General features: G+C 46.8%; 2 protein-coding genes and 1 long non-coding RNA gene across 7 annotated transcripts; 1 reads left to right on the top strand and 2 right to left on the bottom strand.

The window, feature by feature from the left end:
• Positions 1-29,166: 29,166 nt before the first annotated feature.
• LOC144943291 (uncharacterized) lies at positions 29,167-33,871 on the bottom strand. Of its 2 annotated transcripts, none has more exons than XR_013639476.1 (4): positions 33,782-33,871; positions 31,588-31,670; positions 30,503-30,650; positions 29,167-29,655 (listed from the first exon to the last, which is right to left on the bottom strand). It is a non-coding gene; the product is annotated as an uncharacterized LOC144943291 (long non-coding RNA). The 2 variants fall into 2 exon arrangements; XR_013639477.1 differs by lacking the exon at positions 33,782-33,871 and adding an exon at positions 33,250-33,659.
• A 243-nt stretch (positions 33,872-34,114) lies between these two features.
• SIVA1 (SIVA1 apoptosis inducing factor) lies at positions 34,115-37,659 on the top strand. The gene is made up of 4 exons (XM_078870660.1): positions 34,115-34,317; positions 34,892-35,119; positions 35,978-36,125; positions 37,261-37,659. The coding sequence occupies exons 1-4, from the start codon at positions 34,200-34,202 to the stop codon at positions 37,307-37,309; spliced, it is 543 nt and encodes a 180-aa protein (XP_078726786.1). The 5' UTR covers positions 34,115-34,199; the 3' UTR covers positions 37,310-37,659.
• Positions 37,660-40,490: 2,831 nt separating this feature from the next.
• LOC144943108 (neuroblast differentiation-associated protein AHNAK-like) lies at positions 40,491-112,948 on the bottom strand. Of its 4 annotated transcripts, none has more exons than XM_078870292.1 (9): positions 112,858-112,948; positions 112,278-112,413; positions 110,227-110,359; positions 67,724-67,800; positions 65,117-65,332; positions 64,057-64,427; positions 62,905-63,021; positions 60,898-61,594; positions 40,491-60,794 (listed from the first exon to the last, which is right to left on the bottom strand). In XM_078870292.1, the coding sequence occupies exons 5-9, from the start codon at positions 65,283-65,285 to the stop codon at positions 42,373-42,375; spliced, it is 19,776 nt and encodes a 6,591-aa protein (XP_078726418.1). In that variant the 5' UTR covers positions 65,286-65,332; positions 67,724-67,800; positions 110,227-110,359; positions 112,278-112,413; positions 112,858-112,948; the 3' UTR covers positions 40,491-42,372. The 4 variants fall into 4 exon arrangements, with proteins under 4 accessions (XP_078726418.1, XP_078726417.1, XP_078726419.1 ...); XM_078870291.1 differs by having other exon boundaries at positions 112,756-112,887; XM_078870293.1 differs by having other exon boundaries at positions 112,278-112,408; positions 112,858-112,881.
• Between the last annotated feature and the right edge of the window lie 31,231 nt (positions 112,949-144,179).

Below are 144,179 nucleotides of genomic sequence, written 5' to 3'. Positions count from 1 at the left end.
CAGCTATGAGAATGAGACCCAATTCGACTACAGCTGGGCATTCAAATGAGAAGAGGTATTCGCTCAGACACTTCCATTTTACGCAGTATTGCGTCAGCGTTTTATATCAGTCGATCTCAACCTTTTTGGGATGGTGGGCACCAATCGAGAGCCCTTGTCCCCCCCGCCGCCCCCCAAAACCTCCACATGACTACATCACATGTCCACGCATGCCCACGCCTGTTGCCAGAGGTGTTTCTAAGACATTTGCTTCAAGTTGTACGTTCGTGTGTTTTGTCGTGGCAACGTTCCCAGTGGATATTAAACATTTATCCTGCACTGTAGCCACGTCGCAGCCTGTGGGGCCGTCCTCCCACGGGCTGAAAACCGCCGTTTTATATTTTATTCACTGCCTCTGGATAAATCAATTCAAATCTCCCATTCCTGGCACGTAATTCACAACCTGAGCTGCAATCCTTCATCGTTGTTCGGGACTGGAGACTCGGTAAAGCTGTCAATAAGGATCACAATTGTCATGCATCTCGCCGCGGTCATACACTTGCCCTTCCGACAACATTCCAAGTTTGTTTTGTTCAACCTGGTAAAATATTACACACAAAAAACAAGGATCGTCTCGTTTGTAAGAGTGACCTTAGGTCGCCAAAATGGCAAAAGCCATAACGTGCAAAACACAACTACAGCAATGAGGCAAATATAAATCGGCGTAAAAAACAACCGCCTGACAGAAGAAATTGAAAACAGTGCCCAAACATAAGTCGGACAAATGTGTTCTGACAGTATTTACTTTGGAGAAGACCAAGTGGCGAACGAGCAGGTGCGGCACCTCACGTATATGAAGCGATTGGAGAGACCTCCGACGGACAACTTGTAAACACGTGCCAGATTTGCCTCCTCCTCTGATGATCTCAATCAGAGCGGCAATGGGTGGTTGGCATGCACCTTAGCAGTTACGTGATTTGTTTTTTAACACATAGGCTTAACACGTAGGTTTTCTGTGATGTCATCTTAAGGGGTCTATGTGAGTCTATGGGTATCTGTGAGAGTATACGGGTCTCGCTGTGAGTCTACGGGGTCTTTCTGTGAGTCTATGCATCTTTATGCGAGTCTATGGGTCTCCATGTAAGACTGAGTGTCCGTGTGAATCTATAGGTCTGGATAATGTGGAGGATAATGCTGCACACATGCTAGATTTCTGCTTTATCCACTGCTGGATGACCTCAAGCTTAGCACTGCTGAATCAGACACCACTGAAGGATTTTTGGTCTCATCTGTTTTATCCTGCTCACATGCTAGCGCTGTATATATCTTGTGGAGGCTGTTTTATAACAGTGGGAAACTGGGTAAAATGACACAGATCAGAATGGAAATTTCCACATCGCACGACATGGAGACATCTACTGCACAATTAGAATATAATTAGGAATAATGATATTATATAAATATGAGCAACACTTTGAAGACTACAACCTTCAAAAAAACGTTAATGACATTTCTAGATGTGTACAATTACTGCTGTTATTATTTAGCACTTTTGTTTGCTTTGAAAGATATTTGAATAAGCATGCGAAATAACCCTTATTAAATATACTTGAGCGATTTCTGCACTCATGAGGATGTCTTGTATTGTTGCGCAGGAGTGTACTTTCCTCTAAATGAACACAACATTGCCTATTATTTTCTAGTAAAACATTTTCTTTGCAAAAATAATTCTAGGACAAGAAGTACAATTTGACAACGAACAAAATGGAAAATAAATGCAACCTGAAACGTCGAATGCTTTTTTTAAACATCGCAACTCCTCTTTAAAGTTAGTGGCAAGTCTGCTTCATTGAAAACGCAATTGTAAATCCCAATAACATTTCATTTCATTTTTTAAATCACAAACTATAGACAGAAGCTATAAATCACATTAACCTACCAGGCACAAATTTCATGTTATTTCTCACGTTTGATGAAGGGCATTTCAACTCAAGCATTGATCCGTGTATACTTTTATTCTACGACATGCTACGATCCTATATATTTTTTGCTTGTAGGACATATATTTTTGTCGAGTGGAATTTATATTGGTTCTCTGTCCAATATTGACATACAATGGGCTTCCCACAGTGAGTGCTTGTCTGAAAACGGAGGTCACTTAAGCCAAAGCCACGTGGCTTGAACGCAGCACCATGTGTTGATTGACAAAACGGAGAGGGGTTTGACGCTTGGACGTCCGTCACAAGATTAGCTAAACCCCACTGTAAATCAATCATCAACGGGAATTAATGCACGGTCCAACCAGTGCGCACTGCATGGGAAATAATTCACAATTTCTCAAAACCGGTTACGTTGTATTTTATTTTAGTTTTGATAATTTATAATATCAGCCAACTATGAACAAATATGAACCGTACAAATGTATCTGGTATTGGCCAAACATCCCAGTGCTGAAAGATTACCTGAAAATGACCCAACCTGGAACTGCACGTGGCAACGTTGCCCCATACTGCGACATGTTGGCAGGACCCTCTTAAAAAAGAGTCTTGAGACTCAGTGAGGCATTACAGGGTAAACACGTGTAAGTACATAAAATGAAAATAATGCTGAATTTTGTTGACATCTTGTTTGTAATTATTCAAATTTTGCGTGTATCTTTTGCGACCAATGTTACTCGCTGCATTGGCGTTTGTGTAACATGAATTTACTTTGAATTTAGTGTGCATTCGGTGTACGTAATGGATTATCACATGCACAATTCCAGACGTACATTGAGCTGAGAAAAAAATGTTAATCAAGGAACTGACGCATTGTTACATGGCCAAATCATGCTCACTCACGCACACCCATCCACACACATTTCAGGCGAAGGTCTAATATATGTACATTGCTCACTCCACTCCACGCGACCTCCCTCTTTGAACGTGTAATACATTCCAGAAAGCTTCATCAACAAAAAATCATCCCAACAGGAAGAGAAAACAAACACATACATCCATTCCCTCTATCTCGGCAAAGGTGCAGCCTTGCAATTTCTTGCTTATGCCACTGATGGCAGGGGGGCCTCCACTGGAGGGAGCTCTAGGGAGCCCTGCCTTCGAGGGTGCCGAGGTGGCGAGGTGTCATCTTCCTCGCCAGGTGTGAAAAAGTTGGGGGGCTCGGCCCAGATCCCGACGCTGACGCCTGCTGCTGTATATTTGGAGTTTGCGTGTTTCTCCCCGTGGTCGTGTAGATTTTATCTCCGCATCCTCCGGTTTTTATTGGGATATTACAAATTACCACGTGATAAGCCACTTCGTCGAGCTAAGATTTGTGGCCAGGTTGCTTCAGAAAAATGGGCTAATAGGTCAGCGGGCTTTACATGGTAAAATTAAAAGTTTATCTTATGGGTTTTTGTGATTTGCTCACCTTTCCTATACTTTTCACACCTGTAGTGCCTTTGTTTTGTTTGTTTTTTGTAACTTTCTGACCCGCCCCTACTGGACATCTGTGAAAAGGAGCTTTATAGCTCATCGGATTCCTCCAGTGTGAGTAAATATTCTGACTATTACCCTTGCACGCTGGCCAGAAGTCTCGACATCGGCGAGAGCATCCACACCGCATCTCACCGCGGGCGATTGGCCAATCAACCAACTGCGATGCCCCAGTTCATACTGCTGGGTGGACAGATGCAGGAGGGAGGGCGTTTAAGAAACCTGCACCGTTGTTTGAACTCCCGCACCGGGAGATGGAACTGGAGATCTCTCGATTGGAAGTCCTGCCGTGCGCCGCTAAGTTCCGCTAATCATCACAACATGGCAGCATCCATCCCCTCACTGCCTACACTGTCTAGGAGAGGGCACACAAATATACCCTGACATAAAAAAAAAACGAACGCATTCCACCGCTAATTCTCCACCAACCGGCATGGCCTTATAAGGTGCACGCGACGATTCTGAAGCGTTCCATCCCGTGCCGTTTCTGTACGCGTCCTCCCATTACCCTCAACCCCACCGCCCCTGCCTGCATCACACTCCAGGGGTGGCCTTCGGGGAGGGAGGAGGAGGGGGCCTTCGCTGGGAGTTGCTGAAAGGGGACCCCATCCTTGTTCAGCCCGGCAGTGGCTATCGCACGCGGACGTTACCACGCCACGAAAAGTGGCGACAATGGGTCTGAGTCACGTTGGGGAGCGGTGGTGCAGCGGTTAGCGCTACGCTGCGCAACGAACCCGGCGACCCGGGTTCGATTCCCGCTCACGGCCAACACCGGCGACGGTCATTTGGACTGGTCCTGGGGCTCCCTTAGGTCGACTAGTACCTGGTGGCAATGTGTAAACATCTGGGGAGACAAAGGCGGCCGGGCGTGGTGTTGGCCACCCACCGCCTCGCGTGCCGTGCCGGCCTTCATAGGTGCTCGCTCACAGCACCTGCCCCAACAGTCTGTTAAGGCTACATGGGGGATCTTTGTCTTTTGTCACATTGTGGGGGGTGGGTGCCCTTGAAATTGTTTGAGGTGAGATTTGATGTGGCATTTAAGCAAGCGCTGTCCAAGGATCATCACCATTCTTTATTATGATCATGAACAGCAGCAATGCTATGCATTGCAATCGGGGCAAATCGTTACACCACTGATATCAACTGCCATTATAGCAAACTCAAATAAGCTAACTGCCTTCGGGTTCATTCACATTACTTTATTACACTGTACAGTATAATGTTAAGTAATTCACTATACGGTCCATAAACTATCTCATCGTTCTACCTGCAGAAGGGACTCTGTAGGGCTCCCTGAAGAGAAGGCCCATCTGCCTGCACATTCACCTAGATCACGTAACTGTCAATATGTAATGGCGACGGCTTGGGGAGGGAGGTCTTCATACAGCAGTGGATTGACCACGGCCCGTAAAGGGGATGGCGACGATGGTTAACATATCCTCGCTCGTCGCTTAGGGGCCCTCTCAGCCGCAGGGACCCCAGGGTTCATAGACACCATGCCCCTATCACCCTCCCCCCAGCCCTCCACTTGTGTCACCCCACTCACAGTCCTCGGCTCACTCGCCAGCTTCTCGTCCCGAGTGCCGACTGAGTGGCAGGGGACACGACCTGCATTGTGGGAGCCACTTGAGGCCGGCCAATAATGACGGGGCGACCGCTGACAGCTGCGTAATGAAGCAATCAGAGACCCCATTACTAACCCAGGCTCGCTCTCTTTTGAGCTAATCAAGCTCATAGATACTTAGAGTGGCAGGTCAGGCGTGCAGGACAGGCACGGTTATTGATCTATTTACTAGCTCGTTAATTTCGGTCACGCTAACAAAAAAGACTTGGGAGAAAGCAGCACGCAAACCAAACATCGTATTAAGATGAAATTAGGCTTAGTAACGATGTGTATATGTTAATATGGGAACACAAATACATATTAAATGCTTAACATTATTGATTTTACAAATAAATGTTATGCAGAGGCTGAAGGTCCCATTCGTGGTCCTTAATCGATGCCCCAAAACCATCAGTTCCTGTTAAAAAAATAATGGCTAGAGAGGCCACTGGGTTGCTCAGAGTTCAGAGCGATGAGCTCATAACCATTGGGATCATGGGTTTATATCCAGACAGCCGCCGTGATTAAACCGAATTCTCAAGTGTAACCAATGAGTGCACCCAAAAAAATATGCTCAATTCAATTTGGGTTTTCACTTTGGTTTGGCTAAATTCCAGCTCTGCAAAATGAAAAATATCAGTTTGAATGTCATGCCAAAATCTCTTTGCAGAGCACTTGGGAAAGTGCGGTACCGACTGATTAAAAATAATAAAAAGGCCACCTGAATAATGTCAGGAGTTCTCTGAAAAATCTCTTCTGCGGTCATTCTCTGAGGGATTGTCGACTGGATTCAAATGAATGTCACGTGCATGATATGAAATGTATTAAAACTATCTCAAGCCCCGCAAATTGTGACGTGATTTTGATATTGACTCACATCTGAAGCCATCCTAGTCGATGTCACTGAACTGGGATGGTTCACACAGAACTAACGTGGAAGTAACGCCTTCGCACGGCTCTCTGAACGTAGGGGACACGCGCGCGTTACCGATGCCGAGTCAGCCAGACCGTTTGGCTTTAGGGATGATTGCACACAGCACTTTGTGTGCACGCAAGTGTGTGCTCAGGGTTCCCTTAGGGACACATTCGTCCGTGACATAATACTTTCGTGCTATTGCGTGCTGTGAATCCCATGAAGACTAAAGCTGTTAGAGGGTTTTAAAAGTTAAGCTTATTTGAGCAAAAGAAGATCACGGGCGCCCCTCAGGCAAGCAAGTGCATGTTGATATCCCGACCTATATATATTCTCTATTGCGTTCGGTGGGTGGTGCTCGTGGGAATTAAGTAAGATGATTTTTTTTCTGATCCGGATTTACTGGAAAGAACATTTTAAGAGGTAGGCTACATCCTGTCCTGTTTTAACAACGTGGCATGGTATAACGTGCAATGTTAATGCCATTCATCCTCGTGGCTGTACGTTTATTCAAAGGAGGAAACAACCTTGAAAGGGAATTGTGACCGCAGCACTGTGTCAATGACGGGATCGAAAGTTCTCGATGTAAATTCCACAAACGATGCGTTGTAGCTTGGAGGCGACACGCGCGTGGATTGTGGTGGAATGGGTGGTCACGTGCTCCCAGCACTCTCTATCGCAAGACATGCCCCCCAAAGAGCACGGTTTGACTTGATTTGGCCCAACGGTGGTACGTTTATGAATACAGTAAGAGAATAAACTTTTCACAATCGTTGGCTCCACCCCTCCTCACATTAACGCCTCTCTCACCCTGTTAAATTTGGACCATTTTGCAACTTTGGTATATTGGAGCGTTTTTGTGTGGAAAATTGGCGACGTACAAAATGATTTTTTTTAATGAAAAACTGCCCATTTTGCTTCCATAAAATTGGTGGAATGACAACCAAAATGGCTCTTTGCATATGGTCACCAATGTATATTATACTTCACGCTGCCAGGCTAAACACATAGCACCTTTACTTGGTAAACATTTCTTGTGATGAAACTGCAGGAGAAAAAGTGGCATGGATACAAATGGAAACAATATGGATGCTGTATGGCTTTAACGTGTTTTTTTGTTGTTCCTGCCTGTCATTCAGAACAATGCCGAACACCAGCTCTAAACACACTTAGTTCTTCAGTGATGTTAAAACAAAAACATGTGGCCATCACAAATCAGTCCACAGGTCATGGAAACCCATATATTTTATGGGGCATTTCCTCATTATAATAAACCTTTCCCTCCCTAAATCTGGTGTGGATTTCGTATTTTATAGCATCTTGAGATGTGGTTCAATTTAGTTGCTACATTAACCCAAACTGTAAATATATATTTATAAATATAGTCTGGAATATATGAAAAGTCAATATTCAAAACATACAGAATGCACCAGTTATATTGCCAGACCTCAGAGGCTAAAGCAGGCTTTGGGCCTGGGATGGTGCCTCGGCTATCGGAGCGCTGTGGGTTTGGAGTCGAGGGGAGTGCAGCAAAACTCTTTGGTGGACTCTACGTCTGTGTTTTCCATCTTCCCCAACGAGCAATTGACCAGCATGGTGAAGTATGGTCAAACAACTCACGTGACACTAATCCAGCAGAGGATGCATTAGAAAAAGGCTGTAAATGTGCATTGTATGAAATGAATACAAACATTTTACAAGAGCTGTCCAATAATGCTAGTTTTTTGTGCAAACTGTATTTTTACTTTATGATTCTAGATCATATCAGCATATTATTGTTATTGGATTTATATCGTCAAGATAGATTACTTTACGTGCCCCTGTATATTCACGTAGAATCTAAAAAAATCCTACTGGCTGAAAAAATACAATTCAAAATTTCATACTACGACGGTTTATCCGGAAAATACAATAAATAACCAAGCCCCGATAATGGTGTTGTGATGACTACACATAGGAAGCACTTACATAGCTCAACTGCAAGCATCAGTTTTAATTGGAGGAGTGTGTGACTGCATTACGACCCCTTAATTCACCTCCTGGCCACAAAGATTATTCTAAATCAAATATGTTCTTTGTTTAAGTGGCTCAATTGGCAATGCCTTCCTCAAAATTACATATGCAGCACAATTAAATTATGTCCTGGGGAGGTGTTAATGATGTGAGTTTGCAGGTCAATAATGTAGCTGTTAGACAAATACAATAACATACATATTGTAAAAACAGCATACCTGAATTGCCCTTTATTTGCCATTGGACAAATTAAAATATATGCATGTAGAGATAAAAGCAAGGCGAGGAAGGCTGTGGCTATGGTTAAAGGCCTTGTTATAAGACTAACCATTTACCGTGTTTCCATGGGGGGTCACTCCTCAAGCCTACTCCTGCTATCTTGAATTATTTTCCATTCTAACTTCGTGTGGCTGCGACTCTGTTGCCCTAGTTTGGGTTAAGACTTTAGACTTATTTTTTGTCATTTGCAAAGAGCTCAAATGTTTTTTGCCTTGTTTTTTTTTAAAAGCGTTGTGTTTCCTGTAAACTGTCTGAAGATGCAATTGGACGCTACATAAATGTTAATTGTATTGTACCTAAGATGTGATCTGAGTGTTAATTAAATTGGCTGTTTGTCTCGATTGCGTATAGCTTCCATTGTGCTGAGTCACAGAAGCTTGGCCCAACGTTTCGCAGTGCACGAGTTAGCATTGCGGCAGAGAAGTTAACTAACGATTGACACCTCCGTTCTAGATACCTTAAAGTATTTTCTTTAGGAACGTATAATTTCTAATTTATACTATTTAAATAATATGCTGTTCACGAATACATGACTTTCAGTTTTGTGGGGGCTACTAAAAACACCAATGCATCGTGACTATTGAGTAAGAATTAAGCCACACGAATTGTGTCCATTCATTCTCATACAGCTGATGATTACGGCACCTCAACATCTAAATCCTGCCTGTGAATCAACTGCTGGATAAGGGCCTCCCCACGCTTTGCTGGCCGTGAGTGGTTTTTAGTTGTTTTTTTTGGGAGGTGAAGGGAGGACAGAACACTGCGTTTTCCTGCACTGCCCCCTACTGCTCACAGCACCTATTTCACCTGTCTTCTGTGCTTTGGTGATCACCCATCTGAGTGCAATTCAGGATCGACCCTGGTCAACTTCAGAGCTCTGACAGGACTTTGTCATAGGCAATTTTGTCGTAATTTGAACTAGTTTAGCCAGTTTAACGCGTATTTTGGCAAATCGCCCGAAGATACTGGATGTAATTACCAGCGAAACGTCGTACTCAAATTCCAAATGTTGTGGATTCACTCTTCAAACCCACCGGTGGGCTGAAGAAGTAACTAATTGGCGTTTTGTTAACGTGACACATTTTTTACTGATTGGCCGTGTCGGGTGGTGGACGGTTGCAACACATTTATACTTACGCGCTCTAACCCAAAAGCCTTTATTATGAATAATTTAGCCAGGTCAGTTATCCGCTGCCAAAATCACGCCAGCTATAACTAACTGTGCATATGGGTGAAATTCGTGGTTTATCTTGCACAAAGTAAATGCTCCGATTGGCTGCTTGAGACCCTGGTCACAATGAGGAGACTTTGTCTTGTCTGCTCACCGAGTCACATTTGATGCTTTGGAAATGAGGAAGAGTTCACACATCCATCCGTCCGCCATCTATTGGCTCTTCCTGGTCACATTTACACCCTCTCTAGATTGGAAATAACACCCCCCCCCCTCCTAAAAAATTGTACTGCAGTAAGTTTCAGCATCAATTACTCAGAGCCTTGGTTTCCTGACAACTCTTGAACCGTACCTCAGACCAAAATCCGGCATCCTCCTCTACAACGATAGTCGTGAGGTCAAGTCGGAGCCCTCGAATTTCGTGTTCACGTCACTGCTGGCAGAATGGCCTCCACTCGTGAAAGCTCTGGTGGGCTCCTCTCGAGGCTAATTTGGCCTACGTGTACCCACGTCTTGCAAGAGGTGAGAGCAACCTACGCTTTAGACCACCGCTTGCGACCTGCAGATCAACTCGCTGTTGTGGGTGCACGCAACAATTCCGCCGGATGGACAGAGGCGCCAGGACAGATTTAAGAAACTTCCCCCATTGTTTCCACTGCTACGTAGAGGGGTCGAATTGTAAGTCCATTGTGATGACCATTACACCAGGACAGCAATACACAGGGCAGCCAAGCACTGTACTTAAAAGGACATAACACTTTAAGAGTCCATACACTTTCTGAGTTGCTTTTTTTTTACCCTCCGCTTTTTTTTTGTTGCTCCCTGAAATCAATTTCCACTTGGATGCTCTTTAGTAAATCCCTTGGTGCCTCGGAGCTGCATTTGAATGGACATTTAATGAACCAGTGGGGAGCACAGAGGTGGCGGCTGGACGGGGCTACTCGAGGTATGGATTCGCGGAGAGCGCCCGTCAATCCCGACCGGCCCTCGTCCTCAATTCTGGGCGTCAATTCTGCCAATTCTAATTGCCTCTGTAGCACATTGGGCTAACAGATCAATTGCTGCTTTGAGAATAATGGCACGCGGTGGTAGTGGTGGAGGGGACTAGGAAAAATATCTTGTAACGCGTAAACCGCCATTGCAGTGCGCCGTACAGACTCTTAATTTACAAATGCTATCTTTCACTTACACACTGTACCACTCAATTGCCAGTTTTAAAACGGCGTCTTCGTACGTGCAATACGAACGCCCCCTACAAGAACTCTGTCTAAGCAGTGGTCTCTCAGCGAGAAAAGGAAGGCAATGTTTAGCAAGAGCTCGGAATGATTTAGCCAAGAGAACCAGCGTCGTTAATCTGGCTTTACCCGTACCTGCTCGCGTACCGCTTGTGTTAGCCCAAGTCCATTGCTGCGCCGAATACTGTACGAGAATTCGTTTCACTTTGAAAAATGTGTAAATCGTGGGTTAAATTATGGGAATTTGCCACTTAGGTTATCCGGGCATCTTCGTCCAGATCGGCCAACGGCCTGTATTTAATCGGCAGGCTTTGCAAGAATTACCACGACAGAATGTTGCTGCTGGCAAATTCATTCTTGGATGCACCCGGAGGAAATTATTGTTAATAAACGTAGAGGCTGCTCGAATGTGGCACGCATTGCTCAGCCATGAAATCTGCAATGCAATCTGTTCACCGACTCAGGGTAGATCATGCATTCTCAACACTGAGCAGCCATGGCACTGAAGAATGTGAAACACATTCCTGCGGAGGGAGCTGGTAGGAACGTTGGGTTGCTCGGTCAATGGCCAGGGTCAACGGCGGCGTGGTGTATTCCGCAAATATGCCCGACTGTGAGGGCGGGCACAAGCCGGCGTGAGTAGGTTAAACGTTGAGTTTTATACGGGCACCACGGGGTGACCAGCCCCTCCCCACCCAGCCCCCCACCCAGCCCCACCCAGCCCCTCCCCACCCAGTCCCTCCCCACCCTCCCCTCCCCACCCAGCCCCACCCTCCCCACCCAGCCCCTCCCCACCCTCCCCTCCCCACCCAGCCCCTCCATGCATGACAGACGGACACCAGCCCTGTGGGCTGTGGGCTGGTGTAACCAGGAGGTTCCTACCAGTAAAAGTGTTTCTTTCCGAAAGAAAAATTATGCTGAGGGTCACATCTTTTATTTAACGAGTGGGGTTTTCAGGCATTGGTGTTGCACTCACATTTGCATACAGTCTACATTCTCTCCGTAAGCATATTTAGCATAACTCATTATTATTTTTTGACATTTTAAATGTAATGTTTATTGTTCAAGGAAAGCAACATGGGTCAAATAATACAATTCGTGTTAAGGAATAATGCAATTCGTGTTAAGAGCTCTTCCAGTGCCTGTTTCAATGTGTAGAATGTAAATTTGGATTACTGTTATTATTTGAAACTGAAATGTTAAAATACCGCAGATAAAATGAACACAGTGATGAAGTTCATTACCACCCACGTAGGTTTTCACGGTTGTGCTGTAGAGCATTTGCGGTTTGTTCCGCGTGTTGGTTCGGCGTGATGTCCGACGTTTCGCCCCAGGTGCTTGGAGCTTCTTCGTGTGCTGGGAAGAAGCTCTCAGCACGTGGAACGAACTGTCGAAACAACGTGGCGAGCAACCCGCGGTAACAACCCGAAAACACATCGGAGAGCACTGAAGGTCAAGGTTTAAATGCGATGCCCTTCACTGACGTGATGCTGCTTTCTGCACGTTGTCCGTTATACATAAAGCAATATATTGTTAAACATTAAATATGTTTTACATTGCTGTAACGGGTGGGGGGGGGGGACAGGGGAACGGAAGCAATAAGAGTAAATAGTGATAATACAACTCCACCGTCAGCGAATTCCAATGACAGGAGCGATTAACGCAACGACAACAAAACATGTGTCATCGGGCAGGGGGACAGTTGCCCATGTTACACGCATGAGTGCACACATTCATGTTCAACAACACTGAGATGATTCAATTACAGACATCGCCACGCAAACGGCTCGCTTTTTTTTAACAACCTCTCACCGAATGGTGCCAATAATTAATTCAGCAAATTACAGATTCAGTCCAAAATTAATTACCTGCAATGTAAATCAATGAGTAACACAAAAATAAAACTGTTTTAGAGTATCAACGAATGTAGCGACATAGTTGCAACACGGGTGATTTATATGCCCCTGTGGCAAAGGCATTTCTCGATTGTGAAATGTCAAAATTATGTTTCTAAATGTGAGTGCAATAAAACGAATTGTATGCGAAATGCAAATTGCATTACGTTTAAATATTTAACTTCCATTATTATTTAGAGGACATAACTTTACAAGTTAATACCGTTGCAAGTTAATACGTCATAGCAGTCACTTTCGCTGTTCAATTGCATTCATATTTACGTGCCTTCCAATGCTACGCGTTTCAAAAAACATAACGCAACTTGAGATTATTACACATTGTGGAGGTGGAGCGATGAGATCATTTTACGTGCAGGAGTGAGACGGATGGCAGCAGCGCTGCACCACGAGGCATGGCGGCATCATGGGGAGGCCTTCACCCAGCAGTGGATATACAATGGTTGATGATGATGATGCGCCATGCAGGAAAGTAAGTGGGCTTCGCTGGAAGGGATGATGCCCAGTTGACGAGACTGGTGATGGTACGGCAACCAAAGGAGAGAGCGTGCCTGGGACGATAACAACAATGGAGATCTCACGATGAGATACGCTCACGTGCGGGTACACGATGGATTTGTGGCATCACAAAGACCAGCGGTGTGAAGAGGCCTTCATTCAGCTGTGGATAGATCATGCCTGACGATGATGATTATAAGCAGAGCAGGGCGGTTAGGACGCACATCGCGCAATTACACATATAGAGGGTTGACACGAGATATATAAGACTGCCGATATAAAGTGCTGACGGCATCAAACCAAGCAGAGACACAGTTTTGCAGGGTCAGCATTGAGAGGGTGAGAGATCACATGCATCACGGCCGAGCGCAGTCCTGTGCAGCACAGCCTAAGTCTGGCGTCACTCGCATATTAAGCGTGGCAATTTTAGATACAGCATCTTACGAGCTAACGGTGAATATTATTGGTACATGGACGCGTTACACGCTCTCTGCGGCGTTACACGAGATTGACACAAGAAGCAAGGGACAAAGCAGAGCCAACAACGGTCAATATTTACAGTAACTCAAATGGCCAACAACTTGAAAAGCAATGTGTCAGCCAAAGCCATCCCCATGGGAAATCAATTAATTCTGCATTTAATGAGGACTTTAATCCACTGTCGCTTGTATGCAGAAGGACCTCTTAAACCGTCTAAGTGTTTTGATGCAAATATGTAAGAAGTCTGTAAACGAAATGTAATTTAACGTGTCCTAATGGCGTTGAAATGCGACGGCAACGCTGTGGCTTTATGAATTGAATCGTTGCCCTCTCTTTGTGCACACAAAAACACACACACACATCGTTATTGCACGAGCAGAGTGTGTGTAAATAATTGGCAGAGACATTACATTGGCAGAACAAACTCGAATAATTAGTCACCATTCCAGTAAGGGCCTTCCACAATACATTATTATCTTACAATTTCATACATTTATTATTTTACCGAATGTCACTTTAATTTCCATATATATGGTTCTGCACATCATTTTTACATAGAAATAAAGGGCAGGCAAAAATCAGCATGGGTGGCCGAGCATTACAAAATGCAAATGTAAGCAGCCCGCGATTGCGCCGAGCGGGGCCGTGATCAGTCTGCATCATCGTTGCCACTCAGCTGGGGACGACGCCGCGTTGGAAGCCACCTCGGGCTGCACGCTCGCTCGTGCCGATTGCATCGGCGGAGGAAGAGCCCTGTTGAACATCGAGCGGAGCGTTGCTCGCCGCTGATCCACGGCAACGTCTCGTGCAGTGAGGATCAGAGCCTTTGGCGGGCGCGCGTATGCGCACCTCCAGATTTTCAACGGATGAAGTCGTCCTCCCCACGAGTGCACGCGCGTATGTTGAACTTCTTCCGCGCCGTGCGTAGCCAACCGTGCTAATCCGAGATGCGGGAGAAGGAAAACGCACTAAACACAAAAAAGGAGTTTGAAAGAAATGAGTGTGTCAATCTAGGTGATTTCACAGTGTAAAGCTTCGGTGGCTTCCTAATATCGGAAGGAAGAGCGTTCCAGACGGACGCAGAAGTGCATCTGAAAGAGTGCGATGCAATGACCATGTCGCCAGTAGGGGTTGTCTGGCCATACTTCACCGTGCTGTTTCATCAGGGGCTTGTGAAGCAGGACCTGGTACCGGATCAGATATTGTCCTCCACTGTTTCTGCACATTGCTGGTGATCAAACGCAGGTGGCCACATTCCGGTTCATAGCACAATGCATTCTAATTCCCTGCCACACCGCAGCACCGCTCCACCAAAGAGAATGTGGCAATCACTCGTTAAGAAGGTGGGGTGGGTGGCGTAGTGGTTCGCACACGTGTGGCTTGACAAAGTGGCCTGTTCACACACGAAGGAATTGGTCAAAAATTCCAAATGCAGGACCTTCCTCCAAACGTCTTGAGGTTTCCCTGGATACGTAATTGACATTATTATTGCAACAAGATTTGTAGCAGAGTTCAAATAAACAAAATCAATTATGGAGGCAACACATCATCTCTGAAGTCCAGCGTCTCTGGAGACTCCTGATATTGTGTCTGCTCCTCCATCACCTTGACGGGATAGTTCACCGGAGCCCTCTGCCCGTTCTGGTGTTGGAAACCTTTCAATGCCGAATATGACCACCCACCCACACCTGTGCCGCCCAGATTCAGTCTGCGCTGGCTGCCGGCTCACTGCATCATTCATGCAGCATGCTCATAATGAGGCGGCTACCCAGGATGTGCTTCCTTTTAAGTTTGAAATTGCAATGCTGTGATAACACCACTACTACTGCATTGTAATGTGCAATTCTTACACAACCTGCGATGAATAATCATCGTCATCAGCCAATGTTGTCTGAAGGCCTCCCCAAGCCTTTACCATCTCTTACAATCCTGCACTGTAAAATAACCCACCTAGCACCTGCATACAACATAATTTCATTGCTCTATTTTCCTGGTGGACCTTCTCCCAGATGCATTCCATTCCTTCGCTACCGCACCGTTACTATTCTTGCTCAACAGCCACCACCATCCCTTCTAGCCGTGTGATGCGTCCTTCACAAGGGCACTTACTTTTTTTTTACATTTCGAATTACGTCATTAACCTGCATATGTTCGCTGATCCGTGTCTCCCTCTTTCTGTCTCTTAATGTCCTTGCACGTCTAAAAATCATATGAAAGGAATGCGGCGCTTTGCAGAGGTGTGGACTCGAGTCATGTGACTTGGACTCGAGTCAGACTCGAGTCATGAATTTGATGACTTGCGACTCGACTTGGACTTGCATAACAATGACTTTGTCCCACCTATGAGATGTGGACTCGAGTCATGTGACTTGGACTCGAGTCAGACTCGAGTCATGAATTTGATGACTTGCGACTCGACTTGGACTTGCATAACAATGACTTTGTCCCACCTCTGGCGCTTTGTACAGGACGCTTAACCCTGTGGGTTTAAAATTGCTTACAATTAGTTCTCTATAATGCCTTCCCCTTGCTGCGTACGGGCAAAAAATGTCTGGATTGCTACCCCAGATGATAAATTGGACCGCGCTCATTTCAAGCCATGGGGATGTCAGGCTTCTGGATTCTACATTCGACTTGTTGGTGCTGCTTTTCGGTCGAGTGCTCCCACAAAATCCCAGCGTCATGGATTTTAAATTTAGTATTTTACCACCAGCAGCAATTTCTAAACACCTGGGGTTTCTTTAACCTTATTTTTCGTCCCTTGTTGCTGTCCTCTCTCTCTCTCATTAAAACAGAAGGCACCGTGAACATCCTGCGTGTGCAGCTCAGCCCAGACACGGCTATGATTCCTATCTCGCACTCACCACCAGGTTTGAACAGATTCATCCTCCTGTGATAATGAATACAAGCTCTGGGTTAACACCGTAAATCAAGATCAAGAAGTCACCAAGGCCTAAGCCGTAGGAGTTGCCACCGCACATCGCCAACGCTTTTTGCCCTCCTCCGGAACCTGCGGCTGGAGCACAGTAAACACGCGACCTCCCTGGTCTGCCCTGAAAGTCTCCCACTATCTGCCCTAAGGTCGCCGGACTTGTGGAGATCATTCCAATGCCTGTCTCGGTAGCTGGCCCTCATAAACCCCTGTGCACATGGCAGGAGTTTATGAGGGTAGTAAGCACAACAGCATATCTAATAGTTGTACAGTGATTCACAACCAATTATAATTTACAGCCCCATGTCAAGCCACTTCTGGATGAAGGTCTCTCCACACCGCATTAGACACGGGGGTTGTGTTACCATACTTCACCACCCTGGTCAGTACAACTTGGTGAAGGATACAGATATCACTCTTCACTGATGTTAGCCGTGTTTGAGACTTAAACTCAGTTTACCGGGTTCATAGCACAGTGAGATTTTTTTGTTACTATAAAATAAACTGTATTTCTTTTCACATACAGCACGTGTTTGCTTTTGCGTGTGTCAAATTTACCACGTATTTGTTTGTAGATTAAGCAAACAAATTGCACCTTTGCAGGTCCCTGCTGGAATGGTTCTCTGGCTTAAAACGACAATTAACATGTGCGTCCAGCGAGAATGCTCGCCAATGTATGTATTCACCTGTTTTAATCCCACCTCGCGCCATAACACGGACATAATTGCAGGGGTGGCGGTGCGGGTGGTGCCGGCGTGCGGTCAAGCTGCTTGCTTTGGCAGGGCAGAGACAGCGAGAGTGAGGAACAGCCTTGATATCAGGTGGTTTGTGGCTGGCGGCGAAGCGTGAAACAGCTGTCAGAGCAGATAGCCAATGATATGCATCACACCAACCCCGTAGCGTAGCACCATCGCCCTCCTTTCCCTCCAAAGCATGGGCGCACACGCGGGCGCGCACTGCAACACGGAGCGTGCCGCATAATCAACTACATGAGCGATACAAGCACCGAGGGTTCAAGATGAGCCCGCGGATGGACAGCGATACAAGGACGAGCTCGATATCTGTGCGCTGCGTGAGCACGCGCTACTGCGGCGGGCGTCTTGACGTGTTGTTAGGAATTCTAATCGGGTTACAAGGAAACGAGAGGTTATCTCGCGGGTGGCTGGCTGCACGGGGCCTACTTTGCCAGGTTTAATAGTGAGCGCGTGCCATCCAGTGGTTTACAGGAAGACATCTTTGCTGGATTACATTTGGCGAAACTCCGAGGCATGGCTTCCGGGCTGCAAATCGCCGAGGAGATGCGTCCTACTGCGGGGATGGTTGGGTTGTACCGCATGGACCCCGCAGCACTGCCCAAAAGCACATCGGAGAGATAGCAGATGTCAGTACCGTACAGCAAAGGGGTTTATCAACCCATCTGTGTGGACTGTTGGGCGTTTGGTTGTGTGTAGTTGTGGAACGTATCTGGGCTCTGCAATTGTCCTTCCAAAAGCGTAACACGCTTTCAAAATAAATAGACCAAACATTCCAATATAGGTCCCTCCTGAAAGAGTTTTGAATCACAATTAACGTTTCCTAGAAAAATGGAAATTAAGTATTATTATCGGGAGTAGTATGATATCAATACAAATTGTCTGAAAACATATTAACATATAGAGGATCGCAGAGCCTGGCTGCCTTGCCACTTGCCTGCGATTCCTCAGCGTTGTGAGATGCAATTTGCGTGAGCAACGCGTTATAAAACTCAAGCATTATTATCATTGTCAAAATAACAAGGTCAACGTCTTATTTGTTCGATCACACTTAATGCAGTCGCCATCATCAAACGTGATCAATCCACTGATGAATTAAGGCCTCGCCAGGCAGTCGCCATCTCTCACGGCGCTGCGATGTAGCAATCCACCTGGCACCTGTGCACGGGCTGCAAATAGCCTAGGAGATGCATCCTATACTGCGGGGATGGTTGGCTTGTACCGCATGCACGGGCTGATTGCATCGCTCCGTCTACTTAGGGGCTGTCCATAAATGACGTCACGAGATTTTGGACGATTTTTGACCGCCCCCCCCCCCTTCGTCAATAGGCGTCACAAAAAGTCAGACCCCCCATCAAATATGACGTCACAAAGCTCTGCCCCCCCGCCCCCCACAAAAAAACTTGCTTCAAATCGCTTTAAACTATTGCCATTGTAGTGCGTATTTAATGTGGCACTCTGATGTTGTAGGAGAAAACATTTATTAAAAAGTCTATTTAATTAAGTAGAACGTGTTGTCTATACAGTATTTATTTCAAGTTGCGCATTTTGATGTGACGTCACATTTCTCACCCCCCCCCCCGTCACACATCGTCACAAATGTCTGACCCCCCCCCCTAGGTGCGTGACGTCATTTATGGACGGCCCCTTAGTCAACGGAGCGATCAGAGACGTTGTATCCCTTGGCTGTCACTCCATCATTACGATGGACCACCGGCCATCATCCATTTTAACGATTCGTCTTGCCAAAGCCTAATTAACATTAGAATTACTTCCTCATGCAGCACCGTTTCAATTTCAGTTACAGTCATTTAAAAAGGGAAATACAATGCTTTTGTTTTCCTCATTCAAATGTTTGAAAGTCAGAGAAAATCTAATTTAAAATATCTATATTGATGTTGCTTACATATTGTATTACTTTGCTCCAATTCTGCTTGCAATATTTAATATATTCTGCTCAGTGGCATGACATGGCTTTTTCAATTTCTGGGTCACTGGCCAATTTTTTAACGGAATCATTTTCTCTTTAACCCACAAATGCGCATGCACAGCCCTTTGCCAATCCACTGCTGGAAAACGGGCCTCCAAAATCCCATACGGGTCGTGCGGGTTATTTGACCATATTTCACCATGCTGGGCAGTGTTAGTTCATGAAAGAGTAACAACAAAGATGTGCGCACATATAAGAAGAGTACAACAATGTATTTGCTGCACTGACCTGGTCACATTGAATGAAGTACTAACAGTACTTGTACTCACACTCTACTCCAAAGCAACATACCTTCTCATCGATTGCTTTTTAAATATATATATTTTCTGTGATGGGACCCTAATCAATTCTGGGAAAACATAGGCAATGTTGTACGATGACATTTGCAACCGCCTAAGAACCAAGAGAAAATTGATAGAGTCTAGGCAGTGCGTTAAGGCATAAGCCAGCTCCTTCAGAGTGTTGCTGAATGAACGCCTGCAACTCACTACGCTGATTATGTTGTCCGATATCGAGGCTGCATTGACAAATACATAAATAATTCATCCATTCCTGCACAAAGGGCACGCAATGCACAATCCACGTTCTGTGCTGTGAACTTGGTGACTTGAGTTAAATTCCTGCCGATGATTAATAACAGTGGGGTGTGGTATAATTTCCCCTAGGTTGACTCGGCAATGAGTACGTGGTGCAACGTGTAAACATTCACACCAGGCTCAGGGTGATTCTGGCCACACCACCCCCTTGCACTCGTTAATAGTCTCTATAGGCTGCTGGGGGACTTTTGCCTTTGTTTAGGTGAGTCTATGCGTATGCTAATGTGTGTGCGTGCGTAGATCTGTGGGGGTCAAATGTTGTCTTTGGTGGGGTGTAAGCCGTGACATTTTAAAGGCGTATTTAACATTTCAAAAATAAAGGATGCCTATTAGCTTGAAATAATTCGGGCTGGATAAGGCCAATACTTAAAAAAATGCCTAACCTGGTAAATATTTGTGTTAATCTTCACATGGTCTTCTTAAACATCCACTCAAAATATGATGTTTCTACTCAGCCAACTGTCGCACATCCGCTTTAAATAGCGTGACTTCATGAAACCTAATACAGAAAAAATAAAACGAAAATCATTTCCAATACCCATTCGCCTGCACGGGGAGCATTCTATAAACACCTCTACAACGCTCGGCTACGATCGGAGAATATGGAAAAATGCCACGACACAATTCGCACGTGCTACCGTGGGTGTGCATCACTACGCTCTCAAGACGGCGCACAGCCGATGAGCGGTCGCTTTTCTGCGAGGCGCTTCGGCTATTATGGGGGCAAACACAAAGGTTATGAATTGTTTTCATTAAAAACATAACAGAAATGCCCCGCAACTATACATGGCTCCCCGGTGGTGCATTGTGAACCTGCTGAGCGCAAGCAACTGCACGTGGACATACATTTGAAAGGTACAGTGTGCAATAAGGTTATTTTTTTCGGTTGACATAAACAAACCTGTCCAATATGCCTCAAGCTAATGCACTGCTGTTGTAAGATATATCCGTACACAAGTAAGCGGCCGATATTTCAGGCGCATGCAATGCATATTAACACAACTAACTATATATAGGAACACACACATATACATATATATTGCATGAACATGTAAGGCCCATTTTGTCAATCCACTACGAGATGAGTGCATTCCCACATTTTTCCAGGTCGTGGGGACTGTTCAACCACACTTCTGGTTAGTGGGAGTCAGCGAAGGTGGGGAGCAGAGATGTTGGAGTAAAATCATCGTTCGTCCGTTCGTTTCTCAGTCTGCTTGTCCTGGTGAGGGTCGTGGCAGCAGCGTGTTGAGTAGGGCAGTCCAAACCTCCCTTTCCCTGGCGACAGACTCTAGCTCTACATTACTATACAGTATACACTACTACACTATACACTGAACTGCTATACACTCCACCACTATACACTACACTACTATAGTACTATATAGAGACTCCAGCTCTTGCTGGAGAATTCCGAAGCGTTCCCAGGCCAGCCGAGTGACAAAGTCCCGCCAGCGTGCCCTGGGCCGGCGCCGGGGTCTTCGCCCAGTGGGACGTGCTGCTACTGCCCGGTAGAGTTCCAGGGGGAATCTACCGGGGGGCATCCTTACCAGGTGCCCGAACCACCTCAACTGGCTCCTCTCGATCCGCAGCAGCATCGGCTCGACTCTGAGGCTCTCCCGGATTCCCGAGCTCCTCGCCCGATCACGGAGGACCCTCATGTTGGTTCCTTGTACCCGTGACGTCATCCTTTCAGTGGTTACCAAAAGCTCATGGCCATAGGTGCGGGAGGGAACATAGATGGACCTGTAAACCGCGAGCTTTGTTCGAGAGCTCAGCTCCCGCTTCACTACCACGGGGCGTTACAGCGCCCGCAACACTGCGGACGCCGCACCGATCCGCTGGCCGATCTCCCGCTCCCACTGACCGTCACTCGCGAAAGAGACCCCGAGCTACTTAAACTCCTCGACGAAGGGCAGCCGATCCCCCTCACCTGGAGAGCACACTCCACCGTGTCCCGAGAGTGAACCATGACCTCAGATTCGGAGGTGCTGATCCTCATCCCATCCGCTTCACACTCGGCATCAAACCGCTCAAGCGCACGCTGAGATCGCAGGCTGACGAGGCAAACAGGAGGACATCGTCGTCTTCAAAAAACAGCGACGCCACCTCCATGCCCTCGTGCTGGATATTCTCCACACCTCGGCTGCACCTTGATATCCTGTCCATGAACATCACAAACAGGAGTGGAGACAAGGCGCACCCTTCGTGCAGTCCAACACCACAATAAACACAATTTATAACGCGCACATATGTCGCAAATCCCACTCATTGTTTCGATCGAGAACTCAGAGGCAGAACTTGTACTCTAACTGGTCCCTCACATGCCAGTCTCAACAGGTGAACCTTTGGCATAATACGGCAGCACAACGATGGATGGATATTGCTGCAATGCTGCCACCTGCGATCAAGGTAGCTTTGCAGTAGCCGACAGCACCCATTCTATGCATGGCGGTCACCCATCCTAGCACGATCCAGGCCCAGGTCTCCTTAGCTTCTAAGATCTAACAGGATCGGGCGAAGTCTATGTGATTTGGTCCTGGGCACGTATGTGAGTATATCACATCGTAAACATACACATCATCATTGTGGCCACCTCATTACACACATAATGAACAGCGGTAATTAATGTTTTCAACATAATATAGAAAAATATATCTAATACAGAACTGCATTACAATTATTTGAAGCTACATCATTGTGTACTTTATATATAAGTGTAAATTAATGTTATTGAAGACTTACTATATATTTACGTACTATGTTGAAAATAAATACAAATAAATACAGTACCTTGATGAGTATAATTGGGACACAATTGGAAGAAAAAAAATCTCACAAAACTGGAATAAGCGGAACTGCATGTCAACTGCATTGTCTTGAGTAGCGTACTATTACACAACTCACAAAAAAGTGGACTTTTATTGTCCCAGGAATACTTGCACATTTTACAAGATGGCTGCCGCTCCGGGATAGGCAGGACAATTGGAAACCTCTCGGTACCACGGGAACCACAGCTGACTCCTTCCACTTATATACATTTACGTACGTTGTTGAGACGTGTCAAATGTAAATCGATATTCAATGCAGAATCCTCATAAAAAGCATCTTAACACGTTAAGAGAACCATTCCCGTATTAAAATATATTATCGTTATTATTGTCAAACAATAACACACCGACCCATATGGCTGTATCAGGGCAGATGGCAACCCAAAGAGTGTGTCTTTATTTTACCATAATTTCTCACGATAGCTGTGTATACTAAATAAGAGTGGGCTAGTGGGCTCTACATTGGACCGCTCATCAACACTGCATCTACAATACATCATTGCGCTTAGCCTAACCTCACGTGCATATCGCTATGGCAGCTGCTAGAAGGCCCCTGGGCAGCAAAAGTAGATGGGACATGTCAGCGGTGGGTCAATCTTGATACGCGGTGGATACATTTTATGAGACTTAGTGGGAGAGTAAGCAGTTTATGCATTTTAAATGCTTTCTGCACCTCTTGGCTTGGAGCAAATCTGTGTTATTATTGTGACAAGGCAGTCAGACGGGACGGCTTGGGACGTTTCTCCCGCTGCTTATAAGATTTTCTGTAAGTTGCTTTCATTTTGGCTGTTGGAGCCTTTGGGATTTACTGTTATCATCGTAAGAATCTTGAACAGGTTCGGTGTGATTTAGGGTAAATTCTAGCGGAGCAGAGTCATTTAAACACACTGGCTGCGAAGGTGTTTAATTCGTTTTCTTGAACGAATTATTATTGGCGGTATTATAACTCGGGTGTGGCGTGAAATGCATTGAGCACAAAGCGCTAGACGTGCCATCGCTCGCCACCATCATGTAATCGGAAGATTCTCGTGTTTTTGTTGATGTCGCATAAATATGGGGGGTATCCACGCTTTACCCCACCAAACGCGACCTGTCGATCAACTAACTGTGGGAACTCGTTTACAATGCCGAATGGACAGAGGCGGGTGGGGGTGGGCATTTAATCTGTCAAACCATTGATTCGATTGCCGCGCCAGGAGATTGGAGAGACGTTGAGAGGAGACGTTGAGAGGAGGCGTTGAAACGTTGGGATTGCAAGTTCAGTGCGCTGACCACTAAACAACAGCAGCATCCCCGATATATTAACAGCTGCTGTTCATGTCTCTCGTTACATTGCGTAAACATCAGTAGTAATTACATTTAAAACTTATCGATAGACTCCCTATGATTTGACTTATATCATATATACGGGAAGGAAAGACATTTTAATTTAATGTTAATCCCATAAAGACCTCTTGTCGTTTTCCAAATTGAGCTGAAAATGTAACTTTAATGTGTTTTTCTCTTTGGTTGGCAATGCGTTTCAGGATTAAAGCACTCTTCTCTGTAATCCGATTATATTGATGAGATGAAGCAAGCTTTTACATCTTAACATGACATGCTAACTTGTGTACAACCTATAATTGGCTAAGAATAGTAGCCACAGGCAAAAAAAAAATCATTCGTGTGGTGCAGCCAGACTAGTTAAACTAAAGCTCCCTTCCATCCAAGGAATTAATTTATATTATAAAAGAGGTTTATGACCAATAATTCGTTGAGCTATCATTTGTGGTCAAGCCGCTCCTGAAAAGGGGATTTTTACCTCATTGGGCCTTACCTGGTAAAATATAGATAATTAAATAGTTAGCTTGTTATAATTATTCCTGGCTCTATACTCAGCAGTGATGCAATCGCCACCTATTCATTTCAATACAACTCGACCTGTCGGAGGGGCCACATCAGTTTCAGTTCAGATACGAGTCAAGTAGCAGGTCGCATTTGGCAAAGTAAGGAAAGTTGTAGGCGTGAAAGAGTAGGCCAAAATCACCTCTAGGGGAGCTCTTCACTCAAGGGACTATTCAGAGCGCTCTCGATTGGAGGTCTGTCTGCTAGCAGTGGCGTGAGAAATACGTTTCGGGGCTGCACCTTTAACTGTATCCACTGAAAACAGTGTCCAGAAATTGCACTCCGCCTGCAGAAATTGTAGGACATTGCACTCACCACACACTAGGTTCTTACATACACGTGCACCTTGAAAGAGACATCACTGTTCTTTTGTGACCAATTATATTCAGAATCACGGGCAAATCCAGCTAGAAATCCCACACTTTATTTCTCTTTTGTATGGTTGCAGTTCCATGTAATGTGTCGGTGAAGTCGTGACTTCCGCTATGATGAATATGCATTAGGGTGTATCGCAGCGTGCCTGAGTCGTATAAACAATTCCATGTGATCACAAATACTCACGTATAAGTGCCAGTATGTCCTTACCTGTCCTCTAAAAGCAATGACATTGTTCTCACTCCTCTATTTTGTGACCGTGTCTGGATCAATAAGCCATGGTATGGAACATATTTTATTTACAGGGTTATTTCATTGTCACCCAGCAAAATAGGCCAATGTTTCTCTTGCTTGGTGCTTATTGAGTGTGTCTCTTGTGTGCCTATGGCTGCCATTAGGACCCACGTGAGCTTTCACAGTGACCCCCAAAGGTCATATTATAAAGGCTCAGCTGTGACACCACTGATTTAGTTTGCAAAAATGAAACCTGTAAATTTAACATGCTTTTTCTCCATCATAAAAAAAACTAAATAAAATATTGCCATGAATTTTTAAACGGAAGGCAATGCAAGGGGGGATAACAGTCCTTTTGATATGAATGCAAGACCGCTAAATGTCATTGCTTATTAGCTCATTCACATGTAGTGGACTGCAACTTGTGCATTGTATTGCCTCGGTGACCTCATTTAAAAACAAAGAATGGAGCAGTTTATTTTGGGACTGCTAAACAAATATTTCACTCTCGTCAATGTCATTCTACACAAAGACAAGGATTCCTTTTTTAGGATGGCGAATTAACACCGGGAATGCAGTCACGTGAATGCAGTCACGTGACTACAGTCACGTGAATGCAGTCACGGTGTCATGGTTAGCACAACTTGACTTGCAATCCAGAGGTCATTGATTCAATCTGCCAGCACGGCAGTTGAAATGTGCAGGTTTCTTAAACCTCCCCACCGTCTCTGTGCCCACCCAGCAGCAATTATGGGTACACTGCAGTTCGTGAATCGGCAGGTCGCGTGTGGTGGGGTAAAGTGTGGGTACTATTCTCTCAAAGTGTCTGGCCAGGGTCCAAGAGGAGGTCGAATGCTCTCTAGAAGGGTTCTCTAGAGCTCCCTTTAGTGGAGGCCCTTCTGCCAGCAATGGTGTTGGCCAGCAATTACAGGCTGCACACTTGCCACCTCTATCTTGTCAGGTGACCAATGTGTGACACGTGCACACACACACAAAGGCAATGTCTCCATGCAAACAAGGTGGTGTCCATGACAATTAGTGTTGCTCATTTATGAAAATCCCATCTATATTTTTGAATGTTTGCACCTTATATTCAACACAATTTAATTCAACTGTTGAATGCTAAGTCATTGTTTGGATCGTTTTCCGTTTATTTTATTACCACGATAAACATGAGAATTCTAGCAATATATGCGAAGCGCCGAGCGAATTTTCTTACAATCAGATTCACACAGGCATGTTTAATTACACATGTAATCGGTTAATGGTGGAATTATCTGTGCAGCATGTACAATAATATATTGGTGCATTAAACAACGTTCAGATACGAATCTCTTATCATTCCAGATATATGAGCAGACATAAATAATGGACATGATTACTGCTAAAAACATACATAAAAACCTGATGCACTCATTTCTCATTTCATATGGATTTGTAATATTTAATATCAATGGATATATTAATGATGCATTGAAAGATTAGCCATTTCTCAGTCCAAAATGCGGATTTATTATTCCATGCTGTGTGCAGAATTGTGCATTAACGTATTAACATAAATAATGATAATGTACCGCCCTGTGTCAATTTATCACTGGATAAATGCCTTCCTATGCCATGTCAGTAATTATTTGACCATATCTTACCAAAACAGTGAGTGTGGGCTGGTGAAGGTATATACATATTTAGTGATTAATAGCATTTTGAGCAAACTTTTTCTTCATGTAATGAATTAAACACGATTATTAACAATTACAAATACAATGCAAACTAAACTATGTATACCACATTCGCCGAATAAGGCGATTCATCGGTTAAAATAAATTATGATGCTCACTCTACGTAGAATGTTGCAGTTAAGAATCAAGTTATGATTCATGAGAATTCTATGCAAATGTTAACTTTAGTATAATAAAACGAATGAAGCAGAACAAGACAGATAATACAAACAGGGCATGCAAATATAAAAAAAAATCTATATTTGAATTGAATTGGGACCCTGAATAGTGACAATCCATTGAATTGAAAGAGAATGTAATCATTATCCAGCTAATATTAACTATCACCTAATGTGTATGTGCATATATACGCACTAAATAAACAGTGTATACAAATACCATGCATAATTTACATGTGCAGCACTTTCACAAAAGACACTGCTGATATACAAAAAATAGATTACAATGAGGCCCCGATGATGGCAGTGTCACCCTGCATATGCAAGCTACACAATACAGATTTTAATCAAGTTCACCAGCATTTCTACACACGTATGCCATACAATACTAGGCAAATAAACATGCATATGATATACCCAAACATATATGTTCATTCCTTAAAATGAACACGGTAATATAATTAATGGAATAGTGCCAGAGTGTGAGCTGTTGAATGGAACGGTTCTGAAAAGAAGTTTACCAAGGAGATGGAGTGATAAAATCAGCTCGTATGCAGAAGTTGACACGATTGTGGGAGATGGTGGATGGCTTTGGGAGACCTTCATCTGGCAGTTGATTGATCATGGCTGCTGCTGATTATCAGTAAATGGCTCGGCACCCCATGTCACATCTAAAACATATGCCAACATCCTGCCAAATTGACTGAGCCTCCTGCAGGTCATGACCTTTAGTGTGGGATGCATTGTTATAAAGGCATGCCCGCAGGTCCATCCAAGCTGTCCGAACGATCCCAATAACATGGAACGATTCGTCATGGCTGTTCACGCATTAAATGGGGAACCCGAAAAAAGAAATATTTGAAAGAACTGTTCATTGCCACCTTCTTGTTCATGAAGGGAGTAACCTATTAGCATTGGTAAAGCCTTGTGTGTTTGTCTGTACACGTTGGGATGAGTTCATTTCAGTGTTTCCATCATGGTGCTTGGGATAATGTGCCAGGTCGAGGGGTTACCAGCCCCTCGCACACACTAACGAGTGGACTTGCCAAATACTGTTACCAGCTGTGTCAAGATTGGCCTCTATGGAGAAGGCTCGTGAAAAATGCTACTGGGCAGTTGGAGGCAGTCGTCCTCCAACAAGAACGGAGGGCAGAGTAGCGACGCTGACAATGAGCGGAGTTAACATTCAGCAAGGTGGCACAACAGGGGCCACAGCTGGAGCATCTGCCAGTCATTTTAGTCAGTCAACCGATGGCACTTTGGTCTGTCCCGTGATCTCCTGTCAGAGAGCCTTTGACACTTCACGTAGCCTTAAAGTGCACCTGGCCTGGCACAGGCGCCGTGGTGATGTCACCGCCACTTCGTGGAAAATGGCAGCTGTTGTTGTTAGGGTGAGTTCTGAAATCAAATTAATCTCTGGTGTTTTGTCTTCGATGGTCAAAGTCATGTAAATTTTGAATGATTTAAGGCACAAAGGTGGCATTGAAAATATCCTATATTTTTGTCGTGAAAAAAAAAAGAATTTTTAGATGGAATATTTAGCATTTTAAATATTCTTCTTCAGCATTGCTGTCAGTGCCTCTTCAATTTGGACCTGTAGCTACACATCTTTGACCTGTGACATTGTGGAGCCAGTGCTCACAGCAGATGCTCCAGCCTCCAGGATGGTTTGATATATGGGACAGCGGCTAGACAGCAGGGATTTCATCTCACTCGCCGGCTTCCAGAATTAACTTTTAGGATGTCTCATGCATGGAACAGTGGTAGGTTTTCATCTTTCAGCAGCTCAAAAAAGGTGAATATGTTACTACTGCAATGGGATAGCATGTGACAGATACGGGGATATCAATACCGCCCCACGATGTTGAGAGCTTGAGTGTCACACCACTGCCACCTCCTGACAGATATCAAAAAATGCATGACAAAGCACACCAGCAACTGTTGTGTATGCACCAAATAAAACACTGAACATGTTGTAGTCTTTAGGCATGCAACATCTTTGTGAATGTAACATTTCATAATTATGTATACACTCATATTCGGGGAAACATGAGCAATGTGACTCATTTATAATAAACAAATTTACAAATGCGATTGAAGATTATCAAGGGATTGTTTTAATGCGCTTTTTCAAACATATTGCAGTGTAAAAATCAACAACTGTTATTTACCATGTATGACTGCTGATGAGAATCAGAGAGGTGAAACTGGTTCAGAGTTTCACAAAAATGCTGCTGTAAAACATCCAGAAGGCCCGTAATCATCCAGAAGGCCGATCGTATGCTATTCAAAGTGAAAATGCCCCTTTACAAGTATCAAGTTGCTTAGATTTCTGTGGCGTACCAACAGCTTCATAAAATAATGCATGTGACTTTCCTCATCTCTTATTGCATCTGTATTTGAAATTGTTGCTCATTAAGTTGCTCCACGATTAACTAAATACCTCTACAGCTAAAGTAAACGGAATAGTGTATGTATAGCAATGAGAGCTTTCACTTTAATAGTATCCTAAATTGGTTATGAATTATATTTAGGTTTGACAGCCAAATATCTCCTCGGTGAACTTATTATGATGGGGCCAAGAAGATAAGTGCTTCGGTTTTAATGTCCCTGCAAACAAACAAAACAAAGAGGTTTTTAAATGTTTACATCAATTACACTGCATAACAAAAGCATGCAGATATCGCGACACAACACAGACATTTCACCAAGTCATATTAAGTTATATCATCATCAGTAATTGACCATCCATTGCTGGATGTCCTGAGTGACAGTGTAGAGATGAAGGCCTCCATAGGCTGTCATCACCCCTCATAGTTTTGCGATGCCACAATCCGGCTTGAGCCATTCAATCACTCTACCATCCCAGGCTCTCTCTCTCTCTCTTTTGGCTGCGATTGTTACCAGGTTCATCAAGGCATCACAGCTGCTCGCCATGTGTTCTGCCAAAGTCCACGTATTTAAGAGCTTAATGACATTTCTGATTAGTTTGTTCCTTTATCCATTTGTTCCTATTTTGGTCTCAATATATTTCACGATTTGCATCTCTCCAATCGTCTAAGCAGACTTTTTTTTTTACTTTAGTTCCATTTTATTTGTCAAGTATCTCAGATTGCGGTGTGCACTAAGACACATTAAGGCACAATTGCATGCCCTCTTTTCATTATAAAACTCCCGTTTTACAAAACTCCTAATTGCTCTTTCACGTGTATTTCACTATTTCAACCCCTATATACTTTCATTAAATGTCTTAGATACGTATCATATATTTCCCAATGTTGTCTTCCCAATAATTATAAACTTGTATGTGACCAAGATGTAACTTTTTATACTCAAAACATGCACACGTATGAACATTGAGTAACGTCATCACGAACATTTGTTACACATTAGCAGTGGTCAAATCGGCAAAACTAACATCAGCATTATGCCTGTATTGTGGGAAAAGACTCCACACCTCTGTGTGTGGCATGTAGGCTTCTCGGTAGGTGGTGATCCAGCGATAAGTGTCCAGGATTCCGTACACATCTGGCTGGGGGGCACTGCGTGGCTCAGCACGTCCCAACACGCTTGGGGTTTTGGGCCCCCCATTCACCTGAGCAAACCTACAGCACAATACACACCACTCATGTTTTGCTACTGCATTTCTACAATTATCTATTAAATTATTAACATTATGTTAATACATGTTAAAACCTTGTAAAACTCTTTAGCATGCACTATAAACAATACATCATGTATGCAAGCCACAATCTGTGAACACATTTTAACATTGGTCACTGATGTAACTGATGCCTATGCATGTTGGGCAGTATATGGGAAACCCAGACGAGTTGGTGGGCCACACAAGCGGCCCTCCATCACTTCAGTGGGCCGCGAGCTTGACACTGTGCTTGTGCACTCATCGTGACCCCACGCATCTCCCCGGAGACACACCGAGACCAGGCCACCACGAGGGGCCCCAGAGCCTGCATGCAGCCCACGGGCCACAACTGATGTAGGGTATTATCCACAGCATGCCCTATATACCTTACAGGTGTTTATTGACGCCCAATTAAAGCCATTACAAGTTATTGGTCAGCGACCAAGGGGAAATATCATAGTTGGGATTTAAAGAATGTGTTGTGATACATCACATTGTAAATACTTGGGGTATAATTATTCATAATCATCATTCTCACACAAGCAATTTTATGCAAGGATCGTGAAGAACCTAATAATAAGAACAAATTCATTAATTCATGCATTATTACCCCTACTACTAAAGAATTACAAAAATATAAGTGTATGAACTTTCTGGCTGCCATATGCTCTAGTTGTCCTCTAGATAAACAGGCCCTGACCATGGAAAGTTGACATCTCACCACTGACTGAGGACTACCAACAGACATGGGCACCAACTTATATTCATTGAGAATGTGCAAAATATTCAACGTCTTCGATTCCCACTGTTGTACAGGAGGGCTGCAGCAATTACAAATGAGTGGAATGGCTTGTGTGCAGAATGAATGACGAGGGTTTTGAAGTATTGCATGTCGGTACCGGTTGGGAAGCATGTACGAGGGGTGGGTCGCCACAAATTTGTTCGGAATGCACTTTCCAGGCTCCATGCTCCACTGCTCTGTCTGTCAGAGGGCAACAGGTCTGCTGCAAGATTAATATTTCACACGTGAAGCGTGGCCGCTAGGTCCTCGCACTGGTGCGAGGTTAACAGCACTTGTTGTTTTGCACAAATGTATTTTATTTATTCTTCAGTGGTATTTCTTTGGGATTTATGAAAATAAATAAATGTTTCAATGAAAGCACAAGCATGCTTGGTAATTCACTATGCAATACTGCAGTGCAGTGGATAATTTGGAATTTAAATTTGTACATGAATCACAGCATGACATGCAGAGAATGCAAGCTTGTTCTAAAGTATAATTACGATATTTCTGAGCAATAACACACTCGTACATGTGTTCATTTATTCACCACGGTTGTAGTTCAAACAGCGTTGGAAACCCTCATATTATGTTCTGACATTGCCCTTACAATGTGCTGCTTGCTTATTTACGAACTCTGTATTATATTTACATACTGTACAATAAATACTTCGGATGTATAGTGTATGTGCAAAAGAGTGCATGCATTACTATATTACTGGTAGGAACCTCCTGGTTACACCAGCCCACAGGGGATTATTGTGTCCGTCCGTTGTGCAGGGAGGGGCTGGTTGGGGAGGGAGGGGACCCTGGCCATTGACCGAGCAACCCAACGTTCCTACCAGCTCCCTCCGCAGGAATGTGTTAATACAATAACAAAATCTAAATCGTAAGCCTGGACATCTAGAAATCAGTTTTTATTACAATATATTGTATATTCTTGATTCTTTCTTGGTTATTTCGGTAAAGTCACGTAACTTTACCAAAAGAACCAAGAATATGAATCCCTGCAGTCACGAAAGCTTTAAATCGAAATATATTGTATAGTATGCAAATACTGTACAGGGTGGTCCAGACGTCCTGTGGCCCCCATTTAATTATCTAAAACGTAATATATTTGTTTAAAGTATTGTATATTCAAAACTGAAATGAATATACCAAACATTGTTGGAGGTCAATTAATTGCGGGTCACAAGACATCTGGACCATGCTGTACAATGTCAAGATGTAGTGAGATGCCCATAATCGAGGTTTGTGGGTTAGATCGCGTAAGTATAAATGTTGTGTCGAAACCCTCCACCACCCGACAGCCAATTAGTAAGGGATTTGCCACGTAAACAAAACGCCAAATAGTTACTACTTCAGCCCACCGGTGTGTTGGAGAGTAAATCCACAACATTTACGTAATATTGGTCGCGAAAGCCTACGTGTAGTGAGATGTATTGATAGTTTATTCTGTTCAAATTAAAGCAACGCTATAAAATACATTTTAATATTGAGCCATTCCAATTTTAATATACACCACAAAGTCAACCTTTGCTGATGACGGCAGGACGAATTCTTTAAGTATTGTAATTACGTGATGAAGTACTGCACTGAACTCGAAACACCACCTAAGTGCCATGGGGCAGCAGCCCATGACGAACAACGACTGTGCATTGAATATGACACCACTGATTTCCTGCACATTAGCACTAGTTAATTATATAATTGCAATATAAATCATAATAAGTCAAAATCAACGACGGACACCTTGACCCATGTTCAGGACTGGGTCTACCTGTTCCGTCTAACCCACAGTACTCATCTTCTTGGTTCTTTCGGTAAAGTCACATAGAAGGGAAGTAACAAAATAATAAAAATAAAACATAATAAAATAATTCTCACGACGTTTCGGCCACAACGCAAGCAGCCGTCCTCAGGTGAAGAATGAAACACCACCAAGCTTGGAGCGTATATTTAAGCTGGGTTGGAGGGGGGAAGAAGAGCGCCTTGACAAAATAATTTGCATATCAAGAGGAATTTAGCATATTTATGGGAAATGCGTAGGAGGTGGGCGAGGGGTTTCAAAGTCATATTATGCCCGTGCATTATGCAGGATTAGCAGCATCAAAAGTACTCAACCACACTACACTGCAGGTCACAACTCTTACCAACACTGATGACGAACTTACCCCGAAGTCAATAATCATATTAACCAGCAGTGGATCGATCACGGCTGGCAACACAGCTTGTGAAACTCGATCAATATTAATGACAGTGACACACAAACAAGCCACGTAACAGAAACACGCGCACAGAACCGTACTTACAAACCAGCTGTCGTTAATAAACCAGAGTCAAAAAATTGGGTTTTAAAAAGAGACAACCATCGATGACGTGCACACACGTGGAGACCAGCGTACAACAAACGCACGTGGTTGCCTGGGCAACGGGCGACCAATCAGAAACACAACTTATTTTCAGCATCTGTCTTCAAATGACTTCCGTGTCTTGGTGCCTCCTCCGACGCTGAATTGCGGTTGGGCAACTCGGAGCGGTCATTCAAACGCTGTGGTCTACCGGTAGCTAGCAAATAAATAAATAAAGCGCCCACAAGCGTGGGCGGGGCGACGGTGACGTCACGACGTTAAAGTTATTTTTCGCAGGAGCCGTGGGGCCACGCGCGTCCCTGACTCAAGTTTACAACAACCACCGACGATCATCGCGGCTCAGCAGCGACACGACGCGATGCCAAAGCGGCCCAATCCCTTCGGAGACTGCGCGCCGCTCCAGTGGAAGACGCACGTGTCGCAGAAGCAGCTGAACGAGGGCGCGCAGTCCCGCCAGCGAATGCAGGCCGTGTATGGTACGCGCACTGTACGCACACTGTACTAATGTAGTGCTAAATCTGATGTGATTGTTGTTTTCTCGCGGCTTCCTTTCAGTATCCCCTTTCTAATTAATATGAGTTCGCGCGTTAAATGCTGCCGTGGTGTGAATACCCAGCACATCCATAGGTCGGCGGTTCTACCTCTGGTAGCGGAAGTTTAAATAATCGGCAATTATTTTCAATCTCCCCCACACCGTCTCTAACCAGCCAGCAGTATAAAAGTTGTCTTAGTTCTTTCGGTAAAGTCACGTAGAAGGGAAATAATAAAATAAAACAAAAAAATAATTCTCACGACGTTTCGGCCACAACGCAAGCAGCCGTCCTCAGGTGAAGAACAGTCGTTCACCACAGTCGATCGGCAGATCAATGTGGGTACTCCCACCTGTTTGGAGACGTTTGGCCGGCGTGGAAGACTCAAGCCTCGACAGCTCCCTGTATACGTGACACTTGCCGGCAAGCTACGTGACACTTGCCGGCAAAGCGACGCGACGAGTGAGCTACAGATCGCAATGCCGCCTTCACACCCCCCCCCCCCAATCACTTGTTGCAGAGCGCACCAAGAGCCTCCTCTTCGCCGGGGCACAGGCGGCGAGTACGGATCCTCCCCTGGCATCCGCCGGGGGGGTGCCAGCGTCCCCGAGGGAGAAGGGACACTGCGGCCCGCCTGATGAGAGTGGTGCCACTATGCCGCGACCCGGGGATGCCGCGACCCGGGGCCAGATGTACCTGGGCAGCAGGGGGCAGCTTCTGCTCAAGCCGCCGGTCGACGCCCAACAGAGTGAGTTTGGGTTGTTGGGATTGTGCGAACGATGAAAACGTCGTGCAGAGAAGCTGCGTTGAGTCGCATGGCTTTTGAAAATTCGATCACAGTTCCCTATGATCACTGTTTCATTGCTTTCATGGCTTTATTTTGGTGATTTTCGGAAAGTTTTTTTTGGTTTGGCCATGTTTGTTTGTTGTAGTACAGAGTTAGACTGATGGCCTTAATCTAAGTTGTCTTGTGGTTGTTGTTGTTGTTTGACTTGCATCCCACTGGGATTTTTGCACAGTGTTGGTGTACGGTGATTTTTTCTGCAATATTTAGCTGTCTTTTCTTGGATTTTCTGTTTGCACTTAGTCACTTTAAAATGTTTTATTGTTCATGTTTTTTGTTTGTTGCGGTTGCACCCGATTTAAGAGCCGAATGGCTCACAGGGCTATACCTAATAAATACACTTGAACTTGTTTACGAGGGTGCTACGTCGGGGATGTTTTGGCTAATGACCGAGATTACTGCCCCTGCTGATGCTGGACAAGCAGAGCGGCCCTGCTGAGGCATTGCTGTTCCGAACTCAAAATCCTAAGCCCTCAGCCCTCGTACACAAAAGAAAGCGAGTTCCTTCATATTTCATCAGCTGAAATCTCGCTAAGTTTGAATTGGAAGGACTGCTTTTGGGTCGGCACAATGCAAAGAATGTCTGTTATGGGGACAAAAACTATTTTGGAATTCAGTAGTAGTGCCAGAGACTGGAGGATGATGAAAAGTGGCTTGTCATTGTGACAACATTGTTACAAAGAGTGTGTGTTTTTCAAATGGACCTGTACCATGCTCACCTGCATGTTGCACGCATCTCTGACCCCTTGTTTGCGGACACAGCAAGCACGCACCTCGTGTGCAGCACGTGCACGCGGACCGACGGGGTTCACGGCCGGTGCAGCCGATGCGACCGCCGTGTGTGCCGGAACTGCTCTCAACTGTGCATCGGCTGCGCATCGACCTTCTGCACAGTGTGCTCCGCCGTCGAGTCAGTTGCTACGTAACATTTTCTTTATTTCTGTGTCTTTTATATGATGTAGCATCCGTTCAGAACTGTCACAGTGCGTTGCAACTCTACATGTCAGCAAATGGGCGATGGAAGCAGGTTTCACGGAGGTGCCATCGTGTGTCGGCACTGGTTGTGTGCGGCGTCTTGACCCTACCGTCCCCTTGTGCGTTTTGCTGGCATTGGGAGCAGTTTAATAGCGGCACATGCTTCATAAGTGTAACTGGGCATGACAGTTCCCGTGGTTTGGCGTGGAACAAGAGGCCAGGCTGTTGTTTACCCATTTTTCAACTGTTTGACAGACGAGGCAAGTCGTATGCAGTGCCTTCTCAAATAAGTGTTTAAGGGCCTCCCTTTGACCCCCCCCCCCCCCCACCATGGATGTCTAGTAAAGCTTTACCAAATACGAAGATTTTTTTTTTTAAGAAGTATCCTGCATTGGGATGTTTTACCAAGTTTTTTGGAGAAGTGTTTTTAATATGGGAAGAAGCTGCATTACTCAGCGAAAACCTGAATATACGAGGGGTTAACACTGAACGCTTCATACTCACGAGTTCATGTACCCAGATGCAATGCTGCTACCTCCTGGCCACCCCCCGCAGCCCAGCAGGCTTAAGTTTCACAAACGTACATAATCCACCCAACCATTGCCTCTAAACTGCTGGATTATAGGGATGGACATCATTCCACGTAGCTATAATCGTTCTCACCTACCTGCTCGTTTGTGTGTATATACATGTAACGGTATACAACTGCCATTAAGCAAGTAATGTCAATACTTATGACCAAATCACCCACAATGTGATAGATCCCACAAGCTCTCAAGGTTTGCTCTACTGCCCACTTTGTCGCCCTGCTACAGGACCACAAGGTGGGCAGTAGAGGGCAGTGCAGGAGAATCCATTGTTGTACTGTACTCCCCCCGCCCCCCACCATCACCAACCCACATTTACCGGTGTGGTGATGAATGGTAAAATATTCCTTGTAACCCTGCATAGTGTGGCCGAGATCGAGCAGTGGATTGACAAAGGGCTGTATATGTGTGTCTGTGACTGAATTTGTGGTCGTGCAAGCAATGTTTCTGATTGTCTGACATGTTTTTTGTGTGTGTGTGTAGCTATAACAACCACTGCGATGCTGTTTTCTGCTTCGACTGCCGGCAGTAGAAGAGACGACAAATTATACAATTATGAAAATCCATATTGGAGGAACTTTTGATAGTCGCCTTTATTACGCCTTCTAACTTAGGCAGCCATACACTTTATTCCTAAAAGGAATGCAATAGCGTATTCTGACAAAGGCTAAATGTTAAAATTAACTTGTTGTATTAAAAGTGACGTAAAATTCACGGGATTATGTGTAGGGACTATGTATTAAATGCTACTTGTAAATATCGGCATTGAATAAAAGCTATTTTTGTATGTCCATTATGTTAGATGAAGATAAAACTCAAGGCACTGTTGTGGAGAAATTAAAATTGAGTCATGCTGTGGACTGGTTGTTTGAATAAAGTATATTTCACAATAATACTACTTTGAATTCTGTGAATTTCAACTCATTTTCACTAATTCTGTTAATGAAACATGAATTTAACTTTAAATAGATTAATTAAGAAATTGGAACCTGGTCTATTGATGGAGAGAATGGTGGTGCAGTGGTTTGTGCAATAGAAACGCATTTACCTAATTTCAATCCTGGCTACGGCTACCATCAGTTCCAAGAAGTATCTGAATTTCCTTGCCAACCAGCACTGATTGTAAATGTGAACGTGTGTGATTATCCACATGGCAAACACTGGCCACGTGATGTTATCGATTCAAACCGTCTTAGGATTGTTGTGATCCATTATTTTGCAAGGAAGATGTAGATGCTCTACACCTGTCGAGGGTTATTTTTTGTTCTATAAACCTGGCGACCATTCAATTCCCAGCCCCACATGAACCTCATCATTTATATTGACAACAACCTGTATGGTTCGATATAGCTACATACTATGACGTGGCATGGCGAGTACTTCATCCTGGAGTTGATGAACACGGAGCTGAAAATGGTGATTTATTGATACATTTCTTCCTGTAATGTAATTCACGTAGTATTATTTGGGAAATAAATCGTATAGCTTTATGCGATTGTGGTCATCCTGAACAAAAAGTCTGAGCATGACAAGCAGGCAGCTCTGTGTGCTGTTTCTCCCATTGAATACGAGTTGGGCGTATGGCATTGTCATTAAAATACTCGTGTGCGATGTGCGGGTACGTTAATGCGCAGTTAGCAAGCGGATTCGTACGTTGTGACACCTTTGGCATACGTGGAATGGAAAGATTCGCACCGGCCTGGGCCCTAGAGCTGGAGCAGTTTGGCAATTGGTGTCCTGCTCTGGAGATTGGAGCCGGAGGCTGAGGTTCTGGGTGCAACCCTGGTCCTTGCTCTCGGTGTATTAACCACAGGAATAGGAATATCACGCACAGTCTGCTCCAGACTCGATGTGATGTCACGGTGCACAAAGCACACGGTGATAAGGGGCCGTCCATAAATTACGTCACGCACCTAGGGGGGGGGGGGTGGTCAGACATTTGTGACGATGTGTGATGAGGGAGGGGGGTTGAAAAAGGTGACGTCAACATAAAAATGCGCAACTTTAAATAAATATAGACAACACGTTCTACTCAATTAAATAGACTTTTTAATAAATGTTTTCTCCTACAACATAAAAGTGCAGCGCCACATTAAATACGCACTACAATGACAAGAGTTTAAAGGGATTTGAAGCATGTTTTATTTGGGGGGGGGGGGCATATTTGAGGGGGGGTCTGACTTTTTGTGACGTCGTGTGACGAGGGTGGGGGGTTCAAAAAGTGTCCAAAATCGCGTGACGTCATTTATGGACGGCCCCTAAGTGCACTGAATAAGCTGTCAGGTCCGGGTGCACAAAGCGCACGGGTGTCCGCAGCACAGCGCGGTGTCGTCACAGAGGCCAGAACACGATGTGAGGTCACAACACACGTGACAAGCTATGCTCATTAAGAGTCCACGATCTCAGACCAGACATTAACACTTGCCGGTGCCACCCGAGGAGGTGGCATAACTTTCGTGGTTCCAACATTGTGTGGCCAACGGCGGTGAATTACGTGATATCCATTTTAGGAGTGGGTGATCAGATAATTTACTCATAAGCCATATCGATAATTGAGTAAATTAAATATCGGTACCAGCCAAGGTGGCACAACTTCAATGGTGCCATTGTATTTGTTACACCAACAGAAGTAAAATAATACATGATAACCTTTTTTAAATGAGCAGCTGTTTATTTTTTTCTCGCAGGAAACCTGTTTTTGCACCTATCGCAATCACGCCTGTTTGCCCAGACGTTACAAATAAAACATTCCAACACCTCTGCTGTTCATGAAGACAATACATAACTTACAAAATGGATGTTTGTCCCCAAGGCATGTATTTCATACAAATTCTTGCATTTATTCACGCTTGTTCTTCAATGTCAGTGACTTAGTTAAGTCTGGAAGAGATTGGCGCCATCTGTTTTCCTTCTGTTTCTAGCAGCTTGTCTGCTCATGATCCTTTACTGGCAGGTGAGGCAAGTATTGGTGGTTCTGTATTATTTCTGTTCAGTAAAGATATCTAAAGTGCTAACTTTACCCTCAATGTATTGTTCATGTACCTGATAAGATTATTAGTTCAGGCCAGCTATTACAGGCAAAAATAATTATTTTTGTTCAGTTTGTCAATTTTTATATTTTTTTATATTTTGCTTCTATAAATTGTAAACTTTCATAACATGCACACAGTTATTACCAATAACTTTGTTATAATTGATTAAAATAATAAAAAAATACTTTTTAAATTTAATAAAGTTCACTTTTACGATTTTATACAAACTTTGCCAAGTAAACAAAGTTTATAATATCCAAGTAGTTCCTTACCTCACTATGTTATTCCTTATTATCCTGTGTTTTCATTATGTATTTACACCAATTAAGACCAGTTCGTGACCTAACTGGCTTTGGTCTAGGTAGTTTTTCAGTCATAATGCCCATTTCATCGTTCCGGACGCCTGTCATATGGTATGGGTATAAAAGTCATGGTAACTACAACTAAGCTGCCACTCCGCAAAGGTTATCATATCGGAATATGTCCCACACACGTGGAGGATTACAAAAACCATTACTAGACTTTGCCACCTCATGTGGTACCAATAAGTGATTTTTTTTGTCAAAAAAATAAAAAGGTTGTAGCAACGTCAGCTTTGGCCCATAAAACTATAAAAGGGATTTCTCAATTAAACTACCGCGAGATGTGTGAACAAGTGTCAACAAACAGACGATACAGCAGTGTAATTATGCTTCTCTTTAATGGTAAAGACCCCAATACATGAGTGATGCAGGAATATTTACAAAAAATTAATTACAGAGCCACCATTGAACACCAGCATTAAGGCCACGTTGGACATTCATAAAAGACACCCCCTTACCGACTGAAACTGCTTTAATTGGGTGGAATATTGGACGTCACATTAAAAAAGTCGATTAAAACTACATTATTCAGTTAAGAAAAATATAACAAGGCAAAGTACTTGTTTCTATTACAAAACACCATACACCCCAATGTCTTATATTGTGATTTGGTTACTAAAAATGTTCCATGAAGCGAATATGAAAGAACTTAAAAAAATATACGTCCAACCATCGAAGCAGCTCAAGAAGCAGTAATTTAATAAACAAAGTGCAAATATATATAAACAAAAGAAATAACAAATAAGCATCCCCATTACACAAACAGTGAAGAGCTTACGTAATAAGCATTTTTTTTATTAATATTAAAAGTGAAAAAAAAACATTGTTCTGTCGATCACATTTAGAAATAAAAACCGATCAAACGTGCCACTCGCCTTATCCTTAGACTTACAACTTTCGTGACTGCAGGAATTCATATTTTTGGTAATTTCGGTAAAGTCACGTGATAGACAACAAAAAATCTAAATTAAAAGCAAAAAAAACCTGAAGAAGACCGCTTGTGTTGCGATCGAAACGTCGTGGGTTTCTTTTTGCTTTTAATTTAGATGTTTGTTTTCTATCTACGTGACTTTACCGAGAGAACCAAGAATAGACTTATCCTGTCTACAGACACCTTCACAACATCTATGGACACCAACAAACTACTCTTAAAATTGTGAAGTGTACAGCCTTAAATTGCAAGGATTTGTTTGGACCGATATTTAGTATTCTAAAGTTAAGAATGTATGCCAAAGTGTAGGTTTTCCAGGAAGAACACAATGTTGCTTTAAAAAATAAAGATCACAGTATGAAGACATCTTTGGAATAAGCACTTGGCAAATCTTTCATCAGCGTGACCCACTACATTGAAAAGGTCCTCGTATTATCGGGTGGATCCACTCAACGTTTCACGTGTTATATACACCCTTGCTTTCCCCACCCGCTTTGCATGGGAGTAATGTTGCAACAGGTGGAGAGTTCTCATTCGTCTCTTAAAAGGCAGAACTAAAAAAGTAGATATCCTTGGGCTGGAGGGAAACAGTAGTCAAGGCCTTGTAAAAATAACCCTTTGCGTTAAGATACATTTTATTTAGCATCTGCTGAGACCCAAGTTGAAAGCTGCTTTAAAAAGGGTTTTTATTTTCATCCAACAGAACTGCCAAAACACACCTGCGAAACAGCTGTATTAAAAGTTATTCGTAGCAAAAAAGACAACATTACAATATATTGTACGAGTAGGTGATGTTAATGTGTTTTGCGAATAATAAAATGTAACAAGTCGAATACTAATCATCCACGAAGAAAATCTTAGCATGTAATAAATGTACAAACTTACTTTTCTAAAAACTACACTACATTACCAACTACAGCCAATAATAAGTGGACCATTTGTACAGGGGCTCTGTCTTCGGATAACTCAGGCTCCCACATTTTATTCTTAGAACTAATCACCCTAGCAGTATTTTCTATTATTCAATTACAAAACAAATTCATAGCTTGGACAATACAACGAAATTTTATTCATAGATTTGTGAGTACGTGAATTGGTGTTTAAGAGGAAAAAAAACTACGATAACTTAACAGGTATGCCGATACTTATAGATTTTTCTGTATGTACAAAGTGATTTATTAGGTTATCAGTTTCTCCAAATGTAGACAAACCAGACCAGATGAGCGCAAGTAACCCTATGCTATTACTAAATTTTCAGGGGAATCACTGCTCATTCCTTTGGCTTCTTGAAGCCAATCTTTGGAAGGTGCAGCTTTGCTGAACCTGCCGCACCCGAATCGGAGTCGTGCTCGGAATTTGACGAGGACATTCGGACTTCCGGCGCGCCAAAATGGAAGGAACCGCCCTCGACCGTTCCGTCAAATTCGCTGCTTCCAGAGATGTTTGCGGAGCCCTTTTTCTTAGTTCCAAACGAAAATCCTGGCAGTTTTATTTTACCTTTGCCTTTCCCTTCGGCATCATCTTGGCCATTGCTCGATCTTGCAGCGAGGTCCGAGCTACCGGAATGTACGCCTAGTAGTGTGGGGTCACACTCGGCACCACCAGATGCATATCCACCGATGGTATAGGAACCCTTAGAGGAAATCCCAATACCTGGACTTTTTGAAGTGGGCGATTTTACCGATAAATGTGCATCATCAAAACTACTCAATGACCCATCACCTCCACCCTTGACTTTAGGTCCTTTGAATTTTACTCTGGAGGATGAAAATTCTACTTCTCCTTTAGCTTCTGGCAAGTCAAGATCTACATCTGATTTTGGCTTGCTTGTTTTTCCATGAAATCCAAACTTAGGCATTTTCATTTTGCCCTTTTTCACCTTTCCTTCTGCACCCTCAATGTTAAAATCTGGGGAATCCATACTGACATTTACATCTGGCATATCCACATCACCTTTAAATGATGGTCCAGAAAAGTCCGAACTTTGGAGGTCAACATCAACTTCAGGACCTTTTACTTTGGGCAGATTAACATCAAATTTGGGAATTTTAATTTTTGGCATTTTAAGCTTTGCATCTGGCCCTTCAATCTTCACATCAGGCCCATGTAAATGTATTCCACCTTCTGGGGTTTTAATTTCTCCTTTCACTTGACCAGATACATCTATATCATGTGAGCCAACACCTACCCCTGCTTCTGGTTGTTTCACTTGTGGAAGGTTTATTTCAAACTTTGGTAATTTGATTTTTGGCATTTTCAACTTCCCTTCAGGACCTTCAATATCAACATCAGGGGCATTTGCATCAAATTTAATATTTGTTCCTGTATTCCAATCACCTTCAATATTTGAACCGGATATATCAATACCTCCCTTACCTTTTGGCATCTTAAGATTCACATCAAGGTTTTCACCAGATATTTTGGGCCCTGAAATTGCTACAGAAGGCATGCTTACTTTTGGACCTTTGAATTGTCCTCCTCCTCCTTCAATGTTCACTTTGGGTGCTTCAATGTTCACTTTGGGTGTATCCCCATGAAGTTTTGGAATTTTAACATCATAATCTGCTCCTGGTGTAGACATGTCAAATTCTCCTTTTGGAGGGCTGAAGTCTAAATCCACAGTTGGGCCCTGAACTTTGGAGCCTGAAAACCCAAGTTTTGGCATTTTAAATTTAGACTTTTTGGATTTAACTTCAGGTCCTTCAATAGTTAAATCTGGCGAATGGGTATTCACACCAATGTCTGGTGCTCTGACATCTCCTTTTATTTCCAGACCAGACACATCGGCACCACCTTTTGCCTTTGGCAATTTAACATCCACATCAAGATCTGGGCCTGATATATTTGGTCCTGAAAGATTGAAAGATGGCATTTGAAACTTTGGGCCTTTGATTTTTCCTCCAGGGCCTTCTATATCCAAATGCGGTGCACCAACATCACCCTTCACTTTTGGACCTTTAACGTCAATGTCTATGTCACCTTTTGGAAGACTGAGGTCCACATCTACATTTGGACCATGAACTTTAGGACCTGAAAAACCAAATTTAGGCTTTTTAATTTTGGGCATTTTAAATGTTGCATCTGGTCCTTCAATATCAACACCAGGTATGGAAACATCTCCTTCCAGTTTTGGCCCTTTAATGTCAACATCCAGTTTTGGTGAGGAAATATCAATGTCAGTTTTTGGAATGTTAACATCCACATCCACATCTGGTCCTTCTAATTTTGGACCTGAGAAACCAAACTTGGGCATTTTCATTTTGGGTAGATGGAATTTTGAATCTGGTCCTTCAATGCTTATGTTAGGTGCATGGACATCAATACCCATATTTGGAGACTTAAGATCACCTTCTACTTTTGGTCCAGATATGTCCATACCCCCCTTTATCTTTGGCATTTTAAGACCCATATCAATATCTGGTCCAGAGATCTTGGGTCCCGAAATATCTATTGTAGGCATTTTAACTTTTGGACCTTTTATTTTTCCTTCCGGTCCCTCAATGTCTACACTGGGTGCATCAATGTCTCCTTTAACTTTTGCTCCTTTAACATTAAGGTCTAGCGAAGGTGCAGAAACATCAATGCCACCTTCTGGTAAGTTTAGGTCAACACCTACATCTGGTCCATGTATTTGAGGTCCTGAAAAGCCAAACTTGGGCATTTTCATTTTGGGCAGGTGGAATTTGGAATCTGTGCCTTGAATGTTCATGTCAGGTGCATTGACATCAATGTCCATATTAGGAGCCTTAATGTCACCTTCTATTTTTGGTGCAGATATGGCCATGCCCCCCTTCATCTTTGGCATTTTAAGACTCAAATCAACATCTGGTCCAGATATCTTGGGACCTTTGATTTTTCCTTCTGGTCCCCCAATATCCATATGTGGACCTGCAATGTCCCCATGAAAGCCTGGCCCTTTAACTCCAATATCTACTTTAGGTAGAGATGCATCAATCTCACCTTTTGGAAGACTAATGTCTACATCTGGAGCATCCAATTTGGGCCCTGAAAGCCCAAATTTGGGAAGTTTGACAGTAGGAAGTTTAAACTTAGCATCCAGTCCTTCCACATCAATATCAGCAGTACCAACATCCAAATCAACACCTGGAACATTAATGTCACCTAATGCTGGTCCTGACACATTAACACCTCCCTTTATCTTTGGCATTTTGACATCCATGTCAAGGTTAGGGCCAGATACTTTGGGTCCTGAGAATCCCAAGGTAGGCTTCTTTAACTTTGGACCCTTAACTTTTCCTTCTGGGCCCTCTATGTCTACATTGAGTCCTGAAAATTCCCCTTCAAATTCTGGCCCTCGAAGATCAATATCTAATTTGGGTGCATTGAGATCAACTTTTGGAGGACTAAGATCAACATCGATGTCTGGGCCTTGAACTTTGGGGCCTGAAAATCCAAACTTCGGCATTTTAAACTTGGGCTTTTTCAATTTATAATCAGGACCTTCAACATTAATGTCTGGTAACGAAGTGTTCACTGCAATATCTGGACCTTCAAATTCCCCTTTAATTTTTGGACAAGATAAATCAGCTTTTGGGATTTTAATGTCTCCTTCAATTGTTGGAAATCCAATGTCAACATCCCCTTTTGGCAAGCTCATATCTACATCTAAGGTTGATCCTTTGACTTTGGGGCCAGTAAATCCAACTTTCGGCATCTTGAACTTAGATTTTTTAAGCTTAAAATCAGGCCCTTCAGCCGATAAATTTGGGGACTCTACATCAAAATGTTCCCCTGCTGTGCCAGAGACATTCATTTCTGGGAGACTTACATCTGCATCAAAATCAGGAGATTTTAGATCCATGTCAATATCAGTTAAGGAAGGTTTTTTACCAGACAGACCAAACTTTGGAAGTTTGAACTTAGAACCTTTAGCTTTCACATCCGGTCCTTTTAATGATATATCTGGTGCATCAATATTTATGTCAGGAGCTCTCATGTCACCTTTAATTTTTGGTCCAGATATATCGATGTCAGCTTTTGGAGAACCTACATCAAGGTTTATATCTGGGCCTTTAATTTTTGGAAGATTTACCTCGAACTTTGGTAATTTTACTTTGGGCATTTTAAGGTGGCCTTCAGGACCTTCAACATCGACCGAAGGAGCATTAATATCAACATCACCCTGCAATTTTGGCCCTTTGAGATCGATATCTATCTTAGGTGCATCCATATCAATGTCACCTTTAGGGAGACTGAGATCCAAATCTACATCAGGCCCATGAACTTTAGGTCCGGAGAATCCAAACTTTGGCATTTTCATTTTAGGAAATTTAAATTTAGCATCTGGTCCATGGAGATCTACATCAGGCACTTCAACATCCATATCAACATCTGGTACATGCACATCTCCCTCTAGTTTTGGGCCTGACACATCAACCCCTCCTTTAAAATTTGGCATCTTTACATCTAAGTTAAGGTCTGGAGCTGATATTTTGGGTCCTGAAATATGTGGCATTTTTATGTTGGGACCCTTAATTTTCCAGGCTGGACCTTCCATGTCTACATCAGGAAGAGATGCATCTCCCTGCAATTTTGGGCCTTTAACATCAATGTCCACTTTTGGAGCAGAAACATTGAGATCACCTTTGGGAAGATTGACATCTAAATCTAGATCAGGTCCGTGAAGCTTTGGTCCTGAGAAACCAAACTTTGGCATTTTCATTTTAGGCATTTTAAATTTAGCATCTGGTCCATGAAGATCTACATCGGGCACTTCAACATCCAAATCAACATCTGGCACATGCACATCTCCCTCTAGTTTGGGTCCTGACACATCAACCCCTCCTTTGAACTTCGGCATCTTTATGTCCATGTTCAGGTCTGGAGCTGATATTTTGGGTCCTGAAATATGTGGCATTTTTATGTTGGGACCTTTAATTTTCCAATCTGGTCCTTCAATGTCCACATCAGGAAGAGATGCATCTCCTTGCAATTTTGGGCCTTTAACATCAATGTCCATCTTAGGAGCGGAAACATTAAGATCACCTTTGGGAAGATTGACATCTAAATCTAGATCAGGTCCATGAAGCTTTGGTCCTGAGAAACCAAACTTTGGCATTTTCATTTTAGGAAATTTAAATTTTGCATCTGGCCCATGAAGATCTACATCAGGAGCTTCAGCATCAAAATCAACATCTGGCACATGCATATCTCCCTCTAGTTTTGGGCCTGACACATCAACCCCTCCTTTAAACTTTGGCATCTTTACAACCATGTTAAAGTCTGGAGCTGATATTTTGGGTCCTGAAATATGTGGCGTTTTTATGTTGGGACCTTTAATTTTCCAATCTGGTCCTTCAATGTCCACATCAGGAAGAGATACATCTCCATGCAATTTTGGGCCTTTAACATCAATATCCATCTTAGGAGCGGAAACATTAAGATCACCTTTGGGAAGATTGACATCTAAATCTAGATCAGGTCCATGAAGCTTTGGTCCTGAGAAACCAAACTTTGGCATTTTCATTTTAGGCATTTTAAATTTAGCATCTGGTCCATGAAGATCTAAATCAGGTGCTTCAACATCCAAATCAACATCTGGCACATGCACATCTCCCTCTAGTTTTGGTCCTGACACATCAACCCCTCCTTTAAACTTTGGCATCTTTACATCCATGTTAAAGTCTGGTGCTGATATTTTGGGTCCTGAAATATGTGGCATTTTTATGTTGGGACCTTTAATTTTCCAATCTGGTCCTTCAATGTCCACATCAGGAAGAGATGCATCTCCTTGCAATTTTGGGCCTTTAACATCAATGTCCATCTTAGGAGCAGAAACATTAAGATCACCTTTGGGAAGATTGACATCTAAATCTAGATCAGGTCCATGAAGCTTTGGTCCTGAGAAACCAAACTTTGGCATTTTCATTTTAGGAAATTTAAATTTAGCATCTGGCCCATGAAGATCTACATCAGGAGCTTCAGCATCAAAATCAACATCTGGCACATGCACATCTCCCTCTAGTTTTGGGCCTGACACATCAACCCCTCCTTTAAACCTTGGCATCTTTACATCCATGTCAAAGTCTGGAGCTGATATTTTGGGTCCTGAAATATGTGGCATTTTTATGTTGGGACCTTTAATTTTCCAATCTGGTCCTTCAATGTCCACATCAGGAAGAGATGCATCTCCTTGCAATTTTGGGCCTTTAACATCAATGTCCATCTTAGGAGCGGAAACATTAAGATCACCTTTGGGAAGATTGACATCTAAATCTAGATCAGGTCCATGAAGCTTTGGTCCTGAGAAACCAAACTTTGGCATTTTCATTTTAGGAAATTTAAATTTAGCATCTGGCCCATGAAGATCTACATCAGGAGCTTCAGCATCAAAATCAACATCTGGCACATGCACATCTCCCTCTAGTTTTGGGCCTGACACATCAACCCCTCCTTTAAACTTTGGCATCTTTACATCCATGTTAAAGTCTGGAGCTGATATTTTGGGTCCTGAAATATGTGGCATTTTTATGTTGGGACCTTTAATTTTCCAATCTGGTCCTTCAATGTCCACATCAGGAAGAGATGCATCTCCTTGCAATTTTGGGCCTTTAACATCAATGTCCATCTTAGTAGCGGAAACATTAAGATCACCTTTGGGAAGATTGACATCTAAATCTAGATCAGGTCCATGAAGCTTTGGTCCTGAGAAACCAAACTTTGGCATTTTCATTTTAGGCATTTTAAATTTAGCATCTGGTCCATGAAGATCTAAATCAGGTGGTTCAACATCCAAATCAACATCTGGCACATGCACATCTCCCTCTAGTTTTGGTCCTGACACATCAACCCCTCCTTTAAACTTTGGCATCTTTACATCCAAGTTAAGGTCTGGAGCTGATATTTTGGGTCCTGAAATATGTGGCATTTTTATGTTGGGACCTTTAATTTTCCAATCTGGTCCTTCAATGTCCACATCAGGAAGAGATGCATCTCCTTGCAATTTTGGGCCTTTAACATCAATGTCCATCTTAGGAGCGGAAACATTAAGATCACCTTTGGGAAGATTGACATCTAAATCTAGATCAGGTCCATGAAGCTTTGGTCCTGAGAAACCAAACTTTGGCATTTTCATTTTAGGAAATTTAAATTTTGCATCTGGCCCATGTAGATCTACATCAGGCACTTCAACATCCAAATCAACGTCAGGAACATTGATGTCACCTTCAACCTTTGGTCCAGATACATCAACTCCACCCTTTAACTTTGGCATTTTTACATCCAAATTTAGGTCAGGACCTGATATTTTAGGCCCTGAAAATGAGGGCATTTTGAATTTTGGGCTTTTTATTTTTCCCCCTGAACCTTCAACATTTATATGTGGTCCTTCAATATCTCCCTCGATTTTGGGCCCTTTAACATCAACATCTACTTTAGGTGCAGCAATATCAATGTCACGTTTTGGTAGACTGAGGTCTAAATCTACATCAGGCCCATGAAGCTTAGGTCCTGAGAATCCAAACTTTGGCATTTTCATTTTAGGAAATTTAAATTTAGCATCTGGTCCATGGAGATCTACATCAGGCGCTTCCACATCCAAATCAACATCTGGCACATGCACATCTCCCCCTAGTTTTGGTCCTGACACATCAACCCCTCCTTTAAACTTTGGCATCTTCATGTCCAAGTTAAGGTCTGGAGCAGAGATTTGGGGGCCTGTAATATCTGGCATTTTTATTTTTGGACCTTTAATTTTTCCTTCTGGTCCATCAATGTCTACATCAGGTAGAGACATATCTCCATGTAATTTGGGTCCTTTAACATCAATGTCCACTTTTGGTGCAGCAATATCAAAGTCAGCTTTTGGAAGACTAAGATCCAAGTCGACATCAGGTCCATGGAGCTTAGGTCCTGAGAATCCGAACTTTGGCATTTTCATTTTAGGAAATTTGAATTTAGCATCTGGTCCATGGAGATCTACATCAGGCGCTTCAACATCCAAATCAACATTGGGAATATTGATGTCACCTTCAAGCATTGGTCCTGACATATCAACTCCACCCTTAAACTTTGGTGATTTTATGTCTACGTTAAGGTCTGGACCTGATATTTTTGGTCCTGAAAATGAAGGCATTTTGAATTTGGGGCTTTTCATTTTTCCTCCTGAACCCTCAATATTTAGATTTGGTGCTTCAATATCTCCTGCTATTTTTGGCCCTTTAACATCAAGATCTACTTTTGGTGCAGCAATGTCAACGTCAGCTTTTGGAAAACTGAGATCAAAATCTACATCAGGCCCATGTAGCTTCGGTCCGGAGAAACCGAACTTCGGCATTTTCATTTTAGGAAATTTAAATTTAGCATCAGGTCCATGGAGATCTACATCAGGCGCTTCCACATCCAAATCAACATCTGGCACATGCACATCTCCCTCTAATTTTGGTCCCGACACATCAACCCCTCCTTTAAACTTTGGCATCTTTATGTTCATGTCAAGGTCTGGAGCTGATACTTTGGGTCCCGACATTGAAGGTAGTTTCATGTTTGGGCCTTTTATTTTCCCTTCAGGTCCTTCTATATCCAAATGAGGTACATCCACATGTCCTTCCATTTTTGGCCCTTTCACATTAATATCTAATTTTGGTGCAGCAATATCAAAATCTACATCAGGCCCATGAATATTTGGTCCTGAAAAACCAAATTTGGGCATTTTTGGAAATTTGAGTTTACTCTCTGGTCCCTCAAGATTAATATCAGGACCATCAACATTCACATCCACATCTGGTACTTTCACACCCCCTTCAATTTTTGGTCCTGATACATCAACTCCTCCTTTCAATTTTGGCATTTTCACATCAAAATCAAGGTCTGGGCCAGATATTTTGGGCAATGAAATTGAAGGCATGGATATTTTTGGACCTTTGATTTTCCCTTCTGGTCCTTCAATATCCACTCCTGGAACATCCAGGTCACCATGAATTTTTGGTGCTTTAACATCTATATCTAAATTCGGTGCAGATGCACTAATTTCACCCTTTGGGAGACTGAGATCTAAGTCTACATCAGGTCCGTGAAGCTTAGGACCTGAAAATCCAATCTTTGGCATTTTCATTTTGGGCATTTTCAGCTTAGCATCTGGACCTTCAATGTTGACATCTGGTGTCTGAATATCCAGTCCACCAGCAGATTCTTTGATATCTCCTTTCAATTTTGGAGAAGATATATCAACATCAGCTGTTGGGAGATTCACATCAACATTTGCATCTATATCAGGACCCTGAATCTTCGGTCCAGAAAATCCAAACTTTGGCATTTTGAATTTAGGCTTTTTTATTTTCATTTCTGGCCCTTCAATATTGACATCCGGTGCACTCACATCAATTCCTGCACGTGGTCCTTTAACTTCTCCTTTTATTTTTGGAGAAGGTAAATCAATGTCAGGTTTTGGAATATTAGCATCAATATCTACAGTGGGACCATGAACTTTAGGACCTGAAAATCCAAATTTTGGGAGTTTAAATCTAGGCATTTTGAATTTTGAGTCAGATCCATCAATATCTACATCAGGTCCAGATAGATCAGCTTCTAATTTTGGCCCTTTTATGTCCGTATCTAGTTTAGGGGAAGAAATGCTAACATCAGCTTTTGGGATATTTAGATCTACATCTATATTAGGACCTGCAAATCCAATCTTTGGATTTTTCATTTTTGGCAATTTAATTTTCCCCTCTGGGCCTTCAATGTTGACATCAGGTGCCTCAATGTCCACATCAAAATCTGGAACATTTATATCACCCTCTACTTTTGGTCCAGATACATCAATTCCACCCTTAAATTTTGGCATTTTCAAATCTAAATTGAGGTCAGGTGCAGATATATTTGATCCTGATATTGAAGGCAACTTGATCTTTGGACCTTTTACTTTCCCCTCCGGTCCCTCAATGTCTATGTCTGGAAGAGACACATCACCATGCCCTTTTGGCCCTTTGAAAGAAACTTCACCTTTTGGAAGACTGAGATTCATGTCAACATCTGGTGCATGGATTTTGGGGCCTGAAAAACTGAGGTCAGGCATTTTCATTTTAGGCAGTTTAAATTTAGCATCAGCTCCTTCTATGTTCATATCGGGACCTTTGATATTTACATCAACATCTGAAACCTTAACATCACCCTCTACTTTTGGCAAAGATGCATCAATGTCTCCTTTTAACTTGGGCATCTTTAAATCCAGGCCAAAATCAGGACCAGAAATATGTGGTCCTGAAATTGATGGGATCTTAAATTTCGGAATTTTTATTTTGCCATGTTGACCTTCAACATCTATATCTGGTGCATTCATGTCTCCTTCAAACTTGGGGCCTTTTACATCAATGTCTACTTTTGGTACAGAAACATCTAAGTCGCCTTTTGGAAGACTAAGATCCAAATCTACATCTGGTCCATGAAATTTAGGTCCTGATATTCCAAAGCTAGGCATTTTCATTTTGGGGAGCTTAAATTTAGCATCTTTTCCCTCAATGTCCACATCAGGTGAATTCAAACTCACATCAACATCAGGAACATTCATTTCCCCTTCTACTTTGGGCACAGATACATCAATACCACCCTTTAACTTTGGACTTTTAACATCGATGTCACCTTTTGGAAGACTTACGTCAAAATCCACATCTGGTCCATGGAATTTTGGGGATGAAAAACCAAACTTTGGCATTTTAAATTTGGGGAATTTAAATTTAGAATCAGACCCCTCAATGTTCAAATTTGGAGCTTTAGCATCAACATCAACATGGGGTCCTTTAATGTCACCCTCTAATTTTGGACCAGTCACATCAATGCTACCCTTCACCTTCGGCAGCTTAACATCTAGGTCACAATCTGGGCCAGATATCTTTGGCAATTGCACGTCAATTGATGGCACACTCACTTTTGGGCCTGTAATTTTCCCTTCAGGACCATGAATATCTACATGTGGCACATCAACACCCCCATGAAGTTTTGGAGCTTTGATATCAACATCTACTTTTGGTACAGAAATGTCGATATCACCTTTAGGGAGATCTACATCTACATCGGGTCCGTGAAGCTTAGGTCCTGAGAAACCAAACTTTGGCATTTTCATTTTCGGAAATTTAAATTTAGCATCTGGTCCATGGAGGTCTACATCAGGAGCTTCAACATCCAGATCAACATCTGGAACTTTAACATCTCCCTCTAGTTTGGGTCCTGACACATCAACCCCTCCTTTAAACTTTGGCATCTTTATGTCCAAGTTAAGGTCTGGAGCCGATATTTTGGGTCCCGAAATATGTGGCATTTTTATGTTGGGGCCTTTAATTTTCCAATCTGGTCCTTGCATGTCTACATCAGGTAGAGACATATCTCCTTCCAGTTTTGGCAATTTGACATCTCCCTGCAATTTTGGGCCCTTAACATCAATGTCCACTTTAGGAGCAGAAACATTAATATCACCTTTGGGAAGATTGACATCAAAATCTACATCAGGTCCATGAAGCTTTGGTCCTGAGAAACCAAACTTTGGCATTTTCATTTTAGGCATTTTAAATTTAGCATCTGGTCCATGAAGATCTACATCGGGCACTTCAACATCCAAATCAACATCTGGAACTTTCACATCCCCCTCTACTTTCGGTCCTGACACATCAACTCCTCCTTTAAACTTTGGCATTTTTACGTCCAAGTTAAGGTCCGGAGCCGATATTTTGGGTCCCGAAATATGTGGCATTTTTATGTTGGGCCCTTTAATTTTCCAATCTGGTCCTTGCATGTCTACATCAGGTAGGGACATATCTCCTTCCAGTTTTGGCCCTTTGACATCTCCCTGCAATTTTGGGCCCTTAACATCAATGTCCACTTTAGGAGCAGAAACATTAATATCACCTTTGGGAAGATTGACATCAAAATCTACATCAGGTCCATGAAGCTTTGGTCCTGAGAAACCAAACTTTGGCATTTTCATTTTAGGAAATTTAAATTTACCATCTGGTCCCTGGAGATCTACATCAGGTGCTTCAACATCCAAATCAACATCCGGAACTTTCACATCACCCTCTACTTTCGGTCCTGACACATCAACTCCTCCTTTAAACTTTGGCATTTTTACATCCAAGTTAAGATCCGGAGCCGATATTTTGGGTCCCGAAATATGTGGCATTTTTATGTTGGGACCTTTAATTTTCCAATCTGGTCCTTGCATGTCTACATCAGGTAGGGACATCTCTCCTTCCAGTTTTGGCCCTTTGACATCTCCCTGCAATTTTGGACCCTTAACATCAATGTCCACTTTAGGAGCAGGAACGTTAACATCACCTTTGGGAAGATTGACATCAAAATCTACATCAGGTCCATGAAGCTTTGGTCCTGAGAAACCAAACTTTGGCATTTTCATTTTAGGAAATTTAAATTTACCATCTGGTCCCTGGAGATCTACATCAGGCGCTTCAACATCCAAATCAACATCCGGAACTTTCACATCACCCTCTACTTTCGGTCCTGACACATCAACTCCTCCTTTAAACTTTGGCATTTTTACGTCCAAGTTAAGATCCGGAGCCGATATTTTGGGTCCCGAAATATGTGGCATTTTTATGTTGGGCCCTTTAATTTTCCAATCTGGTCCTTGCATGTCTACATCAGGTAGGGACATATCTCCTTCCAGTTTTGGCCCTTTGACATCTCCCTGCAATTTTGGGCCCTTAACATCAATGTCCACTTTAGGAGCAGAAACATTAATATCACCTTTGGGAAGATTGACATCAAAATCTACATCAGGTCCATGAAGCTTTGGTCCTGAGAAACCAAACTTTGGCATTTTCATTTTAGGAAATTTAAATTTACCATCTGGTCCCTGGAGATCTACATCAGGTGCTTCAACATCCAAATCAACATCCGGAACTTTCACATCACCCTCTACTTTCGGTCCTGACACATCAACTCCTCCTTTAAACTTTGGCATTTTTACGTCCAAGTTAATATCCGGAGCCGATATTTTGGGTCCCGAAATATGTGGCATTTTTATGTTGGGCCCTTTAATTTTCCAATCTGGTCCTTGCTTGTCTACATCAGGTAGGGACATCTCTCCTTCCAGTTTTGGCCCTTTGACATCTCCCTGCAATTTTGGACCCTTAACATCAATGTCCACTTTAGGAGCAGAAACGTTAACATCACCTTTGGGAAGATTGACATCAAAATCTACATCAGGTCCATGAAGCTTTGGTCCTGAGAAACCAAACTTTGGCATTTTCATTTTAGGAAATTTAAATTTACCATCTGGTCCCTGGAGATCTACATCAGGCGCTTCAACATCCAAATCAACATCCGGAACTTTCACATCACCCTCTACTTTCGGTCCTGACACATCAACTCCTCCTTTAAACTTTGGCATTTTTACGTCCAAGTTAAGATCCGGAGCCGATATTTTGGGTCCCGAAATATGTGGCATTTTTATGTTGGGCCCTTTAATTTTCCAATCTGGTCCTTGCATGTCTACATCAGGTAGGGACATATCTCCTTCCAGTTTTGGCCCTTTGACATCTCCCTGCAATTTTGGGCCCTTAACATCAATGTCCACTTTAGGAGCAGAAACATTAATATCACCTTTGGGAAGATTGACATCAAAATCTACATCAGGTCCATGAAGCTTTGGTCCTGAGAAACCAAACTTTGGCATTTTCATTTTAGGAAATTTAAATTTACCATCTGGTCCCTGGAGATCTACATCAGGTGCTTCAACATCCAAATCAACATCCGGAACTTTCACATCACCCTCTACTTTCGGTCCTGACACATCAACTCCTCCTTTAAACTTTGGCATTTTTACGTCCAAGTTAATATCCGGAGCCGATATTTTGGGTCCCGAAATATGTGGCATTTTTATGTTGGGCCCTTTAATTTTCCAATCTGGTCCTTGCATGTCTACATCAGGTAGGGACATCTCTCCTTCCAGTTTTGGCCCTTTGACATCTCCCTGCAATTTTGGACCCTTAACATCAATGTCCACTTTAGGAGCAGAAACGTTAACATCACCTTTGGGAAGATTGACATCAAAATCTACATCAGGTCCATGAAGCTTTGGTCCTGAGAAACCAAACTTTGGCATTTTCATTTTAGGAAATTTAAATTTACCATCTGGTCCCTGGAGATCTACATCAGGCGATTCAACATCCAAATCAACATCCGGAACTTTCACATCACCCTCTACTTTCGGTCCTGACACATCAACTCCTCCTTTAAACTTTGGCATTTTAACGTCCAAGTTAAGATCCGGAGCCGATATTTTGGGTCCCGAAATATGTGGTATTTTTATGTTGGGCCCTTTAATTTTCCAATCTGGTCCTTGCATGTCTACATCAGGTAGAGACATCTCTCCTTCCAGTTTTGGCCCTTTGACATCTCCCTGCAATTTTGGACCCTTAACATCAATGTCCACTTTAGGAGCAGAAACGTTAACATCACCTTTGGGAAGATTGACATCAAAATCTAGATCAGGTCCGTGAAGCTTTGGTCCTGAGAAACCAAACTTTGGCATTTTCATTTTAGGCATTTTAAATTTAGCATCTGGTCCATGAAGATCTACATCGGGCACTTCAACATCCAAATCAACATCTGGAACTTTCACATCACCCTCTACTTTCGGTCCTGACACATCAACCCCTCCTTTAAACTTTGGCATCTTTATGTCCAAGTTAAGGTCCGAAGCCGATATATTGGGTCCCGAAATATGTGGCATTTTTATGTTGGGCCCTTTAATTTTCCAATCTGGTCCTTGCATGTCTACATCAGGTAGGGACATATCTCCTCCCAGTTTTGGCCCTTTGACATCTCCCTGCAATTTTGGGCCCTCAACATCAATGTCCACTTTAGGAGCAGAAACATTAATATCACCTTTGGGAAGATTGACATCAAAATCTACATCAGGTCCATGAAGCTTTGGTCCTGAGAAACCAAACTTTGGCATTTTCATTTTAGGAAATTTAAATTTACCATCTGGTCCCTGGAGATCTACATCAGGCGCTTCAACATCCAAATCAACATCCGGAACTTTCACATCACCCTCTACTTTCGGTCCTGACACATCAACTCCTCCTTTAAACTTAGGCATTTTTACGTCCAAGTTAAGGTCCGGAGCCGATATTTTGGGTCCCGAAATATGTGGCATTTTTATGTTGGGCCCTTTAATTTTCCAATCTGGTCCTTGCATGTCTACATCAGGTAGAGACATCTCTCCTTCCAGTTTTGGCCCTTTGACATCTCCCTGCAATTTTGGACCCTTAACATCAATGTCCACTTTAGGAGCAGAAACGTTAACATCACCTTTGGGAAGATTGACATCAAAATCTACATCAGGTCCGTGAAGCTTTGGTCCTGAGAAACCAAACTTTGGCATTTTCATTTTCGGCATTTTAAATTTAGAATCTGGTCCATGAAGATCTACATCGGGCACTTCAACATCCAAATCAACATCTGGAACTTTCACATCACCCTCTACTTTCGGTCCTGACACATCAACCCCTCCTTTAAACTTTGGCATCTTTATGTCCAAGTTAAGGTCCGGAGCCGATATTTTGGGTCCCGAAATATGTGGCATTTTTATGTTGGGCCCTTTAATTTTCCAATCTGGTCCTTGCATGTCTACATCAGGTAGGGACATATCTCCTTCCAGTTTTGGCCCTTTGACATCTCCCTGCAATTTTGGGCCCTTAACATCAATGTCCACTTTAGGAGCAGAAACATTAATATCACCTTTGGGAAGATTGACATCAAAATCTACATCAGGTCCATGAAGCTTTGGTCCTGAGAAACCAAACTTTGGCATTTTCATTTTAGGAAATTTAAATTTACCATCTGGCCCCTGGAGATCTACATCAGGCGCTTCAACATCCAACACTTTCACATCACCCTCTACTTTCGGTCCTGACACATCAACTCCTCCTTTAAACTTTGTCATTTTTACGTCCAAGTTAAGGTCCGGAGCCGATATTTTGGGTCCTGAAATATGTGGCATTTTTATGTTGGGCCCTTTAATTTTCCAATCTGGTCCTTGCATGTCTACATCAGGTGGGGACATATCTCCTGCCAGTTTTGGCCCTTTGACATCTCCCTGCAATTTTGGGCCCTTAACATCAATGTCCACTTTAGGAGCAGAAACATTAATATCACCTTTGGGAAGATTGACATCAAAATCTACATCAGGTCCATGAAGCTTTGGTCCTGAGAAACCAAACTTTGGCATTTTCATTTTAGGAAATTTAAATTTACCATCTGGTCCCTGGAGATCTACATCAGGCGCTTCAACATCCAAATCAACATCCGAAACTTTCACATCACCCTCTACTTTCGGTCCTGACACATCAACTCCTCCTTTAAACGTTGGCATTTTTACATCCAAGTTAAGGTCTGGAGCCGATATTTTGGGTCCCGAAATATGTGGCATTTTTATGTTGGGCCCTTTAATTTTCCAATCTGGTCCTTGCATGTCTACATCAGGTAGAGACATCTCTCCTTCCAGTTTTGGCCCTTTGACATCTCCCTGCAATTTTGGACCCTTAACATCAATGTCCACTTTAGGAGCAGAAACGTTAACATCACCTTTGGGAAGATTGACATCAAAATCTACATCAGGTCCGTGAAGCTTTGGTCCTGAGAAACCAAACTTTGGCATTTTCATTTTCGGCATTTTAAATTTAGAATCTGGTCCATGAAGATCTACATCGGGCACTTCAACATCCAAATCAACATCTGGAACTTCCAAATCACCCTCTACTTTCGGTCCTGACACATCAACCCCTCCTTTAAACTTTGGCATCTTTATGTCCAAGTTAAGGTCCGGAGCCGATATTTTGGGTCCCGAAATATGTGGCATTTTTATGTTGGGCCCTTTAATTTTCCAATCTGGTCCTTGCATGTCTACATCAGGTAGGGACATATCTCCTTCCAGTTTTGGCCCTTTGACATCTCCCTGCAATTTTGGGCCCTTAACATCAATGTCCACTTTAGGAGCAGAAACATTAATATCACCTTTGGGAAGATTGACATCAAAATCTACATCAGGTCCATGAAGCTTTGGTCCTGAGAAACCAAACTTTGGCATTTTCATTTTAGGAAATTTAAATTTACCATCTGGCCCCTGGAGATCTACATCAGGCGCTTCAACATCCAACACTTTCACATCACCCTCTACTTTCGGTCCTGACACATCAACTCCTCCTTTAAACTTTGGCATTTTTACGTCCAAGTTAAGGTCCGGAGCCGATATTTTGGGTCCTGAAATATGTGGCATTTTTATGTTGGGCCCTTTAATTTTCCAATCTGGTCCTTGCATGTCTACATCAGGTAGGGACATATCTCCTGCCAGTTTTGGCCCTTTGACATCTCCCTGCAATTTTGGGCCCTTAACATCAATGTCCACTTTAGGAGCAGGAACATTAATATCACCTTTGGGAAGATTGACATCAAAATCTACATCAGGTCCATGAAGCTTTGGTCCTGAGAAACCAAACTTTGGCATTTTCATTTTAGGAAATTTAAATTTACCATCTGGTCCCTGGAGATCTACATCAGGCGCTTCAACATCCAAATCAACATCCGAAACTTTCACATCACCCTCTACTTTCGGTCCTGACACATCAACTCCTCCTTTAAACGTTGGCATTTTTACATCCAAGTTAAGGTCTGGAGCCGATATTTTGGGTCCCGAAATATGTGGCATTTTTATGTTGGGCCCTTTAATTTTCCAATCTGGTCCTTGCATGTCTACACCAGGTAGGGACATCTCTCCTTCCAGTTTTGGCCCTTTGACATCTCCCTGCAATTTTGGGCCCGTGACATCAACGTTCACTTTAGGAACAGATACATTCAGATCTCCTTTGGGAAGACTGACATCTACATCTACATCAGATCCATGGACTTTAGGACCTGAAAAACCAAATGATGGCATTTTTACTTTGGGCAATTTGAATTTACCTTCTGGACCCTGAAGATTTACATCAGGTGCTTCAACATCTAAAGCGACACCTGGCACTTGAACATTACCTTCAAATTTTGGTCCAGATACACCCAATCCTCCTTTTCCGCTTGATTTCTTAAATTCGAGATTAACATCTGATCCAGATATTTTGGGCCCTGAAATATTTGGCATGTTTAATGTTGGGCCTTTGATATTCCAATCTGGTCCCTCCATGTCTACATCAGGTACAGAAAAACCCCCTTGCAAGTTTGGGCCTTTAACATTCATGTCCATTTTAGGAGCTGAAATATTAACATCACCTTTGGGGATATCAATATCCAAATTTGCATCTGGTCCATGAATTTGAGGACCAGAAATGCCAAACTTTGGTAGCTTGAATTTTGGCATTTTAAATCTTCCATCAGAACCTTCAATGTTGACATCAGCCCCTTTCAAACCTGCATCAATGGTAGGAATTTGAATATTTCCTTCCTGTTTAGATCCAGACACATCAAAACTACCTTTTACCTTTGGCAGCTTGACATCTACACCTTTAGCAGACACATCAGGTCCCGTTATGTGTGGCATCGTAATTGTTGGACCCTTGATGCTGCCTTCTGTTCCCTTCATTTGCACATTTGGTGCTTTGACATCTCTGTGCATTTTCAGTCCATTTGCATCAAAGTCCAGTGTTGGTGCAGATACATCAATGCCTCCTCCTTTAGGAAGATTGATGCTGAAGTTTCCATCTTGTCCGTGTATTTTCGGATCTGTGAAGTGATAACGGCATGTTTAGTTTGGACACGTTACATGAACTGCTGCATGTTCAAGTTTCCTTTTTGAGTTGCACGAATTAACAAAAAATGTACGTACCCTTGACAGTGCCTTCAAAGGCTGCAGACGTTCCAGCGTCAGCTCCCGATCCTTTCATTTTCTGAAAGCTTACTTCATACTTTGGTATTTTCATTTTGGTTATGTTCAAGTTTCCAGGAATTTCCACACCAGGAGCATTCACATCCACTTGTGCCGACTTGGTCTTGGCATCTAATTTTGAATCGGCTATCTCCATACCGCCAGTTACTTTCGGCTTCTTCACATTCAGGCTCAAATCTGCGCCAGATATTTGGAAACTCGAATCTCTCACTTCCGTCGTCGTTATCTTTGTTCCAGAGACTTTCCCTCCCAGTGATCGTGTATCAAAACCGGGGACAGAGAAGTCAACACCCTTGCTGTGGGCATCAGTCTCACGTAGACCAGATACATCGGTTTGAACACTTGGGCCAGAAATGTTCAATGTCTTGGATGTAAATGAAAAGCCATCATCTGGTCCTTTTATCGTTGGTCCGCTGAGCTTAATGCTGTGATCACCGTTCTCTGCTTCCTGTTTGATTTGAAAGTCTGGACAAACTCTTCCACCGTCGCTGCTGAACGAGTAGCTGGATGAGCTAATTCCACTCTGGAATGTGTGTTCCATGTTTGGGTCAAACTCTCCTGAGGTCCTTGAGCCTCTTTGGCCCTTGAAGAGTACAGTGGTTGCATGAGTGGATGCTCCTTTATGAGATGTAGAAATCTGAAATGAAAACACAAACGTACTATTTTAATATGCTGCCACATTTAACTAAGCGACTGTTAGCAAGTACAGGAATTCAAGGACCTTGAGTGTAAGTATGTAATTGACTTACAGTATCCAGGAGTCTATAAATTGAGTTGCATTTGTGGTGATTGCTACATTGGAGAAACGAAACGTCATGTTTCTGATCGTGTCCGCGAGCACAAGTCAGATCTGAAACACGGCAGAACTGATTCTTCTGCCGTTGCCGATCATTGCTACAACTCGGTGGGCTCTCATGAAATTGTCTTTTCCGAGACCAAGGTTCTCTGCAAACCTCCCGGCTACCTTCAAAGGTTTGTACACGAAGCCATACAAATATACAAACACAGACATAATTTCAACCGTGATGATGGGTACAAATTTAGTAATCATTGGAAAGATGTTATCAACCACGCAAAAAAGACTTAATTACACTTTTTTTGGACCATCTTATCTGACAGGCACTATTTTACTTTACTTTACCGAGTGTTAACATCCCCAGTTATTTTTTAACAGTACTCTCTTCATTGTTCAGCCAGCATTGGTATAAACATGGGCATTTTCGTTCATTTGTCTATCATGTGTATCAGGCCTCCCCTCCCCCTCTCTGTCCATTGTGTTGGCGTGTGCAGCAGCAACCGCGTCCAAGCCGTCGTCCATTTTTTTTTTTGGCCCCGCCCCCCCCTCCCCCTCCCGATGTGTTGTACTTAGCACTCCGTGCTGTCTTTGAGCCCCGCCCCCCTCCCTCCCGATGCGTTCCATTCATTGGCTACCACATTCTGATGGGCTCCCCCCCCCCCTCTCCTCCCCCCTTCAACTTGCTTATAGGGGATTACATCTTGAGTCATTGCCTCGCTTGATGCAGCTAATTCGGCTGTGACGTTCCCACCTGATGACGGAGACTTGTGTTGCCTCCGAAACGTCGTGATTTTTGTTTTATATTATTTTATTTTCATTAATTTTGATGTTTTACCTACGTGACTTTACCGAAAAAAACCTATAAATATGTAAACTCATTGTTCAGAATGTAACAAGCATTGCACTATAAATACAGGGGGAAAACCCCACAACTAAAATATTGGCATGTTAAAGGTAGTGTAATATTCATCATTTACAAACTTGGAGCAAAAATTAGTAATTGCAAATAACCGTACTAATTGTTATTCTGCCTTCTGTGCAACGTAGTAGTCGCGCTATGCCACTAGGTGACAGCGCCGCTGCGTTTGCCATTTGTGCGCTCGCTTGTATACTGGCCGCGCCGACGAAGCGGCGAGTCTCATGGATCATACCCCGTGCTCAAACGCCGATCCGCCTGTTGGACCCCCACTTGCATCCAGATCCTCGAAGGACAGACGAGGTTTGATCTTCTTCTCGAAAATCTTTGTATACTGTTCATTGTTGGCGCTCTGCGGAGGGCGGGGTAAATGGCAAAAAAAACAACGACGGTGTTCACACGGAGCCGCACAAACAGTTCAAGCACAGGCGTATATGTAGAACTTCTTTCGCACCATACGTAACCAACCGTGCTAATCGGAGGTGCGGCGGAAGGGCAACAAACTAAACGCAAAAAGGTAATGGTGAAGCCGTGCATGCGCCACACGATTGTAAAAGAACTACATTTTAATTACATACAAAATGTAGTTGACACCCAAGGCAAGTAGTTTACATACCTTGACGACAATCAACTGAATATCTACAATTGAACCGGGGACACCTATGTGACCACCACTATTGTGAAAATCATCTCGCACATTCCCCTTCCCCCCGCCGCCCCTCCGGAGACTTGCACATACCCCGGGGATAGGCGCACCACAGGTTTGGGGACCGACTGACCCACTGGCCTAGGCACTATGGTATATCTGCGAGCGTGTGGGGCTTCTTCACCGATTTATTATTGCACGCATGTGTGGCCGTTTTTATTCTTATCGTGAGCGGGGGCATCCCACACACACGTGCGCGTGTGTGTGCTTGAATATACTATTGTCATTAGGTTGGGGAAAAGAACCCTGCCGGGCCGAACATGTGCACCGTGAACTTACAAAACCTCCACCAGGCCATGTGGTTGTCTACGCCAACAGCGGATGTTACGGATCACATGATATTCTTACAGTCGGCCACTCGTTTCTTCAAATTACAGTATAAAACCAAATTTATTAAATTTGACCAAGTAGCAACGTAGCCCCCTACTGGCAGACTCATTTGTGAAAGCAAGCAATTTCGTGATATCCTTATGCTAAATAATGGCACGAATAGAACACGTGCTCGAAATAATAATTATAATCGCCACTGCACAGGTATTCGTGTTGAACTTCCTCCGCACCGTACGTAGCCAGCCGTGCTAATCGGAGGCGCGGGGGAAGGACAACGAACCAAACACACGTCTCGTAGCTTCGCGAGGACGCCCCATCATCAACCTCCGCGCGCGACGCCGGGGCACCCACCCCTCCCGTCGGGCTCATTGAGCCAAAGTTGAAGTCGCGCGCCGTCGGGGACGTGGACTCGGCGCCGCCAAACTCCAAGTGTCGCGGGTGGCCGGCTCCGTGTATGCTGTACTCCACGGTGGTCGCCGTGCCGCCGCCGCCGCCGCCAATGCCAACGCCCCCGAGCGAGCCGCCCTCCAGCGAGAAGCCGCCTGCCGCTCTGCGGGACGGGTGCTCCAGCGTTCCAGTGGGAGAACCGGCGGGCGAGGTGGTGCCGGAGGTGCGGCGCAGGCGCAGGCCTGTCGTGTAGTGCTCGGAGAGCGACAGGAAGCGCACCGCGTCCTCGTACTTCATGTCCTTGAAGTAGACCGTCGCCGAGATTATTTGGTCCCCTGCAGCGTTAAGAGAGTAAGAAAAAGAGAGCGTCAGTTTTGCTGATACACGGGGAAGCGATTAAAAGCGGCGGTTACATTGGAGATGAATAATGTAAATAAATGAATATCCAACAATGCCGACCATTCCCGATCGTGAATCATCTCTTGCCATTTCCATTATCATCAACGTTGTTGACAATTGTCATTAAGGTCATGTTTTGTGAAGCTGCATAAAACATTCAATGATTTAGTCATCGGCCTATGGAATTTCCACATCAATAATATTCAGTTTAATAGGCCTGGTGATGAAACCGGTCCAAAACTTTCTTCCTTAAATAATATTATGGAAAGCAAATATAAGCCGAGCGGCGAACGCCTATTTTACTTGTACGTGGATCGACATGGCTCGCACACGGGTGAGACGGTTTGCTGGATGGAGGAAGAACCTCTCAGGATCAAGGCTACGAAGCCGACGACTCAAGTTCCATTCCCAGCCACAGTTAACAACGAACCCTGGCGGCAAGTGATACGGAGCGAGCTATTAAAAACTTTTTTTATATTTTACCAGCAAAGCTCCACTGAGCTATATAGCTCTTTTTCAGAAGCCGCCTGGCCACCAATGATAGCTCAACAAAGTGGCTCATCAGGCACGATGGGAGTTTGCACGCGGCAAGAGTTCAAGACGGCCGGGTCATCGTCGTCGTCACCTTCGGCGAGGCGAACTTTCTTGGCGAGCGGAGACTCCTTGTCCAGCTCCTTTATGTAGATGCCGCGCTTCCCGCCGCCGTCGATGCTGAAGTCGCGCGACGACACGCCCTCATCCCCCTCCAGGAGGATCTCCACGACGCTCTCCGAGCCGTCCCCTCCCTCCGCCATCGTGTCGCTCCCCGCCCACGAGGGCCCCGCAGGGCTCCTGTAGATTCCTATCCACGCACGCACGCACGCACGGGTGAGAAGGATTTCTGGATTTATGTATGTTGAACTTATTTCGAACCGTGCATCGCCAACCGTGCTAATCAGAGGTACGGATGAAGGGAGAACCTCTCCAGGATCAAGGCTACGAAGCCGGCAAACCAAGTTTGATTTCCAGCCACGGCTAGATCTGGACAAAGCTATTAAAAACAATCAACTATTATTATTTTACCAGGTAAAGCCCACAGAGCTATATATCCCTTTATCAAAAGTTCAACGAAGTGGCTTATCGTGTTCAAATTTATAGCAAATACTCTACAAATGATCACAAACCACCGCGTCCTCCTCCCACCCTCCGCAAATTCACCATCCTGTACCGACCAGCGTGGTGAAGTATGGTTAAACAGCCCCTGTGACCAGCACCGAGCATTGCCATGTGATGGTGTCAGCCCAGAATTGTATCTTACCATCCTTGTACACAATTTATATACAGGTTCCAGGTAAGCCAAGGTCTGTCGTTGCAAATACTGCGTGCGTTTAAGCAATTAGCGCTTAGCGCTTACATGCGTATAGATGCAGCAGCAATGCGTGCCTGTCTATCTGTGCGCTACGTACAAAATCTTCAACGCGTCAAGCGGGAGCTCGCTCAGTGGCACGCTATGCGCGGATGTCCAGTTAACATGACTTGCGTATATATGCGAGTGGGGTCCAAGATAAATATGAGTCAGGTGCAACAAGAGTTTGCTAAATGACTGAAGAGTTCGACCGAAGGGACAACTGGGAAAAGCCATACGAGTACACGCAGAGGGATATGAGGGGCAGGTCGGAGTGCTGCTGAACAGTGCATGAAGAAGCAAGGATAGGTGCATGCTTGGCATTACACAAAAACAGGAATTAGCAGGACATATCCGTATTCATGTTCGCACCGTACATAGCCAACCGCGCTAATCAGAGGTGTGGGGGAATGACAAACTAAACACAAATAGCAGTTCTAAAGAAATGAGCGCTCAACCTAGATCATTTAAAAGTACATAGCTCCAGCAGCTTGATAATATTGGCAGGAAGAGCATTCCAGATGGCCGCAGAAGCGCACGTGAAAGCGCGCGATGCAGTGACCGTCTCAATGGTTAGCCAAAAGCCGCATGCTAAATACGTTACACTAACTTAATAATGCAAGGGAATGGAATGAGGCCGGACAGACGTCATGGGAAGGGACGGTGTCCCGGTGGTCGAGACCCAGGAGGCATTGGCAGCCCAGGGGAGACCATGACGAAATGGCCAGAGCTTGAGGAAACCTTCATCCAGCAGCGGATAGATCATGGCTGATGACAATGCGAAGAGCCCTTACTATATCAAATTAGTACATTTAAACTGGATTTTCAAAATGAAGCCAAATCTTCACTATGAGATCTCTTTTACCAGTGGCAAAATATAATGGTAGGTTTTTACCCTTTTAACTGGTACAAAACTGACACCTTTATTCAAGGCATCATGTTTGCAATGACCACAACACAAGTAGTCAATAAAGCAAACAAAAAGAAGCAACTCTGATAAGGATAATAATATGCACTGTCCTTGAAGTTGATTGGCCCACACCCGAGACGGCTTTCTTTAGAGCCTAGTCCCCATTGGTGTAGGGCCAGATGACACCAGAAGGCGTACAACTCAAAAACAGTGCAATATCAAAGTATTGAGAGTTCGGGGTAAACATTTACACTATGAGATCTCTTTTACCAGTGGCAAAATATAATGGTAGGTTTTTACCCTTTTAACTGGTACAAAACTGACACCTTTATTCAAGGCATCATGTTTGCAATGATCACAACACAAGTAGTCAATAAAGCAAACAAAAAGAAGCAACTCTGATAAGGATAATAATATGCACTGTCCTTGAAGTTGATTGGCCCACACCCGCCTTCTGGTGTCATCTGGCCCTACACCAATGGGGACTAGGCTCTAAAGAAAGCCGTCTCGGGTGTGGGCCAATCAACTTCAAGGACAGTGCATATTATTATCCTTATCAGAGTTGCTTCTTTTTGTTTGCTTTATTGACTACTTGTGTTGTGGTCATTGCAAACATGATGCCTTGAATAAAGGTGTCAGTTTTGTACCAGTTAAAAGGGTAAAAACCTACCATTAGAAGCCAAATCTTGTTAGATTTGTGCAAATCCTTTTTTCTTTTAAAAATCCTGTTCTCAAATATCCTTCTGCTGCCATTTGCATGGAAGGGAAATGGATTACCGTCCACTTCTGTGCATCCACATCTCCAGGTCACCAACTGGCATGACCCTCAACCACAGTACACACACGTAATACACAACAGCGCGGAACAATTACTGCAGGTTTGCATGCATACGGCAGCAACAGCAGCAGAGAGAACTTAATAAAAACGTATTTATTACCTTAAAGAACTTTGACAGTGAAGCAGCCTAGGATTCAGAAGTCCTCATATCTCGTCCCCAGCATCCACTTGAGTTATCTGTGAGGCAGACACAGAACACATCCAACTTGGCACCGGCGACACCAGAACTACTCCATGCACGCACACACAGCAGCACGGATCGCTCGCGTCACCACCAAACCTGCCATCACGGGCGTGGACTTGCAGTCGGTGCAAATTGAACTTTTTAATAGTGGCATCGCTCGGGGCTCAACCCGCCGAAGACGTCTTTGAGCAATCGCGTCTCCCTCTCGCTGGCGATCGAGAACCAGAACTGGCCGAGTGACATTTTTCTGCATCTCTTTGGCGTCTCGGTGTGTCTGGTGTTGCACAGACAGCGACCGGCCACTGTTGGCTGGGATGTTTGCTCGTTTTTTCAGCGAAGAGAACGGGCGCGTGATGTTTTTGGGGGCACAAAATCCATTCGCTACAACCGTGGGACCTTGCTACAAACAACAACAAAAAACCGAACTCCCGCGCACACAGTAGCGTTCATTGATTTGCGCCTACTGAGAAACGGCGATCGCTCCAATTTCCCCGCGCGCGAGGGGGTGGCATATCCTCTGAACCCGGGCTCCGTCACGCACACATTTTTGTGAAGTCACGGCAGCGACGCATGTTGACCCGCCGCCATCTGCGTTCCTTCCGTGCCTTATTAACTTTATGTGGTCCGTGCGCGTGACATATCGTTGTGGAAACACCGACGCTCTTTGTTGCCGAGCCCCCATGCAAATGCGTGATTCGCGTTAGCTCGATATGCATCTGTTTCACGTCCAATTCTCCGATGTATTTATAAGGTCAACACAGACGCCGTGTTACATCGCAGTTTGCCGCCGAAAACATAATCAAATTAAATTTTTAAAGGGCGTATAGTTATATTTAACTCCTTGTTATGTGCTACGGTTGGGTATGGATGATTCCAATTCCCTAAATTATGACCAAACCCACATCGCAATTGAAAAAATTACGACCGGCTGGAAACAACAACGCATACATGAATGCATGTGCAGGCCGAGAGCTTTTGCACGCGCAACGAAAACCTTTCGTGCGTTGTTAATGTTCAAGGTGTTTGTGATCACACGAGGCTGATAACTCTTTTGTGGAATGCGTGTTTCTTTACGTACACACACACACATTCACGTGTGCACGAATGCACGTGAGAGACCCATGAAGCGGTTAAACATTTTGCACTTTTAAAAACACGGGTAATTGACAACGTGAAAACATTTTTCGTTCCATGCCAAAAAAAAACGAACTCTCGGCATCCGTGTAAATTGTCCATCTCCAAATAAGTCTTTTGCATCTGGCAACTCAACTCTTTCCTTTAATAATCAGCCGAGTGAAGCCTGTTAAAACTACATGTGACAACTGCCCGCTAAAACTGCCGCCTTATTGCTCAAGAACAAGATGAAATTTTCCGCGGTTAAGTGTGCACGTGCACAACATATATCATCAGGAACAAATATAATATGAACCTGACCTGGGTCTGCCAATGTTGACACGGTCTAAAATATATTGGAAACATTGCATTAGATAGAGCTCACTTATTACCGGCATTTTGTACAATCTACAACAGTCGATGGAAATATCTTTGGAGATGTACTGGCATTGCGAATACTACTTCGCAAATTGAGAGTTTAGTACAGTAACACCTCGGTGGTTTACATCGAGGGGGAATGCGTTCCCGAAAGGTGCGACGCTAAATATCAAAACGACGTCAATCAAAGAAGCGATGTACAGGGTAATAGTTAGTGGGTGGCGGTGGTGGTGGCGAAGGCTGAGAGGTGATGGACAACGAGAATGGACGGACAATGCCGTCAGCGACATGAGCGTGTGTCGAGGCGACGCCAATCGGCTAGCAGTGCGAATAATAAAGTGGCGACGTATTTGTGAAACGACGTTAAAGGGAGAGACGTCAATCGGGGTCATCCCTCTTTTACGAGCCACGGATTAAAATGTGAGAATTTCCAGGGAGGATGACGACTGCACCCAGCAGAGGGTGCTGTGTAATCACTCGGCAGCTGCCTGGGTCAGGACGAGACCCGCCCAACAGTTGACAAGAGCGGCTTGCCAGCCCCACCTTTTCATAACCCACATGGCACATTCATCTAAAGTGGCACCCTGCATTGGCAAAAAAAAAACTCAAAGCGCCACTATACTCTAACGTGAATAATTTCAACTTCTGCCAGGGTCCAAAAGCCTCCAGAAATGTTATAATTTTTTCCTACAAAACAGCGCTCGCATTCTTGAGTAGTGTGATAATGTGTGTGCATAAATGGCAAGCACTTGAGGAATGCTGTTTACATGTACAGTAGTGTGGAAGAGTAGGCAGAATACCCTACAGAGCTACCTGTATAGCGGAGGCCCTTCCACCGCCTGCAGTGTGCACGAGTAATTAAAGGGCAGCACCTGTACCTTTTATATACGTGTAATCACACAGAAATGCATCAATTATGTTCACAATACACGCAGGGAATTGCCGGTGAGACTCAAGACATTACAATGTTTCCACACTCTACTCTTTGGTTCTTTTGGTAAAGTCACGTAGGTAGAAATATATATTTTTTCATTTTATTTATACCTACGTGACTTTACCAAAAGAAGCAAAGAGTATGGATTCCTGCAGTCACGAAAGCTTCAAATCAATCTTTCCACACTATATAGAAGAAGACGATATGTGAATATTACATTAAGGCTAAATGGGCTTGCAGAACGGTGCAGAAAAATCGAGTAGCAAAGACGGCGGAATCCAAACAAGAGGGGACAGATTCCCAAACTGAATCGCGACACCGGATTGCGACGATTCATTTGGGACAAGAGTATGATTGACATTCGACACACTGGTTCCCAAACGATGTTGCTGCTTCCACCGCCGGCTACAAACCTCATCTCCCTAAGCACTGTCGCTGCACGGCGCCCTAACATGGCCCCCGCAGTATCATTTGCAGTGTAAATTGAGGTGATATTTGTAGTGTCGGCACAGTCCAGTGTAGCGCAAAAAGTCCTTTAAAAATACCGGTTTGTTTTCTGAGTCTCTTCGATGATAAAATAAATTGGTGCCAAGCCATTACCTGTTGATGTTTAAACTACCTTACAAACTGCCACTTAAGTCTGAACATTTACACAATCAGCCCTGGAATAGACAAACAGTGCCCAAATACGTGAGCCAATTTTGAAATCTGCCCAGTATTTGTTTTTTGGCAGTGTTGGGTAAAAAAAAAGGTTCCTTGTAAAAACACAAATGAAAAAAGTGCACACGCAAGCACAATCAAATAAAACACGGGCTGCATGAGCAGCGATGCAGTCCCTCGGTCGACCTGCAGGTTGCGTGTGGTGGGGCAAAGTGTGGGTGCTCCTGCATGTTCCAAAGTATCTGCCCATCCATGGGAAAGTAGGCCAAGGTACCCTAATCGAGTGGTGGCCCTTCTGCCAGCAGTTGTGTAAGAAAGTAATAAAAGGCACGTCATTTATAGTAAAAAAACGGTCCCTTACGTTTGGGATTAAAGTATGGCAATCCAAATGGATCTTACATTTTCAGAACATTTGTCAAAAGATGCAGCACTTACATTACTAATGCCTTTTATTTACCCATGAAAGCCTCACCAGGTGTCGAGACTCATTTTTGCAGGTGTGTCCTAAAAAGTTTGGTCAATTCAATCAACGAATGTTTTGGCTTCACGTGTGAGGAAACTCAAGTACCCCAATGAAAACCCACGCAAGTACTATATCGGGGCAATCGAAATGAAGAATCGACTTGCTGTAGTGCCATTTTCCTTCCATCTTGCAGACGAGAAAGTTTGGGAGGTTCACAAGTCCACGCGATCCACCCAGGCCTTGTTGCCTCCGAGGCGCTCCGTGTCACAGAGGTGTGCGCAACAACCACACAAACGTCCGGCATGCAGCAAACATGGGCAACAAAGCCAAGGTAACTTCTGGGCCGCAGATCTTCATATATATTTCGTGAAAATAATGTTCATAAACGCGGAGACGGTCTATTCATGCGTCGAGGTCCACACAACGGAGGCGGTAGAGGAGGCAAAAAAAACCTGTCCTTGTTTATATCACGCCGTGTGAACAGGGTGAGGTAGCCGGCCTGCAATCTGTGAACAATGCAGTCGTTTCTTTTCATTCGACGTCCAACAACAATGCCAGCCCTGAGAACTTTCCTGCGGTGCTTTCTTTATTCAATTTTTTTCGCCACCACGAAGGACACCCATTACGGTCGTACGCTGCCGATTTTGATATTATTATTATACACCACTGTGTCCTTGTGATGGTGCCGTGGCATAACGGTCAGCACACGAGACACGCAATCAGTGCAGGGGTCGCCGGTTCAATTCCATTTCCTTGGCGCGCGGTCGCATAATACATGGTATACTACTAACAGTTGATAGGCACGGCACGTCGCGTCTCCCGGGGTAACACGGGGGTAACCCAACTCTTCTTCCAGGATGTATGGAAGAGAAGGCCAAGTACCCTCGAGTGGAGTTCCTTCTAACAGCGGTGGCATGAGCAACTGCAGAACGGCACTTTTGCCTTTTCCTTTCTGGATCCTTCCATTGTCCGCTCACTCTGCCTCCTCGTCCCATCTCTGGGGTATTGCATGACCGGTCGTGGGCATGTATCCTGTAAACCCCCTTACTGGCTGGCTCTGCAGGCATCGTGTCACGCTGGGCCACACCAGCGTTCACTTCTGCTGGCGCTCGTTAAGACTTGCACAGTGCCGCTCGGAAAGTGATTTGGCACGAATCTTTCACGCCGAGTTGAGGGGGGGGGGTCAAGGGTTCATGCTTAATTGCAAGTCGGCCAAGCTGAAATTTGGCTCACGCAAACGCCTGAGGGATACCCCGTTAAAAAAAAAACTGCCTAAGTTGCCACGTGGTTGGAACTGTTAGACCAACGTTTGCCCGATGAACCGCGCTTAATGGGAAGAAGAACCTCACGGTTTGTGGGACGAACGGCAAGGAAAGAAGGAGTTTAAAAAAAAAGCCACACATCTGCGTATGGTTGCAACGCCATTTTGTGAGACAAGGCACGCTGTGGAGTGCTGTGTGAAATGGCGACTGGTATGCATGCATACAGCAGAAATCTTAAAAAAAATAAAAAAAGACAAACATCACATGTGCGCAGATGCCTCTGGGACATTTTCCGATGAATGTCAGGATCTCTGGGATTTTATAAACAGCGGGCGTGGCTCAAGCACGATTCAGTCTCCAACGACCACCACCACCACAACCCTCACCACTCACCACCACTACATCCCTCACCACCCCCCCCCCATCACTCACCCCCACCATCACATCCCTCACCACTCACCCCCACCCCCACCACCACATCCCTCACCACTCACCCCCACCACCACACACTTCTTACTCTCCTCCAAAAACGTCTGATCTCTCCCAACCCCGCTCCCTGCGAGCTCTCTCACCACCCTCACAGTCCCACCCCAAACTCACCACGGTCCACTCCTCCCTCCAGCCTCCCCCGCCAATGCACAACACATTTAAGACTCCCGCAACGGGAGGAAGAAAACCAGCGGGGGAATAAAACCAGCGGAGAAAGCACGTGCGCAAAAAAAATGGTTCGATATCAGTGTAAAAAAACTATTTGTTCCTGGGTAGTAAGTGTTATTTCCGAATTAATTATGCCTCAAAAGTACAGAAAATGGCTATTATTCCCCACAAACTTTGCTTTTGTGACCAGGACATTGATATTTTGAAATTTACCTATTTTCAATGAGAAAACATGTGCATTTGTGTCATTCCTTCACATAAAGTCCCGGTCACAAAAGCAAAGTTTGTGGGGAATAATAGCTATTTTCTATACTTTTGAAGCATAAGCAATAAAAAAATAACACTTACTACCCAGGGACAAAAATCGTGTTACATCGTGTTATCTCAAAGCTCAAACCACTTCCTCTGGCCTTGTTGAAAGGGAGAGAATCGTCACACCGCGATTCTTCCACGCCGCTCTCACTTGAGAAAGTAAGCAGAGTGGTGGACACGAACGGGAACGACCTCAATCCCCCACTGCTGTATCCAGGACATCCCCATGCCGTGCAGGATCGTTGTGGTTATTTCTAACCACGCTTCACCACACTTTTGCCCAGCAGCAGATGCGACGTGACTATCAACTGCTGGTTATAGCCCATTTATTATACCACTGGGCACCAATGAGATGGAATTGATCCGGCGACCTCTGCGCCGGATTTGTTCGCGCTGCTCTCGGATGCCCACAACGTAGCACCGCAGCAGCCCACAGCACACTGCGCCATGCATCGTGGCACTATCCAGGCTCCGCTCTGCTTAGCTTGCGAGATGTGACGATATCGGTCGCATTCCAGGTTGATACGATCGTGGGCGGAAATCAAACATTCAGCCTAATTTGCATTAATATGTTTGCGAGTGTAAAAAGTGTAAACCGTAATTGCATGACGTCCTAAGATTAGACGCCAAGCAAAGTAAACATTCGTGATTAACCCGTTGACGTTAAAATGATCATGTCTTAATTCAACTATTAAAACCTCAGTCAACTCCATGTGTATTTTACATGCGGAGTGCTGGGGAAAGTCCACGCACATGAGGAGATAATCTAAACAAATACAATGGTCTGGTCGGAAAACCTACCCGCCATATGTACGTCAAACTTCTTTAGCACCATACGCAGCCAACCGTGCTAATCGGAGGTGCGGGGTGCCTACTACAGGCACATCGTTTCACCCCGAGTGGATGTGGCTGCATCATTACTTGACCCACCAAACCTGTCTGCGAATAACCAGATTGCAAACACAATCAAATAAGGGAAATGTGAATCTCTGCAACTGCGTGTTAACACCACTGCTGGTGGCAGGGACTCCACTAGAGGGAGCATCTCGGCCCACTCTTGGGCGATCGCCAGACATCTCGTACGTACGCTGAACTTCTTCCGCACCGTACGTAGCCAACCAAGCTGATCGGGGGTGGAAGATATGGGAGCACACCCACACTTTAGCTCGCCACGCGCGCGACGTGCCGAGCGGCGAACCGTGGTTTGCCCGTTTATAACGCTGGGTGGGCAGTCAGATGGGGACGCAGGGGATGCAGAAGGGGGGGGGGGGAATAGTGAAGAGTATCGCCCAACATTTCATCTGCCGCGCAAGTCCAGCGCTCGAACGACGACGACTCCACGGAAGCTCTCCCTTACAAAACACAACACTTGCAGTAGCCAACCGTCGGCCAACGAACCATGCAGACCTTTCTGGACTCCTTCCAAAATAGCAGAACACCAAACGATTGCTCGTAAACGTAGTTTTTCTTCTTTTTTCTGCTCGTAGATTCTAAAACAAAAGTTTTAATAGCAGGTACTATAACAATGTTGTTTTAAGCCTGCTGCAAGTTATATATTTTTTTTTAAGGAGCGTTTATGCGTCAACTGTGCCATGTGGCAGCATGGCGCGTAGGTCGGGCAAAACATCCTGTTCGCATTCCACGATGCTTTACAATCGAGTTCTTCGGCCGTAAACGCACGCAGCTAGCCTCGGTCAGGAAGTCCCCGTGCGTGTGCCGACTCCAGTGCCGCCTTGCGCCAAAACGCACTGAAGAACAACACGCGGCTGCGAGCGTTAGTCGCGGTTGAAGCCGTCGGTCGCCGTCTCGTAAAACCGATTCCCCAATCGGGCACTCCAACCTCTCCCCAACATTGTCCCACCAGCGCGCAAAAGGACGCCAAATTGCCCTCCCACAGGGGCTCTTTCGGGTCACCCGGAGGCACTTCCGACAGCAGTAGTACGAGCAGCAATTGCAGGGCTGCACCTTGACCTTTAACTGCACTGTAATTAGCTGGGTGACCGCGGTGCATTCCCTCGTAGGGTAGGCATCTCCACACCAACCAGCACTAACCAGCTTGGGGAAGTATGGTCAAATGGCCCCAAAGCCCGACCAACTAAGATTACGGCAATCCACAAGTCGCGGCATGGGCCAAGAAGGTGACGGAGGAGGAGCAAAGAATCACGTGGTACGAGGCAGGACACCCTCTGGATGGAGGACGTCCCTCTCGACTTGTCGCGGCAGGGGCCAATGCTGCTGTGTGCAATCCCAAGCGAGTCATTTGGAGGTAATTTGTCACCGTTGGAATGTTTGGCCGATGACCAGTTGCAATCCACGTTTTTTTTTATTGAAATATGGGAGGAAACCCGTGCAATACAGGGGGAGAACTTACAAATTCCACACTCGCTCAAACAGGTTATATTATGACCTACAGTTTCACTGGACTTTCAAGCAGCAGCACAGAAAGCGACAAAAAAACAATGATTCTAGGCACCTGCTCATAAAGCAGCAACAGCTCCGCCTGAAGCCAGGCAGCTGCCCGCCACGAGCTCTAATCAGGGATTGGGAACACCTGCGTCACCTGTGTACATCACCTGTGTGCGTCACCTGTGTACGCAGTAGCAATCTCAGAAGCTGGACAGGTGCGGCTGGGGCCAACTTTGCAGCATTTTGTCAAATGGGCCTCCCGAGCGAGAAATCTCAGGAGTGTGCGCGCATGTGGCCGCTAAGGATGATCCACAGCGTGATGTTTTTCGGCATTCTTTTGTGTTGCAAGTTTTGGTGTGCACGCCTTTTAGTTCAAACAGGACTTGATAATAAGTCAAATAATCACGGCTCTGTGTGCCAAGCTGAGAAGCGTTTGAAGAGGGATGAATGATTGGCCATGTGACATCTTGCTTTTTTGTCAGTGGGCCAAATACCCAGCTGTGCCACACGAGGAACAGAGTGTAAAAGGGACGCAGTAACAGCAGTCAAGGCGCAGCCCTGCAATTTCTCGCTCACGCTCCTGCTGGCCAGAAGGGATTGCACCAGGCGGAGTGCCCACTGAGGGCCAGTTCTGGCCTCGACTCTTACACGCCTTGGCCTGATGGTCTCGGGAGAGATGGAAGGACTCACACTTTACTCCACCGCCACCACCACCGCCACGCACGACGACAATGTCGATAGACTCATTGCGGTTGTGCCCCATTTATGCTGCTGGGCGGACAGAGGCGGAGTGAGAGCTCGTCACGCACTCGCGTGGAATTTCTTTCACGTCGTGTAAAGCACGTGCATGTGTGTGTACACGTGTGTGTGTACACGTGCGTGTGCGTGTACACGTGCGTGTGTACGAGCTACTTCTAAACAACCACAGAGGTGTTTGGGGGGGGGGCTGTTACGATTGGTAGTTTTGCAATCACGATGAACAAGGGGTGCGACATGCGACTCTTACAAAAGAAAACTCGTTACGACCAAAGTTGCAATCTAGTCGAAATGTACGTAGGAATGTTGAACTTCTTTCACACCGTACGGTAGCCAGACCGTGCTAATCGGAGGCGCCTAAATGGCATCGTATGCAAGGCGTTACTTGCAAGTGTGGCGACGATGAATCACTCGAGTCTCCACACAGAGGTAAGCTGGCTGTCACAGATGCCCCGAGGAGCGAGTCACAATAGCAGCAGGCACACAGGGTGTGGAACTTCTAAGCAGCCGTGGCGGCCACACCCAGTGTGTGTGTGTGCGCACACGATCATTATTGCATGGTGTGTGTAGGGGGGGGTAGAGGGCATTCGGTTTGTAAGGCTGCACCAGAGTATTGTCAGCCCTACTGGTTCGGAGGAAAGTATTTCGGATTTATGTGTCTCCCAGTGCTTCAAGTTACAATTGGCTCATGCAGCAAGACACTCAGACGTGTAATAAACACGCACATGCACGGTTGGGGAGCGGGGGGGGGGCAGTCGTTTTGGACTCCGTGCGATGACTGCACGCAGGAAAACGCCCTCTCATCCGTGATGATGTGGGGGGGGGGGCGATGCCACGGATCCCATTATCCGTGGGGTTATTATCCATCACTCATCCATAGAAATCCGACGAGCTATGAAGCTCTTTGTCATACGCGTCCCGTCGGGGTGGGCCAGAAGGTAAGCAGCTGAACATTGCATACAATGTGCAGGTGACAGGAAGAAGATGGTTGTGGGTCATGGGAGTTCTCGCGGGGCCATACGGCTCTCGCGGATAATAGGGGTCGCGAAAATAGGGCCGACGATGAGAGGAGTTCGAAAAAAATATTTGCAGTTATTTGTGTAATTCTGATTGGTCAGACACTCCTATTAATATGCCATTCAATTATGCAATACGGTCTGCGCTTGCGATGGCGGTTCAAAATACGATCCCAAAGTAAAAAAACATATTTTATAGTTTCTTAACTTAATTATTGGACCATTGACTAAGTAACATGTAATCTGTAACCCATACGGAAGACTATCCACAAGGAGATGTGATACTGCATTTACATGGAAAGATAACAACATGGGCGGGGCGGAGTGGTGGTGTCGTGATCGGCGGCGTAGTGCGTGCAACAAACCCGGTAACCCGAGTTTGATTGTCACCCATGGGCTAATATCAGTATGGAGTGACATCTGAACCGGTTCTAGTGCCCCCTTCACCAATTCACACGGACCGGCGTGGTGACGCAGAGCCTAGACGGACACAACGTGCGAGGCCTTCATCCAGCAGTGGATTGACAAGGGTGCCACGGTGCCGATATGTTAACTACCTCGCCTGGTGCACAGGAGGTTGTGGGTTCGATCCGGACCTCGACGCCTGCTGTATATTTGGAATCTGCGTGTCTCTACCCCTAGTCGTGTGGATGTTCTCCGGGTCCTCCGGCTTTCCCCTCCACATTTAAAAACATGCATTGAGAGTATTTGGTTGCTCTACATTTCCACGTGATAAGCCACTTTGTTGAGCTGTCATTCGTGGCCAGGTCGCTTCTAAAAACGAGCTGTATAGCTCAGCGGGCCTTAGCTGGTAAACAAAAAAAAATGTTGAGTTTATAGTTGAGACAAAGGGCTGAACATTAGTAATCGTTATAATTACAAGCGCCACATCCGGACAGGTGGCGCTGTTGTTAAAGCCTTCGACTACCAATTAGACGATTGCAAGTTCAAATCCTACGTGGGGATGGACTCAGCCTGTTAACCAACTATGAACGCTAAAATGAGTATCACTCTGTGGAAAGTCACGAAGCAGTATAACTATGGACAGATTTCCCATAGTCACGGTAATGTGTAATCCCACCATCGGCTCATGGTGACCAACTGCACAAAAGTGTTCATTAGGAACAGGGAGACCAACTTGCATTTTTGTTACTTTGGCTTCACGTAAAATATAGCACTGCATATCATTTGCATTCAACAACAACAGTGCTATTTTGAACACAAACACAGGACTAAAATTGTTAAGTGCAAGCCGCATGCCTTTGTAGAACCAAGATGAGCCCAAGCGACGAAGCCCCACCATGTTACCCTGAGCAAAACATAAACACTAAACTCCTGACCACAGTTTTTCACATTTCAACCTTTGCCAGCTTACTGTTTATCAAGCTCTGTTGTCGACTGACAGCTGACCTTATCATAACACTTTTTTTTATAGCCCTCTGCAAGTCACGTAATAGATGAAAGCCTCTCCCCCCGTGTCGAACACCAGGGGGGTTTCGTTTGACCGTATTTCTCCACACAGGTCCACTGCGGGTTGGCGAGAGCAGGGGAAAGCCCAGGAACAGATCAGACATCAACGCCCGCCGCTGATGTTAGCGGGGATGTTAGCCGTGGCAGGCAAAGCCGACTCACAGCGAAGGGCACAAACCACTGCCCTACCGCTCCCACTGCTCCTACCGTGAGCACAACAGTAGTGCACCGATACAATCTGCACCGAATGAGTTGATACCCGACAAGTTACATCTCCCTTAAATGCAAAGTACCGCACAGTCAGTTTACACGAGACAATTTACCACCGCTATAAGCGACAGGAACACAAGACGCCGTTTCAATCTCGTGCGAAACACCGCGCCCATCCCGCTCACCTTACAGGCAACACCAAGCACGCAACAACAACAACAACACGACTACGGAACCGATCTGCACGTGGCACATAGAAGTACCGCCAACGTGGAGAACAGTCTCCAATCTTGGCGGTGCGGGTGTAGTCCAGCATTCATAAAACACGTTGCACAAAAACATTATAAAAAATCGAAACATCGAAACATGTTTGCAAAGTTACCCTTACAGGTCTTTGGTGAAAAATGTAAAAGGCACCATCGCCGCTTTGAACGACGAATAATGCGACTAAACTAAACAGCTATATTGTAAATAAATGCATTATTAAAGCATGCAGGTAGAGGCACAGCCCTGCAAGTATTTGTTTACACCAGTGCTGGCAGAAGGGCCTCTCCCACTGCAGCGAGAGCCCCTGTCTACGTGCCATGAGATCACAAAGCAACGACAGAAACCGCTTGAGAGGAAACGAAGCATTCGTACCCAGACTTTATGTGCCTGAGTGCACTCTACAATATACTCTTAGGTTTTTTCGGTAAAGTCACGTAAGTAAAAATAAAAGTAAATAATATAAATGCTAATAGAAATAAAATAATAAATCACGACGTTTCGGAGGCAACACAAGTCTCCGTCATCAGGTGTGACCGTCACAGCTAAATTTACTATATCAAGTATTATTTTTTACTGTATCAAGTATTATTTATTTTTATTTTTACCTACGTGACTTTACCGAAAAAACCTAAGAGTAAGAATCCTTGCAGTCACGAAAGCTTCAAATCTAGAACACTCTACGATATGTTTTGCAACGATGCTCAGGCTTTAAAGCGTACAGCAGTCTAACTCCAGACGAATCGCATTCCGAGGCAGACCTGTCATGCCCACGCGATTGCTTTGGGACTGGGTGTGTCCTCTCCTCCACCACCACTGTTATGCATCAGCTCCCGTGGAACATTGCCTAGTCTCTCGCTGCGCTTTGCTTGAGGAATTAAAATAAACAACTAAATATAACAATGGCAAGACAAATCTAGTCACCCATGTGGGGTCGTGCAAGTCACATTTGAGTGACAAGGAGCGATTAGAAGAAGACAAAAATTTATCGCATCCTAAGGAATTCGCTGGGTGGTTTCGAACTCAGACCAGAGACACCAAAGTGAGATTAGACTTGATTTATGGCACGGGCTACGTGCTACGTGACGATGTGTACCAGGAAAAAGGGAACGTTGATCTCCTAAGGCAAAGTGGAGCTTTGCTTCTTTCTCATCAAGATGAGCCACTGGGCCCCAACTGCCACCACGTGGCCCAAGATGGTGCCGAGAATTGTGGCGTTAGGCACGTGACACAATGAGCCACCGATTTACTCCGGAGCTGGGCCATCCGATTATTTAAGCAACCGATTACCCGACCGATTACAATGGTCCAATAATGGACTGATCGGAGAACACGGAGAGAGAGTTTCACTTCCATTCGCACATGTGTTGCTGGACGGGAGGTAATGTGTGGCGCTTGATGATGATGATGACGTTATTCACAACATCATCATCAGACGAATCTCGCTTTAGAAGGTGGCCATCAGTTTTAAAAGGGACCCAAGTAATGAACCACAAAACAGAGTAAATTTAAATTTTAATCGATTCCTTTGCTCCAGCTCCAAGTTATTGATTTGTTACAATCACGACGCACGTGTGAAATGGCAATTTAGGGTTCATGCCAATTTTATACGGTTACATTTTAGACAATGCTGAGAACAAAACTGTACAAATATGGAAAAAAACATGACTATATAGATGGGACACTTATTAAATGGAATTGTGACTCCAAATCATTACAATCAAATTGGTGGGGGTGGTATAGGGGCAGAATACGACATGTCGCGTGTGTGTGCATGGGTGTGTGTGCGATTGCACGCGTATATAATCCAGTTAACCCGTAACACCCGAATCTGTCCCGGCACCTCCTGCCAGCAGCGAACCCTGAACACTTCACATGCCCTCAAAGTGCACCTAACCTGGCACAGGTGCCGTAATGACCTCACCATCACTTAGTTTTGCATGACCGCTGTTGTTCTTGTAAGCCAGTATGCATACATGAACGCGGAATATTTTTCACCAGTTTCTTATCCACTAATGGGTGATAACCACGTCTAAACTATGTTGGGCATTGGTGCATTATTGACTAAGACGGTAAACTGAATTCAGTTCAACTGCACTTTAAAAACACGACTCATGAGAACATTTAGCGAAATCAATGAGCAACCACTAGCAACTGTGCGGCATGGCGGAAGGCTGGGCCGCACGCTCGTGTGGGGAGGACTGGTGACAGATTGTCCCCTGGGGTGAAGGGCTTGCTCTGCCTGTCTGGTTGGGCGTTGCTGGCCACACTGTAGCCATCGAGACAGTCATCGTGACACCCAGGCGTGTGTCCCTGCGGTCATACAAAAAAAAACAGCGGTGGACTCAAGGCTGGAAGATCGCTGAAATCATTCTTTGTCAAACTGGGGGACGACGCAAGAGTTCCCGAGGATATTTTGTCAACAGGTTCCCCGATTGAGGTGGGTTTTTTTTTATTTCGGTCAAGACCGTTGGATTATTATTTTAAAAAAAAAATTAAGAGAGAGGGACAACCAAAAAAACGAACTTCCTGGAGAAAACCGCCACAGCAGAGTTCACCTGCTGGGATCGCTGCCCCCTTACCGGCAACTATCTTGTCTTACAGGCAGCAGGACGGTGGCACACACAACGACTGCCCCCCCTCCCCATCTATTTGTGATCTCACAATCCCACATTCAAGTCACTGGATCACCAGGCATTGTGGCCACCTCTGCCAAACATGAATACGTACGAGTGTGACAGAGGCCCTCATGCTCTTTAATATCCACTGCCGCTTGCTACGCCCATGGGCTTCCTGCGGTTGTGCTGCACAGCTCTCGTTTGTGCTTTAGGGGTTTTGCCGCGTGTTGTTCGGCAAGATGTCCGACGTTTCAGCCGACGTGCTGGCAGCTTCTTGAGGAACTTGGGAATTCCAAGTTCCTCAAGAAGCTCCCAGCATGTGGATGTGTAGGGAAACGTCGGGCATCTTGCTGAACAAGCGCGCGGTACGGCAGCAGAAACACATCGGAGCGCTTACACTGCGATTTAGTTTCTCCAAAAGTCAGGCAAACGAGAAAAACAAAACCGACACTCGTTTTAAAGTTGTTCATTTGTATAGCGAGACATTGTATCTTGCATTGTGATCCACATTTTAAAAGGCACACCAAGTGTGTGAAGAGGAAGCAATTGGCTAGAGCGTTTTCCCTTGCGGAGCTGCTGGGCACCATGGCACTCTCCTTTGAAGTGTGTTAAGTATTTGGCATGATGTACATCCATGAGGCATAAGTATTGGCCAGAGGCAGACAGAGGAACGAGTCGGTAAGAAGGTTACGCGAGGACTGCGCCGTTGCGCAACTGCAGCCCCCCCCCCCCCCATTAATCACCGTAAGACTCGAGACGCATTGGAACCATACGAAAGCACCACCTGTTGACAGGCACGCGATTATTGTACAACACGGAGCCAACAGCCACGGCGCGTGTGCAGTTTATATATATAAATTAACGGGAACAAGCAGCACAATGTTTCCGAGGCAAAAAGGTATTTAAGGACAATTTGGGCTTTCTGCTGCCGAGGTTCGATTTTTGCTTGAAAGTGCGCGGCGCTGATGAGGGGTCCGAGAGGGGGCACGCGTGGGAGCAGAGCGAGAGAAGCCGGGAGGGAGTGGGGGGCAGAGAGGGGGAGATTCGTGGAGTGGCAGAGGGTCAAGAGGAGCTGGGACACTGCCAGGGAGAATACAGGAGGAGGAGGTGGCACGAATCTCTTGACTGATTACGAAAGTCTCTGCTCTGGCGGGATCCCGAGGTCACTGACGAAGCATTCCCATAAGTAGAAATGCTTTGCATTCCGCACCTAGAATTTAAACCTCAAGTTACACTGGGTGGGAAATTTAACCCCATTTCACTTGGGTCAGACACTGCACCCTATTAACCCCCCTACCCCGCCACACCCCCCCCCGCCACCCCCCCAAAAAATGAAAGGCAACTCCTCGGTAAACAAGTGGGTTGCTTACAACAGTAGACCTATAATTGCCATCCCTGCACCTGCAATAAAAGGAATATTAACATGAAGCACAATCGTCACTGTATGGTGGAAACTGAATACGTGCTGTTGACGAAAGTCTCACATTGCAATTGCACATGTGACACACGGTGACCATCGTGATCACCGTCCGCAGAGTCGATCGCGTTATTGCTGCGACCTTCAGATACCGGGAGGGCATTTAAATGGCATTTGTTGGTTTTACGATGTTTGCGGGCCAGATTTCCCAATTGTTTCACGAGGCGAGTAACCTCTCCTTCTGCTGTGCACACAAAGCGGTTTCCAAGGTCTCTGTAGAAGCTCTCAGACTCCGAGGTCAACCTCCTCCCTCGCTCCGCCAGCAACTCCTGTTTTACCTCAACCCCTCCCTCCGGCCCCTTTGAGTAAACACATTCAGCTGTGTGAGTTTTATTACGAACGTACATTAAACAAGCACCCAAACAAGTTGTCCCGATTGCATAAACCAAAAAGATCTTAAAGCTTCCCTGCCGCAATAATTAACGAAACTTATTTGGAATGACAGTCAACAGGTAGAGATCATTCAAAATGCGTGACTGCGGGACTGATGACAGCCGAATAAAGGCACCAACTTTCCCCACGTACCTGACCACTTAATAAGCACGTGGGACAAACGTGTGCACACACCCAAGTGGAAATTAGCGTGCCACGAGTTCGTTCGTATCGGTGAGGCCGTTACAAACCACGGTACGTCCGTTGGTGACACGCACAATATGCGCGCTCGTATTCCATCAACTACTTACACTCGTCACGGGCCGTGCCGACACCTACATAGCCTTACAACTGCTTGGCACCACAGGTGAGCACACGCACCAGACACGCATGCACTGCAGCCCAAACACAAGAGACCACCCTGACACGGTTTTACAAAGATCCCCCATATAGACCTAGATTACTTTTGGGCCAAGTGCCGTTATAGCGAGCACCTATGAAAGCCGGCATGGCACACGAAGGGGTTGGGGGGTGGATGACCGGCACCACGCCCGGCAGTGGAAAGTTCAACCTAAAAAGTAGGAGCAGCATTTGTTGAACAGGCTACACCGTGCTGATGATACTCAAGTCGAAACAAGCAAACGCCGCTGGAAAACGCCGATGCGGAAGACCGACTTCCGGCTGGCAGAATTGAGTGTCATTCTGTTTCTATGTGCCCGAGACACGCACACACACGCCCGAAATTCACGAATGAAATGAACGTCGCATCAACGTCGCTACAACAGCGGCGGCAGCGGCGTCGCACAGCCTTCCCTCCCCTCTGTCTGCCACCTTCTTTTCTTTCAGGTCCATCTTGCGGCCAAGCACCGCATGCACAGACTCATGCTCATGGACAGAGACCGGACACGCACACAGCCATCGCCCCAAACCCCCCTCTCGTGCGCTGCGACCACCCGTCTACTGCTTTCATCTGCCAAGCGCGCGTGGCCGGATCGAGGAACCAGGGCAAGGCCTCGCCCAGGCCAACAAAAAGCAAGGAGTGCCAACCACCACCAAGCCCCGTTTAGTCGCAGTTTAGTCAACGTGTTAGAACGCGCGATGCCATCGTATCACCTGCCGCGGCTGTGTCGCCTGACTCTCTCTCTCTCGTGGTTCCACCGCTGTGCCGGTGTCCGATGTCTGCCCGAGCAAGGGAGGATGTGAGCCGCTCAATGCATTTGCCAAAGAAGCTCCCGAGCACGGTGGACCGAAACATTAAAAATTGCGCGGAGCGACACGCGGCACAACCCTGAACCACGCCAAAGAGCCGTGTTAGAATGAGTCATCGGCGGCAAAAACGCTTTTCATTCAAACTGATTATTACATAAATTCAATTGCATTCGGCCAATTAGTGGTACAATACTCTCGTTCACCCTCAACAAAGCACTCCATTTGCTCAAAGCCATTGGCATCAAAGCAACGTTTGAAGAAATTACGAACACGACACCGCCCGTGATTTCAACGAGTGGCCCATACGGTGAAGTGTTGAGAGAGAAAATGAAATGTGCCAACGAGGTTATTTTTTTTGTGGGGCGATTTTGGCTGCCGGGTGTTCCCAAACGCAGCAATGTGCCCATCGGTTCTTTGTGTTTGGACGTGATGGGTCAGTTCAATTGTCACTCTTGCAATTCACGCCACTCAGCAAAGGCCTTTAACCGGCGGCAAAGTTGGTTACCAGCCATGCCTAAACCATGCCCCATTGAAAATGCCAATGCTACTTGACAACATCCCACAGTGATCGGAACTTGTGACATTGTGCGCTCAGAATTCTATCTAGGCTGCATATGCGGGAGACACGTTTTTGTCCTAGTAAATTGTGCGTGTTCGCAGTCACATGGTCGAACCGATTTCCGGCTCAAATGGGCTTTGAGGCATACGTGCTCATCTCCTGCCGATAGCCTTGAGCAAGTGGTGGGTACTTATCATTCCTATGGCGGGGACGAGTCTGTCCATGACACCCACTGTTGAGTTCTGCCAAAAAGTGGAACTCATTGATGGGCCGAGTCAAACCCCAACCTGGATTGGTACTCACGACCTTCAGCATCACGAGCCGCTCACTCAGCAAGCAGAGTGTTTTGTGTTTGTATATTAATGACCTGCACAAAATCATGAGAGAAATATGCACTTCAGACAGACTCGTGGTGGGGAAAGGGAAGCAGCAAACGCCTCATTGCAATCGTCACCATTTCTCCACATTTCTTCGGACATCAGAGATTCATCGATCAACACCAACCACCCACGTCCCCCGCCACGGGGGCACGATTCTAAAACCACAAACCTCGTTCCGTCAACGGTTGCAACTCTTCACGCGGAATTTCAGCTAAATTTTTCGTCAAACGAATCCCTTTTCCGTGACCATGTGCATCGCATTAGGAGCCAAGAACAAACGGCGATGCGGCATATGGTTTGGATATTCTCAACCGTTTTCACGAAGTCCATTTTCTTAAAGGCATATTTTTTCTACGGTGCAAGCCTTATGAGTGTACACCCACGTGGCTGATTCGATGGTAAAAAATAATAAATATTTCCTTCCAAGCAAAGCAATGATTTTGTTACTCGCTGTGCTTCGACGTTCACTACCGCTCGCTCGCCACATTCCACAACTGGATAACGGATGCACGCGGAAAGGTGAACCGGTCGCCGTCAATGGGAAACACGGGAAAATGTTTTTCGCTGCTTGCTTATTAACACGTGCAAAGATCCTTATATTTCATAGACATACTAATTAAAATCGACGCAAAGCAGGTGCCACGTGGAAAGCAAACCACTTCACAGATACATACAGATTCCATGTTCTTATTAAAGGGTTTGGCAGAATTAAGGTTTTATCAAATTGTCTCAATGGCGCGATAACAGGCAACACAGCTCAAATAACAAGCGTATTCGCCATGCATTGTACGTGACGGATTCTAACATCGCCTATCGTTGCCGACTCTCAAACGGACTGGGAAAACAAAACGGCTCACGTTTTCTCCATAATGCGAACCAAACAAGGAATGCTGTTGATTCACACGACCCTGTCGTTGACACATAAATGGATGCACTTTAACGTGCAGAGCTCCCCATTGTAATTCACGTAACCATTAGCATAGGTATCTACACGTACAGCCATTTTGTCGATCCACTGCTGGATGAGAGCCTCCTCTGCACGCGACGCAGTGGGTGGTTGGGATTATTTGACCATACTTCCCAGAGCTGGTCAGTGCGTGTTGGTGAAGGCAGGGGGAGAATGGATTCTGCTCAACTGCTTCTCTGCTGCCAAGAAGTGTGGAGAGATGCAAGTTTGGAATGTTACAGAGAGAGACGTAGAGAGGGAAACTTGGATTAGAAGACACACAGGTTAAAGGCATAATTAAAAATGTTAATAAAACAAAGCGGACTTGGGCAGGCCACATCGCTGGAAGAAGCCAACCCCAATCGTCAAGAATTTATGATGCAGTGGCTACCAAGAAATGGAACGCGAACGTTTGCACATCTACAGAGGAGATTGAGTGATGAGGTGGGTTTGTTTGCAAAGTGCTAGTGGATTGTTAAATCGAAGGATAATGAGCGATGGTGGCAGCTTGAGGAGGCCTTCATCCAGCAGTGGATTAACCGTGGCTAATGATGATGACCGGCCTAAGGCTTTGTCTATTTCCTTCACTGCATGTGTGCAAACACCTTGCGGATGAGTGAGAGATGGGGTTTACTTTACACGAGTCATACAGCTCACTCATCGGCCACACCCGAAAACCGGAGCAAAGCCTTTAAAAAAAAAACGCAACGCTGGGCACATTTCAGCTAATCACAGAGGAGGCTTCAGGGCTAAAGCCTCACAAATATGCGCAGTTAACAAACTCTTGCAAGAGTCAAGCAAATCGTTGCTACAAGACCCGAAAGGCCCCAACCACCGAACCCTGACCCTCGAGGCCTGCGCACGCCTCGTCGAAGCGAGCTAACAAACTGCAACGAAATGTAAAATGCCTTGGCCACCAAAAATAAGCAACATATATTTAAAAAAATCTATACTTCTGGAAAATGCTTTGTTTCCACGTGGATCCCATTTGGGGAGCAGATGTGCATACTTTAAGCCCCATATAAACAGGTTTAAAGGGGCTTTGTGCAATAGGCACCTCCTACATAATAATCACCACAGAAGCACGTGTGGACCCTTGATATGGCTACTTTCAGCTTATTTTCTCTTATGCCCCCCCCCTCCTGCTTTCTTTCCACTACCATCTCTGCACCCCGCATCCTCTTCTCCCTCGGCCTGCCAAGTAGCTACGTTAAATGGAAATCCAACAAACGCGTTGCGAAGAAACAACCCTCCCCCCCACACAACGCGGGGTGGTTTGTTGTCGCGGCGTTGGCACGCAGAGCCCCCAACCGAATTGGGGGCGATGCGCAGACGGAACGAGGTTGCCGCGGCCTTCAACAATGCAGGTCAGCCGTGCCTAATCAAGTTTTCCTCCGATCACAGTTTGAAGGCACTTTACAGGAGTGGCTGTAGAAACGGGAAGAACCACCCCGACTCCAACCTCGCCTTGTTAATACTGATTCACATCGCATAGCGAAAACATCCACCCCGGACAATACACAAACAATTAGAAGAAAATCTTTCGTAAACAAATGGACACAGAATTCACGGTAATTGCTGGCTCCACGCCCACGATTCGAGCCTCGTGTTTGGGGTTCACCCCAACCCCCTCTCGTTGGGGAGTGCGGCATTCCAGAAAGGTCACCGCGGGTTTTTCTCAAGAAATATGGCTGCGGCAGGGCACGTGGTGCGACTACGCATCAAGGATTCCTTGGTGGCTCCTGCCAGCGATCGTATCTCCCAACTGCACGAGCGCGCCACTAAACCCCCGTTCCAGCCAGATACACTTCAGAAAGCCGTGCGGCGGTGGCAGCACCTCCTCGACACGTTACACCCCCCCCCCACCGGCATCTCTCGAGCGTGACCTAATCGCGCTCTTATAACGCCACTTTTCGACGCAGCCTCCCAAATGCCTCGTGTGCCTGCGTTAACGGGACCCGTTCCGACGTGTGTACTACGCATGCATGCGAACGCACGCGCACCATTGGGCACGCCCGTACGCGGGCAACAACAACAACAACTAATAATAATTCTTTGTTATATCTACGTGGCTTTACCGAAAGACCCATAAAATATAAAAACAAATAATAAAATAAAATATTTCCTTGCGCGCGTGCACGCCCGCACGCACACGCGCGCGAGACGTATTATGACAAGGCGATTGCGGTGTTGGCATGCCGAGCACCCGTGCACGCGGGCGCAGAGGTGTCGAAGTGATGAGTGCGCACAAAGCCGGCACACAGAAGTGAGCGGCGGGTTCCGTGCAAGCTCGGAGCGGGCGCAAGCAAGCGGGAGGGCGACACATCTCGACTCAACACGCGGCGATAAGGGCGAGGCTCTTGACAAGATTGGCTTAGCTTCTCTTACTGAGCAGGGACTGTAAAATCTGTAATAGCCACAGAAGCTCTGTATCTCTCTCTCTCGCAGCTTGCAACTTGCTGCATGAGCCACAGTGGATTGTGCGTGGTACTTTGGGTCAAGTTTGTGAAACTTTTCCCCGACACACCGTGCACAAAATTGGGCTTCGCTTTTGTACCTCCCCACACGTTGCATTTACAGCAAAAGCCAAACCTTAGAGATGAACTGCAATGACTGGAATTGCTTAACCTATTCTAGAGGCAGTTACATGACCAATGCTGCTCACACCCTGCATTTTATTCCACATACTCGTTTAAAAATAAAAGAGACCTACGAGGTCATGTGCAGCCGTGCGCTCATACATCACGACACTCACGAACCGAGTTGCACACTCACCCGCACGCCTACACTCAGGGAGACTCGCTGACGGACCGCACACGTTCACTCACCAAGCCGCCGCACAGGCCACGGCCGCGTGGCACGGACGCACGCCCACCCCCCCGTTGCGTCGTGCACTCGCAGCGACCCACACTCGTGCATGCCCCTGCAAAGCTCCACCCCCCCCCCCCCGTATAGCCTCGACCGACAAATGGGGACAGTTTTTGCGAGTGAGCAGCTATGAAGAAGCCCGGTTGGTGCGGGCTACACCACCCCGCCCGGCCGCCTAATCTTTGTTATTGCATGCCAAGCCACGTACACGTTTAAGTCTGAGTGTACCTAAGAGAGCGCCAGAAAACAGTGAAGATAATCACCACTGTTGTCCAACTCGGATCACCGGGTTCGTGGTGCGTTGCGCGAGACGCAACAGCAGCGGCCCCCACCCCCCATGCACGGGCACGAGCCCCCGGTGAGAGGGACCCCCCCCCCTTCACGGCTTCCCCTGCACTGGCAGCCCCTTGGGGAAGTGAGCAGCGAGCGTGGCGGCTGCCCCACGGTGGTGCGTCGCTGAACTCGGGAAGAAGTTGGCGTGTCCAACCGGGGCCTTCCCACCACCGATAGACGGGAAACGAAGCGCTCCTAACAATACACGTCAACGGCTCCCACACGCGGCGCTACATCACACGCACGGTGCAGGAAGCGCCAAACAACGTACCCTCGCTTCCTTTTCCACATTAAAAGAATTTGTATGGAATTTTTCCCCGAACAATGGGCGAGTTTTTTTCATCGTGGCTTTCTTTAAAATTTACGACGCCATTTTTGCGTTTCCCCTGCGCTGCTACTGGGGGGTTTTTTTTCAGCCCGATTGAAGATGGCGATATATAATTTAAATATTTTTATCTCTCTTTTCTTTTTACCCCATTCCAATCGGCTCCTCTTTGTTGTGTGTAGAGGAGCTGGGTTATGGAGAGTGCAAAAATGTCCATAAAAAAAAATTCATCGGAATCGTGAATGGGACTTACATTGCTTTTGCTCAATTGGCAGAAATGCATTATCCACCGCAACTATTCTAAAAGGCAACGCATGATGGATAGGTGAACTTAAAATTTGCCAACAATTCATTAAAGCTGGCATTTTCACTCGATGGGCCCGAATTTTTTGGCGATCAAAAGCATTTTAGTGCCACGGGCAGTTTTCACAAGCACATTATTTCACGTCATGCACTTACCCAGGTGCGTTCACAATTACTTGCATATTTATCCCCCCCTCCCCTTTTTATCCTTGCAAAAATGTAAAGTTTACCAGCGTAGGACAGTGGCAGTGGGACAACACTTGAATCGGTGCTTAATCCCCGATTTTAAAACAATACACTTATATGTAATCAATCACTCGCATGCATACATGCAGTCGCCCACTGGTTGGTGTCGTAGCAATGCTTCTATTGGCGGGGGTGCGGCGTGTTATTGGGGTACCATGATATCCACTAGGGGTCGGGGTGGTGGAAGGTGAAATGCAAGGTAGAGGAGAGGGCATATCCAACCGCTGATGCGAAACGGATTGGTCGTGAGTTTGCGTCCATTTAACCCTTTCGCATTCCGATGACGTACGTGTACGCTATAATAGAGTGTGGTCGTGTCGCTACACTTCTCCGCGGTGAGCACAATGTCTTTAAAAACAACGGCGCTAAGCCTCTCTAAATAACATCAACGCTGAACGGCTCGCAGATTCGGCGGTGAACGGGGGACACACCCACCCGGCAACTTGCAGACGTCTCTGAATGGGGAAGGGTTGACGGCCTACGTACAGGCCAAAGAGGTGGTGACATGTAAAAGAGCATAACAGCAAGAATGCGCACAATCTCATTGTGCCCTCCCAAGTCTCCAAATACAACTTAAAATATGATATTATCATAATTACTTTGGGATTCGCACACCAATATTATCAAGCAGAATTTGTGTAAACAGGCAAACTCTGTACTGGTTTTGATCAACAAGCCTGACTTTGCTGAACGCACAGCAAGTAGGCCGACTGACCTGTGTGCATTGGTATCAATGCATGTGTTTTAGTTCGGCAACCGGATTTCTTGGCACACGAAAAAATATTACTCAAAAGGAATTGGCCCACCTGCTAAAAGTCGGATCCCTCCTGGAACAGTCGAGAGGGCGAGCGCAGGATTTGCTTGGTATGAGGAATATTGTTCTTACCAAACGTACCGGGGCCCCATTCTGGAGTCTATTCATTTTCTCACCTTTATTTTCTCTCAACACAAGGTGAATATAGAGATGTGGTGTGCAGTTGCTGACGTAGCGTTAGTGACGTAGTGTCATTGCAGCAATAAAATCAGCTGAAATTACTGTAAGCTTAAATAACACTGACCTGTGCATGTTTATGGACTTTATTGCAGAAAGGTAAAGTTGCGGCCCTGTAACACCTTGCTCATGCCACTGCTGGATGATGGGCCTACACGAGAGGTTATTTGGCCTACTCTTCCATGCTGATCAGGCGTATCCACACATTAACCCACCACATGCGACAAGCCCATCAACCAACTGTGGTGTCTCCATTTATACTGTTGGGTGGACAGGGACGGGGGGTGGTGTGGTGGTTGGGAGTGGATTTAAGAGACCTGGACCGTTGTTTCAATTGCCGAGCCGGGAGATCAAATCCAACAGCCGACCTCTTGAGTTGCGAGTTCAGTGCGCTGAGCATCACACCGTGCCAGTGCCAACCGCTTTGTGTCCACTGTTAACATCAACAAATATCTGCTCCTTCTCTAGAATGCGCAGTGTGGGGGGAACCGCTGAGGGTCTAACTGGAGCATGTGCAGAACAATGCGGCCTTCAGGAGGAGCCAAAATGGGAACCAATCCAGTGAACGGCATTATATAAAACCGTTTTTTTTAACGAGCCGCTGCGAAGCACTTTCAGAGCGTCAATGCCACGTGGAGAATCGAGACCTTTGCAAAGGCCCGTCGTGGACGTGCGGCTGCTATCTTCTCGTGCGTATTTCTCGCACTGCTTTCGGCCGGAAAAATTACAGCCAGACGCTTTCTGTTGAAAGAGCCAGTCGCTTTTTGGAATCCTCCCCGAACTACGGAAAAAATGGAATTTCAACTACGCCAAGCAGGTGCGCTTACCAAAGTCAATGTTTGTATATTGCAGAGGGCGGGGGGAAGCCACCACCGCCGCCACCGCCGCCACCGCCGCCACCGCCGCCACCACTTTTCTTTTTTAAAACCAAGTCGGCCGAGCACTGGCCCAGAGGGCCCACAACTTCCAATGGCCAGCGATCGACGGCACAAATTAAAAGTTGTAGTTGGTAAGAGTTGCATACGGGTTTTGGTATAAGAGCTTTAAACAACAAAATTATACAAAGATCAATGGACAAAACTTCAAAACAGCGACGATATTATCAGGCTCTTTACTCAAATTATGCCATCTTAAAGAGAATGCACACAACACGCCACCACAGCTATCCTGTCAGAAACCTTACTTGCTCTACTGTATTCTCAAGTTGGGCAGTTCACAAGCAACGTGCGGTTCCCCCTCCCACCAAGCCCACTTCTCCAATCCTCCGGACTGAAGTCATGGACACTGCCGCTACGAACTTCACGACCGCATTTACAAAGGGCCCACACTGGCCATCGCAACAAGCGACAGAGTTCAAGCGATGCTTCATAAGGAGACGGTTTGTACGGGGGGCTTTTACCTGGAGACTCTCACACGTGGGTGTAATGTTTGTAATGTCGGCGTCTTTGAGATCCCCCATATCAGCCTCGACGATAATATCGCTCTGCAGGTAACGATACATGCTCGCAGTCTTCAAGAGGCGGGAGAGGCTAATCTCGAAATCTCCTTTGCTTCCTTTGCATAACAAAATCCTACTGCACTTTTGTCGGAAGGCAAAGCCCATTGTTGTGGCAGTACACTGGCCGAGTCAAGAGATACGTTTTTTTAAACAATCGGAATGTGTAAAAAATGTCAAATGAAAAGTTGCCTTGGGTCAACTCTCATTCAAGTAATGCTTCTGGGCCAGTGGCTCACAACTTATTTCTCGCTTACAAGACCTCCCTCACCCCATGTGGTCAGCGTAAACAGCTGACCAGAATGCCCACTTGACACAAACATAATGAATGTGCAACTCCACGAAAATAAAGCGCGTTTTTCGCATTTACATTGAGTTGCAAAACCACTGTTGGATGAACACATCCCCATGCTGCGTTGTTCACGGGGATTGTTGGACCATACCTCACCATGCCCGTCTCTGTGCAAGTTGGTCAATTGGAGGCGGGAGGTCCAGGTCCTGCCCAGATATCACTCGCCACTGACGTTGTAGCCGTGGCAGGGAATCTAACCTGGGTCACTGTGTTCATAGCGCAGTGTGCTAATGACTGCGCCATAGCTCCACCCCGTGGCTTTGCATTACAGTTGGCTAATGTTTGTTGTATTCTATTCGATTGCAAAGATAATGAAGGGTTAGCACAGGAAGATGTGGGCATTGTGGTAGATAGCGCATGTTGGTGATAGATGTGATACAGAAGGTCGCCCGTTCACTTCAACAATAAAAGGTATGCTGCTACAAGTTATATATATACAGCTGTGGCATGTGGACAGGACAACCAAGATCAGCTCCAAATAACAGTCAATTGACCAGTGTGGTGAAGTATGGTCAAAATTCCCAAGGCCAACGGGCATAGGGTGACCTTCATCCAGCAGTGGATAGACAAAGGAGCTGCACAAGACAGAACTCCACACCCCGTTACTTTTAAGCCACTGCAAAAAATGAGTCAATCGGTTGTTGTCCGAGTGGGAACTTCCCACTTTCCAATCCTGACCCCGCGCCCTCCCTCTGTCAGCGTCCAGATCCACAAGCAGAAGGCGGCATGTTAACAGAGTGGCGATGCAAGCCCGGGGGAGTTGCGGGACCCTAACCCCCCGGGCACTCGCCATCCCCTCCGACCCTCCTCCGCCGAGTAGGGAACAAGCGCGAGATGTGCGCCGCTCCGCTCAAGCCAAAAGCCCCGGCCCTTTTCCACAGCCGCCCACGCGCACTCCGCCACGCCACCCCCAGGCCCCCCGCCAGGTGATCCCATACCCTCTGCGGAGGGCAGAATGGAATGTTACAACTTTGGCGCGCTACGATTTTCATTTCATTCCTACAAATCTCACTTGCGAGCGCTAAAATGGAGAGCGCCCTCGCCTGAGATGCGGTGCGGAAGTGGTTTCGCACGACGGAGTTCACGATCCGGAGGTCGCCGGCGTCGATTTGATCTCCCGGCAGCGGCAGTTGAAATGGGTAGCGGCAAAGTCGGTCGATCGGCAGGTGGCGCGTGGTGGGGACAGTTGTGGGTACTTCCGCATCTTCTACAGCCCCCCGCCGTCTAGTGCAGGCCAATCCACCAGCCATGGTTTAAGCGAGACACTGCATGGATGCCCCGTTAACTTGCGGGCGTTGAGGCAAGTTCAGGGAGGGGTTGCTAGTTGTTTTTGTTGTTGCTGCTGTTACGTTTGTGTAAAGCGTGGAAGCTCTGGGTTTTTTCCCCCTTTCAAACCTCCACCAATTTTCCATCCCGTCAGACCGAGCGCAAAACTATAAATCCATTGTTTGTTTATACTCGAATGGTTCTTGCTATAAAAAGGGCGAGTGGGTTTTTGTTTCCCCATTTCCATTTTCTATTGCAGACTGAGGTTACAAATCCAACAGAGCTGTAAAACCACCGGGGCGTGTGCGTAATGCCGCACACGCCCCTCGCTCGCACACCACCGTGCCCGAGACTTCCGGCCAAACCCGGGAGAGAGTCCCGTACGATCACGCGTCCCCTGCGCCCCAAGCCGCAGCCACCATTTCAGCTCTACGCAAACACCCCCCCCCACCCCAGCTATCTTCTAAACACAGGAAAGGGATTTTTGAATGGGTTGCTAGGACCTAATTTTCCCCATTTAAAGATAAAGAGGTGGGAGGGGTGGGAGAGTGGTGGAGCAGTAGTTAGCGCAGTGTGCTCGTGAACCCTGCAAACCAGAGTTTGATTACCGGCCACAGCTAACATTCGTTAGCGGGTGACATCTTGAGCAGTACTGGATGCACCCGACCACCTGCAACACCTTCACCAACCCTCACCGTTACAAATGTGGTAAAGTATGGTCAGACAATTCCCAGTGCTTACAGGCGTGGGGTGGCCTCCATCCAGCAGTCGACTGACGACAACGGGGACCTGGGCGAGATAAAGAGCTTCATCAGATTTTCTCGCCGAGCGCGACCCACGGGAAGGAAGCTGCCGCGCGCTCCAACAGGGCCCTCTCTGTTCGCCGTAATGGGAACTTGAAACGTTCACCACACACGCAGCCGCCGGTGTGATTCGAGTGTTTCTGCTCCCCCCACCCCCCTTCCCCCCGGTGGTGCTGCCTGCACCAGTGGGCACTCATTGCCCGGTAATTTTGCCACTTGATAACAATGGGATGCATTGAACGAGGACAAAAAAACACACAAGAGGTCTAGAATTAATTGCAGGTCAAGGTGACTGGGCAGACCTTAGGATTTTGTAAATGCTGGAACACAGCCCAGGTTATCTTACAGCGAGATGAGTGTACCAACCTCTAATCCCACACTTGGGATAGATAAATAAATGTGGTTCGTTACCCCCCTCTTGTTCGTACGACGAATGAGGGCGACACATACGTTGGTGTCACATGGACGATAAAAGTGGTGGCATTGTACCACCCGTGCCCTCTTCATGTCCCACACAACTTCTTCCCACGCACGCAAGCACACAAGCGTACACATGCACGAGCAGCTGCGCTCGCCGTTCCTCTGCACAGTCAAGGGCCAGTGTGCGTGTACGACTCGCCGCTGTGCATTCCCGCTGGGCTTCTCTCTCGGTGGCATTCGCTATCATCCGATGCCAGAATTTCTGTTCCCCTGCCCCAACCAGTTCCAACTTGTAATTCTTTCATGCCGCATCCAAAGGGTTACCCGAGGGGGGCCTTTCATACTTCTGTGGTTAACCACCCCAGCACATCGGTCCCCCCTGCCCCCACCCCCCATCACATGGGTTGTCCCCCCCCCCGACTCCCCAGACACCACACCCACTCCGAACACTTTGGCCAAATAAACTGCCACCACGGCTGCCCCATTACGAATCGTGATACAATTTCCTTTTGCAGTTTCTCAATCGGATGACCCTCGATTGCAAATCTGGGCGACCGGCACGACAGTACGTTGCGGTGATGAAGAAAGTTGGCACATCACTTGCTCGCTTAATCCCAACCCATGGCACGTTTAGGTCACATCCATTCCCCGACGTTTCCAAACACGCTGCCCCTAATCTACGCTCTCACGACAACCAAACCCATTCCCACCAACGCTCTTTCCGCTCACCCTCTCCGCAATGTGCAATTGGCAATGCCGTGGCTTTTCTCAATGGGTAGCGACATTTCACTGCTGTTATTTCCAAGGACAATTAGATGCCCATTTAGACCTCGGAAAGGCTCCGTGCACTATCATCACACCGCATTACCGGCTGGATGCTTATTACGCCATGAAATTGCTTAAAATTGCCATGAGAGCAATGCACAATTGTGGTTTTACGAGCTTCAACTGTGAAATACTCTGTGGGCAAAAAAAGGAGAGCCCGTGGGTTGTGCGTGGTTGTTCTTACAAAGGTTCTGCTGGCCGTACGATGCCGTGTCAACGGTGACCAAAGCTGGAGATGATGTTTCGTGTCAAAATGGCCAGCCGCATACATGGGCTTCAACCAAACTAAATGCACCGGTGCTGGTGGGCTGCGTGCCAAACGCGTAAACACTGGCACGGGAAATGCTCACCATTCAAAGTGAATGTACCACTGCCCATTTCAGTGACACTCTTCATAGGCACATCGCATCACTCGCTCCGAAACCGTGAAAACAATATCCCTTTTGTACATCGGTGTTACCGCCGTGAAAAAGCGTGTGCTTTTGGAGTGCGACAAAGGCGTTGTACACAAACGCACATTGGCCCTACTGGGTTGTGTTTTTGCAGTTTCGGATGCATATATTGATATTTTACAACTGGGCTCAACTCAAAGTCCCCCCCCACCCCCTCAAAAGGAGATATCCAAGGCAGCATGCAACACAAAAACAAAGCCAAAATAAACACATTCCAAATCCCAGCTCCCAAATCATTTTGCGCACAGATGGCCCCAGCTGCAGCTGACATGCATAACGTTTCCTTTAATCGTTTGCGTTTCGTTAAGGTAAATGGGAAAAAGTAGATATAAATATAAAATTCCATTCATGGCGTTTATGGGGCACCAGATTGATTCCTCACCCCCGCGGCCACTTCGTTGTAGTGGAGGGGGTGCGGCGAGGGGGGGTGCTGTGAGTTGGTCCGGGAGAGAGGGCGGAGGAGAGAGAACCACGTCTGTACGTGAATGGGGAGTGCCGTGCTAGATTGATGGAAACGTAATTTGCTTTCTGTACAAAGTCCCAACAGTATATACATTTCAGGACAACTCAGAATGTTTCCAAGTGTGTATCAAAACTTTACACGGTTGTTATAATAAGCCTGGGAAAGGCACGTCAATGCTCCACCTCCCATCTCCATGTGGGACCCATGGATACCTTCAAGTACACAGACGCGCGCACACGTGGCGGAGCCAGCAAAGCGGAGAGACGAAGCAGTCTCACAGTGACTGACGGGAGATACATTGCAGACGCACGCAAATGCTCTGATCGCTCAAACCAGCGTAGAGATTCTTGTATGCAAGCAATGAAGTGATATATAACACAATTTGAAGGCCTTTATAAATCCACTGGTGGATGAACGTCTGCCAATGCCTTTCAGTCTTGGGGATTGTTTGGACATTCGTCACTATACTGGTTTACTGGTTGATTATACTTCACGATGACAATCAATGCAGCGTCCTTTTTAAAATGTAAATAATTTACACGTCTCTGTCATTCCCGCACCCCCGATTCGCGCGTTTGGCTACGTGCGGTGCGAAAGAAGTTCAACATACATACAATCCACTGCTGGACCAAGGCCTTCTCACACCGTATGGCCATACTTCACCATGATGGTCGGTGTAGGTTGACGCGGGGGGGGACTGCTTCAGTTATTACTTGAGACTGATGTGATCTATGGCCAGGCAGCCAACTAAGGTCGCAGTGGTTTCTAGTGGAGTGTGATCACTGAACCCGATACCTCGTATACACTCAACGTCTTATTTATAGCCTTTTACATTCACACAGTCGAAGCACTTCGCCCTGCTAATGTAACCTTCGTGATTACCCAATAAGTTGGCAAAGCTGAACATCCACATCTCTCGGAATTTGCTCTTCAACTCAACAGCAGCAAGAACCTCAACCACCCAGCCCCCTCACGTCCCTTCGCTAATATTTGTCCGACTCCAATCCTCTCTTCCCTCCCCGTCCCTTGCCTATTCCTGGGAGGAGAATGTGGCAACAGATGTCACCCCGAGCGCACGAGTGGGGCCATCGGCACCAATCGTGGACGTTCGTCTGGGCGGCCCAATTTTGTTCCACGTGGAAGAAGCTCGAATTTACAGATCCGTGCGGCAGTGGCGGAGTTGCCCGTGGCGGAGTTGCCCGTGGCGGAGTTGCCCGTGGTGGAGTTGCCCGTCGTGCGGCAGTGCCCTTTGGCTGACTGTGTTTGTTTTTAAGTTCTCACCAGAACAATAATAATGGTAGAAACTTACTGAGGGGGGGTGCGGGGCGAGAACCAAAATTAAAAAAACGCACGAAAAAAATCGAGTGAATATTTCAAACATCCTCTTTCAAACGTACACTTTCTGCGCATTTGTGTTTGTGCACAAACACAAATGCGGTCGTGCTGCACACTGGGACCGTCACGGAGCAAGTCGGATGTGACATTGTGCTCTTCTGCCCTGCACTGTACTAATTAGGCTTTCGTGAAATTGCTAAATTGTATTTAGTTTGTCGAAGGTATGTTCACATGCATTACTTTTTGTAAAAAAAAAACGACTCTTCTAAAAACTTAATATTCACCCTGGTAACTTATTTTTAGGACGCTTAAACTATCCTGCAAGCCGTTATAGACCCCGCAAGTCGTTTAGATGTTATCTCCCTCGCCTGGAATGCAGCAGGTTATAGGGGGTGGTGGGGGGGTTGATCCCACCAATGATATCAGCCATTTCCTCGATGAGCTATCATGTGTGGCCAGGTCACCTCTGAAAATATAGCTCAGTGGGCTTTAGCTGCTAAATAAAACAAATAGTTCACGTATCCATTAAGAATGCCCCTTCCGAAAACATTACTTGCAATATTTGACTCGCACAGGATGATGAGGCCTTCAATCAGCATCTGACTGACAAAGGGCTGCCATATGCTAAGCCCAAATGGCTTTTGTTAGTGAAGAGACTTAGAAATGCAATACTATCTTGCATAACCTAAGTGTGCCGAGTTAATAGTGTTACGTGATGGGAGCTTAATATATATTTAAAAAGACACATCACATGGTCATATTTAATACACTCAAATATTTTCGGCGAACTGCAATTCCAAAAGGAAATTGAAAAGCAAACCACGCAGCATCTTCTAGATATTTGTGGCCATATTCACGCTTTCAGAGAAACAAAGAGAATGAAAACGAACCACTTGCATCTGCTGTGTGACCAGACATGGTCTTCTCAACGGCATTTGGGCAACTATCTTAGTTCTCGCACCATTGGCAGGATTCTGGCAATGATTTGGGGAGGTTTTTTCCCCCCTACAAATCTTACTAATAACATTAACCTATTACTTTTCCAGCGCTGTAAATGGTATAGATTGATGTTTCAAATTTGTCGCTTTTCGATTTTTCATAATCTACAGCCTTACACAAACAACCTTCAATACAATTCATATTTGAAGACGGGTCAGCCCTAGGGCTAAAGTCTTGTTATGAGACTGTGTCTTTATTTGATGTATATATATAAACAATTATATTGCGAGGCACATCGACGTTTGCTGCATGTTGCAACATTGCAGAACAAGTGCGGGCAGTTCAGCGGCAGGCTACGTGACAGAACCAACCGAACGTTCGTGACATCATTTCATAAAGAAAAATCCACAGGGATAATTTACAGAAAGAGCACCAAGACATAACACTATAAATCCACATCGGTATCAATCAAGTACATTCTGCAAGTTAGCTTTAGACAGTTTCCAGACTTGCTTGGCATGGGAGAAGTTTTTGTATTCTTTATTTTCTAAAGCTCATTTCAAAACACAACCTGGCTATGCTTTGTTGTTGCCAATTGACCCGCACTTCTAATGGCAAGCGTTTTTAGGCAACAGAAAAGCTGTGTGAAAATGTGAACAGTCATGAGCAGATATTCTATCTGCAGTGAATATATTCCCGCACTGCGCACGAGGAATTAGAAAAGTGTCCACGAGGGCGATTGGGCCCCAATGAGGCAGCTGTGTCCGCTGCTCACAGGCTCTCCATTGGGCCACTTCGGTTCAATGATTTCATTCCCATGGCCACCCGGTAAAGCTGTGGAACATTACCAAAGTGCATTGTACCGCAAAACAAATACGACAGTAAAACGTATGTTATCCGCGAACCACTAATAAGACAGTTTCTGTGAAAACGATTATTATCCAAACTGAATTGCAATTGCATTGCTATCGCTATACTGTGTTACAGACACAAGTCCTGGTTACAGACAGCGTGTTTCATCAGGTGCTGCTGAAATATGTTTTACATTAAGTCCATCAAATGCGACGATCGGGCAGAATATATTTCATCGCCAAATTTCTGGCCCAGTTTTGACTTTCAGCGTCTCATCAGGAAGGTACGGCCTGTCAAAAACAGATGCTGCTCGGTTGCTTGATGTCACGTACAGTAAGGGGCCCTCCCTTTGATACCGTGAGGTCTGTTCAGCGCAGTGGAGCAAAATTGTACAAGACATTACATTACCGTGGCTTGTTCGATGGCAACGTGATGTCATTAAGCGTGCAAGTTAAGTAAATGTAATGCAATTGAGCTGCTTGACACAGATTGCTGCAGCTCAACCAGACAGGTTAGGGCTGGACAGTACAGACCAGTTCTGTCACCCCACACCGACAAGGTGTGGTGTTGTCTGCGCCATACCAAGGGAGGATTAACTACTGTACCAGTGGTGGGTCAAGCACACAGACACGTGCGGGAGTGTCTGGGAGTGTTCCGTTTACAAATCCGCGTGTCTGTACGCGCAAGTTAAATGCAGACACCGCAGCGATACCGACCGCGGTTGTAGTGCGGTGATGGCACGCTGCGCTATAAACCCGGCCACCCAAGTTCGACTCCTGGCCACGACAAACATCGATGGTAATTGATGTTTGGAACGGTGCTTGGTTGTCTTGATCAACCCGTGCTGGCCAGCACGACAAAGTACGGTCAATGAACCCAATGGTCGATATGACGTGGGAAACCTTCGTCCATTCGTGGATTGAGGACGGCAGGAAACGGGTGATCTACCGTGCTCTAAAAGAAAACAAATATATGATTGGCGAGGATTCGGGCAACGGCCCTGCTTTATAGCACACGTGCCAGAAATGTCACCTATTATATCTCTGATTCTGTAAGGCCACAGTGTTACCACCAAATTGTGTAATATTATACTTCTTGAAAACGTGTACCATTCAACCAACAGAGGCTACAGCCAAAATGGGTGGTTGAGACTCAGTGTGGAATGTGGACATTCTGGAATGTGCTATCTGCCACTGGCTTCGAAGTGTTATCCCAATGCCGAAGCAACACAAATCAAGGCATTCTGGGAGATCCGATACACATTCCTCTGGGACACCCTTATATAACAAAAACAACTCAATTCACCCGCATATGCAAATGAAGCATAAAGTGTACAACTGAATGCAAACTTTGATGAGAGGCAGAACTCGGCAGCAGCACTTGGTATGCTAGAACTTTGCTGGCTTTAAATTTGTGTTGCCAAGTTAAGTCCAATTTGTGGTTTGTTAAAAACTTGACCATGTTTGGCCTTTTATCTGTATTTGGCTATACCTGACAGTTTCTAGCATGAATATATATTTTTACGAGTATTAATGTTCGGGTCAAGTTTCTACGCATGAAGTTGCGGGGAGAAACTATATCTGGGCGGCAGGGAAAAAACTTTAATTCCTTTTGTGTGGTTGGATTTCAATTTCCTGGCTTGTACATCAGATAATAAATATAGCACGCCATGCCAAGTGATGGACAGCTATTGAATTCCATCATTTTTTGGTGGGCATGATCATCGTCTTGGTATTCCCATGCACCCTATGGTTAAAAAGGAACCCGGCTCCTGAACGACTAACAACAACATGGAGTGTTCTTCTTTAGGCGTGTGTAAAGCGAGTGCACAAAAGCCTTTGTGTGGAAAACAAGTTTGCAAAGATGTAAGAGACATCCATGCACCAACACACTCACAAATGCGGAGTATATTTACTGCAAGTCTGCTCTTATTTTAAAATGGGTTTGCAGGGGGGGGGGGGGAAACAACTAATTGCTGCACTTTTCCAAATGTCAGGCAAGGAAGCCGATAGCTATGGAATTTAAAATTCTGAATGTTTACGCGACCCATGTCTGAGGCCTGTGGGAGGGCTTCCTGAAGTTTTTTTAAATGTCGAGAACCAATGTTATTTATTTATTTACTCTATATCAAAAATTCACTTTGTAAAGGTTGGGGTGCAACTCTGGGGTCTTGCTTGCTCCCACCATTGCTGGCGGAAGGGCCTCCACTGGAGGGGGCTCTAGAGCGGCCCTCTAGAGGGGAAGTTTGTCCTCCCTCTTCCACGCTGGTCAGACATCCTGGAAGAGCTGGTAGGAGTATCCACGCTTTCCCCCACACCACGCAACTTGCCAATCAACTTCATGCGGAGTTGCCCCAATCAATCTTCTGGGTGGACAGAGGCAGGGGAATTGAATAACACTTGCACCGCTGTACTCATCTGCCACGCCGGGAGATCAGAAACCGGCAACTTTGAGATTACAAATCCAATGTGATTATACCATGGCAGTATCCCTCCCTCCTCCTCCTCCTCCCCATAGTATGTGAATACAGTGCTCTTTGCTGCCTTGCCAAGCTAACTTCACTTACCACAGCGACAGGCAAATTGGCACCGCACACCAATGTCAACAGAAAGCTTGAACCTCCGGTTAAGCATGGTTGGCTACGTACTGTGTGAAATAAGTTCTACATACATACATATGTAGTGACATAGAATCGGTCACGTAGCAGCATAGCGCGGGCTGCTGGCAGGGAAGGGGAGCGGCAGCTCACAGCAGCCCTGACGGACAGCAGGCCACGTGATAGACCCGAGGGATGTTCGGGAAAGGTCACGTACGGAAGGGTCACATCGAGAACCCGCTAGACGGTTCCAGAAGGGGGCGTGGCCGGGGGCGGAGCCAGGCCACGTGACAGTATAAGAGGGGCCCCGGGAGGGGACCTCGGGGCTGTCGTTTGGAGTGGGGGGATCCCCGTCGTGCTGCTGGGGTCTTCACCGTCTCGGCGTCGCCAGTCAGGCAGCCTACCAGCTGTCCTGACTGGGAGCCGTAGTTACTAAGTGTTAGCATCATGCCGTGTTAATAATCAAGAGTGCCTCCTACTCGTAGTGTCTCTACACATACACAGAAACACGCACACAGCCGACAATCTCGAATTCCAAGGCTTATCTCTATCTCTGGAACCAGCACCCCAACCCAATCCGCGAAGAAGCAAAGACGGATTGCATTATAATAAATTACTCTTCAGTACTCATTATACATTCTGGAATGCACTAACGTGTGAAAATGTATTCATTGCGAGGTTTGGGATGCATAAAATGGCATTCCATGTTGTTACTGGATTTATTTTACATTTCAAATGCTATAATGTACTGTCTGTACATATGCATAGGAATAAGTCTATTGGTAGTAGGTGGGTTGCGGTGAGGTAAAGTGTGGACACTCCCACCTTTTCCCGCACCCCCGATCGGCATGGGTGGCGACGTACGGCGCGAAAGAGGTTCACACATACAGTACATACCAGAGGTGGGACAAAGTCATTGTTATGCAAGTCCAAGTCGAGTCGCAAGTCATCAAATTCATGACTCGAGTCTGACTCGAGTCCAAGTCACATGACTCGAGTCCACATCTCATAGGTGGGACAAAGTCATTGTTATGCAAGTCCAAGTCGAGTCGCAAGTCATCAAATTCATGACTCGAGTCTGACTCGAGTCCAAGTCACATGACTCGAGTCCACATCTCATAGGTGGGACAAAGTCATTGTTATGCAAGTCCAAGTCGAGTCGCAAGTCATCAAATTCATGACTCGAGTCTGACTCGAGTCCAAGTCACATGACTCGAGTCCACATCTCATAGGTGGGACAAAGTCATTGTTATGCAAGTCCAAGTCGAGTCGCAAGTCATCAAATTCATGACTCGAGTCTGACTCGAGTCCAAGTCACATGACTCGAGTCCACATCTCATAGGTGGGACAAAGTCATTGTTATGCAAGTCCAAGTCGAGTCGCAAGTCATCAAATTCATGACTCGAGTCTGACTCGAGTCCAAGTCACATGACTCGAGTCCACATCTCATAGGTGGGACAAAGTCATTGTTATGCAAGTCCAAGTCGAGTCGCAAGTCATCAAATTCATGACTCGAGTCTGACTCGAGTCCAAGTCACATGACTCGAGTCCACATCTCATAGGTGGGACAAAGTCATTGTTATGCAAGTCCAAGTCGAGTCGCAAGTCATCAAATTCATGACTCGAGTCTGACTCGAGTCCAAGTCACATGACTCGAGTCCACACCTCTGGTACATACGCCCAAGACGTCTTGTTCATTGTGGAAGAGTGAGCGGCACCTCCGAGAGGGCTTCTCGCCATCAGTGGGCGCGAGCAAGAAATTGTTAGGGCTGCGCGAGCTACTCACAGACTTCACCGCAAATGTAGCTCTGCACCTGCAAATTTTTTTTTCCTCCACCGCCGATATTTTACGACGCAGCCTTGGAAAGTGATTACAAACACTTGACGCCAATGCGGCGACAGCTGATGAATTACATTTCCCGTGTTAAATCTAGAGCTGGAAAACACAATTCGCTTGGGTGGGGGTTTGGGGGGCGGGGGTTGCGTGCTGGGGTGGGGGGGTCTCCATGAATCTATCACTTGCGCACGGCTGTGTCAGCCGGGACACCGAGGATGTGCCCCCGTTGGCGGCCAACCGCTCACGCAATGCCCAAGTTGGAACGTGCGGGAGACTCGTCAATGGGCACCGACGACGCGGGTCTGGTGACCGTGATGTTGTTCTTGTGCAAGAGCGTCAGGAACGCAGGATGCTTCAAGCGAACGGAATGATTTGGGTCATGACAACCTCGCACGCCAGCTCATCCTGTGGCCTTGCCATAGATATATCTTATCTGCCGCGGTGGTGTTTACAAGAATGTTCAAGTATACAAAAGTACATGACAAATTGACTACCCGCATCATAGCAAGTAAGACGAATACGCCAAATGCATGGCATACCTGAAGAACATATCTTACTCCTTCGTGCGGTGTGCGGTACACTAGCAGGGCATTTACAGGGGATCTTTTTCTGAACGTTTAATCTAAAGAAGTCTCTGTTAATTATTCATGTCTCACGGACGTATTTCTTGTCAAGTCAAACTTATCGCTCTCTGGTCTTGCAATGCTGCACACATCTCGCCAGCAAAGGAATACAACGAATTGTCTTGAAGGACGAACTAATTAGCCCTTCAAGACATTTCTCTCAATCCCATCTGCAGATCTCATCCTGCAATGCCGGATGAATCATGTTTAATTAAAGCCACTGATTTTCATAAATCCAACAACTTGTTTTCAATCAGGGATATTTTTATTTTTATTTTACTGCATTTCATCGTTCTCGTTCTGCTGAGGTTCAACCGATTATCAAAATATATTTGCTTTCAGGTCTGGAATTATAATCTGGCATTATAATCATCTATTTTAAAAACTCCTGCATAAGATTGGAAAATGGCACAAACACTATACTTGGTATTTCATTTCAAAGACCCCGCACAAAATAACAATGTTACGTCCATCCACCTTTTAAACCGCACTAAAATCTGTTCACTGTCCAACGTTTTCAAACTCTGAAGCATAACTATTTACGTAGCTAAGGGGGGATTATTGATGCTCCGATATACACGTGTAAACACACGTGCAGCTATGCAGTCAGGACATGACTTGACCAAACTCACGAAATAAATAGTTTGCAATAGGTTTAGTTCATTCCAGAAAGGTCTTTAGCGGAGCCATGGCGCCGCGTACACTATGTGCAGTTTACATTTTTGTCCACGTTACATAATTTAGAAAATTTGAGCACAACACGAGCTCATTGTGAGAGGCCAGGGCTGTAGGCGGGGGGACGAGCGAGGAGGCTCGCCACAGTCTGTCACTACCACCACCAACAACACACCACCACAACACACCACCAACACACCACTCCACCACCAACACACCACCAACACACCACCACCACACAACCACCAACACACCACCACCACCAACACCCCACTCCACCACCAACACACCACCAACACACCACCACCACCAACACCCCACTCCACCACCAACACACCACCAACACACCACCAACACACCACCACCAACACACCACCACCACACCACCACCACCACCACCACCACACCACCACCACCACACCACCACCACCACACCACCAACACACCACCAACACACCACTAACACCACGCCGTGCACCACGCAGCAGTGGGGGGGGGCGGACGGGGGTGGTCATCGCAGCCGAAACTGACGGCGTGTTTACACGATCCTTAAAGCGGACATGCGAAGCGCCTCTTCACTGTGCAAACACGAACTCTCAGAGAATTCCAAGCAGCAAGTCGCCCGTTTCCATCATACAAAATGAAAAAAAAAAGAACATTGTGGTGGCATTTTGGCGAAAAGGGAGCCCCCCGCGTTCTTCACATGCCCTTTTGCAGGCATTCAACTGCCATTCTGAGCGCACTTTGTGGACATCCGCCACTGCAGAATGTGCTCTTGTTCGGTCTCTCGCTTGCTACACAAGCCACAAGCACGAGTCACAACCTCAAGACATTTTCAGGACACAGTCATAACGGCCGCTATTGCAGATGCAACTGTAAACTCAGAATTCAGTAGCCCATGAATCACGCCGTTCATGGGAAATGGGTTCACTCATTTTTGCCCCGAAATTTTTTTTTGCCTCTTGTCTGTCCATCAAATCTGCCTGTCCGCCTACTTACTTTTCCAGATTTTTATATTTATTTCCCTTTGAAAATGTGTTTTTATCTTCTAAACGTTCTGCATGCTTGGGCCTCGTTTTGGCAAGCAGGTTCGATTTTAATGCCACCCAATCCACCCTGCATTGCTCCCTCACCGGGACTTTCTCAAAAAGTCTGTCCCCCACCACCCATGCCACGCCCTGGCCTCGTAGCAGATGCCCTGCAACGACTTCACGCCGCTACTGTTGAGGCGTCGCTTTGCTGCTATACGTGGCCACCGTGCCACGCGGCAATCCCATTTCACCGAGGGCAGGGTATTAAAAGGTCGCATATCCGACCGCCACGTAGCCACTGTGACCAATCAACAGACCAATTCACAGACAAATTAACAGACCAATTAACCGAGTGCCGAGGAAATTGTGTCCGTGTCCGTGCCCGTGTCTGCGGTGTCCACCACGAAGGTTACCGAAAGCGGCAGCCCGCGAGCAGGCGAAGCGCGACTCAGGGTCGTCCCCATCGCTGGCTATCGTGGCTTGCACAGCAGAGGTCCTGAAATGTTACTCTCCATTGAATTCCCTTTGCTTTGAACAAAAATGTTGTTTGGGGAATATTTCTGGTCCTATCATGCAAACTGCATAGCGATGCACGTCACAGTGTTCTTAATTACTTCGGAGCAGTTTCTCAAGTTGAAAGCAGTTTGCGCTTTATTTTTGTCTCGTAACCTATTTGCACGCCGTGCAATGTCATTGTCTACAGACGTTCGCGTATCTGACCGATGTCTCACACATCCGCCGACATCAGAGACCCCGGCTAAATCGGAGATGCGACATTGTTACTGTACAGCGATCGTTCTCGGCCACACACAAGAGGTCACTGTCGAGCTCCATTCTAAACAAAAAACTAAAATGCAACCTTATTCGCCAAATTCATGCCTTTGTTTTTACTTCGCAACCGCATTTTATCTGTTGCCATTCCACAGCCGACTTCGCAGAAATGTTTACATTTTTGCTGCTGCTGCTGCTTCTGAGCGGAGTTGTGTATCTGCAAGTCAGCTCCAGCAACATAAACCAGCAGCAGCGAGTACACCCAAACTACAGATGTATTCTGCTTAAAGTAACTTACACCTCCATGGAGGATCAGTGAAATTCTTCGCTGCGCTATGAACCAGTTGGTCCAAGAGAGATTCTCAGTGATCGCGAACATCAGCACTGAGTGATATCTCAACAGCTCTCTGGTTTTAGCCTTCAACATGCAGCGCCACACTGACCAGCGTGGGGAAGTAGGGCAACCCCCACACCTGCCTAACCCTCGCCCCAAGGTATCGGGATTGTTTTTACCAGCTGTGAGAATTAAAAAAAATCTCTAAACTAGCCATCTTGCCTATATTGCAAAATGTATTTATGGTAACACTTTTATTAAAAATGGGGGGAAAAAAATCCTGCGGAAAGAATGAATCAAGAGTGTCTAGAAGGTAGATGGTGCATGCACCACAGCTCTTCATTAGCAGACTTAAATGCTTCTTCTTTCGTATGGCTGCTGATGTAGGCTCAGAGCAACAACCGCAGTTTCGCATTCAAGCCCAGATGGACGCGTCAGGAGCAGCGAAGTGCCACATCGCTGTGATGTCTCCTTCGTGTTTGTGGATCGGGGTGTTGCGTCGTTAGGTCTGTTCTGGATGACCACCAGTCGCAAACTGCTACTGGAGCGTTTTAAATGTTCCATTTGTGAATGCTGCCATATAGTGATGAGCCAACGCCCAGTTAATGTCCCTGGGCTCCACATTAAACCCGCACCCACCTAACACCACACCTACAATCACCACTTCTCCACTCTCCACCGCCTCTGAAGCCACTGAACAACTCCCTCCACACCACCATCCAAAGCATACAACTCAACTCTCTTCACTCCACTCGCACCCGCCCGCCCGCCCCCTAACGCACTGCGACCTGAGCACATGTGGCAAGTATGCGTGCAGCTTACCGTGCTGGGGGGGCTTTTCTCTCCCCCTCCCCTGCTCTCGCTTGCTGCAGGCACAACTCTGGGAGGGAGGAGGCGGATCGGAGCGTCTGGCAAACAAACGAAGGAAGGAGGAGGAGGAGGCAGCGGCCCCGAGCTGCGAGGAGGGGGAGGAGGGAGTACATGGGTACGTGTCAGGACTCACGGTCGAACGCACAACTTGTTTTTTTTAGATGGAAACCACGTGTAACAAAAAAAATGTCCACGCCCCAGCAATGCAATGCTACGGAAGCGTCGTCTTTTTGTTGTTAATAAACTCGCTCAAATCCCGAATAAAACTGTAACTTCGATAGCACGCGTCAAAAGCTGTTTATCCTACACAAACATGAAGACCCACGTGCAGGGAGTGGCCGGGGAGACTCCTGTGTAATGGTCTGGGAGTCTGAATCACCCCGCTGAATTTGAGCAATTCTAGATTTTTGTTACAGAATATATACCGTCGTTTCACTCCGATGTATATTTAATTAATTGAAATAACTTTATTTCATTGGTTTTGCGTTTAGTAATTTGGTGGCCCAAACCACTCCTGACAGTGAGACTATACCGATCTCTGAGTTCTCACAAATTCAACAAAGTCAACTTAACGTGGTCTTTATTAACTCATCATCAGCCATGATCAATCCACTGCAAGATGATGGCCTCCCCAAGCTATCAGAATTCGCACGATCCAGCCACAGAATAATTAAACGAGTACAATACACGCGGCCTTTGATAACCCCGTTGGACCTTGCCTATTATCCCCTATGCGATGTTTAGCCAACAATAAATGTAACTGATACAGGAATACTCCTGTGATACAAGTACTGTACGGCGAATTCTATACCCCCCCACTCTATAGCTGTATGCATGGGGAATTAACTTATCAAGTTACTTGATATTAATATTTTAAAGCTTAAAACTACTTTCGGCAATTACGTGCCTTTCAATTGCATTACACATACATTAATTTCTACCCAACTAAACAACTTACCTGTGCTTTGGTCTATACTCTTAACGAGTAGCCTCTATAGCCTGCACAAGACGACACTATTTACGCATTGCATTCACGCAAACACAAACATTTGCTGTACGGGGACATATTTACCGGGCAGGATAGAATTACACAGATAAGCTGCACATTGGCACGTGGTGCTCAAAGCAGGACGCCTCGGGGCAGGTAACGCTATACAGGTGAGAAGAGAGCCACACACCTGTTCATCCAACACGCCCCACCGGACTCCGCCGACGCTTGGGATGCAAGCTGTGTGACGTCCCTTCTCTACACCCCTCCATGCGTGCGAGACTAAGACTAATCATCCAAAGTATCCACGGAAAGAATCGCTGTTCCATCTCTCTCGTTTTTAAAGAGGTCTCTGCATTGGATTGGGTGGGGAGGGAGGCATATTTGGCCACTTCCTTCGAGGAATAATCAACTCAAGTGTCCTATGGAAAGACTTCCCCCGCCACGATAATGTGGAATTCACATCACTGACAGAATTGTGATAAACGCCTAATCGACTTTCCTTGAGAGCAACTGATTATTTAATCTGTCTGCTGGCCGCTCTGGGCGTTACCCGCCTCCCCTTGTGCGCGCGCGGGTTTTCTCCGGGATCTCTCCGGTCCCCCTTTGCGACTAAACAATCCGTCCCACGACACTCATCCTGAACAGCTGCGGCCAGACATCGGTGGGTACACAAGCCCCTTTTCCTGAACACGAGTCGTGAGACTCAGCGAGGCTCGCCTAGGTAACTGAAATGACATTACGCTAATTACGAGGAAGCCTAAGGTATTACTCGTATACAGAACAGCAACCGCATTTTCAATTGACTTTTGGCAGCTGCCTTAGCGCGCACATCCCAACAAATATAACAAGCGAGCCAACTTATCTCAAGCAACTTGTAAACAACAACAACAGCAAAAGGTTGCATCTGATAGGGAGATGTCTTTCGGCGTATAAGCAGGAGGCAGCCCGCCAGAAGATGTCCAAATGTGCAGTGTCCCGCGTCCAGGTGGTTGGTCGTGCGTGGATAAGATACCTCGCGCTCTCGCCGTGGTGGTGGAGAGGGCGAGGCGAGAAATTGACGCAGCGACGACGACTCGGGACACGGACGCCGCGGGCTGATGCCCCCCCCAGCAGCACCACCTCCGGCGAAGTGGCGAGAAGGGTCTGCGCTGCGTTATTTGCGATATAATTGTTACGAAGCGTTAGAGGGGTCTGCAGCTACGACTGAGCAAGCATGTACATGTTTAAACAAACAGACACACACTTTTGTTTCGATTTTTAACACAGAATAACAACGCACGTACGGTATAGAATAATAGAACTGCGCAGTCGCCACTTGCTTTACTTATTTATAGCGCCGTCAGCAGCAGCATCAGCAGGGATATAGAGAGAGCATAACGTGGCAAGCGGCAGAAAGTGAAGTTGAGAGCGTGGTGGGGAGGAGGGGAACGAGAAGGGAGGTGGGAGAGGGAAGGAGTGAGCAGGCAACAGACTTGAGGAGCTCCGCTTACTCGACGCAGAGCGAAACTTCGCGCGAGAAGAGTGGACCGTCGCTTCTGTGTGGCTTTAAGAGAGCCACGAACGCAAGACAGACGACGATGCCCCACACTCACCCAACACCCACGCCACTTCCTCGCTTCGGAGCGGGGCTGGGTGTGGCTCGGAGTCTTTTTTTCTATTTTTCACTTGGTGCAGGGAGTGGATGAATGGCGTTGTGGGGATGGGTGAGTTGGGGGAGCAGGGTTGTGTTGGTGGTGGTGGTTGGGGTGGGGTGGGATGTTGGGGGTGGAGAGAGTTGGCGAGGCGTGGTGGTGGTGGTGGTTGTGATGAGAGATTCAGGGCTGGGCTTGCTGCGAGACCTCGGGCTGAGGAGTCCTGTTTTGGGTGACTCAGACGAAGTGTTTTTATTCAATCACGGGTTGCTGTGCACAGGGCCCAAAGGTCCCAAAACGCCACGCGGGCAGCAACAAACGGCACTGTTGAAAGTGTAAAAGATGGGAGCGTAACACGTGTTCTTGAATTTTGTAATGTTGATGAGGACTTTGAAAAATAGACGTTGCGAGGGAATTCCAAAGTGGAGCCGTGTCAGGGAGGAGACAGCAAGGGAAGCATCGTGACCTGCAGCAGTGTGATGGATGGACACTGTGGATGATGATGCAGTCAGCCTGGTAGACTATGTCCTGAACACGGTTGGGGGGGGGGATGAGTGACCTTCGTGGGAACAGTAACCATCGTAGCAGCGATATAAAAGTAGAACGCAGCGGATTTTACGTAAGATTGTATTTCTTGTATTCACATTCCTATTGTGCTGTTGGTGTCAGGCCATGTATGTTGAACTTCTGTCGCACCGTACGTAGCCAACCGTGCTAATATCGGAGGTGTGGGAAGTGACCACGAGGTGCATCACCCCGTGGTGATGAATGGCCTGCAGACGCAGGTTTTTTACAGACCTGATTCAGATGTCATATTCAAACGATAGTATTCGTTTTTTGTTTAATACTCGAACAAGGGGCACACCTTTCCACTCACCCTGTAGCACAGCAATGTTGTCACAGGGCAGATGCACCAATCTATCTGAATTCCCAATGCTAGCATTTAGCCAGAGCAAATTAAACTCATTTAGACTTGTGCTGTCATTAATGCACGGGTTAAGTCCATCAACTCACTACGCTTGGGAAGCAGTTTAATTGCATGTGGCTGAAACCAGATTTTAAACTCGGGATCTCAGTGGTACGCAGTGGCATTGCGTGGTTCGAATGAGCCCTGATGCAAGGAATGAAATCGGCTCCCTTGTTCAATTTCCATCTACCTCTGTAGCCAGGCAGCATCTGAGTCCTTCTGAACCCATGGCTCCGATGCAGTTGCACGACCTGCACGCTGATGGGACAGGCACGGTCCTATGATCCCTGAGTCACTTTACCGCCGCTGACTTCTGGAATGTCTGGGAAAAAAAACCACACCGTGCATTCACCCGACCGGGCGGGGCTGTGATTAAAGCCCTTGACTCATAATCGGAAGCCAAAAAGAGTTCAACTCCTGGTCGGAGATTGGAGATCAACTCAGCCTTTCCTTCCTCAGGGGTGAGGTTTCCTCCACCATGGGAATGTAAAATAGTCGCATAAAGGGCCTTCGTGATGTGGATAAACTTTGAACTTAACTTCAAGTATATTATAATAATGTCCAGCAAAGCATCACTGAGTCTTGAGAAGTTTGGACAATTCCATTCATGCTGTGTGATTCTCCAACGTGTTTTTGGGTCTTACATCTAAGACCATGTAAGACCCAAAAACGCACCCCTGATTAGCGCGTTTGGCTACGTACGGTGCGAAAGAAGTTCAACAAATATGCGTGTGCTGTTGGGCATGATGTCCGACCTCTTTACAACTGAAGTGGCTCTGAGCAAATTGTCTGACGTCACGCCAAGCAACATGTGGTACATTCCCAAAACTCAATGAAGAGCAAATCTACGAGTGAAAGTTCGGCATGTAGGAGAAACCTGAAGGAAAACTCACTCATACGAAAGGGTAACAACACTCAAAGGTATGCACGGAAGGAGTCAAGGATCAATTACTGTCCAACCATTCATTGGTCACCTTGTAGTGTTGGGTGATACCTGTAAATATCGAATTCCAATGGCAGTTTTGACGGTGATTTGGGGGCCCAGCAGTAGCGCGCCCGCTGCTTGTTGCAGAAGTTTGCTGTTCCATTAATTCTAGATTTAAAGCTTTCGTGACTGCAAGGATTCATATTTTTAGGTTTTTTCGGTAAAGTCACGTAGGTAAAAAAATTAAATTTAAAGTAAAATAAAAATAAAATTAAAATCACGACGTTTCGGAGGCAACACAAGCTTCCGTCTTCAGGTGGAACCGTCACAGCACGATTGCTATTTCTTACTTGCTGTGACGGTTCCACATGAAGACGGAAGCTTGTGTTGCCTCCGAAACGTCGTGATTTTTATTTTATTTTTATTTTTTATTTAAAAAAAAAATTATATTCCAGACATGCAGGCAGGCCTGACCAAATTTGACGAATCACCTGCAAATTGGTCAAATGGGATTGCATGCAACGACAATGCTCCCGACTGTGAAACGGCTGTGGACTGTGTGAAACGTAGCAGCACCCTCGTAATAGACTTCCAGCATAAAAATGGTGCGAGCCACAAATGCACTCGATGATTGTTACGGACTGTACGTGTAGATTCGGTACCGCATTGTACGAGTATATTCAATCCAGGTCTCCATTGGAAGAGACCTCCGCTCTCAATGGGTTCTCATAATAAAATAATAAACAGCCCCTTTGCCATGGGGACTGTTTTGCCATACTGCACCACACTGGCAAGTGGATTGGTGAAGGCGGTGACAACCAAGACCGGTTCAGACATCGCCTTCCACGATTGTCGACCATTGGCCCCTAACTGAACACGAGTCCCCGGATTCATAGCACAGTGCGTTATCCGCCGCTCCACAGCGGGTTCTAACCTGGTGATAAATACAGCAAAGCGGTCAGTACCAGGTAACGCAGCGGCACTCTCGCTCTTGTTGACGATGTTTCTTGTGTAGCTCCGACCTCAATAAAAACCGATGAATACCAACACTGCATGCGGTACTGAGAGGTGTTTGTTCGGGTCATATTTGGATTGGCGGGTTTGACCTCTCTCTGTGGTTTCCTATTCAAGGTCGTATGGTCATACCGCACCGTTTCCCCCACCGCACGCAGAGTGTTTTGACTGATATGGTTGTAAACCTCAGCGGAGCTAATTTCCGTCTATGTTCGCCACGATTAGCTTTTGTTATGAAAAATAAATGAATGTTGTTTAAATCACTTTGTAAATGAAAACTTTATATTGGCAGCGTCCTACACTGTCACCGTACAGACGAAAATCTGTTGCACAATCATTGGCAGGCCTTTGTCAGTCCACTGCTGGATGGAGCCCCCCACCCCACGCTGCGTCGATCACGGGGGTTGTTTGACCATACTTCACCATGCTAGCCGGTGCAGGTTGGAGAAGGGAAGTTCCAGTCACCGTGCTTATAGAGCAAGCACAATGTACTAACCACCAAGCCGATGTTCATACCTATTGCTTGTTCATACGTTGGAATGTTTGCTGTGTTTATGTGCTCATATAAACCAGCATTTAACAAGAGGTCTAATTTGAATGCACTCTGGCCTAGTTAAATTCCAAGTAATAATTTACTTCTTCATCCAGCAAAGCCACGCTGAGTCATATGACTTCTTTTCCAGGTGGGTCTGCGCATTGGTTTATTTTTATTGTAAAAATATTCAGCCCATTGATGATGTTTATACGTGTGGGGGGAAACCAAGGAACCCGGAGAAGACCCGCGCTGCGTGTGAATGGGCAGCACTCTGTTCCCATACGGATGGAAACCATGGTGATTAGTCCACTTGCTGTACTGCCTTCTGGAGAGCCACGGTGTGGCACATTGACATGCACAGGGAGTTTCGCAACATTACCTACTATCAGTTTAACACGTAGGCTTTCGCGACCAATATTATTCATAATCAACGTTTTTGGGTTTAGTTCGCGTTATTTATAAATGTAAATGTTGGGGTTTCACGCTTCAACACACCGGTGGGCTAAAGCAGTGAACTATTTGTCTTTTGTCAACGTGACACTTTTTTGCTGATTGGCCGTGTCGGGTGGTGGAGGGTTACGACACATTTATAAATAACGCGATCTAAACCCAAAAACGTTGATTATGAATTACCTACTATAATCACCCACAAATGTCTGTCCGTCCCGCACATGACGTCACTCCACATAAGGCCCACCCCCCGCGTGACGTCACTCCACATAAACCCACCCTCCCCCTCATTAATATTCATAAGTGGGTGGATTTTTACACGAACGCAGAGGAAGATGGAGCTGAATTAAATAATTTATTCTGCAAGTCGCTTCAAATATGACGACGTTTCTTTACAGAAAGTGACGGTAAAAAATAAATCTAAGCAGCACAGTGCTACATCCGTGCGTGACGTCACTGCAAAAGAGCCCCCCCCCCCTGCCATTAATATTCATGCCCGCGTGGAAATTTACACTAACGCACAAGAAGGTCGCGCACTCCACATGCCGCATCCCTCCCCAAGAACCATGAGGGGGTGACATCACTCCACATGGGGCATCCCTCCCCAAGAACCATTAGCGGGTGACGTTACTCCATATGGGGCAACCCCCCCCACCCCCCCATTAATAATCATAAGCTGAACAATTTTTCTATTGAATATTTCAGATTTACTGCAATATACACTCGTCCTTGGACGGGCTTAAAAGCTCGTTTGTGTTACCCACCAACCCTCGCTGCCTCCACAGGTCTGGATTACAGGCCACGTGCAGCATCGGCACCACCGCCTGGCTCGTTATAAACGTCATCTGTGTCTGCTCTGTGTGCAGTATAGCACGTCTACAGGGTTGTACATGTACAGATACCTCACTTAAAGAATACGGAGACATTACACAATTATCGATTTTCATGGGGGGCTGCTAAACGTGGCATCATGTACATGTGACCACACCCGTCTCCGCTCTTTTGGTTTCCGCTCTATTTATTTTCTGTACATTTTAAAAGAACCTGTGTCCGAATTTCCATTGCAATGTGTACATTGTTTTCATTTGCGGTGGTGCATGTCCAAATATATCCTGGGCGTACGCACCCTCGCCTGCTAAGCAGGAGCACGTGGGTTCAATCCCAGACTTCGACGATGCCTGTAGTATATTCGGAGTTCGCGTGATCTCACTCTCCCCATGGTCGTGTGGATTTTTCTCCAGGTCCTCAGGTTTCGCCCTCTACATCTAGAAACATTCATTTAGATTATTTGGCTGCTACTTTACCTTCCCACATGATGATGAGAAGCCACTTTGATGCGCTATCATGTGTGGCCACGTCACCTTTGAAAAACAGCTGTAAGCTCAGTGGGCTTTACCTGGCAAATAAAATAGTCGTAGTAGTTTGGAATAGACGTTGTGTGTGAGTCTCAAACAGAGGCTACCACCTTCCTTCTCGGTCGCTCTGGACTATATGGAGCCATCACGTTCACAATATTCAATTACCAGAATTCAGTAGGACATATATTAATGGGCCACCCCATATATATAAAATAATACTGTATTCTGTATTGTTGCCTGATTCACAGACCATGCACATGGTTCACTCTAGTCTATTGTTCATTTCAGTTGTGCTCTTAGCATCATCTCATGAGGCAATAGCGTAAGCAGTCTGAACTCTCAGGGAGTGGCGCATCGACTCGTATCAGTCAGTCTTAGAAAGATTGTCACAAAACTACTCCTGAGAAACTTGCGAGTGGCCTCCCGTTCACACCAGGCATTCGACTTTCTCACACGCCCTACTATAGAGACATTTGTCACATTACAATGAAATGAAAACGTTAATTTTTTTATTTCTTAGAGACACTTCCCTTTTCCCAAATTCGAGTGAAGAAGACAACTTTGATGGATTTTTTTTCCCCGTTCAGTCGTTGTTGATCGGGCTGAGACCATACATGCACTTGAGAATCTGAATTCTGGATACAAATCCTGGATCTCAAATGTGCCGTAGTAACACTCGGGTCTCGAAGCAAGAGGGGGCCTGGGTTCAATTTCCGACTCGGTTTTCTCTCTGTGCGGAGTTTGTGTGTTCTCCCCCTTGTTCTGGATGGAACTCCTCCGGATTCTCCCATTTCCTCGCATAATGTAACGGGCATTGGCCAAACATTGACATTGCTGAAAGATTATCTGCCAATTACTCAGTTGGGATTGCATACAGTGGCAGCGCCCCCTACTGCAAACACTTTTCAGGACCCTCCTGAAAAAAATATTCCTTTGACTCAGTGAGGTCTACCTGGGTAAACAAGCGTAATATAAAAAAAGAATAACCTCTCATATACACTCTTATTATTTGATAATAAAACTGCAATACTTGTCTAGAATACCAGTTGTTATGATTACATGCAATCGTATGTCGTATTTATATTATTGTGAAGGGTACTACATTAAATCAAGTTTGATTTATTACTTTATTGTCAAACCAGGTTTAGCTATAATCTAACAGAGTTAGCCCTCAATTCAATAAAGCATTGCATTGACCAGACCACATGGAGCAATCACAGACAAAAATCTAGGCATGAATATATATTTTCGTGTTCTGATAAAACTATTATAATCACATGACTGTCGGTAAAAGGTAAAGGTGCAGCCCTGCAATCGCTTGCTCATGCCACTGCTGACAGAAGGGTCTCCACTCGAGGAAAACAGGGTTTATTTTGGCCTACTCTTCCACTTTGGCGAGACCGGCACTTTGTCCACAACAAGCGGCCAGCCAAACTGGTCACTTGTGGTGGATGGAGCTGGGTGGAGCTGGGTTCATCGAACCGGCGACCCCTGGATTGCCAGTACAAGTGTGATAACCATAATAATAATATGGGTACGATGTGTAATCACAAAAAACTTTCAGGGAAACACACAACTGTAGAAAAAAAATGCCCACATTTGAAACTGCGGTGGAAAAATGTGTATCGACATTGCGCGAACGCACAGGTCTCCACCACAACGAGCAGGTTGCGGGCAGGGGCAGCGTGACGCGCTCGCGCGCCTGCTGCCAGGGAAACCTGCCGTGTTTTTGTCGGCGTGTGTTTGTAAACATGACAAATCAGTAACAGTCCCACCGTCAGACCGTGATCCTGTACACAAAGCTGCTGTTTGCTGACAATGAGGGACAAACAAGGCCATCGCCGCAAAGTCTCTCCGACCACCACCACCACCGCCACCACAGCCCGTATCCACTGACTCACCCACACCGCTTGTTTTTACCCATGATTGCCACTTATTGGCAAACGGCAAAAGCCACGAGAGGCATTCTAAATCCACCCGGAGACACACGGACAAGGCGTTGAAAAGCAACCCGCAGCATTTCACCAAAGTGTGAGAATATTCATAAAGGTACCACACTCAACTGCGAGAGGATAGAAGCGGACATACGCGGCACTCCGTCGAGGCCACGGTGATGTGGCTCACATCTCGAATGCATTATCTGGGCAAGGTGGGAGTTGATGAATCACCTCCACGTGCATTCTTCAAGGGGGGTAATGAATCGTCGGCGATGTGGGAGTCAGTGTAATGGTCAACACACTGACGTCACAATCGAGAGATAAACGGTGCGGCCTGCTGGCGCAGCTGTTGAAATAACGGACAGGGTCGTCCAGATGTCTTGTGACCCTCCTTTAATTCTGCAATACTTCATATTATTTCTGTAAGTAAGGTTTATGTAAAACAGAAATGAATGTGCAAAGGGGGAAAAAAAGTTAGGAGTCGATTCATTGGAGGTCACAAGACATCTGGACCACGCTGTGCGTTGATTATAAATGTCCTTGGACCGTACAGCAGTCTAAGTGGGCACAGCAGAGTTCGTGGGTCAACAGGTTGCATGTGGTAGGGTAAAGTGTGGGCATTCCCACATCTTCCAAGATGTCTGGCCCATGTGGAAGAGTAGGCCAAATGCCCACTCGAGGACCTTTCTGGAGGTCCCTCTCGTGCAGGCCCTGCCACCAGCAGTAGCGTGAGCTAGACATTGTAGGGCTGCAGCTAATCCCCTTTTTAAAGAAAGTAGGCTTCTTGCCTTTCCATCTTGAGTTTGAGAACTACCCACTCTGTTATGTGGGTACTCTTACTGATTTTCGTCCAATGAGAAAAAAAGTACAAAGGGGAAAAAATGTACGAATTAATAACGTAATTGAATAATTGCATTTGCACCCGGCATTTAAGTATTGCAGCATGTATGTTCATCCATGTTTTAAAATTGAATTTCGTTTGCGGAGGGGATAACGCGTCTTACTGTATGAACATTGTGGAGACGGAGCCATGGGATCAGTTAATATGCTGGAGTAAGATTGGCTAACCATCGAACAAAGACGCTCGCTGCATCATCACGCACTTTCAGATGCGCGGCCGTCTGGAACGTTCTTCCTTCCGATATTAGGATCGTAGCAGCCAAAGACCACGAGGAATGGGGATGTTGTGTGGAGGACTAGCAGCTTCTGTTTATTAAGATGAAAATTGGATATAATTTTAGACGACGCCTTTTAAAATTTTCATCAGTAAAACCACTTACTGTTCTCTGAAAAAAAAAATCAGATTGAAACATTTATATCCTCACCGTGGTTCTTACGAACAGTACCTAGTGATGGAGAACAGGCTGGCTTCATATCGGAATAATCTAATTTGTCTTACTCGGTTATGGAAACAAACAGGGAAATACGTATTGGAACAGCTAAGAAATCAACACTAATTTCTTAAACAGCCTAATTATCACAGCGGTGTAGACGCAACACACACATTTTCAACTTGCATAGTAAAGTAATTGTATTGTTTCGTTTGCTATACAGCCAGATAATACGACAAATCGCTCACCTTAAACACCCAGTCGTTCTAAAAAAGTTGAAGGAGGTATAGAACCATAGTAATAGAGCAAGTGCAGAATCACTGAATCGGAATTGATAGTTTGAATACATTTAGTGCGAGGCCCTTGAAAGTGCGGGGCCCGTAGCTACTACACATGTAGCTGTTACATATGTAGCTACTTGTGCAACTACATATGTAGCTACTTGTGCTACTAGGATCATCCGGCATTCGGCCCATCCATTTATTGCTCTCGCCGCTTGCGGCGGTGACGCGAGTCTTGCACGGGACCTTAAAAGTCTCAGTGTATTGTGAATTGAGTAATAACACACCACTCCAAGACCCGAAGTGATGCACATGAAGTTATCCCTTCTAGTTTTTTTCAACCCGATCTTTAACCACATCAAGATTGTAGGGGGAGAAATTCTGTAATGTGATGTGGAACCTGGCAAAAGTTTGTTGATCAGCGTGTGCACGGTGCAGCGTAGTGGTGGACACGGAGAGGCTAATTTAGAGTTCAATCTACCGACAGCAAGAGAGGGAACGTGACTGCTGGTCACTTAAACTGGTCAGGCGAGTTTTCAGAACGCAGGTAGAAAACAGTGCCGCTCTGTTGTCAAATGTCCCCCCCCCACCTCACTAAAGTGTGTTGATCGAGATATCGCCCGTCTCCATGCCTGCCCCGTCTTGTACTCGTGAATTCCCCACGTACACTGAACACTCATCCACCTCCTCACGAGCCACAGCCACCTCCCCACTTCCTCACCCGAACCACAACAACAGCTCCCTCCCCTCCTCCTCCACCCCCACAACTGAGGGCTTTGCCCTCTTTCAATCCTTTTACACCCCGAACGCCCCACTCTACACCCCTAACACCCCACCCTACACCCCTAACGCCCCACCCTACACCCCTAACACCCCACCCTACACCCCTAACGCCCCACCCTACACCCCTAACACCCCACCCTACACCCAGAACGCCCCACCCTACACCCCGAACACCCCACCCTACACCCCTAACGCCCCACCCTACACCCCTAACACCCCACCCTACACCCAGAACGCCCCACCCTACACCCAGAACGCCCCACCCTACACCCAGAATGCCCCACCATCAGAACCTTCCTCCTCTTCTCTCTCCCTCCCTCCCTTCCCCCATCATCATCAACCATCGTCATCATCCCGTGTGGTAATCCAGCCCCCCCCCCACGCCCCGCCCCGCCCTGGTGATGGGGCCATGAGCCGTTTCTGTGGGTTCCGCTTGATCGGTCAGCAGCTGCCAATGCGAGAAACGCCACACCCCGCAGTGCTTTGCTGCGTGCTGTGTGTGTCCTCTCTCAAGTTGTGAACACGCAGTCACAAATGTTCAGTGCCTGTGCCCCCCACCGCCCCACCCCCCCAACATTTAAATGAGTATTGGCGTCGATGACGTGTTAGTTTGGCAGTTATAGAGCTCGCACTTACCAATGACACTTTCTCGTGGTGAGAAACGAGGCTCTCTCTCTCTCAAGACAAACCACACTGGACTTGTGCACACGCAGTGCTTCAGATCAGTCGGGACACTCCGGAACGCCGGTTATTTTTTGGCAGTAAACGTCCATCTCGCCGAATGTGGTCCCCATGGTTCTGCATGAATAGCTTTTAGGGTTGCCAGATGTCTTTAAATGACAGTGCTTGAATGTAGGGTGCAATCATATATAGGGTTGTTATGGAAAGGCGGCCCTTGTATTCTCGTGGTAGTGCCTGACAACATTAGTCCCTACGCGAAGCGTGACAGCGTTCTGGAAAATATCGAGTGACAAATGAAGCCCTCTGACCAAGTGGTAGAGCCGTTATCAAGTGTTGCTCACTTGTTCAGAAATTGTGATGATATATCCATCGTCGGGAGCGGTGGTGCAGTGGTTAGCATACCATGCAATGAATCTGGTGACAAAAGTCCCCTTCACCAACAAATACCGGCCACCGTGGTGAAGTATGGCAGAGCCACCCGCATGACTGACATGGCATGGGGAGTCCTTCATCCAGCAGTGGGTCGACAAAGGCCCGTGAATTCATCACCACACATCATCAAACACCCATTATCCCCTGCTAGATGAAAAGGGATAAAGAATCGGCCAATAATAGACTCACGGGTTTCGAGACTTATTGACGCACCTCTGAAAAAATACTGATCTATGGGTAATCTACTGCTGGATGAAGGCCTCTCCATGCCGTGTCAGTCATAGGAATTGTTTGACCATACTTCACCAAGCTGGTTACTGAAAGAATGGCTTGAGGGAGCCAGGACAGACCGACTCAGATACCACTTGTCACTGATGTCAGCCGTGGCTGGGAATAGAACTCACGTCATCGGATTCATATTACAGAGCTCCAACTACTGCACCACCGCTATTTGCCATCGTTACCCACTGAGCCAACTGGCCAGTTTAACGGCGGAAGAGCGACCAACTCTTAATGCGAAGATTGCAAGTTCCGAGTTAGGGGTTGACTCAGCCCATCATCCGTCCGGGCTGCTGAAATGAATACCACTTTGTGGGGAAGTCAACAGTGGCTTTGTGCTTTGGATAGACTAAGCCCCACCATAGCAATGTGGATTTTCCTCCAGTGGCTTAGGGCCGTAAACAGAAGATGAGCAACGCCTCAATGTTATACTGGTAGGAACCTCCTGGTTGCACCAGCCCACAGGGGATTATTGTGTCCGTCGTGCAGGCAGGGGCTGGGTGGGGAGGGAGGGGCTGGGTGGGGAGGAAAGGGTGGGGAGGAGAGGGTGGAGAGGGGCTGGGTGGGGAGGGTGGGGCTGGGAGGGGAGGGTGTGAAAGGGCTGGGTGGGGAGGGGCTGGGTGGGAGGGGTGGGGCTGGGTGGGGAGGGGCTGGTCACCCCGTGGTGCCCTTATATAACTCAACGTTTAACCTACTCATACTGGCTTGTGCCCGCCCTCACAGTCGGGCATATTTGCGGAATACACCACGCCGCCGTTGACCCTGCCCAATGACCGAGTAACCCAACGTTCCTACCAGCTCCCTCCGCAGGAATGTGTTTTTCAGCAGCAAATCAACTCTGGACCTTGAATACGAATTTGTGTGTTTTAAGGATAAAATCATAGCACCGTGGACTGATACAACGGTATGAAAAAATAAGAATAGGTTTTACCCTTTCTGGCAATACAACAGTTGTGTTCAGATGTTCAAACGCCAAGTAGAAACCTTTTGCAAGGGATCAAGTACTGCATTAACCACACGTACTTGCGGTGAACATGCAAACAAACATACTCTGATAAGTTGAACACGTAGTAGGCTTTCGCGACCAATATTATTCATAATAAAGTTTTTGGGTTAGATCGCGTTATTTATAAATGTGTCGTAACCCTCCACCACCCGACACGGCCAATCAGTAAAAAAGTGTCACGTTGATAAAAGACAAATATTTTAATCGCACTGACAGCTACAGGCTTAGTGCGGCCTGGAAGCGTATTATTAAATAATACATATTACAATTTCTTATAGGGGAAACACATACTAGTTAACTGATTACTAACGTAGTATATAATTACAATAACACACACTACAAATAATTACTAATCATAATAATTAACTGATTACTAATCTATTAAATAATCCCCCCCCCCTCACCTTTAATTTCTGAATTTGAGTGGTCGTAGTAATTAGGTTCAGTTATTAAATAATACACATTACAACTAATAACTCATCTACAACTCATTGCTAATCATAACAATTGACTGATTACTCATCTATTATATAATTACAATACCCCCCCCCCCGCCGCCTCAAATCACTGCACCTGAATGAGTTAAATGATGACATCACCCTGCTGCTGCTGCTCTATTTAAGAACGCGAGCAAGTGGAGGGCTTCACCATTCTGGAAAATTGCCCGATGATGCTGGATGTAATTGCCAGCGAACCGGCGTACTCAAATTTTTTTGTAAATGTTGTGGATTCACTCTTCAACACACTGGTGGGCTAAAGTAGTGAACTATGTGTCTTTTGTCAACGTGACACTTTTTTTTTAGTGATTGGCCGTGTTGGGTGGTGGAGGGTTACGACACATTTATAAATAACGCGATCTAACCCAAAAATGTTTATTATGAATACTCTGATAATTAATCTGTGATGCATTGCATTTGAAACTGATTGTCCTACACCAGAGACGGCCTTATTTAGGGCGCAGTGTCAGACCAGAGGGCATTTGTAGCTTGCGGTGAGCAGCTCCAGAATGGGACCTTTTTTTCAAAATATATATTGGCAACAAGGTCCCCCATTTTGATACAACGGTGTTGTTGAGTGACGGTTGCATCCTCCCTCGAACACTAATGGACGTGTCTTCTAACCGCCCCCAAAACATATCCACATTGTTATCCGCGCGTCGTATTGGCACGATGATTCACGGCCCCGTCACGCGCTCCCGCTGCGCCAGGTGTGAGCAGAGCACGGCTCGCAAATTATCATCTTGCTCGTTCACAAGCACCGATGTATTGGGGGGAGGGGGGGGGGCACTTGCAGGGATGATGGCAACAGCACACGGAGGCATATTGCAGTGTCAAAGGCGTGACATCTCACGTGGCATTGATCTCACAGCCTTATAATACATTTGCAGGCGAGCGTGCAAGACGCATCTTATGAAGTGGACATATGTTATGAAGTCCCAAGAGACCGAGAGAAGGTTGTGAGTGTGTTGATACGTACACCGGTATTTTGTCAATCCACTCCTGGAAGAGGGCTTCTGCGCGTCGTACCAGTCGTGGGGGGTTTATATGACCATACTTAACCACGACGGGTCAGTGCAAGTTTTTAAAGGCGGGGAGCATAGACGTTGGAGTATAGTACAGTACAACAATTGATTTTGCTACAATGTCCACCACGTCGCCCCACAGGACCCCGCGTTATGCACGGGGGTCGCCCATCCTAAGCGCTGTCCAGGATCACACCCTGCTTAGCTTCAGATATCTGATGGGATCGCCCATCCCAAGCACTATCCAGGATCACAACCTGCTTAGCTTCAGATATCTGAAGGGATCGGGAACATTCTGATTGATTTGCTCATACGACGCTCGTTTGGTCAGTCTTTAAAGCCAGATCCATTAACGTTCTCAAATCTCCGCGCGTGATGATAAACTGAACATTAATATGAAGCTATATGTGCGCTAGTTAACCCTAATCCAATGTCTACACAAAATGGCATGCGATGACCCGGTAATGATGTATATATATCAGCTTTCATGGTTTACATTTCAATGTGGGTCTATTAAAAGAGCGAACTTCTTAATACGTTGGTGGAAAAAACAAAGGTAAGTCGTCGCCTCTGCTCCTCGGATTCTGCAGCATTTGGAAAGGGAACGGGGCGACACAAGTTTGCGTGTAAAACGAGGCGTGTAAGAACATACCGCGTGACCGCGTTTGATCAGCTCCCCAAGCTGAACCGACTGGTAAGATCTCTACTTTACAAACAAGTACGAACAAAAGCTGTGCTTTTTTTCTTTTGGCTCGCAGTCAAAGCCAGAATATAAGTACACGGGGCGAGGCAGTCGCGCTAATGTACACTGACTTAATTTCTGGCGTAATTGCCCGAGAGAAACGCCTGTGCGCAGCGCTCCGCCAGAATTTAAACCGGAACGCCGCTCACTGTGAGCACGTGCGAAGCCATCGTAAAAGCCCCCTCGTTCCTACTAATCTCAACGATCTCACCTCACGATGCACCTGACGTCCCCCCCCCCAAACCACCACCACCACCACCGACCCAAGCTCCTTCCGATAAAGAAAATGTTCTCATGACCACTTCTTTTCTGCTACTCCAGGGACTTAGATCAAGCTTCCACAAGCTGCGTTTACTTTGGCCTATTGCTGTCTAATTAAACCCAGCTCCAGCGGACCTATATTTAAAAATAAAGTATAGAAGTTTGAAAAAAGGGTTAAAGGCGCAGTCCTGCATGTGCTTGCTTGCCCCACTGTTGTCTGGCAGGGCCTCGGCTAGACGCAGCTATAGAAACCCCTCCCCCTCAGGGTGATGTTGGCCTACTCTTCCACGCGGGCCAGACGTCCTGGAAGAATTGTGAGTAACCACACTTGACCTCACCGCGCGCGACCTGCCAATCAACTCATGGTGGTGATACCCCGTTATTTTACTGGGTGGACAGTGGCAGGTGGACTTTCGAACTGCCACGCCGGGAGAATGAAAAGACAAGCTGCGGATTGAAAATCGAGTGCCCAAACCATTACACCACATCAGAACATAGAGAATATATGGTGATGATGATGTTAATTATAATATATAAATTACACCAATTCGTGTTCCTGCTATTAAGCCATTATAATTGATTTAATGGTAATTATTGATATTCTTTTGTTCTTTCTGCAAAGTCACGTGGATATAAAAATTATAATGAAAATAAAGTGAATAAAAATAAAATACAAAATAAAAAACCAAACACCATTCATGGAGACCGTAGCCTGGTTCTTAATCGGAGTGAGTGTACTAGCAGTCTACATTATAGACTGCCAGTACACTCACCAAACTTAATAGCCAGGCTACAGTCTACATTATAGACTGTCAGTACACTCACTCCGATTAAGAACCAGGCTTCAGTCTACATTAATGGTTTTTCATTTTTTTTATTCACTTTATTTTTATTATAATTTTTCTATCTACGTGACTTTACCGAAAAAACAAAGAATATGAATTACTGCAGTCACACAAGTTTTAATAAAAAATGTGATTATTGATCACGAGAAAAAACTCTGCATTGAAAAAGTGTGTAATCCGTCTTCATAAGCCTCTTTTAAAATAACAATTTAGATAAGCAGACATTGTCTCCGATCGTATATCTTTCTCTCTACGTAAAACATAACAGTAAAACAAATAAAAGTGCCTCTTATACAACCAGAAGCGTCACGACCTTCTTGGAGTGCATATTTGTGGCAGAATCATTCGAGTCATGCTTGCTTGAATCAATACTGGTGGACTTCCAGATGTTATAGCCAAGCATTGCTTCAATACAACCAAAATCTGGAGCTGATTTGACACAGTGTCTCATCAGCAGAGTCGGGCCTCCCAGTAAACATGCAACGTTGGACCAACATCAGCACGTGGTCAGAATCATGGACCCAACGTTGGCATATTTACTGGGTTACTTAAAGCAATGGCCGTGAATTGCCAGATATAGGCAACGAGCTTCTCTTTAAGATATGGGTCTTATTTCGATAATCAATTATATTAAACATAACGAAAAATTAATCATTTGTATCGCGTTACAATAGTCGGAGCTATCACTTCAGATATGGACCTGCCAATGCCACAAATTAAGTCGGGCACTTCACACACAGGCATGGGCCATTCCCTTGTATATTCAGTTACAACGCCACTTATCCGACTTTCTGGGGACTAAGGTATAGGCGCGTAAGTATAAAGGTCAGATATGCAAACATCTATAGAATATCCGTGAGACCGCACTGACTCGAGGGTGGGCAGTTAATCAGTGCCGGATGAAGATAGTGCATGCGGGGCCTGTAGCATATGTTATAAAGGGGTCCTAAATAAAAAAACCACGTAAATATTCAAACACAATTTTTTTACTTGCATAGTAAAGTAATTGTATTTTTTCATTTGCTATACAGCCAAATAATACGACAATCGCTAACCTAAAAACACCCAGTCGTTCATAAAAGTTGAAGGCAGTATAGTACTATAGTAATAGAGCAAGTGCAGAATCATTGAACCGGAATTGATAGCTTGAAATAATTTAGCGCGGGGCCCTCCTTTGAAAGTTGCGGGACCCGTATATGCACCCGTTGTAATGGGCTGTTGATCTCAAAACGCCTTAACTGTATTTGGTGACGCGAGTGGGTGGTCAAAAGTCAAAAAGAGCATTTGTTGGGTCTATAAACCAAAAAAAAGTACACGTGTGTGCGCGTGTGCCGATTGGAAACGTTGAGCAAGCCGGAAGTTAGGGCTTTGTGCACTGTTCTAATTCCACGAGATTTGTAGCGTTGTGTCGAGAGATACACACCACGGATGCTACAGTGCCTGGTTCGGGCAAGTGGCAAGCATGGGCAGTTCAACCGCAAAGGGCCCTCTCGCCGCGCCAAACGGCTCACAAGCCCGCGGGCGGAAGGACGGGGGCGGGCTGGAGGGAATTGCTGGGTGTGAAAAGGGGCAAGAGAGGGGCCAACGAAGCAAAACACACAAACAAAGATCCCCCGTGTAGCCTTTCGCAGACTCTTGGGACAAGTGTTGTTAGCGAGCACCTATGAAAGTCGTCACGACGCACAAAAGGGGTGGGGGGTGGCAACACCACGCCCGGCCGCCTTTGTCTCTCCAAGCGCCGATGTTTACACATCGCACCAGTTACTCTTTTAAAGCTGAGTCAACCTAGGGGAGGACCAGAACCAGTTTAGATAATAGTCACTGGTGTTGACCGTGAGCGGGAATCGAACGGAGTTTGCTGGGTTGGTAGTGCAGCACGCTACCAGCTGTACAACCCCACCGGCTATAGCAAAGACGGACACATACATAGACAAATACACACATTAACATGCACACAGTAACCGGCAAGAATGCACAGCGAATTAATCATACTTTGTAGCGATTCACAGGCTGATTTGCTGGAGTTACAATCAGAAACCCATTGTGGCGTGCACCATTTGGCACATCGCAAGAAGTCGCAAGTGCAGCATTTATCCTTGGAACGAGGATTGGGGGGGGGGGCATTTACAGGTCAGAGAGGGCCTCGTGCTGGAACCGGGGCAGGTGGCTCAGCCATCAAAGTGAGCGGCTCGCAATGAAAATGCGGCGAGCTCAAATCCCGGGTGGGGATCGACTCAACCCATCATCCCTCCGGGGTCGATAAAATTGGTTACTGCGATGTGGGGGGAGTTAACGGCGGTTGTCCTATGGAGAGACTCGCCCCCGCCATAAGAATGAGGAATTTCCCCACTGGCCCAGGGCTGTAATCTGGAGAGGAGCAACAATGCTTTAATGTTCGCTTGGGCAAGAAACCCCACTTAGACTTCGAGTCTTGGAGGTGAGTTTGGGTTTGAGGTTGGGTAAAGGTCACAGCCAGAGTTGGACCTAACCTCAATGTCTCTCATGGGGTTTTTTACGCATCCATTGTTTGAATTGCATGCTAGCTATTTTTTTTATATCGTAGCATATATTCACTGAGTGAAGTAGTAACACAGTAGGTATATGTCATCTGCTTTTTATGTGTTTAGTTTGTTGTCCTTCCCCGATTAGCACGGTTGGCTACGTATGTTGCGAAAGATGTTGAACATACATACTGCATTGATTTCCTTTCCTCTGATGTCAGCATTAAATGTCGCCTGCAGTGAAGGGAGCCTGTTGATTGGACCTCAAGTATGTGCCTTCGGTAATGGTTGGTTTGCAGTTTATTGCTTCACGCGATCGTTTATGGTTTTTTAAATAATATTTGGCTATCATTTGTAATATTGTGTCCACATGTGGACACGATCACTGGACATAGCCATGTGCATCCACTGCTAACCCCCACCCCCCACACTGCAATCTCTGAGGACGTGGAGTTGCACAAAGGACCACACCCATTCCGTCAGCTCAGCACCACGTGCTGGCCAAAGTAAACAGAGAGTATGATATATTACTCATCGGCCCCCCTCTCTCTCTCTCCCACTCTCCCCCATGCACACATTCACTTAAACCGGTTACACTCTTGCGACACAAGACAAAGATCCCCGCCGTATAGCCTACATTCACGCAGATATAGAGACAGACAAACACACGGATACACAGACGCCGTCATAGTCGAAAGAGACTGTTGGGATAAGTGCGGTTAGCGAGCAGCTCTTTAAGCCTGCACGGCGCACCAATGGGTCGTGTCGTCAACAGCACACCGAGACGTGCACTCGTTTAAGGCTGAGCCAACATGAGGGAAGCCCAGGCCCGGCCGCTGATGTTGGCCATCAGCAGGAATCGAGCTCGGTGGCTGCGTTTGAAGTGCGGTGCGCTGACCACAACACTGCAGCTCCCCGTCGCCTCGACACGTGTACAAAACTACGTAGCATTTGGCGCTATACCCACCCAGAGGCTCTGAGGGTTACTGATTTACTTTAAATGACAACCGTTTGTCCACGAGGCTTTACACGTGACAGCGAGGCAAGTTTCTTCATGCGCTCATTTAATTGCATTTTGCCATCATCTCAATATAAATGAGCGATGAGCAATTTCCGTTTGCCAACAGGTGATCACACGCGCGTGATCTCCATGTACACGTGGGCCTCGTCAATGTGCCTCGCGCACGAGGCTGTCCGTGATTCCATCAACCCGGGTTCAATTCCTGGCCACGAAGCTCAACAGCAGACGATAGGACTTCTAACACGAGCACCTGGCGAGCTGCGTGAACATCGGCACTGCGCTGCCTTCTTGCGAACATCGCCATTGGAAAGACAAATGCGGAGAGGCGTCATGTTGGGTTCGCCACCATTTATTGTACCTTACTAGGCGTTGTTAAGAGCGCTTGCACCAACAGTCTGCATGTACGTGTGCAGCCCGCATGTCTGGCCACTGCTGTATGAGGGACAAAAACCAAACGAAACAATTTGTGTTTATTTATTTACCAGGTAAGCCCCACTGCCCTATGTAGCTCTTCTTCAAAAGCGACGTCGCCACAAATGACAGTTTAACGAAGTGGCTTATCAAGTGGACATTTATAGCAGCCAAATATTCTCAACGCATTTTCCACCCCGCCCCGCCGCCGTGCAGGCAACGAGGCTAATTCTCTCAAACGTCACCACGCCGCTCAGGGGAGCAGGAGTGCAGTGGCTAGCGCACTGCACTGCGCTACTAACACAGCGACCCGTGTTCGACTCCCGCTCACGGTCAACACCAGTGACGATCATTTGAACAGATCCTGGGCCTCCCCTAGGTGGACTCAGCCTCAAATGAGTAGTTGGTGTGGCTTCTAAAAAATGGCCACAATGGAGACAAAGCCGAGCGGGCGTGGTGCTGGCCACCCACCCAACTTGCCCAAAACGTTTCTTGAGGCTATAGGGGGGATCTTTGTCTTTCGTGAATGTGCCGGGAGAGTAGAACGACGAAGTATTTTTCTGCACTGCCCCCTGCTGCTCACAACCCCGACTGCACCCATTTTACGCACTGGCGGTCTCCCATTCAAGTCCTGCACAGGCTCGACTCTGCTAAGCCCCTGGAAGTTTGACAGGGGGGGGGGGGTACCGCGAGCAATCAGGGTGATTTATTCAAAAGCACCAACAGTCGATATGGCTAAATGGGGGTTAGGGGGGGGGGCACGGAAGGCCGCCTTTGTCTGCATGGGCGACAAAACGATGGCGACGCGAGGCATCGTCGGAACGGTGCCGACGCGCGGACTGCGAGAGGCGTCAATGCGTTAACCAGGGCCTGCCGTTTAAAGCCTCAAATTAGTCCACGCCGCTTCATTCGTTCTGTCGCCCCAGTTTTCTGCAGCCACATGGCCAGACCGCATGATATTTTTGTGGTGTGGTTGGCCGCTAGTATGATGCGTGTGTTCTTGTCTTGTGCCCTGTCTTGTGACCTGCATCACATGCGTGTGTTTTTCGCTATTTGCGCCTGATCTCTTTTCTTTTATGGGGGGTGGGGAGGGGGTTGCCACGACTCACTGGTTCCATCTCGTTTGGGGAACACCTCCAGGTCCGCGTCGTGGTAAATCGTGACCTAGGGCGATGGCGTGCAGTTGCGCGGATTTGGATGTACCACGACCCCTTTAAAAACGAACGCACAATTAGACCATTGGCCAAGAGGCTGGTTTACAAGAGCGCGTGCCACCGCAGCTCGCTAAACGTTACTAACCAGTGCATTCGTAACTTAGCTTCGTTATATAAATGGACTGTACATTCTTCGATGGTGTTTACAGTTTCAATATATGCTGCCGTGGTCTCGTGGTTGGCAGCACACAGGCCTTGCAATCCAGTGGTCGCCGCTTCTATCTCCCGGCGCGGCAGCTGAAACAAAGTTTTCAGGCTTCTCAAAGCTCCATTGCAATTGTCCACCCAGCAGTAGAGATGGGTACAACCAGAGTTAATCAATCAGCAGGTCTTGTGTGGTGACATGAAGTGTGACTATTCTCAACTCTTCCAAGCTGTTTGGCCAGCGTGAAAGAGTAGGCCAAACCCCTCTCTAGAGCTTGCCCCTCTAAGAGAGGCCCTTTCGCGAACAGTGGCATGAGAAAGCAAATGCAAGGCTGCACCTTTACCTTTTACAAATGTAACACAAAATGTACAATGGCTTAAAGAGCTTTAGTGTGACCAGAGAGCCATCTGTTTCTCGACAGAGTGAGGCTCACCCGGCCACGCCTCAACCCAAGCGGGGCCCTCTGAGTCTGAGATCTGTGGCATGGCTCTCTGAGTCTGAGATCTGTGGCATTTTACCAAATGAACCCCACCCTCGCAGCTTTGGGCTATTGGAGGGTGTCTTACTCAAACAATACAGCTGTCATTTCAATTACATCCCCAAGCAAAGCGCGGTTTTTGCCTAACCAAGCAGTTCTGTTTACAGTACACCGAAAGCGTGTGTAGAACCACCAGTGTTAATTTAGTTTTTAAATGATTTATTATTTAATTTTAAAATAATATTTCGTAGTCCTCAGTCTTTGTCGAGGTGGCCGGTTTGTGTCAAGTGTCAGTCGAAGTCTGTGGTTTCACTCAGCCATTCTCGTAATCGAGTCAAATAAAACAGTCATAATTGCAATGCGCTCTTAGTTAAGTTGCAACCTCTCCTGCCCGTGTGCCGTGCAGAAGGGCCATTGCCCAACACATCTCCTATTGTACACGTTTTTCTTTTTCTTTTGACACCACACACTGTTGCTGATGAATGTGTCGCGCAGTTTTGTTTTCGTGGGCATCCACACCGCTGCCAACGCAGCAGGAGCAGCAGCATCACCAAGTGATACATTCAGCGATGAAATGTTGGTGTGAGTGCTAAGCAAATGTGTTCACCCTCACACCAATATAACACTATGTAACACAATTTTTGTTCCTGGGTAGTAAGTGTTATTTTGTAATTGCTTATGCCTAAATGTACAGAAATGGCTATTATTCCCCACAAACTTTGCTTTTGTGACCAGGACAATGATATTTTTAAATGTACCTATTTTCAATGAGAAAACAGGCGAATTTGTTTGTTTCGTTCACATAAAGTCATAACAAAACAACAGCGATATGATTGCTACGTCCATTACAATTGAGTAATTTGAATTAATTGCAGGCAATTTTTTTTTACATTGATTAAATTTGCACCTTCATGCCAGCACACAATGACCTACTCCCTTACTGCTTTTAAAGACAATAAGCCTGTGTTATTAACCAGGGCGGCTTCTGGAATACGAACCGCGAACTTCTGCAAACAAGCGGTGCACCCACTACTATGGCTAACCCATGTCTCCACCACAAATTAATTTTAAGAACTTTAAATAAGCCGAATTCACTGAAAAGCTAATTTTAAAATGATTGTGGTTGGTTTTTTTGCAAGCAGTAATTGGTTATCAGTGCTGACACTATTTACTCGCTACACTTGACAAGTCAAAGCAAGTACATTTTATTTTTGCTTCAACACGTGGCGTCTTCCTGGCACCAATCCGCCACTCAAAGCCTCTTCAATCGCAGGTGGCTGAGACCTGGACGCAAACCCAGGGTCTCAGCCGTGCTGGCACATTGCTCTCTGAATTGTATGAGCCACCTGCGGGAGTCAACCAACCGCCCCGGCAGGAACCGCAGCGTGATGCCCTTTCTCGGTGTGTACGAAAACATCAAACTGATGGCAAAATGTTTGCATATCGGAGCCAGTACAGAAAGCAGGATTCTGGCCCGTCTTGTGGACATAGTATGATAATTCTCTCCTCCGATGAGTGGAGAAGGTGTTTTGTTCTCGGATTTCTGATTTCCTCAAGGAAATAAAATGGAGCCTTACTGGGTTTGTGGGGCTCACCCTGGGTAAAAAAAAATCAGGAATTGTAGAACGTTAACACTGTTATAAAATATATGTGGAAATGGAGGTAGTTGTGGGGGTCGCTAGCCCCCGAGATCCCTCCCTCGATCATACTAACGGCCGGACTAACATCATCAATCGCCCCCCCGCTGCTAAGCGAACCGCCGCTAGGCTCCTCACCCAGGGTGTGGGAGCCGTCACCCGAGGGTTCCCCTCCACCGCGGGTCCGCGTAGCAGGCATGGATAACCACGCACGCGCACACCCACACACAGCTCTGCACGGCACTCACCCAACCCTGACCACTCACGTTAGGATCGCGCACCTGTGTTACACACGTCGTGAACGTGCGCGCACACACGCATACAGCTCCACACGCGATACCCACTCCTGCGCCGCTCTGCGCCGCGCTGGCCGCCCACGTTACGATCGCGCACCTTGGGCACGCCGATTACGCACGCCGAGAGCTTACGCAAGTAACGAGCGCACGCAAGCGGGGCACACGCCGACACGACGACTCGTCCCCTCCCCCACTCGCGCGTGCACGTCAACACAAATATCGTACAAGGACGATTCTCCTCTCACACGGCTGCGTAGTCACGCCAACACACCAAAAGTGCTCTCCCCGGGCGTTAACGCACACACCTCCGTACCCGCACAATCGTACAGAGACCACGGCCTTTATGCGTACAACGACCACACACTCGCGAATGCAGTGCACGCTAATACCACGTTCCAAAAACACCCAACAACACGGTTTTGTTACTACGCTCGAGATTTTATTAGCCCTTGCTAACCAACCGAGCCACCCGTGTGTGTGTGCGGGACAGCAAGGCGCTTCTAACCCACACTCTGGTGCCGTGTAGCCCTATTCTATGCTGCGCTCTCTGCTAAACCGCTTTCCTACTCGTCCTTACCCCGAACTAACCCTCTCCTACGGATCCTACCCTCCGCTCTGAGGTGTTGTAAGGCGCGCAACACGATACCGTCTGTAGTCCTTGGTGACCTTGCGGCGCTCAGATCGTCCTGCAGACAATCTAGCGGCTCGCCCGATGACTCCTTCGTCGCTGACCCCGTGTCCAAACTCCAGAAGAAGAGAGTTCCCTACTGCCCCTGCGTTTTCTTTTAAACTATTCACATCAAAGGCTAGGCGCCCCCGTCCCGACCGCCTTGGTCTCTCGACCAATCCTGAGCCTAGGATTTCCCGCTCTTTTGCGATCCCGCCGGCCTTTGAACTTTCGACCAATCAGTCGTCCCGGTTCCTGATCCCAGCTATCTGCCTTGCTGACCCGTGTTTGTGTTTGTATGCGTTTCTAACTGCGGGGCTCTCTGAGCTCGCCGTGGTCGTGCGATCTCAAATCCGCCCACGGCGCCGCAGTGTTACTTGGCCTGGGAAGGGTCCTGTCCAATTCCCTGGCCCTGAGAAACCGTGGGGTAACCCCCCTAGGGGGCCCTCGGGTGAAAACTCAGGGTAGGTGACCCGACCACGAGGCCCTACGTGGGTGCGGGTGCGTGTTTATGTGGGGGGGGTGATGGGGGGCAGTGCGGCGGTGGAAGCCGGGCGGCTCCCTGGCTCGGCCGAGCGGCCCCGTCGCTGTGGCACCACATAGCCCCCCGGGGTGCCAGTCCCCGTCCCGGGTTGACTGGAGCACCTCGCCTGGGTTGCCCCCACGAGGTATCGCCGCGGGGTCCGCGGGATTCGCCCGGCCCTTGTGGCTGGCCTCGGGGGTGGCGGCTCCGTCTCCTGGGGCTCCGGCGGTGGTCTCCTCCTCCATTCCAACGGCTCCCCTCGGTCTCTGGCACCTGCGGGCTGGGGAACAAACTCAGAGGCGGTGGGGTTTAAGGGTCGCCGTCCTCGTCGCCCCCGGCCCCGCCCGGGGCCCCTCGGAGCCCGGGGCTCCGTGGGGCCCATATACTGCGCGAGGCCCCCGGGCACGGGGGGTAGGGGGACCCCGGGGTTTCGGGGTACTTGGACGGCGGGGCTCCCCCCCTCGGGGGCTGCTCGCCACGGCTTCAGTCGGCGGATGTTGACCACCATCTCCCGGCCCCTCTCTCCTCCCTGAATCAGCACCGTCCATGGTGAGATCTGCCGTCTCACAATCCAGGGTCCTCGCCAGTAGGTGGTCAGCTTCCCCACCTGTCCGGCACCGACGCGGGGAGTGTACAGCCACACCTCGGAGCCCGCAGTGTAGAAGGGGGGCTCCATACGGGGTCGGGCGCCCTGCTCTTGCCGCTGGTGCGCGGCCTCTCCGTGCGGGTAGGCTCGGCCCCTGGCCCCTCGCAGGGTCTCCAGCAAGTGCTCCACGGGGTGGCTCCCTTCCTCCCGTTGCGGCGGAGGGACACCGAACAGCAGATCTGCGGGCAGGCGAGACTCGCGACCAAACATCATTAGGAACGGGGTCTGTCCTGTAGATGTGTGAACGGCGGTGGTGTAGGCGAACAGGGCATAGGGGAGGTGTTCGTCCCAGTCCTGTTGATTCGCGGCCGCCATGCGTTTAAGCTTCCCGGCCAGAGTCTGGTTCATCCTCTCTACCATCCCGTTCGCCTGGGGGTGATATGCCGTGGTTCGGTCCTTCTGGATCCCGAACTCTCGGCACAGCGCCTGGAATAGTTCGGCCTCGAATTCACTACCCTGGTCGGTAATGACTCGTTCGGGGATCCCGCACTTAAGTACGTAGTTTTCCACGAAGGCCCGGGCCACTACGAGGGCTGTTTTATCCGGGATAGCCACCGCCACGGGGTAGCGGGTGAAGTACTCCACCGCTACAAGAATATATCGGTTGCCCCGGTGGGATCGTGGAAAGGGCCCTTGCAGGTCGATTCCGACCAACTGATTCGTCCGACTGACTCGGAACGGCCTCAGGGGTACCTGGTACCTCGCCGGCTTTTGCCCACACTGCTGACAGGCCCGGCAGCCCTGCACCCAGGCGGCCACATCTTGCGCCAATTTAGGCCAGAGATACTGGCGACGCAGAGTCTCCCGGGTGCGCCGTTCCCCATCATGGCCCCCGAGCGGGTGGTCGTGTACCAGTCGTAGCAGCTGGGGTCGCACCTGGGCAGGAACACAGATACACCCCGGCTGGCCGGCCTCGGTTAACTCCCGTACCACTCCGTTCTGTACACACAACCGGGCATACAAACCGCTCCAGGGTCCTGGTAGGGCGCTCTTTTCCTCCCGCAGTGCCGCCTCCACTGCCGCCAGATCCGGATCTCGCTGCTGGGTCTGTCTCAGCTGCTCGTCGTTTAGGCCCGGGAAGGCACAGCCGACGTCCTCCTGGGTCCGTCCGATCGGGTCCCGAGCCGCGGGTCCCGCGCTTGCCGGGCGGTCGACGGGATCCTCAGTGCCACCTGCGAGGGTCTCTGTGGCGCACACTGCACTCTCTCTCGGGGGGGGGAGTTTAGTTTCCGCGCGCTCCTTGGGTTCTGCTGCCTGGCGGCAGCGTCCCCCCGTGAAGCACGGGCAGGCGTCTCCCTCCCTCGTCTCAGCGCGCACCGCGGGCCGTCTTGACAAGGCGTCCGCGTTCGCGTGTGTCCGCCCCGCTCGGTACTCGATCTGCAGGTTGTACTCCTGCAGCTGCGCCAGCCATCGAGCCATCTGCCCCCGCGGTTCCTTGAATGTAAGGAGGAACTGCAGTGCATAATGATCGGTGCGCACACGACATTTCCTGCCGTACAAGTACGGTCGGAACTGTTTACACGCGAAAATTACAGCATACAGTTCCTGACGGGTTACACAATAGTTCAGTTCGGCCCCGCTCAGGGTCCGACTGGCGTACGCGATGACCCGCTCCGTCCCACCCTGCACTTGCGACAGCACCGCGCCCAGCCCACTGCTGCAGGCGTCAGTGTCCAAAATAAAATCGGTGGTGAAATCTGGGAAAGCCAAGGTGGGGGTGTGGGTGAGGTGGTCTTTGAGTGTGGTGAAAGCCGTCTGGCAGGCCTCCGACCACTGATAGGGGTTCTTAGGGGAGGTGAGTTGGGTGAGGGGGCGTGCAATCTCACTGAATCCCTTTACAAATCGACGGTAATAAGTGGCGAGTCCCAAGAATGACCTGATCTCCGTCAGGTTCCTCGGCCGCGGCCAATCCACTACGGCACGCACCTTCTCGGGATCGGTGCTCACCCCTGCCTCGCTGACTCGGTGTCCGAGGTACCCCACCTCGCGTTGCGCAATGTAACACTTACGTGGCTTGAGCTTGAGATGGGCTGCTCGCAGTCGCTGGAATACTTCCCGCAGCCTGGACCAGTGTTCGGACAGCGACCTACTGAACACTATTACGTCGTCCAGGTAAATCAGGCACTGTTCCCACTGCAAGCCCCGCATCACCAACTCCATCAACCGCTGGAACGTCGCGGGCGCGTTAGTGAGTCCGAACGGCAACACTCGAAACTCAAACAGGCCCATCGGGGTGGTGAATGCTGTTTTTGGCCGATCCTCCTCCGTCATCTCCACCTGCCAGTAACCGGACGCCAGATCGAGGGTGGAAAAATACCGCGCTCCTGCGAGACTGTCGAAGGTGTCGTCGATGCGTGGGATGGGAAAAGCGTCGCCGAGGGTGACTGCGTTCAATTTTCGGTAATCAACGCAGAACCGAGTCGATCCGTCCTTTTTCGTTACCAGTACCACCGGGGCAGACCAAGGGCTCGCGGAGGGCTGGATTATGTTATCGCGTAGCATATCCGTGACTGCCTCTTTGATCTGGGTCCGTTCAGGCGCGCCCACTCGGTATGCGGGGAGTTTGATGGGTCGGGCTGCACCTGTGTCAATTTGGTGCTTGACCAGGTCGGTCCGGCCCACGTCCGAATCGTGCTCACTGAACACGTCGGCGTACTCCCGCAATAACCCGCGCAGCTGATCGGCCTCCCCCTTAGGTAAGGCTGCCCAAGGCACATGTAGCGCATCCTGCAGGGGAACAATCTCGGCTCGGGGGGTCGGGCCGACTCGCCAGGCCAGATCCTGGCTGTCCTCGGGGCGGCCAGGGTCCTCCGCCCAGAGTGCGAACACCGAGTCGTTCGAGTGGCGAGCGTGCAGGGGGTGTACGGTGGCTACCGGGGTGCGTCGTCGTATCATTGCCGGGGTACTGTGTGGGTTAAACACACGTATAAACAGCCGGCCCCCATCTGCGTTTACCAGTGTGGCTGACCCTACCACCCCGTATCGCGATGCCAACTCCGGGTGAGGAGTCAGCATTACCTCGCCCGATGGTCGGTGGGTTGGGTCGGTGGAGAGGGTTGCCACTGGCACCAGCATCTCGGCGAGAGGCCCGATGGTGACGGCCGACACCAGCGTAGCGGCCACGGGTGTGAAGCGTGGGCGATTCGGCTCCTGTCCTAGGAACGGAATCCGCTCCCCGCTGCCCTCCACCGTAGCGCATCGTTGCCGGGGCTGTACGTTAAGTCCCAACTTTTCCAGGAGGTCCGTTCCTGCAATGCACTCGTGGCACAACACACTCGAAACGTAGAATTCCTGTGTGCACACCTGGTTTCCTAGACGGACCTCGAGGGAGACCTTCCCCAGCAACCCCATCCCGGCTCCGCTTGCCGTGTGCAGCGCGCGATCCGGGGCCTGCAGGCAGCCCACGTCCACCCCGAGCATGCTGCAGTGCGCGGCGCTCATGAGAGAGGCCACGGCGCCCGTGTCCAACAGGATCCGGGTGCGCTGCCCGTTCACCTGGCCTTCCACCAGCGACGTGGCTCCCGTTATCCCTGCCACCAGCTCCCGCAGCCAATCGCCCGAGGTCCATGCGCCCTTGGGTGTTGTCGTTGTAACCTGTTTATGGATCACTCGCTCGCCATTATTATTACAGCTGGTTTGGGTCGGGTCTACGTCGATTTCATCCCCTGGTGGTCCCCTCTCTAGGGGGGGCTTAGTGTTTGACCTATGCATCGGCCTCGCACGGGCGCGCTGAGGGCAGTCCCTCATGAGATGCCCTCGACGGTCGCACACATAACACGTCCTGGGAGGAGTGGCGGCTCTGTGGCGAACTTTCTGCCCACTCCCTCCTCCCCCCGTGCGCTGTTGCTCATACTCTGCTTCTAGTCGGGCTATCCTCCCAGTTAATCCTCCTACCTCGGCCTGGACCGTCTCTACCATTGTCTCCAGCGCAGTCATGTGTGCCCGTACTTGGGTTACCTTGTTGTCTACTTGGGTTACCCTGTCACCTACCTGGGTTACCCTGTCACCTACCTGGGTTACCTGGCCGGAGACATCCTTTATACCCGTTTGTATACCGGCAACCCATCCCGGGGTGGTCTCGCGGGACACTGGAGGTTCTCTTTCCAGGCCCCTTACCGTCCTCGCGAGCTCCTGTTCCTCCTCCTCGTCTTCCGAGAGCAGGCTCGCAATGGCGCGCTCTCGTCCCAGCCCCCGGAGCTGCGCGCGTTCGCTGTGAATTCTTTCACACTTACGTGCGCGCTCGACAAGGGTGTTAAAGGGAAGACGTGGGCAGCTCATGTCTGGCTGCCACCACGCCGTGCGAGACAGGTACCGCTGGATTTTCTCGGCAGCCAGTTCCTCAATAACCTCAGTTGCGTACCCCGGGCGTGCGATCTTTGTTAACTCGCGCACATCCTCGGCGTAATCACGGAGATCTTCGCCAGGTTGGCGACGGCGCGCCTCTAAGGCCGATTTTGCTTCCTCCTCGTCACGCGTGCCAAAACGCTGATCGAGTCGGCGCATCAGCTCCTCTAGCTGTGTCTGTGCGCTCGCGGGTAACGCTTCTACAAAATCGGCTGCCCGCCCATCAAGATTCATATTAAGTTGACGTACTGCCTGCGCGTCCGTCCATCCATTAATTTCCTTGGCCCCTAAGAGATTGCGGGCGAATGCCTTCCACGAAGGGGCCCCCCGGCCGGTAAATATCAGTCTTATTTTAGCGTGAGGTAACGCGGGGGTCCGTACCGCTTCCGACACCAATTTGTGGGGGTCGCTAGCCCCCGAGATCCCTCCCTCGATCATACTAACGGCCGGACTAACATCATCAATCGCCCCCCCGCTGCTAAGCGAACCGCCGCTAGGCTCCTCACCCAGGGTGTGGGAGCCGTCACCCGAGGGTTCCCCTCCACCGCGGGTCCGCGTAGCAGGCATGGATAACCACGCACGCGCACACCCACACACAGCTCTGCACGGCACTCACCCAACCCTGACCACTCACGTTAGGATCGCGCACCTGTGTTACACACGTCGTGAACGTGCGCGCACACACGCATACAGCTCCACACGCGATACCCACTCCTGCGCCGCTCTGCGCCGCGCTGGCCGCCCACGTTACGATCGCGCACCTTGGGCACGCCGATTACGCACGCCGAGAGCTTACGCAAGTAACGAGCGCACGCAAGCGGGGCACACGCCGACACGACGACTCGTCCCCTCCCCCACTCGCGCGTGCACGTCAACACAAATATCGTACAAGGACGATTCTCCTCTCACACGGCTGCGTAGTCACGCCAACACACCAAAAGTGCTCTCCCCGGGCGTTAACGCACACACCTCCGTACCCGCACAATCGTACAGAGACCACGGCCTTTATGCGTACAACGACCACACACTCGCGAATGCAGTGCACGCTAATACCACGTTCCAAAAACACCCAACAACACGGTTTTGTTACTACGCTCGAGATTTTATTAGCCCTTGCTAACCAACCGAGCCACCCGTGTGTGTGTGCGGGACAGCAAGGCGCTTCTAACCCACACTCTGGTGCCGTGTAGCCCTATTCTATGCTGCGCTCTCTGCTAAACCGCTTTCCTACTCGTCCTTACCCCGAACTAACCCTCTCCTACGGATCCTACCCTCCGCTCTGAGGTGTTGTAAGGCGCGCAACACGATACCGTCTGTAGTCCTTGGTGACCTTGCGGCGCTCAGATCGTCCTGCAGACAATCTAGCGGCTCGCCCGATGACTCCTTCGTCGCTGACCCCGTGTCCAAACTCCAGAAGAAGAGAGTTCCCTACTGCCCCTGCGTTTTCTTTTAAACTATTCACATCAAAGGCTAGGCGCCCCCGTCCCGACCGCCTTGGTCTCTCGACCAATCCTGAGCCTAGGATTTCCCGCTCTTTTGCGATCCCGCCGGCCTTTGAACTTTCGACCAATCAGTCGTCCCGGTTCCTGATCCCAGCTATCTGCCTTGCTGACCCGTGTTTGTGTTTGTATGCGTTTCTAACTGCGGGGCTCTCTGAGCTCGCCGTGGTCGTGCGATCTCAAATCCGCCCACGGCGCCGCAGTGTTACTTGGCCTGGGAAGGGTCCTGTCCAATTCCCTGGCCCTGAGAAACCGTGGGGTAACCCCCCTAGGGGGCCCTCGGGTGAAAACTCAGGGTAGGTGACCCGACCACGAGGCCCTACGTGGGTGCGGGTGCGTGTTTATGTGGGGGGGGTGATGGGGGGCAGTGCGGCGGTGGAAGCCGGGCGGCTCCCTGGCTCGGCCGAGCGGCCCCGTCGCTGTGGCACCACATAGTCATGCTAAAGGGATCATGCAAATTTTACGAGTCTTCATATGTGTGGGGTTTAGTTTTGTAAACACAGTTGGCAACGGAAATAAATAATGGTAGTTGCTATAGTTTTGTAACCTGCC

Source organism: Lampetra fluviatilis, chromosome 30 (assembly GCF_964198595.1).
Source record: "Lampetra fluviatilis chromosome 30, kcLamFluv1.1, whole genome shotgun sequence".
NCBI classification, from domain to species: Eukaryota; Metazoa; Chordata; class Hyperoartia; order Petromyzontiformes; family Petromyzontidae; genus Lampetra; species Lampetra fluviatilis.
This window is presented reverse-complemented; position numbering and strand designations above follow the sequence as displayed.

Bases quoted from the DNA above. Each gene is read 5' to 3' on its own strand.
- SIVA1 (XM_078870660.1), top strand. From the start codon at position 34,200: ATGCCAAAGCGGCCCAATCCCTTCGGAGACTGCGCGCCGCTCCAGTGG. The intron at 34,318-34,891 runs GTACGCGCACTG...CACTTGTTGCAG, and splicing joins GCGAATGCAGGCCGTGTATG to AGCGCACCAAGAGCCTCCTC. The intron at 36,126-37,260 runs GTCAGTTGCTAC...GTGTGTGTGTAG, and splicing joins ACAGTGTGCTCCGCCGTCGA to CTATAACAACCACTGCGATG.
- LOC144943108 (XM_078870292.1), bottom strand. From the start codon at position 65,285: ATGGCGGAGGGAGGGGACGGCTCGGAGAGCGTCGTGGAGATCCTCCTG. The intron at 63,022-64,056 runs GTGGGTGCCCCG...CGCCCTCCGCAG, and splicing joins CAATGAGCCCGACGGGAGGG to AGCGCCAACAATGAACAGTA. The intron at 60,795-60,897 runs GTACGTACATTT...ATCACTTCACAG, and splicing joins CTTTGAAGGCACTGTCAAGG to ATCCGAAAATACACGGACAA.